Source organism: Schistosoma haematobium, chromosome ZW (assembly GCF_000699445.3).
Source record: "Schistosoma haematobium chromosome ZW, whole genome shotgun sequence".
Classification (NCBI taxonomy): Eukaryota; Metazoa; Platyhelminthes; class Trematoda; order Strigeidida; family Schistosomatidae; genus Schistosoma; species Schistosoma haematobium.
This window is the reverse complement of record NC_067195.1, coordinates 49,726,288-49,850,735: the sequence shown is the minus strand read 5'-3', so window position 1 is coordinate 49,850,735 and position 124,448 is coordinate 49,726,288. Positions and strand designations below refer to the sequence as shown.

Below are 124,448 nucleotides of genomic sequence, written 5' to 3'. Positions count from 1 at the left end.
TCATTAAATTGAATTGAAATTATGAATCAACCTACATTATACAATTATTGAAAATATGAAAGTACTGGACAGTTGTTCCGTTAGTTTCTGAAATTCTAGTGAAAAACTAAGACTAATAAAGTTAAACTGTATCGAGTCTGATGTAACTATCAACTGAAGGTAATGGAAGATGGTTGTGTAATGCCATGGATTGATGCCCTGGTACGGCCGAGAGTAGGGAGATTCAGCTCTCACATGGCCACGTAAATACAACCACTACCAAAGAAGTTCTACTCACTGCCTCTTCGTGGCTGGGGCGTCGTTTACGAAATTGAGAGGATGAAAAGTGTTATAACTTGCGGACCTGTGTGCCCTGTATATCGGATAATGCAACGATACCGCCAATCAGAGAGCAGCGAATTATCAATCGAACCAGTGATGCATAAAACACGTACGAACAGTCTAGAGTCTTTATTGGTCTTCCATCCCATCTAGCCCAGCCAGTTAAGTCCAGAACACCAATCTCAGCCTCTGCAACATGAATCATTTATTTCAAACATACTCGGTTTATATATCAACCAGACAGACCACAACGTACCATAAAATATGAAACAACATTTGTACAATATTTAGCCAAAAGTGGCTGTGAATGAGAGAGATAGTAATTAATAGACAGGCCATAACTCAAGAATGGTAAATCGTATAATAATAGTTCATAGGTCAGAATAAAACTTATAATAAGAGGGACATGAATATGAACAGTTTAGTTACATAACAATTATACGATAAAAATATACTCATAGTATAGGTCCATAAATGGATCCCAAGAATCACTATTCATTATTCTTATCGGGATATAACAAAAAGTGAATGTTCGGCACTTTAACTGGGTTGGTGGACATGGAGAGCCCACCTAGGGGAGTTGGAAAATTCTGATTCCAAACCAATGGTGTACATGGGCTCCAGTATCCTGAAGGAACAAATGGCGTATAAACCAATTGTTGGTCATCGGCTATCATAGGACTGCATCTCCTTACGTTGCTGCACTGCCTCATGGATCAAACCTTTGTATCGAAGGCTCCAAGTGTGACCCCCTAAGTAAACCACCTACTTCGGTCTTGGCACACAGGCAGTATCACAGCACCCACACATATCAAATGAGATCTGTGTGGCGCATATGTATTAGGTGCCTCCTTGTACCAATGTTTATGTGTTTAAATAAATAAATAATAAATATCAACACCATTGGATCCCGACACATTGGTCTAGGTGTTAAACGTCAGTGTGCAAAACGTAAGTTCGCTAGTTCGATTCCCGGATGTGCAGTTGCCAATATACACACCTGAGAAGTACTGCACTAAACCGAAACGGCTGTCTAGGGCTTCCAGATTTTCACTGGTGGTCTAATTTAGATCGGTCCATGATTGCAATGAAATTCAAAGATCTCCACAACCCTAACTGACAACAAATAAATTAGCTTGAAAAGAAGAAAATAAAAAGCATGAAACACTATAATGATACATTTTACTGATTAACTATTTACGTAAATAGAAATTTTGTATAATTATCGTATTAATTTGTTGACAGCATTGTTACCGAGTCAGTAACAATAAGTGGCACATAAGACAGTTATAAATGCTATATAGTTGATATTTTGTATATTTAGTCTACCACTGATGAAAATAATCAACAATTGATAATTCAAATATTTGGCTTATTTCTGATTTATACCTATTAATTACATTTTCAATAATGTACGATTGCTTTATTAGAAATGTGGATGAAATTCACTTTTAAAAATGATGTCAAAAAATCTATGAGAATATAGTTAACATAAATTATAAGATAAAAGAAATCGACTAATTAGGAACTTTGATATTTAAGGATGCCTAGAATTTGTTTAAAAGTTCACATTTGGTTGATGATTTGTTTAATCTAAACCTCTTAACTGGAAATTAATGTTTAAAAGATAATGCGCTAACTAAGAGACTTGAAGGTTCTATGTCCAATCTATGGAGCTAAAATGGTGGTACACAGCTAAGTACTTTCATATTAAAAGGAAAGCTTTGTCTGCTTCTCTACGTTTTTCATTAACAACCTCACTGACGTCATCCAACGACGAAAATTAACTAAGAACCCATCCATATTTCATTATGCTGACATTCGTTAAAGGTTAACTGCAATAACAAGATGAATGATCTATTTAAGAAGTGAATTTTCACTTTCACAACTAAAGAAAACTTATAAAGAAATTGAAAGTTATTATTAGAATGGAGGTTTGTGGAGATTGTAGTAATTTTTTAACGGTTGAATTCACTAGTCAATTTAAGCTAGACTATTATTAGAAATCTCGAAGCACTGAACGTCCATTACATCCTAGTATGAGACTCCTCAGCAGTTTGTACCCACGATTCTTCAGGCGGACGCTTAACCTATAGACCACTGAGCCAACATCTAACGATGTTAACGTCTAACTTCAATCGATTCATGGTCTTGCGCAACCATTCATCGATTGTCCGAGGTAAATACCTGTCTCTAACTGACGCGGATTGGACTCCGTAAGTCACAGCTTCTCACTAGAACTCCGGGAAATCCATATTGATGCCAGTCACTAGTGAGTACATTATTTAAAGTTATTTCTTTTCTTTATTTAAAAATCTTTAATCTCATTCATGATATAATGCAACAGTTTTAGTATTTGTATTTATCCAGTAATTAGGTGCTTATCCACTTTTAATCATTAACAATGAACACGAAAGTGTACACACAATACTTTCTCACAAATTCAAACCATTAGTAACTAATAACCATAAAGTACACACTGATATGATTGTAAAATATTTAGAATTTCAACATGAAATTGATGTCAACATTTCATATGAACACTAACAATATCAAACAATATAAATCACAGAAATAACCACAACAAAATGGTTTGTTGAGCACAGTCACTTCAATAAATTAAATTTCATTCACCATCTAATTTATGTTACTAGAAGCTGTTTTGGAATACATAAATGAACTTCTAGAACAAGCATTATAAGTTTTTCAGATAATCAGTTTAAAGATGATTTTTATTAGCTGTAAGACTAAAATTCTATCTGATCAGATATATAAATTATTTTGATTCTGATTGATCGAAAGACTATAATAACTGTGTTGATGGATAAGTTCTGCAGTTCAATAAAATGATTTTGTTGAAATTGTATGCCTATTGATGGTATTTTTAATAGTGAAGCTTGTATAAACAATACCATCAATACAAAATCCACATATAAATAATAAATTTTTTTAACATTAAACCTGTTCTGTTATTATCTACAAATTATCTTTACCCCTAAACCAAATTCTTGGTCTTTCTTGATTTTTCTAAGTGGTTATTAAATCCTACTTAAAATTTACAAGTAAGTGAAAATGTAAAATGTGAAAAAATATGTGTACTATTTGATTCATAGATCAATTTAATAATATGTGTGTTGACTTGATTGTAAAAGTAGTTTATAAATTTTTGTTTTAATTTTTATGGTTACTGAGAGTAAAAATAGGCAAATAGGCATACAAACATTTACATGTATATGAAAATTTACATGGATAAAAGTTAATAATTAACCAAAATGATTAAAACAAAAGTTAAAAATGATATATTTACTTGTCATGTTTTTCACTGTGAGTTCATTCAGTTGTTTTTTTCTTCAATATTTAATAATTTTTGTAGCAGACGGCATTTTCCGACGTTTTTATTTTAGTTCATTTTGTATTGTTTATTTGAATCTTCTTATTGTTGTTTAGGACTGCAATTGATCAGTCTCTTATCGGCATATGCGCATTCCGTACAGATTTCCTCAATATTGTCTTAAGTCACAAACATTCTAAGCAAAGATCAATTGTAGTCCTAAACATCGATGGGAAGATTCAAATAAACAATACAAAATCAATTGGAACTTCACCCCATTTTACAAGTTAGTGGCTATCAGGACTTGGTAGCTGAGTGGGTAAAACGATGGTGTTTAAAGAGAACGGTACTGAGTTCGAGCCCTGCGGTGAATATCAACTCTGTCATGCCGGTACATCCAGCTGACAGGTCCCAAATAGAAAGAAACATAAGTCCTGAATTCCACTACTAGCCATCGTCTATTTCCCAGTTAATTTGATGGGTGAGTGGGGAGTATAAGATTGTATTTTTATTAAAGATTTTATTACAAACATCTGAATTTATCTACATTTGAGTAGGGCACCCAAACACGCCTGATCAAAAGTACAAGTATAGTAAAAGTCAGAGCTTTATGTCGAATCTATAATGGAAATTAACTTTTATATTTAATGCTCATCTTCTAAATAAACAGAAATTTATTCATAACTGTTTAATACGACACGTATACTGAACATTCAAAGTGGATAAAAAAGCTCGTGAGCTTTCAACCTGTTCAGACAAGAATGGATTAGCGTAAATAAATAATAAGACTCTAAATACATAATAAGAGGCTGAAATAAATGGAGTTTTAACAAAATATTAGGGGAGGTATTTTATGAGTTTATAGCTGTTCGGTTGATGAACTGTTATTATGCGAAGTAGCTTAGCAGTGACTATCGATACTATATCCATAAATGAATGTTAAAATGCAACAAATAGTAATAATGCCCACAGTCCATTGAATATTTAAGTTTTGTACATTCTGAAATTCACAGAATAAATTCAGTTAACAAGTGAATATTGTCCACCTATTTTCCCTAAAATATAATTGTTTATGACACATTATATTGAATTTTTGTCTATTAAGAACAGTAAACTTTTGAAATAATAATCTTGTCAAACAATAGATCCAAATACGCTTCACATTACATAGATAGATTGATATTTACAAAAATTCATTCAATGTTAGCACTCTAAGAGATCGTCAAACAAATGGTGATATTCCCTTGTTGTGAAATTGATTATCAGCAGCTTGTGTACTTAAGTAGATTCGTACTCATTGCCGAAACAGTAATAACAGGCAGTAAAATTATAAAAAGGATGCAAAATATATCCAGGTATGAAATAAATAGCTAACACGGATTAAACAGACTACAGAAATAAGGTATGTCGCGATATATATATAACCACCTACGGTCATCAGAAGGAGACCTACAAGATATGTGTCAATGGTATGGAAGTGTTGGGACTACTAATGCTTATTCTTTCATATCAAAATTTAATTTATGGAGTATGTTCGTTCGCTTTTTGGTTGGGCCTTTTGACTTCCTTCCAGGTAAGGCTTGTTGTGGTTGGAATTGAACAAAAAGAACAGGTGTCAGAAGTACAAATATTGTTTACCACTAACAAGGACTCAGAGATTTTCTGTTATTTATTACCAGGTGAGGAGTTTTGGCCCGTGATTACCGATAATCAAGCCAAAACTTTGTACACTCATTAGTCCTCTTGGTCATATAAGTCGAAGAATAAGTTGCAGAAGCGTATTCTGAAATTAAACATTAGTTGTATGTGAATGTTTGGGAAAATCACCCAATGTATACATTTTATATATCAATAACCCCTCCTCTTTAACTTGATATATCACCTTATTTCAAGTTTGTTATGGACCTTTTTGGCCCAAGATCTGACTCTATTTGGATCGTGTGAACGATTGTTATTGAAATATACATGTTTTAAATCCTCATCATCATTAAATGGATGTCTCCACGACAATCAAAAGAAGTCGACGATAATCAAATGTTCTGCCCTCACAAATATGGGTAGGTTGAAACCACCGGTCTCATCATGTTTGTTGGTCAGTTACTCCACTCCTCCTCCTCCTCCTCCTATTTTGATGTTGACCTCATTTAAGGTGTTGGTTAGATGCTAGTTATGTCTTAACTCAGCTCTAGGTTCTACACCCTGTTAGAAAACACTAATACCACAAGTACTTTGAACAAGAATATAGGACAATTATGGATGGTAAGCCGTTCATAAAGCAACAAAATTTATGCATGATAGCATACGATAAAGTACGGGTTTACGAACAATTGGTCCATAAAGCTTTTTAAAGAATATTTGAGTTGAGTAAGATTTTGACTTGACCGGGTGTCCACTGGTAACCTATTCCAGAGGGTCACGTAGCGTGTACCAAGGAAAGTTGACCTTAATTTGCTTAACGTTCTTGATATCTCTAGTACAGAGCCCTAATGCCAAAGGACATAGTATCACAACGTACTGTAGACTTATTGTGTGTAATTTTGAAAAGGTGAGGTTAAGTCAAATTAATTAAAGTCATAAGTGGTGCACTTCAGGTGTTTCATACCCGTCTCTAGAAGATAGTTCAGTGATAAGAAATATTGTGAAATGGCGTCTTTCTTTTTCTATTTTCTGAAATGCATGTAACTGAATATGATTGGGCAGGGTCCGAACACACACCTTATAGAGAGTTATTTTAAATTCCTTTAGTTGGAAGTTACGAATGATAAGCCCGATCAGTCAACGAGCTTCCTATGCAGCTTGTTCTGTTAATGAAAGACTTTTGGGATATTCCACTCTTTAGTCGCGGATGCCGCATGATTTTTTGAATTCCAACTTGTTCGTCTATAAGCACCTCAGAGGTTTTTAGTGGTATTGATTGCCGACCAAACGATTTTTGAGGCCGAGCATATGGTTACAGGAATTCGTATTCAAAATCTAACACTTGGAGAAGGTAAAATATGGTGAACGCGGGAACAACTGGTCAGTATGGGATGACTCAGTTTTGCAGGCGTGATCGTCCTGTGTAGCGCATACCTCCCCACATTGAATACATTATTATATACCCAGCCGAAATGTGTTCTTCAGAAGTAATAAATATCGTCACGTAGGACGAGTCAGTATAGACATTGACATGACCTACATTCAAGATCTAATAGATTAAGTAGTCACATCACGACAAATCTACAATTTTGGAGTAGTAGTAATGCCAAACTAGACCGCGATTCAACACTGATGAGACTGACTAAAGAAATGCATCATGCTATTTATACTTTTATTTACTTTAACTTCATCGGTTGACTTCTACTTGTGTTAAAGCAATATCTTATTGGTCTGTTGATTAATGCTCACGCGTATTGTAATGCAATGTTGAATAGTATTCATACTCACCTTACTAGCTCGACCGATACAAATTGTGGTGTGTGTTACTCATATTGACATAAGTAGTATATGATGGTAGTTGTGAACAGAAGGTCTGGCAGCAGAGAGACAGGAGGATCGAACAGTAAAGAATGGAAACAGGATGCAATTTGCATGAAAATGCAAGAACAATGAGGTCTGAGTCATTTCGAGACAATTGGTGGACATTTTGCAAATTAAGCATTTACTTTATGATTGTTATATTTTATAAGCAAGTCCTGTAATTTTGCGTTAAGTAGATTCGATTGTCCCCACTGGTGTTCGTGTTCACTACACAAATAACCAATGATTTGTATTTACAATAAGCCATGATGGTTTAGAAGTACTAAACATCACATTGTTAATGGTCACGTACGACGAGTCAGCATAGAAAATGGTGCGACTTCCATGTAAGATCGTATAAACTGGGTAGTCACCTCATGACAAATCTACAATTTCAGGATCACGTCTATCATTATAATAGTACTAATATCGAACAGGACAACAAATCTACAAGTAAACTTTAACGACATACATGCAGCCCGACTTTTCAGTATTGAGAGATAAACCATGCATCATGCAAGCTTTATAGTTTGTCCAGATCTTTCTGTATCGCATGGATAACACGTAAGCTATAACTTAGGTAAATGGTGAGTTTGACTTGTTTGACTTTGTATTGTTAAAAACAACCATATTACGCTAACCACAGATTTACTTAGGTGGTTCAAATGGTTCAAATGGTTGTGGACGGAATAGAAGAAGCTTTCGCTTAACAGGCTTCCGTGTCTAGTAGCAGGGGATCACCAAATCCTCCAGGCAGGAACCTAGGTATGTTAACAATAGAACAGGAAAAGATATTATTAAATCATAGTGCGATACTATCCTTAGTCCTTAAGAAAAAATCAAGTTGCCTCTTAAAGGACTTCTGGGAAGTCACTCGGACTAGCTCGGCCGGCAGCGAATTCCAGCTTCTGACAACTCTTAAGGAGTAGAAGTTGTGTCTACATTCCGTCTTGCTATGTTGTGTTTCCAGTTTCTGGGTGTTACCCCTTAGGTTATTATTCGAACTAAGCTTAAGTGGGTGTTTAAGAGGATGTCCAGAAGTGTTAAGGATACTGTAAGCCATTAGAAGATCACCTCCAAGACACCTATACTCTAATGGGTAAAGGTCTAGTGAATGGAGGCGCTCTCCATAAGGTTTAAATTTGAGTCCTCGAACTGATTTCGTGGCTCGCCGATGGATACGCTCCAGGGTGTCCTTATCCTTTTGGAGTGAGGGGGAAATACTATGTTTCCGTACTCTAAATGGGGCGGATAAAACTATTGAAGATCACATGGAAAGTTCTTCCGTCAAACTGGCCAAAAATGCGCTTCAATGTTACCAGTGCAAGGTTTGCTCAGAAGGCATTTTTGTCACAGTTAGCGTAAGACTTTAAGTCGTAGGGCACCAGGACTCCTAAATTTTTTCGACTTGGGATACTACTAGAGAGGAGTTACCTAAGTTATAACTGTAGTCTGCGACATGTCGCAGATGGACTACTTTACACTTTGAAGTGTTAAAGGTAAGTCTGTTATCGTCTGCCCAACTTCGAAGTCGAGTCAGATCCTCCTGAAGTGCCTGTATATCCTCTTGGTTGCGTACCTCTTCCCAAAGTTTCACGTCGTCGGCAAAAAGTAATAAGTCTGACGATACCTGTTGAGGAGGATCATTTATATAAATCAAGAAGAGAAGAGGTCCTAGTACTGAGCCCTGGGGGACCCCACTAGGACATTCCATAGCCTGAGATAAAGTGAAATTAACCCTGACCTTAAAATGTCGATTTTTCAGGTATGAAGTGAGCCAATCGATTATAGGTGGTCTGATACCCAATCGTATGAGCTTATTGATAAAACATGTATGGTAAACCTCATCAAAAGCTTTTGAAAAATCTAGGTAGATGATATCAACCTTCCCCCTGTGATCAAGGATGTTTGTCCATCTGTCCACCACAGTCACCAGGTTAGTAATACAAAAGTAACCCTTCCTGAAACCATGCTGTTGGGGTGAGAAGAAATTTAAGGACAGTAATTAGTCATTTATACCATCGCATATCAGGGATTACATGATTTTTGAGGGTATTGAGAGAAGAGCCACTGGTCGGTAACTTGAAGGTTCGCTTTGAAAATTGGTGTGATGTGAGCCGGCCTCCAATTTTCCGGTAGTTTTCCTCGACTTAGCGAGTGTGGGAACATCACGCTAAGCGGCGTTGCCGAGATTGACTCTGCTTCCCTCAGTATAGCGGAATGGACCATGTCCGGGCCAGGAGAAATGTCTAATCTTAAGTGCTGCAGTTTCCGGAACACCAAGTCAGCGCTTAGGTTCACTTCGGAAAGTCCTGTGGAATTGCAAACGAAACTGTCATCAGTAAAGTTAATGTCGGTCGGTTGAAATGTCTGGGAGTAATGTTCAGCCAGAAAGTTAGCGGCGTCGCCATCCTTGTTGGTCGGGCCGTTGAGACCTACCAGTTGGGAAATTCCAGTTTTGGCTTGAAGATGAGAGGCTGCATAACGGAATAAGCTTTTAGAACTAGACGCTTTGTCTGGTATAGCCTTCGTGCATATGTTCCTGATGTGTTTATATTGCCTGTACGCTCAGTCGTTGTCAGTTCGTTTGTATTCCATCGAGTATGTCATTTGGAAACAAGTGTGAGGGTTCGACCAAGTCAGAGTCGGATGCAGAATGCTGGTGGGCGGTCATTGCTCTTGCATGAGGGGTAACAGGTGTAGGTATTGTAGGTATGTAAACATGAAAAACTAGTAATGTGCACGGATCCTAATTCTAATTCTCTATAGTCCCAAATGACATGCATGGTCACCCGCAAATGTAACAACATGAAACTCCTGAGCAGTGTTTAATAAAAATAAGTGCGTATTACCACCGTGTTCTTTTGTTAACTAAGTGTTAATTCATAAGAGTTTTGCTGGACTAAATCTTTCCATATAGGCTAACCAGCTTCGATCGTTTTTGTTGATGTATTATACTAAAAACCAAATATTAAAAACTTGCAGTTACAAATTTCCTGCAGTAAAACGTTTGCGTAACGTCTGTCGTTTAATAAATTTCTTGAAGATATCAACATTAACTTACATGACAAATAATATTTAAAGCCTTTTAAGTGCCTAAGTGGAGCAATTTTTTCAAAGTTCTAAAATATGTCATCATGAACTTGTCTAACAATGACATTTAAATTGTAACAAATGTGAATTAGTGGGTAAAAATCTTCAGGATAAAAATGAAGCATTTGATAATTATAAGCGATCTCATATATTATAAACACGAGGGACCTACGGTCATGAGATGAAATGTTATTTCAGTAAATCAACTCTTGTAGTTTTAAAACAAACAAGATCCTATTGAAGCTAGAAAATCTTGGCATCTCTGGACCTCTCCTAAGACGGCTTATGGATTTCCTACTGGGTCGTAGGCGGAAAGTGAGAGTAAATTCGAAGTTTTTCAGTTTGAAACCAGTACTTAGTGGAGTACTTCAAGGCTCTGTAGTAGGCCCTTTAGGATTTATATTGTATGTAAATGATCTCACAAGTATAGTTGAGTCCCAAGTGTTATTGTACGCTGACGATGTAAAAATCTGGCTAGAAATAACGGGAGACGCAGATACATACGCACTGTACGCAGACTTAAATATAGTGATTAACTGATATAGTGAGTGGCTGATGCCTGTGAAGGCGGCAAAGCATGTCCAAATACACGTTGTGGATACAATGGTAAATAAGTACGCACACGGGAAATGTCAGTACTCATTATCTGGTCTCACAAGGATCTTGGGGTGACAGTGAGTCATGATCTTAAGACCATAGCCCACTGTCAGGCGGTTACAGATAAGGGGGTTAGAGTACTGTGGTCTTTAAGATGAACATTCACCAAGTTAGATACTACTATGTTCACTACAGTATACAAAACCTTTGTGACAACTAAGCTTGAAAACTATGTTCAGGCTGATGATGTCACAGGTATTCAGTGTTTGACAACGCTTCTACCAGTAACACCTTCTAATATATTTCGTTCCCACCAAGAGAAATCAAAAGACAGAGTCGAGGAGATCGGAAGAGTATATTTGGCGATGACCAATATATCGGAATTCTCTGATCTAATCTGGCTAGCGATTGCGGTTGATGTTGAGCACGGCGTTACCACACGTGATCTGGTGCGGATGCCTGACCGAGCGCCTTCAGCTAGATGAGTCCACTAAAACATATGGTCAGCATCCAATGTCGAAAACCTACAGAGCTATTTATTTTGGGGATTTATTTACCGCTACAGATCACTCCCCCCCTAGTGGGGCAGTGACGACCCTAAGACGTGGCCAGCCAGAAGTTTAAACCCAACGAGTTTGTCGTTGGTAAACACTCTTCTGATAGCTTACTAAATTTAGCAGCGTCTGGTCGTCTTTCCTTACTATATGGGACGGAGGTACAACATAGTAAAAAAAGAAAATGTACAATGAAAATTTCGGATCCTCATAAACGTCATCGTTCTTTTCCAGCCGTCCTGGAAAAGAAAAAATAAAATGTAAGTGCATGTCGAAATACACTCGTATGTGCGTAAAAACACAATGTCGGCGGAAAAAAAAATGGAAAATAAACTCATGAACACGTAATAGCATTAAAAAAATTGTTTTTTTTGTTTTGTTTTTTTTAAATAGAAATAAAAATATATAAGCATATTAAAATTGTTTTTTTTTAAAAATAATATAAAATGTCGAGAAGTGCCTTACGTGCAATAGTCGTTTAAATGTTCTGGAAATCTCACCCTTCTTCCAGAACGCGTCGTTTTAAGTTTATTTTCGGATACTGTCGAAGTATCATCGTGTGTGTTGGTTGTCGGATGAGGTATTGTAAGTGTCGGAGTCGTGTCGTTCGATTGTACCGAAGGAAAATCGACGTGGATAGGATTTCCTTCTAAATACGCTGCTTTTAAGCGATCGATGCTGATGCTATCGTTTGTTCCGTTCTTGTCGACTATATAGTACTTAGATTCACGTTGAAGAACTTTGAAGGGTCCTTCGTATGCTGATTCGAATGGTCGTCGATGCGAGTCTCGACGAATGAAAACGTGTGTACTATATCGTAAGCCAGGTTGAACGAAAACATCAGTTGATTGAGGTCGAGTGAAAGCAGGTTTAACTGAACGCATTGCGTTTGTAAGCCTGTTCGTGTAGGAGGTTAGATCCATGTTCATTGAAGAGGATGAAGGATCCACGAATTCTCCTGGAAGTCGAAGTGTCGTTCCATAAACGAGTTGAGACGCAGTGTATCCAATGTCAGCTTTCACTGCATTGCGGATACCTAGTAAGACGAGTGGAAGAGCGTCGGTCCACTGTGAAACGTTTGCTGCTGATAGCGAAGCTTTCAGTTGTCGGTGAAAACGTTCTACCAACCCGTTTGCTTGTGGATGGTAGGAGGTCGTTCGGAAGCGAGTGATTCCTAAAAGTGTGGTCAGACGACGGAAAAGATCAGATTCAAACTGACGTCCGCGGTCTGTAGTGATGGTTGAAGGGCAACCGAAGTTTGCTACCCATCGTTCGACGAAGGTGCGGGCCACTGTTTCAGCAGTGATGTTCTTAATAGGTACTGCTTCTGGCCATCGAGTGAAACGGTCAACGCAAGTTAAGAGATAAGAGTATCCATTTGAATCTGGTAAAGGTCCTACCAAATCCAGATGAACATGGTCGAAACGGGCATCGGGAGTTTTAAACGAGCCTAAGGGACATTTATTGTGTCTGATAACCTTAGATTTTTGGCAGCTTACACAGGAGCGTGCCCACTCCCTCACGTCTTTATTCATTCCAGGCCAGCAAAACCTTTCTGCTATAAGCTTGATGGTTGCACGAACACCTGGATGCGAAAGTTTGTGCAATGTGTTGAAGACATTGCGTCGATAATGTTTCGGCACGATTGGGCGATCCCTACCTGTAGATGTGTCACAAAGTAAGGTTTCTTTACCTGTTCCCATCTGTTTGATGCGTAGTTTAAGTGTTGTGGACGATAACTCGTGCTGAAGATCACTGTCTTCTTTTTGAAGCTCGGCGAGTTTAAGAAGGTCGATTCCTTGGAAACTGTTCAAGGAAGTTATACGAGATAAAGCGTCTGCAACTACATTGTTTGCTCCAGAGATGTGTTGAATATCTGAAGTAAACTGCGAAATGTAGTCCAGTTGTCGAGACTCACGAGGAGAGTACTTGTCAGAAGGAGAGCTTAACGAGAAAGTGAGCGGTTTATGGTCCGTGAAAAGAGTGAATTCACGGCCTTCGATATAGTGTTGGAAATGCCGTACAGCACAATACATAGCTAGGAGTTCCCTACCGAATGTGCTGTACCTCGATTCGGTGTCTAGCAACCTTCTAGAGAAAATGCCAAGGGTTGCCAGGAGTTGTTAATCCATTGTTGTAAGACTCCTCCGATTGCTGAGTCGGATGCGTCTACTGCGATGCTAATGGGTGCTCGGGTGTCCTGATGTGCGAGCATTGTTGCTTTAGCAATCAGTTCCTTAACTGTGGAGAATGCTTTTCGTGCGGTGTCGTCCAAATTAATGGATTTCGCATTTCCACGAAGTTGGTCGGTCAGAGGTTTCATAAGTAATGCGCATTTGGGTATGAAACGTCTATAGAAACTTACCAGGCCGTTGAACGTGCGTAATTGCTTGACGGTGGTCGGTTCTGGGTAATCCAGAATGGCCGCCACTTTGGTCCTAAGAGGTCGAATGCCTTGAGCATCGATAGTGTGTCCCAGAAAGTCTAACGAGTCGGTTCCGAATTGGCATTTCTGAACGTTTACAGTAATGCCATGTTTTTGAAGTCGTTCGAAAACAAGATCCAGATGCTTGAGATGTGTTTCTCTGTCCGGACTTGCGATTAGACAGTCATCAACATACGCGTGTACGAAGTTGAGACCTCGAAAAACGTCGTCTATGAATCTTTGGAATGTTTGAGCAGCATTCCTTAGACCGAAAGGCATTCGCAAAAATTCATAGAGTCCGAAAGGAGTTATGATAGCTGTTTTCGGTATGTCGTCAGTAGCCATAGGGATTTGGTTATACGCTTTAACCAAGTCGATTTTCGAAAAGACAGTTGTACCTTTCAAGGTAGCTGTCAAATCGTGAATGTGAGGCAACGGGTAACGATCGGGAATGGTTTTCGCGTTCAATCGCCGATAGTCACCAGTTGGACGCCAATCGTTGCTGTCCTTTTTAGGGACCATGTGCAACGGAGATGCATATGGGCTACTTGACGGTCGTATGATTCCTAAGTCCATCATGTGATCGAATTCGTTTTTCGCTAACCTTAGCTTTTCAGGAGCTAGTCGTCGTGCTTTAGAGAATACAGGTGGTCCTGTAGTCGTGATGTGATGTGTAACGTTGCTGGTTACACACGGTAGTTTCGGTTGAGTTTGTTGTATCCCAGGGTACTTATCGAGTAGTGGTTGATAGAGTGGGTCTATCATATGTTTAACTGTGACTGGGGATACTCTACAACCAGTAAAAGAAGTTACGCAAACGGACAAATTAGTGTTCCCGTCTACTAGCCTCCGTTTGCGCGTATCGATGATCAAATTGTGGTGTTGTAGAAGGTCCATACCAATGATTGGCATAGAAACATCTGCAACAACGAAAATCCAGTGGATGGGTTTGCGTAAACCCACGTTAAGGTAAACGTACCTTTTGCCATATGTAGCGATCGGTTTTCCGTTTGCCGCCTGTAAGTTTAGGGTCGATTCGTGTAGTCGGTCGTTAGGATTTGCTGGGAGAACGCTAACTTCTGCGCCAGTGTCGACGAGGTAGCGAACTCTCGTTGTCACATCTGTGACGAATAACAGACGGCTTTGTTCGCCGGCTACGGTTGCCGTTAACGCGTGCCGGCTTGGAAGTTTCCCGAATTGTTTTTCGAATCAGTCGGTTTCGTGTTGGGAAAATTGCAGGGTTTTCTGCAATTTCTGGAAAGCTTTCCATACTGGTTATGATACCAGCACCAGTCGGGGTTATCTGTCTCTCGTGGTCTAGAGACAGATCGCTTACGAGAAATGCTTCTACGTGGTGTGCGCGATCTCTTACGGTCGGTACGAAGACTAAGATAACGCGTGAGTGTGTGACATAAGTCGGTTATATCATTCTGAGTCGTGTGAGACCTTTCTTTGACTGAAAATACCTCGGTAGTAGAAGGTTTCGTAATTTCTAGAATGCGGTCGGCAGATGCAGCTAGCTCGTCTAAGCCGTTGTTCTGGAACGAGACCAGAACTGCTTGCACCTGTTGGGGAAGTTTTGACAAGAAGAGTTGTTTGAATAGACCTTCGTCGAAAGTTCTTAGGCCTATAACCTCTCTCATCCGTTGCAACATGTCTGTCGCAGAACCGTGTTGCAGGTCGATGTTATTGAAGAGTTGATCTAACCTTTGTCGATCGGTTAGATCTCCTCGTTTAAGAATCGAGCGTTTTAAGATTTCGTAAGGATCGGAAACATCACTAGTAAACATACTAGGTGTTACGTACCTGTTGAATTCGCGCGGTAGTGCCTTGACTACTGCGAGGAATTGTGCACGTGTGTCGATCACGCCGTGCTCGGAGAAGTCGGCTTCTGCGTAGCAAAACCAGGCTTCGATGTTGTCGGGCCAGAAAGGCATCAGTTGAAACGAAGGTGGGGACAAAGTCTTAAGCTTGAGTACTTTAGGTGTCTGTTCAGTCATGATGAAGTATGAAGTACGATAATGAACGAGGGGAAAATATATATCCAAGAAAAAACACGAAAAAAAATCACAATGTTTAAAAAAAGTAAAAAATAAGGCAATGATATATAAAAATCCCAAAAAGGAACAGACTCACAGTTGCAATTAGGTGTACCAGATCACGTCGGGTTCACCAATGATGATGTCACAGGTATTCAGTGTTTGACAACGCTTCTACCAGTAACACCTTCTAATATATTTCGTTCCCACCAAGAGAAATCAAAAGACAGAGTCGAGGAGATCGGAAGAGTATATTTGGCGATGACCAATATATCGGAATTCTCTGATCTAATCTGGCTAGCGATTGCGGTTGATGTTGAGCACGGCGTTACCACACGTGATCTGGTGCGGATGCCTGACCGAGCGCCTTCAGCTAGATGAGTCCACTAAAACATATGGTCAGCATCCAATGTCGAAAACCTACAGAGCTATTTATTTTGGGGATTTATTTACCGCTACAAGGCCTCAAACCCCTGTTTAAAAGGTGACTCAGATATCCTGAAAAAGCACAGAGAGAAACTACTCGTGCAATTCCATAACCAGACCTCTTTACTCTGTCCTATCGCAGATTAAGAGGTGATCTGATTTTGATGTATAGAATACTAAGAAATAATTTTGGACCTAATGTATCTTCTATTTTTCCTCTTGCCAGATCGAGACATCTCAGAGGACATAGCTGGCGAGTAGGAAAGTCAAGAACGGACAAAATACGAGTGGCAAACAGGTTTTCACACCAAGTCATAAATTCTTAGAATCTGCTACATGAAGCAGTAGTGTCCGCGCCTTCAACTGAATCAGTTAAGAAAAGACTAGGCACTCATAGAAGCATACTAGGAAAAAGATAACATGGGCCATACGCCTTCTGTCTTTACTACACAATTTTGTGTGTTGTTTTACTACATCACATTGGTCAACCAACGCGGTCACATATGCCCGGAATATTCGTCTCCTAAATAAAGCTTGAAAGACTAATACTTATCTTCCGTGCCGATGTGTATGTTGATATGGATAACTCATTAATTTCTCAAATCACTTGATTATCTTACTTCTAGCGGTTTAGGATTTTTAAAAGGTTCTTTTGCTTCAGTTAGAAGCATATGTATGTAGGGTGTTTTGCTTAAATTTCATCACTTAGAACCTCGACATCTGTTCATAACTAGTGAATCAAAAGTCAAGAGGATGTCTTGGCAGGGCTTAAAAGGTGTCAAAAGCGTTCTGGTGTTTTGATTCTGAGAAAATGTGTCCGCCATTAATTCTAAAATATTGCCAATTTTGTATGTTAAGTTCTTTTTGCCAAATGATGTTGCTTCTTTCAGTGGTTATAAGAATCAAGCTATGTTTCACATAGAGTGTGTACATTTCCACAGTCACAGATTCAATCAGCACACACAATCTCTTCACAGCTATAATTTGTTGAGAGGTTGGTTCTCAGCTTGTTCGGAGTCCTTGGAAAGAAATCACTTCTATAAATCGTAAACACTGACTCAAGTCCTGGCAATAAACAAACTCATTACTTCTCCCTGTCTGGAGCTGTAATCTCATTTTGCACTTCCAGTATTGGTGGTTCCTTGGTGATTAGCGACGCGACCATCTCATAAAGTCTACATCATATTGATACCCACTGAGCTGCGCCTTATTGTTTAGAAAGTTTGGCTTCTAATCTTCAGGTCTCGTGTCCAATCCACACCTTACCTACTTTGGTTTTCGGACCCAGGTTGTTTATCTGAACACGTTGGCATAAAGGGGCACCGAATACACAAGTCACTTGATTTGTATGTGGGCTGTGATATTGCCCGGGTTCCCAGACCGAAGCAAGTGGTCTTCTTAGGGGGCCACACCCGAAGCCTTCGACCTAAAGGTCTGATCTACAAGGCAGTGGAACAACTTTAGGAGATGCGGCCCTTTGGTAGCTGGTGACTAACAATAGGTTCGTACACCATTTTTCCACTAGTATACTGGAGCCCACGTGCACCATTACTTTGAAGTCAGGGTTATTCAAATCCCCTAGGTAGATCCGCTTTATCCACAAACCCGGTTATAGCGTCAGACATTCGTTTTTCGTCCTCTCAATTTCGGAACCAGGTACTAGCACCAGCCATTACGAGTACTCTCAAAGCATAATACACAAATCTGTTCTTTAGAAATAACATCCAATAGAACGTAGTGTCTGCCTAGACTATTGATAACAAATATGTCATTACTTTCAATCCTCGAGATAAAGTTGTGAACCATTTTATTGGAACTGCGCTCAACCTCAAAATCATTTGCTCGTTTTTTCCGTGTTATTGGTTAGTTTCTTAACTGGATATACACTATACCTAGTTAGGTCCCGCTAGGTTTTTAATTATTATGTGGACGGGTCTATGGTATGATTTAGGTACGTGGTACCTGGTGTTATGACAGACATATCCAGTAAAATGGACCAAAAAACATAACAAAAACTAGCACTACATATACTCATTATTGTTTCTATCATTATAATGTAAGATAGGATGAGTTATTTGCATTGCCACATTTCAGTGATAAGATCTTTAATAATTATGTAATATTTTAGCTGAATGGGACCGTTGGGTTATAACGACTGATGACAGGGTCAAGCATGATGCTCAATTTCAGTTCCTTAAACCTGTTGGTGGTTATATAACCGGTAAGTTGCGTGTTGATTTGTAAACGGACGTAATTTGCAAGGTGACCAAGCAAGAGTTTTCTTTATGAAGTCAGGTTTATCAGTTATGGTCTTGGGGCAGATATGGTATGTTATATTGCTTAGGTTTCATAAATAATATTTCTAGGGCTCTTGCAGATATGGATATGGATGGAAAAATGGACAAGAAAGAGTTTTCAATAGCTATGTTCCTTATAAAAAAAACATTGGAAGGTTTACCTTTGCCTCCTACTTTGCCTCCAGGTCTCAAGAAAGATCCTCAACCCGCATTTATTACATCAGGTGTTACTCTTTCATTGAGCTTAGTGAGCGATTCAGGTAATTATATTTAATGCATCCCTTATGAGTTTGACCATGAGAACAATTTAAATGTAGTTCTCAATGGTCACAAACTAATTTTCAACTTGTCGAAGTTGATAATAATACTAAATGACCCTGATGTTTGGTTCTATTCAAAATCTAAACATTTCTAACAACCTAGTAATCTGCAAGTTCACTTCAAATTAAACAGATGTCCGGCATTTTGCCTCATGAATAAATACAATCGACATTTCACTTTGAATGTAAATCGTTTCCTTCAGGTATGAGAACATATTCATCGTTTCACCTCATTATGTTCATTCTCTTAGCAAACTTTACGTTCTGATGTTCTTATCCAGCATGATAAAGCGATTGTCAAGATTCTTTTTGCCGATTGGCTTTTGTATCGTAAAGTAGTACCATCTAGTACAAACATTGTTGGTCAGTATATCTCTAGAATTGACGATCTCAAACATTTCTTTTGCAACTATATTTAGTTAGTCTATCCGTAGTCGGATTTGCTAACATTCAAAAGCTCGAGCTTTTTTCATCATTTTGCAGACTTGTGACCTTTTTTCTGGGTAACCGTATATGCTACAACAGCTGTAGACAACTATGTGTACAGATTGATCGAATACTCTTATTCTGTGAAAATGTGTACATTTAGTATCGTCATAGTAATCTACCATTCCTCCTGTCTAATAATTACTTGGAATCTTATTTTTACGATTGTTTTCTCTAAATAAGGACATAATGGTCTTTGTTCTGTATCATCAAACGGGCAAGATTCTAATCCAGCATCTACAGCTTACCAGGATTGGATTATAACATCAACCAATCGTCCACGCTATCGACTTCTTTTCAATCAACATGATCGAAATAAACGTGGCTTTCTCACAGGCGTAGAAGCAAGAAGTATCCTCTCACAATATGGCCTTCCAAATCCCATACTTGCTCATATCTGGTAATGTGATTACATTTATTATCTATTTATTGACGTGTTGTTAAATATTTGCTCTCCAGATGGTAAGTGTCCTTGTGGTCTCACTTTTTATCAAGTTTGGCCTTTAACAACTGTAGCTTTCAATGTTAATCCAAGTATCAAAGGAATTTGAAAAGAAATAAAAGTTAGCAAATATTTCATGATCATTTTTAAGAATGCTTTGTATATAACTAAATAACAGTATCAGTGTTATGAACGGGGAATTAAGAAGCCCAGACAATTACGAAAGCTATTTTCTTGGGACGTTATTGCATTTCATTCAAAACCTGTAAAACACTTATATTTATTTTTGTCCCTATCTTATTCTACATAACACGAGCTTTCGTTCTATGTATCATTCACTAGCATACCCTTTTTTGTTCCAAAAATATTGTAATTTAAACATTATATTTTGCACTATAATTTCTACCCTAATTCCCTGTTCGGGCATAACTGTATTTTTCCAAATTATCCTACGTCGTGGTCAAGATATGCACTTATTTATTCATGTACATTTTTGTAGTAATCCGAATTCAGAGAATCCAGAGTTTAGTGTTCCAACTGTCTTGTCTTCTTTCACTCGCGTGCTTGCCAACCAATCAGGATTTAGAATAGTTCTCTCTACCCCAATCGAACTCACGCGTATTAGACTCAAGGTTAAGCCACTCAGCCTAACGCGTCAAGGTCATAATTTAGACTACACAGACCAAGGTCAAGTCATAACAAGTATCACGGGGTAAAAGCGATCCAAGGTCATAACAACTGGCGACGGAGAATTTTTTTTCTTTCCTATATTGATTGATCCAGTACAAAATGCCTGTTTCATTGGATGACCTTAAAACTATTCTTCAAATGCAGCAAGCACAAAATGAGGCAAATCAGACGAAGCTTTTGGATGCATTCGCACGAATGTTCTCATTACAGTCGTCCTCAGCTTGTCAATCAGATAAGCATGAAAGCATCATAAATTCTATTTCTGAATTCCAGTATGATCCTGAAGCTAATGTCATTTTCAGTTCGTGGTTTCACCGCTATGAAGATATTTTCCGCGTTGAATGCTCGCATCTTGATGACGCAGCAAAAGTCCGCTTACTCTTAAGAAGACTGGGAACACAGGAATATAATAAATATGTGAATTTTATCTTGCCGCAAAATCCACGAGATGTATCATTCAAAGATACAGTCCAGATTTTATCTGATATTTTCGATGAACAGTCCTCATTATTTAATACTCGCTATAAATGCTTCCAAATAACGAAATCTCCAGAGGACGATTATCTCACGTATGCCGGGAAGGTAAATCGACAGTGCGAACGCTTCAAAATAAACGAAATCACAGCGGACCAATTTAAATGCTTGATTTTCATATGTGGTCTAAAGAATGAAGAAGATGCAGATGTCCGTACCAGAATGTTGGTACTCATTGAACAAGAACCAAATATGACATTACAAATGGTCACAACCGAATGTCAGCGGTTACTTAATCTCAAGCATGACACTGCGATGGTGCAACAGAAGGGTAAACCTTCCGGTTCTGATTCAATTAATGCGCTCCGATCCATAAAATCATCGAAACAAAACTGTACAAGCATGAAAAAACCTGCCAACCCCCCATCACCATGCTGGTTCTGCGGAGCATGGCATTTTGCAAAATTCTGTCCGTTTAAGAATCATAAATGCCGCAAATGTCATCGCATTGGCCACAAAGAAGGTCATTGTTCGTTAAATAAACGCAAGACTAAACATCGTAGTGAAAATTCAAAGCAACAATCAAATAGTCAGATTAAAACCACGTTTGCAACCTTTAAAGTTGGATTTAAAAATAGGCGGAAATTTGTAAATTTATTAGTAAATGGAAAACTTATACGACTTCAGTTAGACACTGCTTCTGATGTCACGTTGATTTCAAAGAACACATGGCACAAGTTAGGATGCCCATCCATCCGACCGACAGAACATGTCGCCCGAAATGCGTCAGGAGACATAGTAAAGTTGACAGGAGAGGTCCTATGCAATGTTCAACTTATGGGAAGTAAATTTACAGATGTTTGTTATCTAACAAATCGACACGATTTAGATCTATTGGGATTAGATTGGATTGCACATGTTGATACTTTGAATAAATTATTAGATGAGGTATGTTCTCAAAATGTTTCCTATGATTCTATCCAAATCCCTAATGATATTTCTAAATCAAATGTCTCCGACGAATCATCCTCTCTGGATATTAACGAATTAAATGCTTCTGATGAAACATGTTCTTATGATCTTTCTGAATCAAACAATTCAAATGTTATGTGTTCTCACCATGTCAAATCTAATACCGCCGATTTAGTACCTTCTCATAAAATTTCCAAATCGAATACTTCAGACAAAGTATGCGCTAGTGAAACTGCGGAATCTCATATACTTCGTTCTGATGTTATGTCTACATCAAAGTCTTCTGTTTCCTCTCAATTGTCGTCCGTATCTTACATAAATCATCTTCGACAAAAACATGCATGTGTATTTCAAAACAAACTGGGGTGTTATAAATTCACCAAAGTATCCTTATCACTAAAGGAAAATGCAAAGCCCATTTTCAGACCGAAACGACCAGTGCCTTATGCTGCTCTGTCAGTCGTTGACCAAGAATTGGACAGGTTAGAAGCACTAGGTGTTATTGAGCCAGTAAATTATTCATCGTGGGCTGCACCCATAGTGGTCGTGAGAAAAGCAAATGGAACTGTTCGCATATGTGCTGATTTTTCCACTGGCCTAAATAATGCTCTAGAAGATCACACGTATCCACTTCCCATACAGGAAGATTTATTCATCAAACTAAATGGAGGAAAGTGTTTTGCTAAAATTGACCTGGCTGACGCATATCTCCAGATAGAAGTTGATCCAGCCTCCCAACCATTACTGACGATTAACACCCACAGAGGTCTTTACCAATATAAGCGTTTACCTTTTGGTGTGAAACCAGCACCAGCTATCTTTCAACAAATAATGGACACTATGTTGGCTAATTTGCCAGGAGTCGCTGTCTATTTGGATGATGTAATCGTTACAGGTTCCAGTAAGTCCGAGTTATTCAATCGACTCGATACTGTTTTAACCAAAATATCTGAGTGTGGATTCTATCTAAAAGAAGAGAAGTGTACATTCTTCATGAACTCGGTGAAATATCTTGGTTTTGTTTTCGACAAAAATGGACGACGCCCGGATCCGGAAAATGTACGAGCTATCCAAAATATGCCTCCCCCATCGAATGTAGCAACTCTGCGTTCCTTCCTTGGTCTTATCAGTTATTACAGTAATTTCTTGCCACAATTGCATCGCCTCCGGGCACCCATGAACCAATTATTATCCAGTAATGTAAAATGGAATTGGTCCACTAAGTGTCAAAAATGTTTTGACGAAGTGAAGTCATTATTAACGTCGGATCTACTCCTTACATATTTTGATCCCTCGCTGGAAATCGTTGTTGCTGCAGATGCTTCTGACTATGGTATCGGTGCCGTCATATCCCATAAGTTTCCAGATGGAAAAGAAAAGGCTATCGCACATGCTTCCAGAACATTGACTTCAGCAGAACGCAAGTACAGCCAAATTGAGAAAGAAGGATTGGCATTAATTTTCGCAGTAAAAAAGTTTCACAAGATGCTGCATGGCAGAAAATTTACCTTAATCACTGATCATAAACCCCTATTATCAATTTTCGGATCTAAGAAAGGTATACCAGTTTATACCGCAAACCGCCTCCAACGATGGGCTACAATGCTATTGGGTTATGATTTCGTTATCAAATACAAATCTACCTCTGATTTTGGCCATGCTGATGCATTATCGCGCTTAATAAGCAATCATAAGCTTGAAAACGAAGATACTGTTATCGCTTCTATATCAGTGGAAGAAGATGTAAGCAGAATGTTGTTTAATTCAACACAAATTCTTCCAGTGACAGCTGCTCGAATCGCTGAACACACTCGCCGCGATCCTATCTTAAGACGATTATCTACATTTATCCAGCGTGGTTGGCCCCCACGTATAACATCTCATGAACTGAAACAGTATTATCAACGACGCCAATCTTTATCCATCGTCAATGACTGTATAATGGTTGCTGATCGCGTAGTGGTTCCGTATAACTTACGCTCACTCGTCCTGAAACAACTGCATACAGCCCATCCAGGTACTGGAAGAATGAAAGCTATTGCTCGAAGTTATGTATATTGGCCTAATATCGATGAACACATCGAAGATTTCGTGCATGCGTGCAGAAAATGTGCTGAGGTTTCTAAGTGTCCACGAAAAGCTGAACTACATTCCTGGCCATCTCCAGAAGAACCTTGGTCGCGTATACATGTTGATTTTGCTGGCCCATTCCAGGGTACGTACTTCCTCGTTTGTGTTGATGCTTATTCAAAATGGCCGGAGATTTTTCCTATAAATCAAATCACTTCGCAACAGACTATCATGAAGCTACGGCAGTTATTCTCCCGTTTTGGAGTTCCAGATGTTCTCGTGACAGATAACGGCACTCAGTTTATTTCTTCCATCTTCTCAGATTTCTGCAAGAGGTTTGGAGTCAAACATGTCCGTTCACCTCCGTACCATCCACAATCGAATGGTCAGGCCGAAAGGTTTGTAGATACCTTCAAAAGAGCGCTACTGAAGGCAAAAGGGGAGGGAAAGATAGAGGAGATTCTTGATGACTTTCTCTTGGTCTACAGAACAACTCCAAACCCATCAACACCAAATCAAATGTCCCCAGCAGAAATTATGTTTGGTAGAAAAGTAAGAACTGCCCTCGATGCCATGAAACCACAGCAAAGAGACATCGGAAAAAGAAACAGAAAGATGGAAAACCAATTTGATCGCCATCATGGGGCGAAACGCAGAATTTTCCAGAAAAATCAAAAAGTATACGTCCGCGATTTCCGATATTCACCTCCACAATGGACCAGTGGACGCATACTTAAGAGACAAGGGAACGTAATGTATGTGGTGGAAGTTGAAGGACAGAAGTGGACACGCCATGTCAACCACATACTGGAAAATGCTGGCACTTCACAGAAAACCGAGAAATTAGACTCAATGTGGAGAATCATTCTGGACAGTTTTGACATAAAATGCTCAGCGACTCAGAAGACCACGCAACCTGAACAAAGTCCTATTAGGAAAGCATCACGGAAACGCAGAAGACCAGATATTCTACAGGTAGACCCAAAGAGGAGAACATACGTTTCCGAAGGAAGATATCAATGATGATATCTCAGCACTTACCTGTATATAGTAACTAACCATTTTTTTTTATTTTTTTTTTAAAGGGGGAAGGTGTTATGAACGGGGAATTAAGAAGCCCAGACAATTACGAAAGCTATTTTCTTGGGACGTTATTGCATTTCATTCAAAACCTGTAAAACACTTATATTTATTTTTGTCCCTATCTTATTCTACATAACACGAGCTTTCGTTCTATGTATCATTCACTAGCATACCCTTTTTTGTTCCAAAAATATTGTAATTTAAACATTATATTTTGCACTATAATTTCTACCCTAATTCCCTGTTCGGGCATAACTGTATTTTTCCAAATTATCCTACGTCGTGGTCAAGATATGCACTTATTTATTCATGTACATTTTTGTAGTAATCCGAATTCAGAGAATCCAGAGTTTAGTGTTCCAACTGTCTTGTCTTCTTTCACTCGCGTGCTTGCCAACCAATCAGGATTTAGAATAGTTCTCTCTACCCCAATCGAACTCACGCGTATTAGACTCAAGGTTAAGCCACTCAGCCTAACGCGTCAAGGTCATAATTTAGACTACACAGACCAAGGTCAAGTCATAACAAGTATCACGGGGTAAAAGCGATCCAAGGTCATAACAATCAGTATAGGGGTTGCGGAGATTGTTAAGTTTTGATTGAGATCACTAACCGATTGATGTTAGGCCATCATTGAAAACCTGGAAGCACTGGACGGCCGTTTCGTCCTATTATGGGACTCCTCAGCAGTGCGCATCCACTATCCTGCTCTCGGGACTCGAACCCAGAGCCTTCAGTCGCGCGTGCAAACGCTTAACCTACTGGACCACCGAGTCGGCATCCAATGGTGTTAATGTCTAACCTCAACCAATCCGCGAAGTTGCGCAACCATCTTCCGTTGTACTGAAGTAGACACCTGTTTCTACCCGACACGGATTAGCTCCACTGGTCACGGCTTCTCGCCAGAACAATAGTTAGTTGGTTACCACTTTCTTTTCTGTACCATTGGATGGGAACGGGGTTTTACTTTGTGACGAAGTGCCATATTATTGTTAATTTTGCTTTCTTATTCCATTTACTTGAAATAGAAAATGCTTAAGTATCCAAAGGTGGATCCCATCTGACTAGGATACAAATAGTAACGGCGAAAGAAAAAAATGTATAAATTCACTAATTAACGGTTAATGACATCCACACTCATCGAACAACAATGATGCATCAGTCACCTCGTTATCCAATAAAACAGTATATTTTACCATAAATGCTCATGTATGTCCCACTAAAATTGTACATAAAATAGTATCAAATAAGGTTTTGTATATGAAAATTCAAATCCAAAGAGGTATTAAAAAAATGTAAACTAGACATTGTTGACAGCCGTTAGTTTTTTCGAGCAGTCCAAATAATTGGCAATAATATGCAAAATCTTCGATTCGACTGACGTAGAAATCTCAGAATATAAGAATTTATGCAAATACTTTTAACTTGCTAATGTGTGGTTTCAGCTTGTTTTGAGATCATATACTAACCACTTTTTTTGTTTCTATAGGAATCTTGCAGATTTGGATAAAAATGGCAATTTAAACTGCGATGAATTTTGTATTGCAATTTTTTTAATTGAAAAAGCAATTTCTGGGTCTCAACTTCCAAATACGCTCCCTTCTGGTCTTCTTCCTTCAAATCAACCGGTATATATATATATATATATATATATATATATATATATATATATATATAATAATTCGCACCTTTGAATAGGATGGGCTCAAATTTAATTTCTAGCTCACAATTGTAATGGTCTTAAATTACTCCCTGATATCAATCGAAAAAAAGTATCCATTTTTTCATGTTTTGAGACTGACATCCGATTTGCACATACTTCTTTATAGTCTAAGATACGATATTATACAGGGTTTATGTGTTAACTAAATCATATCACATGTATGTGACATCTATATAAATCTCGTCCATCTTAGTGGTACGTTTCCACGTTGTTAAACTTCGGTATCATTAACAGGTTGCTGATGTCAAATCCAAAGAATCCTTTGGAGGCAATGACGTTCTGAAGCAGGAAGCTGTCAAATATTCTCAACCTAAAGACGGCATTTCACAAACTGATGTAGAACTACTGATATTACAAGTTTGCATGTTCATCCTCCTTTAGGTAGACTGATGTCGTGAACTTACAAAGGTAACCAAAATTCCTGTAAAGTACACCATTTGTACTATTTGTACAGCTTGTTTGTCATTGCACAGTAAAATGTTATCGTCATCCTATCTGTCTACTCTACCACTAGACAATTCCGTCAAATGTGTTTTTAGAATATCACCAATGCGAAGTTCGAGAGAAATGAGGAAATTAAAACTGTTCAGTTAGACCTAACATTAATTCTTTGTTTCTTCTGTGTTTCAGTTAGTTAAACTGTAAACAGTAATAACGGAAAGACACTGTTCCTCATATCAATAACCTTTTACTTCAGTTAAGCCTCTGAGTATCAAAAGATAAACAGTTGTTAATAAGGAACCATCTAGTTAATGTTCCTTTGGCTCTAGCGTTCGGTGCAACACTGGCCAGATATTGCTGTTTGGTTCGCATGGGAATCTGGGCATTAAGAGTGAGGAGTTCGAATACCTCACTTGTTATCAAACTAGTTACATCAATTATTTTGGGTGGTAGCTCTCATGAACCAATGATTCTGGCAGCATATGATTGTTTACCTTAGAACAAAGCGGCTGAGTAAAATAGAGATCAAAACTAAAATTAAAATATAATTTATGTAAATTGGAACAATATTAAGACACGAAATGAACCTGTTTATTGTGGTACTGTATTCTTCATCTTTAACTGTGATGATTGTGTGGGTTATTATACAGTAGAAGCGCACCTACAAAACAGTTGAGTGACATCAGAACATACATTTCTGCGGGTGCCAGTGAACACTATGTTTGAACACTTGTTATCGCATGACCTATGAGCCTATGTAAACCGTTTTATGATGGCACAATTATTTTAATGGCATATGAAAGTGACTCACATAATCAAACTGATAGTTTACTGACTAAAACGATCTATGGATTTTAACAGAATGGGTTTCAAAAGACAGAAACACTGACCAACTAACTGAATATATTAGGGAGTTAAATATATCAGTCGCTTACGTGGTCCAACTATGAATTATTTATTAGATAGTAATTTATTATTAGCGAACGAAAAAAACATTCCTCTACTTCTCCTTTCAAATCACGTTGCGGATTGTAAGCTATAATTTTCCAGTCATTATGTGAACTATCCGTATTCATTATACCAGTTTAATTGTCAGACATTTGCCTTCACCACTTTACTTTTGCTAGAACAATCCTACAATTTCACTTGCTTATCTGATAACTAATAATTCCGTTCTTATTGCTATTATTAGTTGCCTAACATTTTCATATGTTATACTAAGTATTTATAATAATCTTTATTCTGTATTGAAAAATTAGCGCGCATTTGGGCACACATCTCCTAGCGTTACCGCCAAACAAGATAATGAATCCAAGGAAAGCAAATCATGTACGATTAATATTTTTGCATCCGCTGTTTATCAGTTGAGCAAGTTTTTCTTTCATCTTGACATAATGTTAATAATGCTGCCAACTGTCTTTTTTTCTTAACCTGTATTTCTAATGAAGCGATAGTCTCACAGTGTCTATGTGTTTAAAAGCAGAATAATAAAGGCATCTGAATTTTTATTAATACGCAGAAGTCTAATTATTTGATGAGAGAATTTAGTAAAAACGTAGGACGAAATTACTATCATTCCCCCTGAGTATCCATTTACGTATAATCTGTTTCCGGTACATTTATCAGATATTAAACTGAAAATAGTGTTTTTACAATGACAATTCTTAAGCTTAATTAACATGCTAATAGGATGATGGAGGATATTTGTTACTCAGAATGAGTTTTAAGGTGTTATATTCTCTGAGTTGGATTATTTAGCCGTGAAACTTTCATTGTCACTCGAGATATTGTTGTGAATATATATTCCCTGAAATGCACTAGTACTACCGAGGGTGGGGAGAGTCAGCTCTCCTTCTCGAAACGCTCTCACATGGTCACGCGTATACAGCCACTGCCAGGGAAGTTCTACTCACTGCCTCCTCGTGGCGGGGGTGTTGTTTACGAAATTGAGAGGACGAAAAGCGAATGTCCGACGCTATAACCGGGTTTGTGGATATGGTGGATCTACCTAGGGGATTTGAAAAACCCTGACTCCAAAATAATGGTGCACGTGGGCTCCAGTATACTGAGGGAAAGATGGTGTGTGAACCTATTGTTAGTCACCAGCTACCATGGGACCGCATCTCCTAATGTTGTTCCATTGCTTTGTGGATTAGTCCTTTAAGTCAAAGGCTCTGGGAGTGGCCGCCTAGGGGAATCACCCGCTGCTGTTTGGGCATCCGAGTAGTATTCCATCCCTCAGAATGTCCTAATGATATTATTTGTCTTTTGATGAAATATTGTATTCGCTCTCTAATGCTAAGTTAAAATTCGAGAGCTTGGTAACATTATGATTTGCTTACTTTGCTAAAGTTATTTTCAGTTAATCATTTAAACTGCTATCAGTGTTTGTACCATTATGATTAATTATGTGACTCGATTATCCTACGGGGGATTATTTTTGTCGCCTACGTTTATATCAATTTATTTCGTAACAGGTGGCTTACGGAGTTCATGTTGCACCGTTTGCCCCATTGGCCACATATGACTACTTAATTGGTGAGTGTTATCTAATAGCATAATAATACATATGATAGTTTCATACAATAGATCATTTCCAGCCCCAACAAGTAACTAATAACATCTCGTTTGCGGCACCAGATGACCTAGATATAGGCCTTAGGTAACTTGGTTATCAGGCAGTGTCGTAGATAAAAAAACAAGTGTAATAAATTATTTTACCACCGTTCGAACTGGATTTCTACCAAATATCATACTTCACATATATTCAAACGTAGTACGTTATATTTTTGTCTGTCACAATTACTTATCGTATTATTTAACTGTTTGTTCAGTGTTTGGTGAATAATTCAGCTATAGATTTATAATGACTACCTTTTTGAAATATGACAACCATCAATTCCATTGTTCCTCCTATGATCATAGTAAATAAAAGAATTCATATCATAATAATAAATTTACCTTTTACTTACAATTTCCCCCAATGTTGAGTATGTATGGATTTGAAATATTTCTTTTTAGCTTTAAGTTTTGAAGATAAACGAAGAGAAAATTTTCGGCAAGGTCAAGCAGAACTCGACAGACGAAAGCAGGAGTTGGCTGAAAAAATGCGTCTAGATGAAGAAATTCGTTTGGAGAATGAGCGATTAGAAAGGGAGAAGCAACAAAAATTACGGTATGTTTTCGTTTGTATGTGCCTAACATTTGCCAACCTGGCGTGTTTAAATAGTACATTATCATGATTTGCCATTAATTGTTGATTCAATCGATTGCGTGCAGTTTTATGCTGGCCTTAGAAGTCATCAGCTTACAAATACTGTTTTTTAATTTCAAGCAATTCAGCAACAAATTATTCTTGAAACCAGTCATAATGTATTGATGCATTTAGTTTTCTCCTCGGAATTGTATACTTTCGTATATGAGTTTATTTATTCATTTAAATCACGATACAAGTATTTAGTTATATTTAACATCCACTAACCTACTCCATCGAAGTTCCAAAGAAATGTCTACTATTTAGTTCTTGAGGTCGTTCACACTGCACCATTATCAGTTTTTGCATTCTATTTGCCCCCCAATGCCCTGGTACGGCCGAGAATGGGGAGAGTCAGCTCTCCTTCTCAAACACTTTCACATGGCCACGCGTATACAGCCACTGCCAGGGAAGTTCTACTCACTGCCTCCTCGTGGCGGGGGTGTTGTTTACGAAATTGAGAGGACGAAAAGCGAATGTCCGACGCTATAACCGGGTTTGTGGATATGGTGGATCTACCTAGGGGAGTTGGAAAACCCTGATTTCAAGCATGGGTGAGTATTCCAGCCCTCTTACAAATCATTCGATTTGTTTGGCGCATATCTATTTGGTGCCTCCTTGTACCAATGTTTGTGTTTAAACAAATTTTTGGAAGACGTAGTTACTTTGTATGGATTGATCCTACTGATTTTTGTTTGGACCTTGGTTACGTTTTTTATGTTCAAAGAACAAAAACGATGACTAGATTATACTGTTCATCAATCAGTCTCTATCAATTGAGATGGTTGGTATATGTCATTCGAGTGCTCACAAACTTTTCAGTGAACCTGTTTTCATAGACATAACTCAAGAATACAACTAAACATATAAGCCACTACTACGTTTTGTGAACAATCGGAATGAATATTTCTATCATTATTAGTAAGGTATGAATTTTCCAGTTGGCATGTATACATCCCGTAAGGATTGCCTCGGTGTAGGCATATTGTCACAAGTTTAGTCTAATAGATGGGTTCTGGTTAACAGTCAAATCTAAGACGCCTGTTTTATCCTATTTGAAACTCGTCAGATGGGGGTGGCTGGAACCTTACTAATAATGTTATAAACATCATATCAATTGGACAAGCTAGTGACTCAGTGGCTCAGTGGATAATATGTTGACCGTCTGGAGCAAATGATATTGGGTTTGAGTTCCAGTGTGAACACCAACATTAAAATACAGGTACATCTAGCTGACAAGTCCCAGTCAGCACAAAACACGCGTCTTGGATTCCATTACTAGCCCACACTCCATCTGTTTTATAAAATTAAAGTGAATATAAACTAGTGGGTAATGTTTTACAGTTAATATGAATGTTTAGTTATAGACAGTCAACATAAATTTTCATAATTTTTTCTTTTTGGTCATTATCTTGGGTTTAACCGGTCACTGTATCGTTTATCTTTTTTAAACACTTTCTTGATAAGTTTCTAAAAAAGGTTTTCTTTACATTAAGAATAACTAAATACTCTATTTCGAATTCTATTAATGTCTGGAATCCTATAAGTTAACTGATACTTTGATTATTTTGTTTTCCACTTTATATTATCTGATTATGTAATTGTTTCAGTTTTATAATTTTTATCGTATACAATACCACTATGGATTAAGAATTGTACAAGCCATCATCATTGTAGTAGCTTACCCTAAATAATATTTTTCGACTTTATTTCACGAATTGATCCAAGTTAGACCACCATTAAAAGCCTGAGAGAATTTTGCAGCTGTTTAGTCCTAGTGTGAGACATCTCAACGATTACTAACCTGGGAATCGAACTCGGGACCTTCGGTCTTGTGCGTGAACTCTTAACCTCTAGGACAACGGTGCTAATGTCTAATTCCAATCACTTTACATCTGTAAGCTAGTTTCTAGTGAACATATGTTTCTTATCAATGTAGGGTTTTGTAAAGACCATATGGATAATTGATCTTGTTCGCACAATATCGTGGATTTATTGAAGTTAGATATTAACACCGTTGAATGCCAACTTAGTCGTCTAAAGGTTAAGCGTTCGCGTGCAAGAGCGAAGATCCTAACTTCGGTCCCCGGATGAGTAGTCGTTGATAATCACTGCTGAGAAGTCCCACACTAGGACGCAACGACTGTCTAGTGCTTTCAGTTTTTCAATTGTAGTGTAAGGACTGAGAAATCTTTAATCTCCACCCGAACCCTACATTGATAAATAATATTTATTAAAATTTGAAATTTAATGTTCAAATGAACACATATCGCAGTATGGAGAAAGAGCGTCAACAAGCTGCAGAAGCTGAAAAACAAGCAGAACTTTCAAGACAACTGGAAGCTCAGCGAGAACAACGTCGTCGTCAAGCCGTTGAACATAGGATGAAGGCAGCACGTGATGCAGAAAAGCAACGTCAAATAGAATCAGAACGGATTCGAACTGATGCTCTTTTAAAGGAGCGTAATCACATACAAACTTTGCTCGAGCAGGTAAGCTTATTTTAAGTTAAGTTCATGCACAAACACCATTCTTTTTCATTTTTGTTCTAGAATTTTTCCTCGAGATTGAGACACTCCAATCGTGTTATAGACTAGCTACTAAAATAAGCCACCAAGTGTTGAGAAAATCCCTCGCTAATAACAACTAGTTTGAAACTGTAAAGTTATGTTGATTCGTACAAGAGACATCATTAAAGTAGAACTAGGGCAATTTATCACAGCTTTCAAAGTCGAAAACATCTTTGCTCGTTTCAAAATTTGTATGCTTCATTTTATCTGCATTTTATTTGATAGAGAATTGCGTTTTTTCGAAGTTGTATTCAGTTGTAAAGAAAAGATGACCATATCAGTAGAAATTTTTGCAGGAAAATCTCCACCCTGTTTCAGTGACCACACTCATATACAGGACAAGAAGGAAGATTTATAATGTGTGTAGCAACTAAGTCAAAACAGATCTACTTCAAGGATGTCAAAGTAAAAGCCTCTACACTTGTTGACTGAAGCGAGTCACTTCAGTGGCCTTATCAACAAACATGTGGATTCAGTGAACAAACGTTCGAGACACTGATTGTTCTTAAGAAACTTCTATTTCTCAGGTTTCAATACGTCGAAGATTCATATATTGGCTTCCTGTTAGAAACACCATCTAGAACTATGAAAACGAAGTTTTCATACTATAGTTAACCAATAATTATTTATCATTAACATCTACATTCGTATTTAACGATTCAGTTGTTCTTGAAATGATAGATCTATTTGGCATACAATAAACCAATTTGACAATTTAGTTAGTATTTTTCTTATTCTACCATATTCTTCTAACAGGTTCTGGACTTGACTTTTACATGAAATAAAACCAATGGAATTCGAGCTAATTACCTTAGTTTTTGTATTTACTATAAGTTTTTTAGTATCGTTTGCCTCATAGTCCATAAGGTTCTTAAATTTTGAAATAAGACTTTGCTTATTTACACACTTCTTTTTGTATTATTTAACTCCTGGCAATCATCTACTTAAATTGTGATCGATTTTCAGTGCCGAAATCGTTCGACCAGTCATGCTGCTTTTATTTTTCTCACCACTCACATTAATCACCATGTTGCCATGCGATTTTTAATTATTACACACTTAGTTACATAGTTTACTTCATCTAATTACGAACAATATTGGTATGAATGGTTTGCGGACATTATTGAATTTCATAGTTTACATCACTGACTGGCCTTAGTAAAGCAACCATTAAAAACCAGAAGTCCTGGGACATCTTTTTCTTCTGAGTATAGGATACGGAAGCGTATATCCGTGCAACCCCATCGGAAGTCGAACCCGAAACCTCCAGATCCCTCGTTAGGTGCTTAACTTTCAGATCTCTGGGTTGACATTCAGTGGTTTACATTCATAATTTTAATCAATATGTGATATTGCGTAACCATCTTACAATACCTACCTCGTATTCAACACAGTTGAACTACAGTTGTCATCTTTCACGAATTGACTGAAATCAGAAATGGAAACATTTGGTTGCTGACTATGGTCTAAAGGTTAAGCACGCACTCTAAAACTTGAAGGTCTTAGGTTTCATCCCTCGTGATGTCGTCAATGCATAGTACTATGTTATTCACAAGGACGGAACAGCTGTCCGTTATTTCCTTGTTTTTAGTGGTCTTCCGCAGTTTAAACCAATCAAAACAACATTGTTTACTTTTGTCTTGTTATCTTAATTGGTCAGCTTTTCATTTAGTGTTTGATGACTTGAACCGGTGACTATTTGTACCGGATTCTATTTTGTTTATGTCTGATTGATTTATTCCACAAAAATATCGAACAAAATATTTCTTGGTTATTAGTGCTATTAGTGAGGTATGTTGTTTGTGTACGTTGCTTTTCCAAGTTTCCTTTTCATATCTCTCTGTATAATTAATTTTACGATTTTACTTTTTAAGGCTGTTGCTCATCGCGCAAGTCTGCTTGAATCAGCATCATCTCAACAACAACGTTTATTGGAATTAGACTCTCGTCTTACTGTCGCACAAACTGAAGTTGATTCCCATAAAACAAGCATTAATGAAATGCGTAGTAAACGTGATGCTTATGAGCGTGATATTCGAGATATGACTGAACAAGTGGAAGCTGCAAAAGCTGAACTTACTCATTGGCAGAGAGAAAAAGAACAATTAGGCTTACGAATGGCTGCTGGGGTAGATATGAATCCTGTTATGGAACAGTATAAGACATTACAGTCAATGCGTGAAGTAAGCCTAGTTGCTAATTTGTTTAATTCTATATTATAAACTTCATAATTGTTGTACTAATTAATGGTTAAATAAGTTCAAATAAATCTGAAGAAGACATTGTGTATGTCTATTCTAATTGATTAAAATGTACCAATCTAAATTGATTATAAGTAAAATAACCAGTTCATGTGTTTGGAAAATGGTATGTGTTGTGTGAAGATAATCTAAACCCTAATCAATAATTTGATTGCTAACTTTTGCTAAAAAATACTATGATGTTTGATATCCGCATATGTTATGGTACAATATCCTTAATTATCCGATACTAACCTTCCACTTCATTCATATTTTTCTACTTGTGTATCTTCTAGTAGAACGAGATGTCAATACACTAGAATCCATGCACGCAACTAAAGGTATAAACGCTCTACAATACCTTATCTAGCAAATATACTTTATAAAGAACAGGTTATTAGAAGTGATCTAGTCAGCAACTTGTATTCTTAAACATGTTTCTAATTAAAACAGTTGTACAGATTTCAATCTTTTTAAAAAAACACTTCATTTAGTCCCAGGTAGTTTACCTGCTTAATTTATGTATATATGTATGTAGTTATCAATTTCTTCTCCTTTTTTCCTTTTTTTGTGGAAGAAATTTGTTGGAATACTTTGTGCCGAGAATTCCATATTGTACCAAAAAATATATTGAATAAAGCCAATAATAATAATAATAGATAATTTCCCAGGTTTCATAAACAAATTAATGATTTATAAATTTTATCTTAAAGAAAAATACCAATTTTGTATGAATTCAGATTCTCTTTTAATTGCTTGCTTTTCAAACTGTTAAAATTAATAGTCACTTTCCATTAAGCGTGCTTCATTTGAACTTTGAACTAAGATTATCTATAAATAGGTTGGTTTAGTAGTACTCTTACTTAATGAATAAACTACTTCCTTTTCACATTAACCTTTCAACTTTAAATGGACTAAGATTTTATGCATATATTTTGTTGTTTATTGTTATTCTCACTAACTATAACCATCTCGATTAGACAAAATTGTAAACCACTATTATAGCTTAATGATGAAACACTTAATTTTTAAACACTGGATTATAGTTTTGAATTCTGTCCTGCCTAATTTGCTTCAAATAACCATTTCATAAATGCTATGGCCTAAAACTCGACACATGATTTTACATTACAATAATCTAATGGTGATGCTTAAATTCGTCAGAGAATCTATTTACTTCGTTTATATTCCAAGGTTTAAGCATGAGATTATCGTCATTACATTACGGTACAAGATAATTAGACCGCTGCTAGACCACCTTACACCTAGATATATGATTCACGACCAACTATGAGGAACCAGATAACAGGCCAGACAGTAGTTCATTTAAATACTGGTATTCCAAACACGAAATAGAAGCTCAAGTAAAATCAGATTAGATATTAATAATGGAAAATAATTTATATTATTAAATAACACTACAACGTATATCAAGATGTCTTTTCTCTTCGTCCACTCAATATATTACTTTCACTGACCATTAATCATCAGCTCAAAGAGAAATTTAAACTCTTTAATTGCTTTGTCATTTTACGTTTCACCTTGCTAGAATCCTATACACCGACGGTTTTCGTGAATTCGGTTCGTCTGTTGGATAGTGGTGCTGACTAGTGTTGAGGACGGCTGGAAGAAATTTAGGGGCGGCCAAACCAAAACGTGGCGTCAGTGCTTGGAGTCACTAACTTGTAATCTGAGCCATGTTGGTAGGTGCGGACCACTTGGTTGGGGTCCGTGTGACTATCGTAATCAATGGTTGGAAACTTTGTGTGACATGGCTCAGAATTGATCACAATGGCGTCGGTGTATACACTCTCTGTCTTCTCTTAAACTAAGAGATTAAAATTGCTTTATATCTTTGTTTCCACGAACTAATTCTTTCTTCCTGTACTATATCCTTATATGAAATATTTCTTTCATATATTACTACCATTGAAGTAACAACTTCTATGAATTCGGTGTTGTGCTAATGAGTTATGGCAGCTTGGAGCGATGTATATATGTGCCTGGTCCTACGTTGTAGCTGACTGACTGACTGTTGGATAGTTAATTAACTGTCAGGAAACACAAAAAACCACCTGAACATCCAGTGTTTTTATCCACGCTAGTGGTCGATGGTAGCTCTGGTTTTGCATTATCCTTGTAGTTTTTACGATCTTCAGTAATCACTTGGATTGATCTATTTTCTGTAATCCTTACAAACAGTTCTCAAAATTTCATAAATTCTTCAAGTTTTTGAAAAAATTAGTCAAAGGGCATAATAAGTCAGTTTGCGTATTCATTGGACGACCGATTTGATTTTGTTTAACAATCCAGTGTTGTTTGACCGATGAGGATATAATCCATAAATTTTGTTCAGGTGACAAAGTACGTACTACGCGACTACTGTTTAGACCAGAAACTAACTATAAAAAAATTACCTTCGAAGTTGTTAGTCTATTGCAAATATCTAGTTTTTTCTTCAGTACAATAAATTACACTTAATATGATAAACACTCATGGTTTTCCTTAATAAGACAGTATAATTACTTTTCTACGCATCCTTTGCTTTTCGACCACTTCTTCGTTTTTCATCTTATCAGTGAAATATACTACAGTATATATGTCATATACAACTTTATTCGTATGCTAGATTTTTAGTAGTTAAAAGAACTACCTAACAGCTTAAATTATAGTACGTGAATCCGCGGTGAATCTACCATCTAATTGTTAACAACTGTCTGCATAGATTGCCGAATTCTATAGTTCCATGCATAATTAGAGGAATTACTACTCGTTTATTAAGTTTATGAAACAAATGATTTTAACCTGGTCTCAGACTTGAAGGTTTCACTTTTAGTCACTAGTTTACTAAGTACTAAAGTTCGCTTTGTTTTCAACCTATAGAAGTGTATAATCTTAATAGACTTATAGTAAATAATACGTCTGCTTTACATTGTTGATCTCGATATTAATTATAATCAAACTGTACATCTATTGGATTAAAATATTTTAAACCAGTAACAGTGTCAGGGATGTTAATCAAGTTTTATAAACGAAACACATCCTAGTGATACGTGTGTGTTTCGCGGTATGTTTGTATACAGCGTATAAATGTTTAATTTCAATTAGAGAGATTAATTTATGGTCGAATCTCTATACCATGTAAGTCACACGTTAATTACTTCAATAACCAATCGGCTAACTTAAATATTGGTGAATTGTTCATGGACTTGGTCCTGGATTCACTGACACAATTGATGCATATGAATATTATTAAAATGAATGATTTCGTAGAACAACATTCAATATGACTATATTAGATCCAACTATGTTTCATATGTATATGTATATGTTCGTCGTTACAAATTGTAAGTAGTCCATTAGTTTCAATCAATAAATTGTATATCTTGGTTTCTAAATTACAATACATTTTCATTTCATAGTATGATTATTTATCATTCTTTAACATTTGTGATCAGGCACGTATTAAAACGATTGAACAATTAAGAAACAAGTTAAATGAATTAGATCAAAATATGACCCAGCAAGGTCATGAACTGGCTACTAGACGTAATAAGATCGACGATTCACAAGATCGCGTCACACGGACAATGCTTGATTTAGTTGATCTACGACATTCTGTTGAACAAAAAATGCAAGCATATAAATTGAAAAGAAAATCTACCGATTTATCCATGTAAGTTTTGATTTTCTTTTTGTTGTTGTTGTTGTTGAAATAATATTCGTTTACATGGGAAGCACCAATGTTTAGTCAGATACGTAAGCCTTTTAACCATATACCGATTTGTTTGAAATAACCGTATGCATTACATTTAATGTTTTTATGAGTATAGTTGGAGAGCTGATATCGTCCAATCACTATTTATAAATAAACGGGTATTTTTATATGATGAACCCTGGGATGAAATTTTATCAACAATAACAAATGTCAATAAACTAATGAGCAACACTAACTGTAAGAGAGGGTTAAAATGAATACCAATCAATGGAAGCTTTTTAATCAATATGAATTATGAATACAGACTAATGTATAGTGTTGCATAACGTTACATTTTGTCTACAGGTTTCTCTTGGTAACACTGAGTTATGGTCCGGAGATACGCAAGTTAACTGAAGTTAAATATGTGACCCAATCGATGGCGACTCATCGGTATGAAGTAAGGTATTGAATTCAATCTCCGGAGAGGGATGTAAATGTACACTGAAGGAGTTCCATACTAATACGAAATAGTTGTCCAATGCTCCAAAATTTTCTGTTGTTGTCTAGCTAAAGTCAGTGTGCAAGATAAAATCGAAAAGGCTTTGCAAACATAATTATCAGTAGTTGTTTTACTTACATACTCTTCACCTTTTTAATGTTTCTTGGCTAAAATTAAAATCGCATTTTTTTACATTAACATAACAAAAATTTCAGGATGGAAATCATCCTTCGTATAACTTTACGATAATTAAGTAAGAAAAAAAGTAACTAGACATTTCTAGCTTCATAATATCTTTGAGATATTTCTGAATTATGTATTCGAGTGACTTAAGATATGCCTTTAGTTGTGAATATTAATTTCCCGGGAAGCATGTTAATTGGTTAGTGGTTTATGTATCTTACCCTTCTTGTAGGTTAAATAGCCAATATTAATGATAAAAGAATATTTAGCTTTCAATTTTCAACTATTTTACAAACATGTCTGGTAAACTTCCTGTTTTTTTTGGTTGCAGAAATTAGTGTTTGCATTCATTATAGCATTCATTATAGAAATATAAAATTGAATCATTCATCCTCCAGAGTTTATATGCCTTTAAAACCATTTGCAGATATTTATTTAAGTCCTTATGTTGTTTTGATTTTTTTTTTGTAAATATATTATTGACTTCAACAGAGATTGTAAAGCCTAACAAACTTTATCCATATTGAATGTGTTTTCTGAAATTTTCATCACTTAACTCCTTAGTTAAAGTTGAGGGGGTGGCGTTAAATTTTCAGCCACACCAAGTTGTAGCTTCAAATCCTACCCTACCTACTTCGGTTTGGGCAACCGGATATTATCATTAGCGCTCACAATTGGGTTCACACGAAAGTACCTAGTAAATTAATTGATTTTTTTTATTCAGCTTCATTTATGACATTAATTGTGAAAGAAAATACTCACTGATATGAATATATACATTCTTTCGTATTCAATAAAATAATTCCATACATCATCTATATTTTTCATTCCTCTTTTTCTTCGGAAGATCCACTTCAACTACCATTGGAAGTACACAAAAAGAGTTATATGAAGCAATGTTTGACTTCACTGCTAGACATCCGGATGAATTATCATTTACAACTGGGACGTTAATTGATGTAAGCATTTTATTACTAAGTTTTATAATAATAACTCATTAATTCATTATCAAAATTTTCAAATGGAGTGTTTTTAAAAGAAATTACACTGTTTAAACTATTGCAGATATAAGTTTATGGAGCTATTGGCAGTAAAATAAGACTACTCGTAGTTGTTTTTAATAAATATTGGGAGGTGATTTATATCGTGTATAAGGCCAATCGATTCCACCTTACCTCTTATCTGTTTCGTTTATTTATTGTAATTATCATTAGTTTTTTCCAAAAAGATTTACATGTCGTGAGATTATAGACAATAAGTAATAATATAATTTTTCCACCACTGCTTGTTTAGAAAGAATTAGTCGGTCAGATAAATTAAGGTATTCAGGATAATATTGATGATTTTCTTAAGAACATTCCATGAACAATATGCCTAAAACTACTGATATAAACTTTGTTCTTAAAATATTGTAAATGTCACTAATTTCTTGTCGAGTATCAATGAGATTTCTTCATTGATGATATTCATTAAAAATATTAGACTCATCAAGTATTATTCTGTTTTATATTTGATTCCAGTAATACTGTTAGTATTATATTTCACAAGTTTGTAACATTATTTATTATTAGTTCAAATACACGAATTTCAACGGTGAGAATCATATTTTCAAAATCGACTTTATCTGCTCCATGTTTTAAGAAACTTATTATTATTATTATTATTATTATTATTATTATTATTATTATTATTATTATTATTATCTTTGTACATGTCATTCAAAGTTGACTACATAGGAATGTACTATTTTGTATTTCTTATAAAAAAACCGTCGAATTATTCACTTAAAGTATGCACATATTTATTTACTTAACGTAATAATAAAATAAACTTAATCAGGAATCATGTGGTGTAATACATTTCAAAAACTCTAATTACAAATTAATGATCGTATGCATCATATCCCAACTTATAAATGTGTGTTAAAAAACATAAGGAGTAATACTGGTAATAAGATATAATTAAAATTTATTAAACATATAGCTGAAATATTCGTGAAAATAAACAAACTTCAATTATCTCCAATAGGAGTAGACTGTTTACTGCGTTCTATTGATTTATATGGATATACTTTTTATTCATTTAACTAGTGTATGTAGTTACGCAAATAGTTAGATTAGATAAAATTCAAATGGTATATAAATAAACTTAACGGTATCTCATATTACATAATAACCTTTGTTCTTTTCTCAATTAGGTTTTCGTAAATGCTCCGACTAATGTTGGCCCAGGTTGGTTATACGGTCAAATTAATGATAAAGTTGGCTTATTTCCTGAAACGTATGTACGAAAAAAAGTCGATGGGAAAATTGATCCATTTGATCCTTTTGGTGTTCATAAAATAACGAATACTTCTGTATCATCGGTAATGGCAACAACAATATCTACTACAATTAATACACCTAATACAATTAGTGTAATAAATACTATTAACAGGTAAAATTGGACTAGATTAGTGCATTTTTTTATTTTTTTAAAAAATCATCTGTTTTCAACGACATGTTTGTAATAGCAAATGCTGTCGTACAGTATTCTTAATTTGTTATGACTAGTTAAAAACTCAAACAAACAAATACGTATAATTATTTGTTAAATATGTTCTTTAGTATATATTGTAGTTACTAATGCTTCAACTTACTTTCTTGGATATTCCCTTTTTGAAAATTTAACTCTCAAGCATTAGAAACTATTAGATTTATGACTAAATAACGGTATGTTGATTATTTATTAAATGCCTACAAGAAACTGGGAATCTGTATTTTATGCTTCCAATAATTCATCGATAGAATCTTTCTCACGATCATAATTCAAATCATTGAGCTTTTTAGTCAACTTACCTCGCTAACCTTTTCCATAAAAAAGCAGACTGTAAAAATGAATTCTTAGTCTCTGATTTCTATACAATAGTATCTATAAAAATAAATGAATAATAATCAGTCATTCAATGTATTTCCATTTTCCGGAATACAGTATTTATTCTCATGTATTTTGTAATCTTTCAGCAAGAAAATACCAAGACATAGAAGCGGTTTATAAAAGTATTATGCATCATCTGCTTATCATCAGACAGTCTTTGCCAAATTTCTAAATAGGAATACCACAGTGTTTACCACGTCAATATGATACTTTACGAAATGAATATTTCAGGAGTTTCAACTAATATTCAATCCTGCTGGGTCAATTCCATTTGATAGTGTATAGATGATCTAATTAGTCTACTCATTATTAGTATGTTGAACTACTTGCTACTGAACTTACACCAAATAGTACATTTTTGTGTGCTGTGTATTATTGATATGTTAACTGAATGGAAAGTTTTTGGGAGAGGACAGGATTTTCAATCAGTCTTTGTTTTTTGCCGAATTAACTCTCACCCTAATGAGTATATAGTTACAAACATGCATATTATTATTATTACCACTATTATTTATGGTAATAATAGATTTTATCATAAGTTCAATGATATTTTTGTTTAAGAATTATTACTAAACGTTATTGATTTTCTTGACAGTAGGGTAGATTAGTTAAATTAGAAGCGCTGGCTCTTTAGAGATTAAGGCGTTCGACATTCACCATCATTAAGTCTCAGGTTTAAACCTTGTCCCACCTAATGCGGCTCAGGCAACTCAGTGGTATCATTCACCCTCACAATCCGACTATCACTCAAAACTAATTAACAATGATTGGTACCTAATAAATAAGTTGTATATATAATACAATGAAATTTGTAATAGACAATATGTTATTTTAGATGATAATGTTCCAAGTAAATAAAAACTTTCACTCGGAAAATTTTTAAGAAAAAATTTTGTTTTTCATTCTGTGTTCATATATTTTGAAAAAAATTCGGAAATTGGTATAATAAGCAAGTTGTTTTTACTGTCCGATGTATAATTAAACAATTTATGCCTAACCAAATGTTCATCACATTGACCACTGACCAAACAATTGATAGTCTAGTATTGTGATTAAATTTAATTAAACCCCATAGAAAATAAGATTTGTGTAATACTACTGATATATATTTAATGAAACAAAACTTAATATTTCGTAAGCATCGTTTTTGCAAACGATGTGGAAATCTATTGTAAATGATTCGAATTGTTATTTTTATTACTATTATTATTATTATTCAACACTTAAAGCACATATGATGATATTACTCATTTTAGTCTTTATCTTTCTAATGCTATTAATTTTAAATCTATGATTTTTAAGTTTGACTGAACCGGCAGTTGATAATCTAGTGGGAATTGAAACAACACCAACAACAAAACTCAATGATACTACATTTTCCAACAATGATTTTTATGGTGAAGTACAACAAAATTGGAATGTATCAATGTCTACAATAACTTTACCTGAAAATATACCAACAGATCAATTTTTAACATTGACGGTTGACGATCGTGTGAAAATTATCGAAGAAAATGACAATAATAAAGAATGGTATTTTGGTGAAATTACTGATAAATCTGATATTGTGCAAAAAGGATGGTTTCCAGCTTGTTGTTTAAAACCATTCACTAAGTCCAATACGTCTAATATAAAAAATGGGTCAGTAATTGTTGATATATAAAAGTATTGAATGAATACATGAATTTACGCATAAATGTTTATGAACATCATTAAGTTGCATAAACCTTTATCAACGGAGATAATTTACACCGCAAACTGGTTGTCACTAGACAACTATTCGAAACTGAGAAGCATCAAACTGCTTGTTGATTTTAGCACGAGACTTTACCATAGTTCGTTCATAACCCTGTCAGGAATTGGATCTACATTCTTCAGGTTTAGCAACTCAGATTTTTAAACCACCTAATTGCCGTAAAAGAGTCCACGTTTCCAACTCTCGTTTGTGTTTTAAACAATCAAAATTTATATTCATCCGTTATTCGGTTTTGTTGGAGGGTAGTTTTAAAAGTATTGGTTTCTTAGCATTAGATTGACATGTATCGACAAAGCATAGTAGAGGTCTTAACGCGAGTTTTAATTGTTTTCTTAATTCTTTGAGATTTTGTTATTGAAAAGGATGATCGTGCCGATTAGATCTTCATCTGTTTTACCTATGAATCTAACAATATACTTTTGATAGTGTGTTTCACTTATCTTTTGAAGGGCTGTTGATCTTTAGTACATTTTGATGTAAATTACACATCTGACGTGTTGAATAACTTGCAGTTCATACTGTTCTGTTAAACGGTTTACTTGAACTTTCATGTAACGTCTGTAGATACTCATTTTGCGCAGAAAAACAAATAGTTCTTAATGTCATTTGTCGATGCATTGGATGTTTAAAAGTTGCTCAAATACTTGGCGTTTTATTCATAGAGGTCGTCTGAATTAAATGGTTAAAGAAAATCGAGTTGTCCAGTCCGTTATGGATTTTAATAGCTTCATAATAGATGTTGCTTTCTAGTGATTCAGTCATCAGCAACATAGCGAACCTGGCACAAATTTACATTGGTCCAAGTAACCACATCTCATTAACACATCTAAATGAAATGAACAAAATAAATATCAAGGTTGGGAGAGTATTATTAATAGTATCCTGTGATAGTAAAAGATCAAAAATAGCAAATATACGGTTCGAGTCTACTGAAAGTATGTTTAGAATAAAATAATGCTTAGTGAAAAAATGTCAACAAATTATTCAATATTTCTGTTTTCATACTTATTTAAAACATTCAACTTATTAGATAACTCCATATAATAATTTTTTCCCTGATCGATTAATGTAGACTAAATATCTCTTCATCATCAAATAGCTTATCAAAACAACCAGACATTCTATTTTCATGTATTGCATTATACCCGTATGAGTCGAACGTATCTGGCGATTTGAATCTTTCTGTTGGTGATTTGATTAGAGTTTGTGTTATAAAGGATGATTGGTGGGAAGGTATTTGTGAACGAACTAAACTCAAAGGTTTATTCCCAGCTAATTATGTTCGTAAACTAAGCAGTGAGGCAAGTGATGCGTACACCTATTTGTTTTTTTAGTATAACTTTTTTGTTTATTTATATCGTTTATTCTCTTTTTTTCTTCAAAATTGGGACTGTTCTTCTTCCTGTGTTTACTTGTATCTTAATTCACCTTATTGTTTAATAACAATTGCTACAAATATATCTAACTAACAAAGTCAGTTATACATTGCTGATGCAAAGTTTGACAACGATATAAGTTGAGATATATTACATCAAAGCACAAGATGATCAACATGATGAAGAAGTATAGGCTAATTGGTTAAGTATACAATTTTAAATTAAGCCATGGCATAATAATAGAAATTCATTTTATTTTGTGATTTCCCCTTAGCTCCTTATAACGGTATTCGTAGATTTCGTAACAATAATAAAAGTGATTTTAATCAAAACTGTGAATTCACCCCAAGGCAATGATATTTTGATAGCTGTCTCTATCTGAACACATAATTCTGGTTTTATTTTTTAAATTATTACTTGTTCAGAGAGACGTGAAGAAACTGCATTACTTTGTCTCTTGAGAATATTGAAGGATTGGCAAAAGTCAATAATATGACTGGTATCAGCTAAGTACTGAGATATCATATCTTTTTAGTCTAAAATTCTTTAGAATGGGCCTAGAAATGTGAATGTTTGCTCTTCTTTCTGTCCTTTTTAAGTATTCACTTTGGCACTTACATAATCATTGATAACTGCAATTGAAGGAGGTATTGAGAAAAGACAATCCTGTCTATTTTTATCGTAAGAATCAATCATTTTCACAATTTTTAAATTATACCCACAGGGTGTGAATGAATAGTAGTTCAGTTAACTTCCGAAACACAGTGCTAAACTTACTAAATTGTTTTAAGTAATATACACTTATTTTTTATCCAAATTACAATTCAAGATTTATTAATCTTACAAACTAAGATTTGTGATTTATCTAGATTTAATATCTTAAACAATAATTTAAGTGGTCAGATTCTCAAGCAATATATCCATTAGTAGTTACTCTCCAGTTCAAAAACACAAACAAAAATTAATATTTAGAACAGAATGCATTCCGTGGTGTGTGCTACTTACGTCGACAAATATGAGTAGTATGTAACACCAATGTGAAGTGGAATGCCTGGCACCAAATAAAAGAGAACGGGAACAGATAGTGATTTCTATGGAAATGAAGAAACAACAAAGTCTGAAACAATCAATTGACATTTTGCAAATGAAGTGTTGAATGTATGGTATTTATATTTTACCACATACCTCCATAATTTTGTACTCACGTATACTTGATTGCCCCCAATTGTATTCTTGTTCACTACAATCCTATCCTCTTTTTTCTCTACACAACTATTTATGTTCTATCTCTATTAATTTGTAAATAATTTTCGTAATGTATTTTTCTTTTTCATTAAATAGGAAACACGGTTGATGGAAGAAAAGTTAGATATAAGCGGATCGACTATTAATCAAATGGAACATAATAACACAATTGTAAGTTAACGATGCATTATATAAAATTTCTTTTCATTCCATTTGTAAGCGTAAAACACAACTACTGTTAGGAAGCGAATTTTTTCTGGATTCAGGAATGATGGATACTATTATATCTGGAGCTTATATTCTTGCTATACCACTTACTACTTGAGCACTCGAATGTTAGAATCCTCCAAGTCGCAAGTTAGAAAAGAGAAGACAAATGAGAAGGGATTTTATTCCAATCAGTGTCAAATATCGTACAAAACCCTCAGGTATTTATAGTTTTCAGTTAAAACGAAATCATCATTACAGTCGTCCAGTCTGCATACAGTGGTATTTAGCATTTACCCGATAGGGAAGTTACACGTTGAGATTCTGAAATGTCCTTCCAAAAGATGATTGGATGGAATGTCTTCGGTTCTTTTTGAGCTTCTTAGAGCCTCCTTGAGTTCACCTGGGAGCTGTCTTCAGGGATACATTATTGTATGCATAAATTCGAAGATAAAGATATCCATTTTCTTTCTTGTCTTATGAAAGTGTTCACAGGTTATTGTGACCTTTTTAATTATGTTGAGATTATGGGTCATCTTAATCAACTGGGTTATTGACAACGTTACCTTTTAGATAAGATCACTAAGAATAACTAACTTCGTATGCTGCTACAAAACTTCCCTATCTATAGTGAACTACTTGTTTGTTAAAGAGTGCATCGACAATGTATCTTGACGAGTTGCATTTCAAGTCAGATTTTTATATAAGGTTTTTAGACTGTTTCTTTTGGAAAACAGAGAAACAGATTGTTTACTTCTTAGTAAATTTTATTGACAAATATAAATTAATTACATTCGGTCTTTGTGAATCGCTACACAGTTTAGTTATTTTGTGTTATACTTTTCAATGTACTTTACTGTTATATCTTATAATAGAATCCTCCATCTCTATCAAAGATAATTCCTATATCATCGCCGAAATTGATGGAAGCGAATTCTAATAATTGTATGGCTAATTTACTTTCTTCATCAAATACATCTTCGACTTCATCATCTGGTGTTATTGTATGCACTCAACCGGAGTTCGCTCGAGTAATTGCACCATACAAAGCTACTTCAGCTGGTCAACTAACTCTTCAACCTGGTCAAGTTGTGCAACTTCGTAAAAGATCACCTCAAGGCTGGTGGGAAGGAGAGTTACAGGTAATAAGCAAACTGTCGAATAGATTTGTTAAGTAGACGTTTCTTGTATTCTGCCATATATATTGCTATTTTTAATTGCTAAGAATTTATAATTTAGGATGTCGAGTTTTATTTCAAGCCATTTGACTGATATAATAATAATATTCCTCATGCGTCACATTTAGCACAAATTTTTGAAGATCGAGCGAAAATATAGTATCATTTTTGCCATTTCACTGATTTATAATTCATCAAACGTTTAAGAACAGTGATTGACATACTCTTATTGTTACATCAGGAATTAGTGCAGTAACATTCCATATTCGTAAATGACTCTCTAGGTAAATAGTCAATCTCTAAAATTGTCAGACAAAAGTTATCATCTGTAGAAGCATATTTATGTCAACCTGCTATAAATAAAAATTAGATTATAAATCCAACATTTAGTTAATGCATAACGTTGTACCATGGATTATTAGTTTCCCTTAAAAGTGTAACACATCTGAAGTAGTGAAAATACAAGTGATTGGTTTATTAAAAGTTGTTAATTTTCACCTTTTGAGTAATAAATACACCAATTGTAAACAGATAACGTTTTATGTGTTTCTTTCGATCATTAGGTTCTCTAATAATAATTTAAACTGTAGTATTATACATATTGAACCGTAGAAAATTCATGTTTCTCTACATTACACTGATCGTATTCATAAACCTAGTTCCACAACTTAATGTTCGTCGTTTACCATAACTCTCTTCCATGATCAAAGTAAGCAAGCTGCATGTGGTTGAACTACATCAACAAATGTCTGACATTGTCATTAAGCTTGTCTGCTACCAAACGTAGTAACTTAACTAGCCATCGTTTAATTAGTATGATGAATTTGGTTTTCACTTCAAATAACTTGAATTTTTGTTTTGTTTATTGCTGAATTATTTTATATTCCCTTTGGATGTACTTCTACACATAATCTTGTCTTCAACAGTCTCTTTTTTTACCATCTATCTCCAATTAATATTCATTGATAAAGCTATTTTATTTTAATTTGGTCGCATAAATGTTTTTAAAAGTTGCGAATATTGACTTCACACTGTTCAGTGGTTGAAAGTAGTCCACATGAAACCCTGAACCTAGATTTCGTGCTAAACCAGTAAAATACATTTATCAATAACTTAACGGTAACTATTAGTTAAGTCGCTTTGGTATATCTCTAAATTCGATAATATGATTGTTTTTTACTATTTTATAAAATATACAATAACCGCTTCGTAAATTGGACTAAGCTCATCAAGGTTAGTAATTCCTCCATAAATAATCGTCTAGAAAACATAGTTCACTGATTTGCTTGTAGCACGGTTACCTTCAAATACAATTAATCTGTCATTACACTTACTTGTCTGTGAATAAATGAAAAAAGATTTTTCAAATAAATGTAATTTAAAATTCGCCTATTTACTGTAAATTTATAACCTTTATTTCCTCTATCGACACATAAGTATAGTTGATGGTTAATTGGCTCTTGTAAGCTGACTAATCACCGTACGTTATAGGAATAATATGAAAGAGTTTTGTTAATACAATCTGAAAATTGATAATTTAAAATATATATGTTACTGTGCGAATTAATAAATTTAAATTCGAGTGATATTTTATGTATTTTGAATTCTATTCGTCATAATGATTGTAAATAATTATGAACAGAATGGTTCCGGAATCTTATTGCTAAGTGCTGAGTGTTATCGCAGCTCCAATTGATGTCATGAAAATTACCAAGAAAGATAATATCATCAAAGCAATAATTTACATAAAAAAGCCAGTGCTCAAGTTAAAATCGAATAAATTTTAATAGATAAAACAACTAACCAAGTCGATTGACAAAATCAATGCATTTTAAGACACCAAAGCTTTTAGTCATAACTGTTGATATTGAATGATTTTCACTGGTGTAAAGGTAATAAACTTTTCCTGGGTTCTATCTATCTGTCTAGTTTGCGGGTGTAGAAGTTTTATACTGGGATAAAGCACTTATCCAATGCTATATAAGATTCAATAATTCTGTAACAACGATGTTATTCCGTGACTCTATTTATAAAATTCCCAGTCAAATGTGTATCACTACGAGTTACATGCAGTTAAGAAATGCGTTGTCAAAGGTGAAATTAAAGACCACAGTGTAACCAGTGGGATCCACCCTCTGTCTTTCTGTAACACTAAGGAATGACCTGAAATCTATCCATTGTTTCATGATTTTGTTTAGAATTGTTCACATTAACTATTTTTATGTATTCAACTTTTCTTAGATAAAATAGTGTTTAAATACTGTTCGATTCGTTTTTCAAAAAACGGGTAACGTCATCGTAATATATAAATAATAATCGTATTTTACTGTTATCTACATTTTTCCAAACGAAATTACTTTTGGTAAATCACAAATAAGTAATGGTTTGTACAAGTAATGCTTTAATTCACCTTCGATTATTTTAAAATCTTCTGATCAGAAAGATATTCTGAACATTTCGTACAAATTCATATTATTAGTTTACAAGTTGTTATTATTTCTGTCCATGTTTTACATTATATCTTCATAGCAGTAATCTACTTGTAAGTGACATGAAAGAAAAATTATAAACCAACTTGTATGTGGTTATCGTATTGCTTCATTGAATTAGTTTGAACACATCATTAAGCTCTGTTTTATTTAATAGACAACACTTTTCCATGCTTTTCCCTTATCAAATAAATTGGCTTAAAATCAGATTTGATATAATTCCATTATTGTGATGCTTTTAGTTTCAATTCATTCAGTGGTATAATTTGTAAGTTACTTCGACTGTATATTGTTGTAGAGTTCATGTCGACTGATAAATTGTACTAAAAAATCCTCTGTTATTTGGAATTCAGTCCTGGTTTGTAATTGTATATTCCATATATTTCATATCCCTTAATATTTCCGTTAATTTAAATATGCCAATTTAGACAAATAGGCTGATACTAAATGTGAAAGACCAAATAGTAATTTCGATGCAATTTGCTCAGGATGGCCATGTTTTAATAGAGACTGATCGTTTGCAGTCCGTAACTTGAACGGTGAAAAAATGCAAGCGATTATAAATAATGAGCTGATAGTTTCCACCTTAGTGTTTAAGTTTTCTCATTCGCACTCATTAAGTCTCATGTACGAGCCCTTCTCTACCTTCTCCGGCAACCGGACAGTATGCATTATCCTCACACTTAGAGTATGCTTCACACTCAAATACCTGATCGATGAGTCTAATTATTTTGTTATTTCTACAAAGGATTGCGCTTCTCTGTAGACAACAAAAACGTTTTCACTAGTCCATGTGATTAGTAATTAATCATCCCTTTTATTAATAACAGTATGCTTTTAACACAATATGAACAATTCAGCTAACTTTTTCATTTATTTACTGTTCTTTTTTCTGTTTTTCTCTCCTTTCTATATGTTAAATATCTAAATTACCTTGTTTCGCATGTATAATTATTTGTTTTGTTGGCTTATTTCATAACTTATATTTCCATACTATGTTGCCTATTCTTTTTTTCAATCAACATGATTATTCTTGTTACGGATAATTGGCGTCAAGGTGCTCTCTGGATCAAATTTAAACTTGATTGATAACGAAGATTAATTGCTTATTGATTAATTGGCTGTTATCAAATTTATCATGAATTGTTATCTGCAATCTATTAGCTGCTTCTCTTGATAAATTCTATGTCTTTTTTCATCCTTGTCATTTCCCTGTTTTGATTTCAGTTATTTCAATTATTTAGTCTAGTAACTATTTCCTTACCGGTATTTATGAACTGAAACAAGTTGAAGATATGAGAAAATTGAGCATGTCGAGATAAATTTGTCTTATATGATTTCGTTTTATTGCGTATGTGTGCGTGTTACTTTCTCAACACTTGGTCTGAACCATTTTTTCTTAGATTGCATTTTTATGCTAATCTTTCGGTTTTTCTTAAAATCACATTCTTATTTTGCATCATTCACAGAAAGCATAGAAACTGCTTGTACGGTGGTAACATGTTTTTTGATTAAAATTAATTGAATTGTTTAATCTTCGTTAGCTACACATATATGTCCGAATTAGTCTACATTTTTATCGTTGTTCCATCATCATCATTGTATAATCACTATATGTGACTTATTGATTTAGGTATTCTACTATTGTTCATAAGTGCTCACATGTTATTACTTGCTTTGATCATTTCATTTTGTTTTACGTGACTCATCACAGTACACAAACGTGTACGTTATTCCTGCGTTGGATTCGTTGATTGATTACTTTTGGATTTTCTTCCATGTCAAACACCGTTTACTGTTAAAAGCGCTAATAAATATTCCGTTCATGGCGTTGTAGTTTAATAGTTCAAACATCAGTCTTTCAACTGATTAGTTTGAAGTTTGAACTTCATTCAGTAAATCTGAGCTATGCTGTCGAGCCGATGTTGAACGTTCGAATATATTCCAAGTCGATCATTTTATTGTTTAACTGGCATTGAAAAGATGTGAATTTAATAGTCGTTCACATCAAGATAAATTTAAGTAAGGCGAACGCGATCATGTACTTAAAAATGTTTGAATGTTAGGGAATACGCTCATATATCAATGTCGGAACGAGATGGAGCTAAATGTATGCCTAGAAACGTTAGATACATTAGTTGTTAACGTTAAGATGTTAGGGTTAGAGAGCCACAGATAAATTTACGAAGTGAGTTATATAAAATTAATATATACTCCTGAAATCTTTTCATTCTTAACAAGATATCATTCATGTATTTTTGCTGTTGTTTCACCGGCAAAAGCTATTTAACCTCTGAAGCTCGGCCCGGAGGTATAACTGAATTTCATTCTTCATTGCATTTACTTTGATAGCTGTAAACGTCTCGCATCTAACTGTCTTCTGGCTATTGACCTTCAATTTCTTTTGCCAGCTTCTGCAGATCATACTCGTAAAACATACAGTTCCTCCTCTCAGTGTGTGGTGGTTTAAAAAAAAATCTCACTAGCCTCACATGAGTATGTTTTAAATTGACTGGTTAAAGAAATGGTTATACAAACTAATACCTACTACGTATGTTCACAGTATACCCCTTTCTGATACAATTGTTCCCTGTTACAAATAATGATACATTTCTTTTTTCTACAGTTGTAAATCTGTTATCTTTATTTCACTTTTTTCTAATCACTACTTTAGTTTATCGCTCTTATTCTAACCAGTCCCCTTCCTAAATATATATTAAGAATGATTTTAAGAACGAAGTATCTTGCTTGCCAAATCTTCAACAGTTCTCCATAATGATGTATTAAGATCGGTTATACAGTAACTTTTGATGTTACGGTTTTGATTAAATCCAATACAATAACCACATACAAGTTAGTTTACTTTTAATATACATAGTTTAAAGTAGATCTGTCTTTATGAATTTCCATCTCATCATAAAATATTATACTTTAAACTGTTTGTAAATTAAAAATCATTCATTTAGAAACTAGTCGTAAGTTCTATAAAAGTCCAAATGGCAGTTTGTCTAGGAATTAGCTGATCATTTATGATAATTATTTAAATGTATAACGTTTCAACTTATTTCCAAACATCATGTTTAAATCTTTTCAATTTTTCATTGATACATATTTGAAATAAAAACTTTCTTTAAATGTCTTAAAGGTAAATGTTATTTATAATATGCGGTTTCCGAGAGAAAAAACAGCAATTTACCAGTACTTAAACTTTTATAAAACAAATCATAATCTTACATTCATCAGTTTCATAAAGATTTATGCATAAATAATTCATCTCATCTGAATCTTTTCAACAAAAAATGTTTCCAGATTGTTAAATAAGCACACATTTTTTGTACATTCCATATTCTATTTTATCTTTACAGTTACAACAATTTAACTGGGTTGTACCAAATATTGGGTATATCCTTTGAAATCTAGTTATTCTCATGAAAATAAATGAAACATTACAAAATTAATAAATAACCGTTTCTATTAGATGATTTAGATATGTGTAGGGTAATCTTGTGTTTGGAGTATTAAATAAACATCACTTACTGTTCTAAATCATTACATGTGTCAAATAGACAGTCTTTTCCCCTTTTATATCTTAAGTAATTATCATAGGATTTCATCTAACAACTTAAAGTGATGTGTATTAATATTTGGCTTTTGATTGGACTGAAACATTTATTCAATTGGTCAACTTTCCTCTTTCTACTGCTACTCTTTACCTATGAATAGTGATTTTATACCATAAAGCTGGACTTTTTTTTATCATCTTAGCTTAATTTAAGCAAATAATTTGCATTCGTTTCAAAATGTCATTGATATTTTTAATGTACTTATGAGTTCACTTTATATGCATATACAGTAATCATTTTATGTATTATTTTCTAATTGATAAATTGCCTATTTCTTTTTTAACTATGGTTACGTGTATATATAATTTCAGTGCTAGCTTTCTTATACGGAGAGTCCTATGTTCGTTTCTATTACAATCTGTCATTTTGTTTATCTCTACTTTTTATATAGCAAAGAGGTCATATTCGTCAAATTGGTTGGTTTCCGGCAGATTTCGTTCGACTTATTACACCACTGACAGTGAATGGATCGTCTAATTCATCTGGTAAGCGTTATTTTGTTATTATTTTTTTTGCTTTCTCCTTAGAACTGCCTACCGTTTAATCTTATTTCCGTGAATCTTCATTGTCAAGATGTAATAGTATCTCTGTTATAATTACAGTAGCTGAATGAAGCATTAAGTGATCATTTTATATCATAACAACTTTGAACATTACAGTCTAGCGTAGATTCGTGAATTCATTTCAACTTACTGGGTGTCATTTTGAAGATGTTATGACCAAGAGATGTGGGATGTTCTCAGATATTAATCAGAATCGTGTTTCCCTCTATATGTTCATAATATTATGTCTTCAGATGATGCCTATTTAAGTAACCTTTATGTGACGTCTGTTTTTCGATCTAGTTATATCATTCTAAAGATACTTTTCATCACTATTTTAGTAACTTTCCTAATAATCAATATTTATGTTATACAACTCGATAACTGAGTTTACATTCTCTTTTCAATAGTTTTTTTATGTGAGGAGATAGATAACAACCCTTTAAATTTAATTGAACCGGCTTGAATTTCTAAAATTTATGAATACAATTTCAATTGATTCACTCATTTTATGGAAACAATCTAAGTATAAATCAACTTAAAATAGAATGATGATTTATCAAGAATTCATTGTTTAATATGAAATGGATAAGTGTATTTGTGTATACTAATAGACATATGCATTCAATAAATCCAACAATTATCTCATTAACAAAACTGCTTATTAAATTCAATTACACGTATTTTCGAAAGATAATCAGCACATGCAATATAGAATGATGTAAGCCTAAAGACTTTTGATTATAAATGTTTTCGAAGTATTGGTCGCGTATTGTGTATCGACGGAGTTAATTTAAATAAAGCTCGGAGCAGTCAAATGGAAGGGATGACATTAGTTGATGAAGTCCTTGACTGTTGAACTGAACGGCGTAGGTGAATGGAGATTACCTGTCTAGGTTCCGCTCTATAACTGCGATGAGTGGTTCGACAGGTTCGGTGAATACTCAAAAACGTCCACAGTCGGGGAGATTTGTCGTGATTCCCATTATTGCTTTATACATATCTTTCCACCCGTTCTTTTAGGACCATTTTCTTAAATCTCCATTCTTCCTTAACATCATTGCTGGTACAATTCTTTTTTATTTAGATTCGTTTTGTCGTTGTAATGTAGTTTTGCCAATTGCCGCTTGTGATTCTCTCTTTAATGATCTATCACCTGTAATTATTATTTTGTTTTCAATTTATGTCCTCAAAGATCAAAAACCTTTATCCAAACTAATAAGTACCACTAATAATCAAATTGAAAATACTCCAACTAGTTTAAAGGCATTAGCATCAAAAGCGATTACTACATCAAATTCTGTTAATGATAATTCTGTACAAAGTCAGCAAGCACAATCAAATCGTGTGGAAATGATGCAAACTATTTTTAGTTATAAAGCTGTTCATGCAGATGAGTTAACATTTGAAGAAGGTGCTATTATTACAGTACTCGGTCGAGATGAACCGGAATGGTGGCGTGGTCGACTTCAAAATTCCGGAGCAGAAGGACTTTTCCCTGTTAATTATGTACGTCCATACAATCCTCCCTCACAGACTGAAAAATCTTCAAATTCCGTGAATCAACGTCCTGTTGTTCCTGCACAAAGTGAGCTAATATTTTTTATGAGATGTGTTTCAGATGGATATTCTTCACAATACAATTGCTTTACATTTCGCTTGTTCTTTTTTTCGTGGTCCTGTTAAGCAACTATGCTGCTTAAACTTAGTGTGAAAATTATCATTCTAGCATACGTTTATATTCCTAACTACTGATATCCTTAATATAAGCACTGTAGTCTTTATTCTTTCGTAACACCTGTTATTCAACATTTAGGTCACAATTTAGAATTCTCTCCATCTGACATATTCGATCAACTTATCAGCTATCATATATGCTGATTGCAGCCAATGGATTTCATTTTTATTGATCGACATTTAATAATCTGTGATTTCCAATGACGTAAATGTTAATTTAGCAAATCTTACGTATTCTTATGTTATTGTTTCGCGTCTTAATGTGGAAGACTTTACTTCGAACATTTATTATTTATATGTCTAATGTTTTCCGTTTTCGCTGTTGTAAATTTAAGTTTCTTTAACTATTTTCCAGCTGATTTAAATAATTTTTTTCTCGTCGATGTCTAGTTACACATACTAATCATTGACGACCGCTATCCTTTCAAATTATTTAGTATAAATCGATAGAATTATCAAATAGGTAACCAAAAAAGCATTGTTGTTACTTGTTGCTAAGATGTAAATTTTCCAAGGGGTTGATTTTAAAGTTAAAATTAACCATTCTTTGTTAGTGTTAAAACTCACTCCGATGAATGCTTACGTATCTTGAGGAAATTTCACTATAACATTCTTCACATGAATAGTATTCTTTCACGATAATATATCTGTATCAGAGACTACTCACCTAGTTAAAATACTTCATTTTGAAATCCTTTTTGGTGAATTTTCAGATCCAAATATACTGATACATTTGTTTTATGTTTAATATCTATAGACAACTGTCTAAAACCACCCACCTAAACTTCGCTTTGTTATCAAGACACTAATGATTCCCAACGAACTAAAATCTGTTTTCATTAAACTTGTAGTTATTCACATTTCTGCAGCATCAACTGACACTTCATCATTTACAGTAATCAATCACGTTTTTCTTTGTGAATTTGTACATGTGCAATATGCTGAAATCCATATAATCATACTCAAACCATGTATTATAATTATTAGGTATAAGAGACGAAGTAGGTCAATCAATATTGAAAACCAATTATCATCACAAATTTGAAACAGTCATAAAGGGTGATGTAATTGAAGCACCCCTAATCAATTATCACTATCAAGTCTACCGAAAAAAAATTGCTAACTTACCAAATATTGCCCCTATTCACTAAATACACTAAAAAATGCGTAATCCTGACTCATTACTAATTTTATTCTAGTTTAAAGATCACAAACTGCTTCAGTAAACTTTTAATTTATAAATAATAGTGATTTAATCATGCACCATTCATCACCGTACGATAAATAGATAAAGTCATTTTATCACTCCATGACTGCAGATATGTTTGTTCTAGAGAGTATTGGCTGTAAGATCTTGAGTTTTGACTGATCTTTGTTATATTCATCTTTTTTCTGAAAAAAAAACGGTTTCAAGCTTCTATGTGTTTCTCAATATGGATTAAATCATAAATAGGCTCTAGTTTATTGGCTAATTTTATTTGTTTAAGGCTAACAATATAATTTGTATGTGACCATATTATTGATTGCATATTCGTTTCGTCAATTTACCTCCATCTTTATGTGAAATTTAATTGTTTCTCATCTATATTCTTGTTTTTGTAATACATTGTATGTGTTTTTCAAATCGATACATTTGATTGTTTGAGGTGAACTTAATTCAATGATTCAGTTTTTCTTATTATTTGACTGTATCATACTGACAGTGTATATCGCTTGTCCTTTCATCAATTAAATGTTTATGTTACACAGATAGATTTAATGGAAAACAAAACCGATTTTTGGTAGGCATTATAATACAGTAGCGTCATGTCCGAACTATAAGTATTGAATCTTAACCTCCCACTCGGTCCCTCTTAGTCAACGTTGCTGCTAGCTTAACATGGTGGTTAGGTTTACCTATCGTGAAGGACCGATTGGGCTATATTTCCTCAGACAACCAGCATAACAGCGATACTGCCTCCCCACAAAGAAGGGTGGGGTTAGAAAAAGTTGACCCTAAAAATACACACCTCACCTTATCCCGCGGATTTCCGTCTCCGGCGGTAAGGTCCAAACAAGTACGGAGCTAGAACGAAAATTCACAAAAAGGTCGTGTGTGACCAACCTCAAGCAGTTGTCCCTTGGGCACTGCGGTCACTGATACGTCTTGTCGATGAATTGCTATATACGATTCCTAAGCTATTTCGGTAACCCGCAGTCTAGAACTACACAGCGAATCGAACTCCAGAGAGAAGACACAAGTATGAAAGAAAATATTTATCCCAAGGTTCATTCTTGTACAGAAAATCAAGGGTATTTATAGATGTTGGCGTCTGTTAAATCAACATCATATTTTCAGCCTATTCGTTAACGTCATATTATGCTACCGACCAATAATAGCACGCCACGCTTGAATTCTCGAACGTTCCATCGTACTCTGATTGGCTAGGATCCTTCGGCTCCTTTTGGGCCTCTGGAGGCTCCGTTGAAGTTCTCCGGAAGCCGACTCAACACCTTCCCCCGAATAAGATTTCTTTCTGGGATCTACTTGTAGTTTGACGACTGGGTAGCGACGGCGTCCCATTATTCTTGTCGTTTTCCTTGTCCAAGGCATCTTTTCAGTGTTCCTGGGCATTTGTGGTATTGGTGCATCTAAGATTAAATCCAACGGGAAGTCCGGCCGGTTACTTCGAGTCTGCACCGTCCTTTTGTCCTTAAGGATTTGATTTACGTGTCGTATACATGTCCCAAAAGCTCCTCGAACTCTGTACAGAACTCTTCCCAGTTTTTGCACAACTTCTCCCGGTTCCCATCGGTTCTTCCCGATGTGGGATTTAATGTAAACTTTGTCGCCAAGATTGAAGTTCCGGATACTTGGATCGTGACTGCGCTCATCCACTAATTTGGATGGCAACATGGCATCGAAGACGGTTCGAATACGCCTTCCGAACATGGCTTCCGCGGGAGACTTGCCGTCTAGAACATTCGGGTTCGGGGTGGATCTGTAGGATGTCAAAAATTTTGTGATCACCTGCCCTGTCGTCCCTTCGCCTCCCCCTTTCAATAGGGCTCTTTTCAATGTATCCACGAAGCGCTCTGCCTGGCCATTTAATTGAGGGTGATACGGTGGAGATCGTATGCGTGCAGTCCCATTAACGTTGCAGAAGTGCTTGAATGATTCTGCAGTGAATTGTGAGTCGTTATCGGTCACTAAAGTCTGCGGGACTCCAAAGCAGCTAAACAGGTCGGATAACTTGCTGATTGTTTTACTGGCTGTGCAGTTCATCATGGCGTAGATTTGTGGCCATTTTGTGAGCGCGTCTACCATGACTAGATACATTCTTCTTCGTATTGGACCGGCGAAGTCTGCATACAGCCTCTCCCAAGGACTATTCGGCTTTTCCCATTGTTGCGGTTCACACTTGTTTGGACTTTTGGCTGCTTGTAGGCACGATGAACAATTGCGGCATCTTGTTTCAATATCTTGATCCATCGTAGGCCAGTATGTGTAGCTTCGAGCCAATGCTTTCATGTTATTGATACCAGGATGACCGCTGTGGAATTGTCTCAGAACCTTGTACCGTAATACTTTTGGAACAATAATTCTGTTACCAAACATAATACATGAGTCGACCATCATAAGTGAGTCCCGTCGGCGAAAATATTGTAGCATTTCTCCTTGAAAACGACGGTTCGGCCACTTGGTGAGAAGATAACCACTAACCTCTCTTAAAGTCTTCTCATTTTCCGTGGCTTCTTTGATGGCCTTGAAAGTAACTGGTAAACCATCAGCTGCGTCTTCCAAAACTCGATGTACCTCTGTTTCCGTCTCGATTGCTGCCACCAAAGTGTCTTCTTTCTGTTTTACTTGTGAACTAATCAGTCTAGATAAAGCGTCAGCTTGTCCAAAGTCAGTAGTGGGCTGGTACTTGATCTTGAAGTCATAACCCAAAAGTGTAGTTCCCCAACGTTGCAGTCTGTTTGCAGTGTATACAGGTATACCTTTCTTCGACCCAAAGATGGCTAGTAATGGTTTATGGTCAGTTAATAGGGTGAACTGACGTCCAAATATCATCTTGTGAAATTTCTTGACAGCGAAGATAATCGACAATGCTTCCTTCTCGATCTGACTATAGTTACGTTCTGCTGACGTTAACGATCTAGCCGCATGTGATATCGCTTTCTCGGATCCATCTGGCATGATGTGAGAAATAACTGCTCCAATGCCGTAGTTTGAAGCGTCTGATGCCACTACAATGGGTAAAGATGGATCGTAATGGGTGAGCAGCAGATCCGAGACTAGCACTTTCTTGATTTCATCGAAAGCGGCTTGGCAAGTTGCAGACCAACTCCATTTTACATTCTTTACCAGAAGGTTATTCAGGGGGGCACGTAATTGATGAAGGTTCGGAATAAAAGCTCCATAATGGCTAACTAGTCCCAAGAAGGATCGTAGTGTGGGGACATCCGTCGGTCTGTGCATAGTTTTCACTGCCTGGGTATTCTCCGGATCTGGTCTTCTTCCATCTTTGTCGATTATAAACCCAAGATAGCGTACTTTTTGCATACAGAAGTCACATTTCTCTGGACGAAGTCGAATTCCATATTCGGCTATTCGCGTCAGCACCTGGTCAAGCTTCTTTTCTAAGTCTACTCTATCTACTCCCATAATTATTATATCATCTAGGTAAGCTGCAGCACCTGAAACATTTTGTAACATAGCATCCATTATTTGCTAAAATATGGATGGGGCCGTCTTGACTCCGAAGGGTAATCGATTATACCGGAATAGACCCTTGTGCGTGTTTATGGTAAGCAGGTTTTTAGACACGTTAGCAACAGGGATTTGTAAATAAGCTTCTGATAAATCCAACTTTGCAAAAAGCTTACCTCCGTTCAGTTTAGCAAAAAGATCTTCAGGTAAGGGTAATGGATACTGATGAGTTTCTAAGGCTTCATTCAACCCGGTTGAGTAATCGGCACATAAACGAACGCTACCATTGGTCTTCTTTACTAATACTATCGGTGCGGCCCATTCTGAGAAATTCACTGGTTCAATGACACCTAGTTTCTGAAGTCGTTCTAGTTCTTGTTCAACCACTGGTAGAGCAGCATATGGTACGGGTCTCCTAGGTCGAAAAACGGGAGTAGCTGCAGGTTTTAGGGTTAACACTGCTTTGGCCTTGGTACATTCCCCCAATCCTTCTTAAAACACGTTTTGGTGTCTTTGTAGCATGGCATTTTTCTGGCTCCATTCTGAGGTGTTGTCAGTACTGACTCGTCTGCAGATACTGTTAATAGAATAGTCTGCTAGTTTAAGTGTTTCTATAAGATCCAACCCCATCAAGTCGAGTGCTGGCTTCTTTGTAAGATATACTGTTGCATTTGTTGTTACAGTACCTTTAGAAACAGTGCATGGCACTTCTCCAATAATATTTAACTTCCCCCCCCCCAGATGCACTGCGTGCTATAGCGTTCATGTTCCATAGTCCCAAGTTTTCTAAGAAGTATTCTGACTTTTGAAGCATCATCCAGTTTGCAAAGATCTATATAAAACAAATCTTCATACTTCTTAAACCATGACTCAAAGGTTACACCTGCTACACCATCAAAATTAAATTCATGGATGGCGTTAATGACTGAATCAGTATGTGATACTTGAGATTCACTAGAAGCAGGGTTTCTCTCGGACAGGCAGAATTTCTGCATCAGGGTTTCCATGATTCTAATTTGGGACTCTTCAAACCTCTTTTCTTGACGCACCATATAGGCTTCTAATTGCTCCAAGTAAATATTCATTGTAGTTTCCATCCCATCCCTGTCGCCACTGATACGTGTTGTCGATGAATTGCTATATACGATTCCTAAGCTATTTCGGTAACCCGCAGTCTAGAACTACACAGCGAATCGAACTCCAGAGAGAAGACACAAGTATGAAAGAAAATATTTATCCCAAGGTTCATTCTTGTACAGAAAATCAAGGGTATTTATAGATGTTGGCGTCTGTTAAATCAACATCATATTTTCAGCCTATTCGTTAACGTCATATTATGCTACCGACCAATAATAGCACGCCACGCTTGAATTCTCGAACGTTCCATCGTACTCTGATTGGCTAGGATCCTTCGGCTCCTTTTGGGCCTCTGGAGGCTCCGTTGAAGTTCTCCGGAAGCCGACTCAACAGTCACACTCTCAGGTCACTAAGATCACCTTTAATTCAGTTTCTTTTTCAGATACCTCCGGAAGAGCCCTTCCACGGCGTGAGCAACGTGAAGAGATAAACCCTCTCATATCCGAACAGCACTTTAGATCACTATATTCATAATCCATCTCCCTCTTCAATTCTTATTATTTCTCCTACATCGACTGTCAACACTAAACTTCCTCTTTAGACATCCTCCTCAAGTGCTACCATAGCCAACGATTCTAGTGCGCAAAACACTACCGGGTCTACTGAAACCTCACTCCAAACTATACATTGGAGACTTTAACGTACACACCCTGTGTCAAATGGGCCAACAGGCCTCCTTGGTTAAAACCCTAGAATCTTGTACCATTGATGTATGCTGTGTCTCGGAAACATACAGGATTCTAGTGTGATCATCCACATGACCTAACTTCGCCAAAACTGAGAACCGATGAGATGCACCCTCCGTGTACCTGGCGACCCGATGTCTAGTTCTCGTGTACTGGTAGGTGTTGGCATGGCACTAAGTACGAGGGCAACACAAGCACTATTAGAGTGGATCCCCTTCAGCAGTCACCTATGTACTGTTCGACCAAACGGCTCTATAAGAATTCGGAAGGATAGGGACACATCGTTGCCTTTCTGTCGTTTCTGTCTACGCTCCCATTGTCTGCAGCTCGGATGAAGTGAAAGATGACTTTTAAAGAAAGCTATCTGAACTTCTTCACAAAGCTAAACACTCACACATAGTACTCATAGCAGGTTACTTTAATGCCCACGTAGGTAGCTTAAATCAAGCACAAAGACATTTGGGTGGGTATTTTGGTATTCCGGCTCAGCGAACATATAATTGTAGCCGTCTGCTGCAACAATCGTTTTTTAGCAAACAATAATTTTAAGCGTAAGGAGAGAAATCGTCTAACATGCCGCCCGCCTGCACCAATCCAACGATACACTCAGATAGACCGTTTTGTCATCAGTCATCGTTGGAGAGAGTCGATAGATTGTCGCTCATTGTGTAATACCTGCTTGGACTGCGATCATGCTCTAATACAGGCACGCATTCGCTTGCACCTCACTGGGCCTCGAAAAGCCACACTAAGAATTGAATTGAGTGACGAGAAAGCCAAAAGTAGATTCCGGGAACAACTGAGGTCACACTTAAGTAGTTCTGAAAACGAGGCTGACTCAGATGTTGCTTGGAAAGATATACAAACAGCAGTGACATGTATTAGTGATTTAAACCAAAAAGTTACAAAAAACCAGTGGATTTCTTCTAAGTCTACTGCACTGATGGATTCTCGTAAACTCATCCCATCAGACTCTGAAAACGATGATGAACGAAAGCAAATCAGATCTAGGTTAAGCAAAAGTCTAAGGAGCGACCGTGAGCAGTGGTGGGCATCGAAAGCAAAAGAGATGGAAAAGGAGGCGGCTGTAGGTAACACCAGACAGCTCTTCAGACTCATAAAAGAAACTGGAACTAAAAAGTCAAGTGTAAGTGAGACTATCTCGGAAAAAGACGACGCTCTTATCTGCTCCCAGCCCAGACGTTTAGAAGGATGGGCAGAACACTTTAAGGAACAGTTCAGCTAGCCTTCAGCTACTCTACAACTACCCTTCATTCCCAGGCAGTGTGAATGGAACATTAAAGTAGGTCCCCCAACTCTAGCAGAAATTCATAAGGCTACAGTTAATCGGAAACGAGGAAGGGCAGCTGGTCCAGATGGATTGGCTCCAGAGGTCTTTAAGGATGATGGTTTAATTTTAGCGATTAGGTTGACTAATATTTTAGCTAAAATCTGGGAGTTGGACGTTATCCCATCTGACTGGTCGCAACCGCTTATTGTCCTGATATGTAGGAAGGAATAAAAATCGTCTTGTGTCAACCATGGAGGGATTAGTTCAACTAATATAGTATCTAAAATACTAGCCTCGATAATTATTAGACGCTTAACTAAGACTCGTGAACTGCAAACACGAGAAACTCTAGCTGGCTTCAGACCTGGTCGTGGCTGCATTGACCACATATTTACCATTCGTCAGGTTCTAGAACACGGGGATGCTTATCGGCGTCCGACAATGGTGGTCTTTCTTGACTTAAAAGCAACATTTAACTCTGTAGATCGCTAGATTCTGTGGCAGTGTCTGTCATTGAAAGGTGTACCTCAGAAGTACATAAACCTTGTGAAGGCTCCTTAGTCGAACACTACTAGTCGAGTCAGAGCTTATAGTGAACTGTCATCTGCTTTTGCAACCTCTAGTGGTGTCCGTTAAGGCTATCCACTATCTCCATTTTCGCTCAATTTCATCATAGACCTACTGATGGAAACAACGCTCTCGTCGACTAAATTTTCTGGCATTGGTCTCCTAACAGGAGGCCTACTTATCGACTTAGAATACGCAGGTCACATAGTCCTGTTTGGTGAAAACGCCGATAAGATGCAGAGTCTTTTGGTAGCATTGTGCAACAATGCCAGGATGTTCGGAATGCGTTTCTCTCCCTCTTAATGCAAGTTGTTGCTTCAGAACTGGCCTGCGTCAACACCTGAACTAAGGATAGGGAGTGAAACAGTCGAGCGCTTCGACAAATTCACTTATTTCGGAGTCTGATCAGCCCTAATGGGTTGGTGTCTGACGGAATCTTAGCACGGATTCGAAAAGTTCGTTTGGCTTTTGACAACTTACGTGACCTATGGCGAAGGTGAGTTATCTGTCTATCAATTAAGGGGCGAGTATACTGTGCAGCATTTCGATCTGTTCTACTTTACGGCTGCAAAACGTGACCATTAAGAGTGGAAGATACTTGTAAGTTACTAGTGTTTGATCACAGATGTCTTAGAAATATTGCTCGCATCTGCTGAGATCACCGGGTAGGTAATAGTGAAGTTAGGCGTATGGTATTAGGGGATGGTCGTAAATCAGTTGATGAGGTTGTAAATGTTCATCGACTCAGATGGTTAGGCCACGTGGTACGTATGCACAACCACCGGTTACCACGACGCACAATGCTGACTAGTGTTAGAGACGGTTGAAGAAAGTTAGGGGCATCAGTTCATAAAATCACTAGTCTGAGCTATGTTGGCAGATACATACTTTTCGTTTGGGGTCCGCGCGACTATCGTGGTTGGAGACTGTGTGATATGGCTCAGAATCGATCACAATGAAGTACGTGTATACACTCTTTGTCTTCCCTTAAACGGTGAGACTAAAATTACTTTATAGCATTCTTCCTAATTCTTTTTTTCCTGTTCTATATCCTCGAATGTAAGCCTAAATTTAACGGCTGGGAATAAACCCCACGTTGTTAAGTCATCTAAGTGTATCATAGTCAGTAATAAGGACTATGTTTCCGTTTGTTTAGTCACTCAATTGTACATATTTTGGGATAATTTACTGGAAGTACGTCTTTCTGTGTGTTGTAATTTTTTTCCATCTTGACTTAATGCGTTTTACTTGAAGGGTCATTAGGATGATGAAGTAATATCTCCGTCGCAGAACACTACTTGTAGGAAGCAATTTCCCTCAGATTCAACTCTAAGCTAATCTCTAGACTGTCGAGTACAAAGTCTTGGTTTAGCCAAAGTCAGAACAAGCAAGCTATTTGGCTAGATAAACTTTATCTGTTTCTAAAACATAAATTAACATCGTTAGTGTACAAACAAACAGTACGGTCTATTAATACAGGGAAAAACAGAGACAAATAACATACCGAACAGTAGCCAGAGAATAGGAAAAATGAGTCAACAAGACAATATTGTTTTACAATGAACATTAAACTGTGATTGGTTAATAAAGTGATACAGTCGTACAAGGTCAAAAGGAGTTGATGTGGTGGTGGGCGTTTCCCTTGTTATTGGTGGGTTCGTATATCAATCACATTTTACACTACTTTTTTCATGTTAGCCAGCAAAATTGAAAATAAAACTGTATTCTGACTCAATTATACTCCAAGTGCGTTATTTAAATGAATTCAACCGTTATTCTAGTGAATCTGACAATATTACAGTGTCTCATCTTTAGATATTCAAGTTTTGAATGCTTTTTGGAGATGTGTTCTTTAGACTAGGCGGTTTGATCTCAAAACTTTTATTGTCTTTTGAGACATCATCGCCAGCACATGTCTTTGAAAGAAACGTAGCGAACACAACATCTCCGAAATCCCCATTCTTTGATATGAATATTCTCCATTTTAAATTACATTTTTATCTTATGAATCAGTTACATCCATCTATTGGTCGTGTATCGTTGAGTTTATTTAAAGTCGGGTGGTTGGCTTATTCTACTGATTCCGTCAAACCAGCTCTTCTCATTTGAACTCTGTAGTGTATTTGACGTATTATTTAATAGATTTTTTTTGCGTGTATAATGTTTTATTATGTCAGTATCAGTTACTGCAAGTACAATCAGTACAACAGTATTATTATACACATAAATCACTTTATTAGTAGATAACGCGTGATGAAAGACGCACATCAATCGGAACATAAGAAATTCAGTGATTTCATTCATTTTTGTTGATTATCACAAATTTATCACTCAGTCCTGCCCTTTCCCACAGTATCTAACATTTTCTCAATGAGTTTTATTTCAGTTCTCTCAATGTTTTTTTTGTTTTGTTTTTTATTGATTCTGTATTATCTATATCTTGCTAAATTCGAATTCAATCCTGTGATCTCCGTAATTTCTCACTATCTGTCTATGTATTTGTGTAAATCCGCCTTACATCAATCAACATTGACTCCTGGTTAATACTTCTATATGAATCACACGTCAATATGCGCTGATATTGTAATGGTAATTCATATATATATATATTTTTCTGTTATTTAATGCAATGATTGTAATTTTGTTTTTTTTCCTCCGAAATAACAAACTATAAATCCTTCTAATTGAACATACAACTTATCTGCTTGTACCCTTATACTTTCTGTTTGCTTTGCTCATGTTTTCTTTTTTTATCAACTTGTTTCGGTGTCAATGTTTGTTAACCTAATTATATGTATATGTTTGTGCACGCTAACCACTCTATGATATATACTTGCATTATGCGTTACTAACCATCTAATCTATATTTTGTTAAGTAATTAATACAGATCATTGATAACTGGATGTATTCATTGATATATATATATATATATATATATATATATATAGTTATTGGTACTTATTGTCACTTATTATTGTTCTTATTGTCGTCGTTATTTTGGTCAGTTGCACACTTCCATTATTGTGGTCACCGTTGTAACAACCCGTTTCATCAATAACATTGCTTTTTGCACTACTACTACTACTACTTAGATATGCGCTGTTCATTCTTCTTGGTCTGTTGTTTTTATTATTCTTAATGTATTTTGAAAGTATCAAAAATAATGAAATTACCAAAGAATATTTTTATTTTTCATTCTCTCTTATTTCAGCTGTTTTGTTCGATTTATAAATAGGATGATTTCGTTCATAAAATGCACAGCCACATAGATTAGTTGTTCAGTTATTGTTTGCAAAACAATTAAAGTTTCATGGTGTATACACAATGTGTAACTTATCTATGCTTATATATGAAATAGTTGTATATATGAGATGTATGCATATATATATATATATATATATATATATATATATATATATTCTAAAGATTTATGTTTGTTTTGATGAATTCTGCATGATTGTTTATTAAAAAATGTTGTAATTTTATCATGTCGATCTTTTAAAGTTGTTAGATCTCATCTTTGTTGTTATTTTTTTCTCGTACAACAGTACAAAATATACTACTTCTAATCAATGCATTGTATACTACGGTTAATGACATTATTATTATTATCATTATTATTAATATTACTGTTATGCTAATCCAAATGACATATTTCTTTATTTCAGCTTCAATGTGTAAAAATTTTTATATTTAAAGTAGTATGAGAAAAAAATAATAATAGTAATTATTATTCAAAATGAATACTCTTCTTTACTATCCTCTGTTTAGCAGCAAGGAACTATAAAGTGTAAGATTGCTTGTTCATGACACTGACAACTCTGACACTTCTACTATATCCGTGAATTGTGAATTAAGTACCTACATCTTTGATCACAGACCCCCATCACCGGATACAATAAACCACTTTTAGAAAAGAACATTTAGTGAACATATTATATGTGAGGATTTAAATGATATCATTGATATATAATATAAACATCATACTCGGTGAATATTTTAGTGGCTATCCGGATTCAATGACTCAATGGATACTCCCTTGGTGTTCAAAGTAAAAGACATTGGATTCCAGTCTCTATGTGAAAATCAATATAAGAATGGAAATCCATCCTGCTGATAAGTCCCAGTTACGACTAAACTTTCGTTCTGGATTCTAGTGCTGACCATAGTTCATCTATTCTATAAAACGTTTGCTGAACTTTTAATTCATAATAAGTTATAAATTGTTGCGACAAAGCTAGCTCTTCACGTTGTCTGTTTTAACGGTTATTGGGTTTCATTGGATTTTGTGCCATTTTACAGTAAAACGTATTAATATTTTATTGTCGTTTATCTTTATTCCCCCTCTCATTGTATTAATCCTTAAATTTACCTATTTAATTCCTCATACACTTTAATGTATAGAGAAAATGTAATCCATATCTCAGCCAATAAACATTATGCTAGACACAGGAATAACTGTCAAAGTTCTCATATTTTATTTGAAGTTTGCATTTTTAAATTTGAATCGGTCTGCACTAAGAAGGATTTAACACACAAGACATTGATCACCACCCAGTGATCAATCAATTGTAAAAAATTAATGTATTTGTGTAATTAACTAGTGATAAAATAATGACACATCTGTAATATCCCAATAAATGGAAGGTAGATCGCTACTTCAGAAAATAAATAACCAAATTAGTCGGTTAGTCAGTCGCAACATAGGAGCAGGCACTGAATTAAATTACTACACTATTTAAACTTGTGTTAGTTTAATTCACTCATTAATTTTCTCACTGAAAGAGCAATCTTAGCCATGTTCTGTTATCTATATCATTAGGCTATGACAAATATATAATTATTTAGCATTTATCTAATACCAAGTTTGTCTTCCCCAGTTAGTTGTTAAAAGGCAAGCTCAAAATAGATCGTAATGATTGAAACAAAACATTTAGTACAATGAATAATTTTCTCTGTAGAAATTAGATAATTATTTATTTATACCTACGCTCAAAAGAATTATCAGCAATTATAAGCTTCTACTACAAAGAAAATCTGGCTTTTCTGTACTGTATTTTACGGATACATTCCAGTGACAGGTTGATTGCGGAAATTAAACAAAAAGTCATAAAAATATATTTTTTATGAACCATAGTTTTTTTTCAGCAATCATCTCATCGGTTATCGAGACAACTAACAAAGTTCCACCAATCGATACTCCTACTAAATAATGTTTTTTTCATTAATTGACCATTACTTGTGTAATTTTAGTACTGTCTTGTCACATTAGCAAATATCAATACCGTCAAGTATTTATATGACCAAGCGAAATGATATCTTTACACTAAAATAGTTTCCATGTATTAGCAGTTCTCATTTCCAGTTGTTGTTTTTTTTTCAAAATAAATAATCGAATCTCTTTTACCTATTTGTTGATCGGTTTCCTGAAGTTTTGGTGAATTTAAATTTATTCACAATTTTATACTTACGTAGTTATCCCAATATGTGATTGTTTGTTCTGTTTTTGCATTTTTTTTTCCATTAGTTTGATGTCATAAACTAATTTATCTCATTTATATACACAGGTTTGTGTTTTTATTTGACCTGATCTTCAGAATAGATGTTTGTGCTAATCGCAGCTACTAATATTCAGTCGTTTGTTGCCGAGGTTACTAACATTATTGACCATATTATATCAATTTTATTCATTTCTTTCCGCGTTCTTTTTGTGGAGTATTATCTTTTTAGGCTTTTTTTCTCACTCTAAAAGTGATATATTTGTTGTGGTGATTGTTTGTTTTTTAATTGCTGAATGAATCAGTGATTTCGCCAATCACGTAGTTTTTGTAGAGGATTATTCAAATGATAAACTGTATGTAGTTTTCCATTTATACACTAGTATTAATTATAAACTGTTATATGGTTGACCTTTATAGCTCCTAATTCATTACTCATAAGAATTAGTTGTGCTGATTACTAAGTAATCTCGAATTTAAATGTAGACTTTGTCAACTCTTTCCTAGTTTTCGTTTTAATACTTGAGGATTATTACTTGTTTTCTGTGCATCATTCATCTTATGTCATCCATTATATCTTACTTAACTTTCTTCTATTGACCGATGAACTTCATGAATAAGTGTAACATAAAATGACAGAGACATCGAATGCAGATAATCAACAATAACTATGTAAGATAAGTTATCGTTTTATTTGTTTTGTAAACGAAATTAACAATTAGATAATTTTTTCAATATTTTAGATTTTAATTATCTTTAGATATACTTTCCAATTTCGTCTTAGGTATTTCGTACAATTTTTCTACTATTTTCAGTATTATTTTTATGTATTTTTCATCTTAAGTGAATACTGATATTTCTAGAAAACTACGTGAACGTGATTTTGCTATTGAAGAACTTATCAACACTGAATTAGCCTACAATAATAGTCTTATTGAAGTGAGAGATGTAAGTTTGTTCGAATTGCTTTTTTTGTCTCCATATTTTATTTAAATGGTCGAAACTGTTCATATTTATATTTAATTTGTGTAATATGTGAAACATCTAAGTTTACAAGTTTAATCGATTTCACTTCAAAATTGACCATATCCTTTGTTGTAATTATGTGATCTTACTAATATGTCATAAATAGTTAAATGTTAACTGAATGGTCATTGTCATGCGTCAATGATACTTTTCTGAATTTCAATACTGGTTTTTTGAAATTTTGCTGCAGCAAACTATTATGTGGTATATTTTTTTACATGTTAATATACACAATTGATATTAATTGATGTTAAAGCTAAATGAACTGGTATTCATGATAAAATGTACATATGAATTAGTTTCAAAGCATCACTTTACAATTAAAAATTAATAAACACAGACTATATTTTGTTACACTGTTATTCATTTCTGTTTGTTCTTTAGTGAAAATCACGAGTAGCTTGTTAATTAATCAATGAATCAGTCGCATATTTCATAGTTATTTCACTGCATTAGTTAAATACGTTAAATGTCTATTAAGTCATATGTGCAATCCGCTTATAACACTTGATTTATTTTATCTTGGAATAAGACGATGTTATCGAACACAACACAAAGAACTATGTTCCATATTAGATTTTAAAAATAATGACAGATTTCAACAAAGCTGTACTTTTTTATTTACTTAATCATCAAAATAGTTGTGACAGTCTTGACCATGCAATTACAAGTAAACAATTGTTCATTGACTTAGATTTTTAATAACTTCACTGTTAATTATGAAATTTTCTCTATATTTATGGTTTACATTAGGTTTTCTATAAACCTATGAAAGCATCAAAAATGTTAACTTTGCAACAATTGGATGATATTTTCCCTCATTGGAATGAGTTGATCGATACTTCAACTGAATTTTGTCGGTAAGCTAAATAATTCAGTTTATTTATCAATGATCCCTAGGGATAATTTACAGTATATTTCTTATATATATGTCTAGTCTTATTTCTTGTATTCACTGTCTTAATCTCATATGACTGTGCTAACGGGATACAATACCTCGATGCTATATCCCCAGAAATCACTTAGTAAATTTTTCTTTTTTGTAATTTTACTTTGGAAATTTGGTGCGGAAATATACTTACGTTCTATTCACGTATTCTTGATTTGAATTGTGTTGAAGTCCTGTAGAATAGACACTGGGAGGGTATCCGAGCGTTATAACAGTTTTCCATGGACATTTTTGTACTGTATATATGCTCATGAGTTCTCTGTTTGTTTGTTCGTGCTTCCAATTGCTTGTGGAATATTCATTTCCCTCGACTGAATCTGATATTTTCCCTCTAGATAACAGAGCTGCGGGTCAGTGGGATGGCTTAGCTTGTCCTGTTGTTGTGTTGCTGTCTTTCACTCCGTTCGCCGGTTTTAGGAGATATCGTAACCCCTTCAAACATAGCAGAAACTTAACCACATCTTTCACTACTAACTCTGTGTTGACTACAATTGATCCGCTCCAGTAGTCATCACTTTTTAATTCCCAATGGATTAGAATAAATAAACTAATCTCAATACTTTTTATCAATCGTAAATGTTAATTATTAATTGCTTCGAAATACTTTAATTATCTATATCACTGTCCTGATATACATATATATGGATGGACAGAGAGAGAAATAGAGATAGATAGATAGGTAACTTTCTTAATTTAAATTAGTATCATATTAATATTGGAAGTAACAAAGAGAGATGTAAGTTTTATTTTTCTTCATATAATTAGTTCACTTTATAAATTTGAATCAAGTAGCACCAACGACAGTTGATTTTAATAATTCGAATTATCACTTATTCAGTCATTGTACAAGAGAATGTAATCTGACTTTTCTCGGTTGTTATTCAACAAATCGTTAATAGATCGATTGGTCAGAGACATTCGATCAATTCATAGTTGGTTTTTTTTCTGTTTTTTAACTGAACTTTGCTTTTTATACTTTTTGTTTAATTAGTTGTCATCGTAAAGGATCGTTTTCTTTTATCAATGAGATCATTTTTGTTATTGTTTTGTTTGTTTCTTGTTTCTTAGTGATTTGAATGATTATGTTAAAAGCGATTCATCTGATCAGTCGATTAGTCAAATCCTTTTAAAACATGTATGTAAGTGTTTTTTTTATTCCTTATTGTCAGTATATCCCAGATTATCTTACCATTTTGATGTTGTCGATTCAGGAATACTGAAGCTTACTGAAATTAACCAATTGCCATCGAAATATATACGATCAAGAAATATTTTATCTAAGCTACCCTCATACAATTGGTACATTATCACAAACATGTAGCGTACAACTGTACAACAGTAATAAAGAACGTCAGAAGTTGGCAGATAGCTAAAGCTTTTAATCATATCCCTTCAAACTCTAATGCATTATTGTCCTTGTCAACTATCATGAAATGATAGCTACTCAATGAAAGAAATTAATCACCACTAAAAAATTAATTTTATGAGTACGTACGTAAAATAAAACAATTAATAAAAACGATCTTCAATCCTTCCATCTAACAACAGTTCCTACTGATTTCTGTACGTTGATGGTCATTAGGATTCCCTGTAGTCTTTTATTCTGAAAATTATGCTTTATAACTGTTATTTTGCACTACAGGCATTATCTATGTTCTGTGTTTCTTGTTTTAACTGTATATCATGTCTCTAGATTATTTGAATTCCTGCAACGTTTTTATCTTAATCATTGTCTTTGATTTATTTCATTTACATTGTAGATGATTAAATTTAAAGTCTATCGTCTATATTGTACGCAACAACGTGTTGCATGTGAAACGTTACAACATTATCTATCATCTAATTATCGTTTAAATCAATTGGTAAAAATATTTGAAAAAAATACTAAAACCAAAGGTTTACCCCTGTCTTCATATCTGTTGAAACCAATGCAACGTATAACAAAATATAAATTAATCGTTGAAAAGGTATGTTTTATAATCATACATTATTAAAGAGTCATATACTTAGATGCCACATCAAAATCTCTTAAATAATAAGCTAAAATGCTCATCAGAAATTATTAATTGCATGATTTATGTTTTCCTATTGTTGATGTTTACGAAATACGTAATCATTCTCTGTTGCCGCATAAACATTTTGAATGAATGTCTTGATGTTGTTTACTTACTTTTACAAGTTGATATTTTACGATAGTCGTTGACAGTGGAACTCGTTATTTGAAATGGCATGCATTTCAATATTGGTTTTATCACTGCGACTCGAATTCAGCACCCATCTCTTAAGACTTCAGAGTTCTATTCTTATAGCTATCATTTAACCACCCTATATTCCAATAAAGATTCATCAACCCAATCCTGATTATAATGCCTTTTGGAATAGATATTGCCTATTCTCTAGTGTTTGAAGCAGGTAGTAATGCATTATTGTGATGCAAGTAAGCTCAGTGACGGGATTCCCAAAGAAGATCGAGATTTTTCTTGAAATTCATCTTATGATTACTGTATGAAGGAATTATTGTGTTCATCGTCTCAATATGTGATAAGGTTACTGAGTTTTTAATCTTTTACTTGAATCATAGTATAGGTGTTGGTCGTATGATGGTTTTTGTCATGAATAAAATTATGCATATTAAAAAGAGAATAATGTGGTAATTCTTCTGCCAAATATGACACTTTTACAACATACTTGTTTATAAATCATTATGCATACCTTGTTGATTCCATCAGCGCTTGTTAGATTAGGTCATTTCACTTTCAGAATATTTTACTTCAAATAGATCGATCATACTGATTTCAAATGATGAAATTATACATTATGGACCACTTGCTTACAAAGCTTTGCAAAATATGCACTTTTTATAAATATATACGTACTAAATATTGTTTTGTAGTCATGAAGGATGTCATTTTATACAACTTTACTCAAAATGAAAGTTTCAGTTGTTTAGCGTACGTCTGTGGATTTCATCCGTATGAATAGAAGTCTGGAGGATGTTTATTCATTAACCTCAAGACTTTACCATCGAAACCTTTATGGTTGATACTTTGACTTATGGTATGTTGTAAGTATGACAAGAAAGGCTAATACGAAAAAGGAGATAACTACGAATGCAATTTAAACTCAGTTTTATAGTTACTTCCGTTTTTCGTTCTCTTCGTTTAACCCGTCGTTATAGTAAATTTTAATTATTTAACACTGTAATATGATTGTTTAAATTATGAATAATATGCTACAGAGTAACAAAAACGTAATATGTACAATAAGAAATGTCAGTCAAATTAATCCAATTTCTACATTAACGTTTTTCTCGTCTTGCATTTGTGTATTTTTTGCTATAGGTTTAATCTACTTTTGTAATATAACGTCGATATATGATGTGATTTAACTTCTATATCTAGTATTCATTTCTTTCTCAATTAGATTGCAACAAATACGCCTATTTCATGTCCAGACTACGATGAAGTTGTTAAGGTGAATAATTTGATGTCTGCTCTTTTAAAGTCAATCGATCATGCAATTGGATCTAAAGATAACCCTAATCGTATCGACTGGTTCCGTTCACGGTTGATTGGTGCTGATAAATGGCTTTTAGATTGGCTATCCGATAATACAGCTCAACATCCTCATGACAGGCCATGTTTAGTTCATTGTGGTACACTTTATAAAGTAAGTTGTAATCTTTTTATTTTATTGTATGATTATAACTTGAAGAATTGTTATGTCCCTCTACGGCGTTAGTATTCTGTTTCAACTTATAAAATGTTTCTCATCATTACTTTGAAATAATTTCATATTTCGGAACATACTGTAGTGTACAAATTCATTTGATCTAAAGATCACTGCTTTTTAGCTTTATTCATTAAAAAACACCATACTAGGACGAAACGGCCGTCCGCTGCTTCCAGGTTTTCAATGGTGGTCTCGCTTAGATCGACTCATGAATTCAACTGTGAATAAAAACATCTGCTTTTGATATTATATTTAAATATGCCACAGATAAACCAGTGTTCTATTATTGTCTTTAATATTGTTTCTTAATATCCTTATCATAGTTACTTTCATTTATATATTCTTTGTGTTATTCATCATGTGTATGCTAGTGATTGATTTCAATTGCGCTGAAATTGTCTCCTGAGTCACCTTTTAGAGTAATTAAAGTGAAATCGTCCCCTTCACATGCCGGATTATGTTATGATGTTTTTGCATGTTAATTTTCCGTTGTAAAACAAAATGTATATACTAAGTTAAATGACTCAACCTTCATTCTTATAAAAATCACTATTTTTAAGCAAAAATGTATTTTTTTAACATAAATTTTCTATCATTTATTTTTCTCAGGCTAAAAGCAATCGAGAATTTATTTGTTTCTTATTCAACAAGTATTTGATTTTAACTACACCAAATTATAATACTAATGGACGGTTATTTGAATTCCCGTCTACAAATCAATTGAATGAAACAAAATGGTCGTTTATATTATACAAAGAACCATTAGCATTGAATCAAGTGAGTAGTATCTGATTGGTTATAATAAGTATACTTTTTTACTTTCTACGAAAATAACTATGTGAATAAATTATTTATTAATCATAGTAAATCTCTTAGTGACAAGTATCAATAAGTAGTTTGCTTTGAATATAGGTGTATGTGAGTGTGTGTGTGTGTGTATTCACTAACCAATGGTTTGTTTGTTATGAATATGCACAGCGAAATTTACGTAATGTATTTTAGTTTATAATACGGTCGATAAACAAATTAGTGAACGTGTGAAATATAACTCTTTTTTGATGCACACTTGACATTCTGTTCAAATATTTGGTTCGTTTGTACTCTACTAAATATTACAAATAAATTACGTGTTTTAAATTCGAATAATTATGAATGTTAACTGTGTGTACCCACGAGTAATTATAAAAAGCCTAAAACCTATCTTGATCTTTATTGCTATAGTGCTCATTTGTAACTATTGATTTATCTTCTTTATTCTCGATCCTTTGAAGAAGAAAAAGAACTATATATGAATACATTAAAATTCATGTAGAATAAAAAGTATAGTAGACGAACTTGTAGAATACTTTCATCATTAAAAATGAATGGCAGAAGTTGACTGTGGAAACCATCCTGAAAATAAATTGTTTATTTAACTGATTACCGGTTGAAAACATACTAACTAGAAATTCGTTGTTATATTGAACGATTAGTGCTGAGATTTTTTTGTTTTAAGATTTATAGTAAGGAACTAAGAAAGCCATTAATTATCGTCATTATAATTATTAAGATGGTTTTGTGCCGAACTTCGGATAGGTTTCAGATTTCTTCTTTCGTCAAAAATTGACATCGTTACAAAAAACATATCAAAAGAACGAAGGGTGGACAACTATTTTCTAATTCCTACATCCTTATGTATCAGATCGAATCCAAGTCTGGCAACAATTTGAAACCCAACACTTCACTTTTCTCAATTTTCTGTGATCTCTGTTATTTATATATAAAATTTTAATATTTTTTCAGTTTTTTATCGGATGATCGGTGAGTAACTAAGCAGGGGGAATGAGGATTTCGAAACGGATTACCAAAGTTGGGGATTATTGATTGTTTTGTGCCATTCACTTGTTGTTATCTGATAAGTTATATTATCTGGGTTAAATGTTTATGCTCAAATGCATGCTTTAACTCTTTAGATCATGTATTAAATCATTTAGTCCTTAAAATCTGTCGGTTGTGAATTGAGGGTTAGTTCAGTGAGTAAATGTTCTGTGCAGTTATCCCAGTCATTGCTTTATTTTATAGTCATTTGTGTAGTTGTAACAACTAACGACCTTTCACTTCTGTCTTTTGAAACAACAGTGAATTATTTGCTACATTGTGTTAAATATTTTGACGATACTGACTCAAGTATATGTAAATAGAAGTGTTTACCATAGGGTCGATTAGGGATTTCGAGTTATTTTAAAAAGTAGAAGTTTGAGTTGTCATGATAAAATATTATTTACTTGATACTTTACGTATTGCGATTTTTAGTTTTTAGAAAATAAGTTACATAAATGTATACTATACTTCATCAACACTTCCCGTTTGAGGTTAAATTAAACAAACATGATATAAGAATGTATTTTCGGGCTTGTGACACCATAAGATCAGCGTTAGTGAAAATTAAGGATAGCCATTCAGAGGACGAAGAACAACAGAATGTCTATGAAATCAACTGTCATGATTGTAATATAGCTTATGTGGGAGAAATTCCAATACGATTGGATGTGAGGTTGAAAGAACACAAACAATGTTTGAAAAATGTTCCTAAATCCTCGGTTGATCTGAACAAACTTGGGAATAGGTCGGTGATAAGGTTACATGAGTTAGAAATAGAAAGATTGATAACAGAAGCCATGTATATATATGCTAATAAGAACAGTCTGAATAGAAAAGATATTATTCAACTGGCAACTACTTGGCAAATGTCATCAACGTGTATTTGGGCCTTTTATCTATCCTACCTGTTTATTTTATATGCATCGTTATTCTGACAGACATTAATGTAGGTTATTTTAGCAGTACAATTATGTATTTGATGATTCTCATTTTACATGCACATCAACAATTCAGAAACAATTTCAACCTTCAAAATGAACTCTTATTGTCACTCCATGTAAAAACAAATTAACACCTAATATCAACTATTAAATAACTCAAGCTTACACATACACACATGATTCTTTCATTCATCTTCACAATGTGGACTTTTCACATTATCATCATATAACTGACTCAACATCTAAATATAATTGGATTATCACAGTAAATATTTGATTTGATTGTTAAGTATTACATATTTCTTTGATAACTTTGATTTTGATTATTACTCTGAAGAAGTCCAGACAAGTTTGTAGAATGAATCGAAATTGTTTAAATCTCAATCACTGAGATTATTTCAAATATAATTTTCACATTTAATAGCTTCTCTATACTCTGCGCCCAATTTTTGTCAAACTATTCGTTCTAATATTGACGAATATTCGTATCTTGTTATTTTAGAAACAGTCTATCATTTATTTTCGATGCATTCGTCTCTAATTAAACGTTTCTTTTTGTAATTCGTTTAGATATATGTATTTAAAGGTTCATTCAGACAAAGCACTGAATCAACATCTTCAGTTTTTAGTAGTTATTCAATAACACCTCAATCAGCACCATACAACAAATCTACAAATGATGAACTTGTACGATCAGTATCCACTTCTACATTAGCTGAATCAATTGAAAATCCCAATATTAATATTAGACGTCAATCTGAAATTGTAAAATATTCAATGACAAATGTATTCTCATTATTTAAACGAAGAAATTCTTGGCAACCTATAGTAACTTTAAAGGCTCCATCGAATGAAATTTGGTAATTTTATAACTTTTATTTAGTTTATACACTGTGCTGTTATTTGTTTTGATGGTAGCCAGTCGAAAACATCGGACTCGGATCATATTTTCATTAAGAGTTTTTTTGTCAAGTGTATGTGTAACTTATGAGGTCATTTTATATTAACCCTGGTCATCAAGTCTTAATTCTTACCAGATCAGTAATCTAATATAAATCGATGATCCTCTTAACATCTGGAATCGTTGTAATCTCAGTAAGATAAATTTTATGGTCTAAAACGTTTTACTCCTGAAGTTTCAACACTGGTGTCATTTCGTAGTTTTACATCACGGACTTTTAACAACTATTGTAAACCAGGAATCTTTAGACGACTGTTTTGTCGTAATGTGGGACTCCTCTGGAGTTGCATATTCATGATCCTGAAAGGTATTGGACCCAGGACCTTCAGGCTTCACACATCATAACTGCTTAACTGAATTGACATCCGATGCTTTGCGTTTTTAACTTGAATCTGCTAGGGATATTTTGTGTCCATTATTCATTAATTGGTGAAATTTGTCCAGACCTGATACTATTGAACACCAATTGTCATAGTTTCTCACCTCCTGAAATTGTTCCCTAGTAAGTGTATAAGGATATTTCAGTATAGACGGTTGTGCAGATGTTTAGACTTTGTAGCTTTACATTATGAACTGATTTTACTTAGATTATTTCGAAAGTTTACGGAAGTTAAAGATGTCAACTGGAAATGATAGCATTTCCAACAGATCAGTAATGATATTAACCTAAATACAGAATTAGTAAATTATCTTTACGCGTGTGTACAAACATCCTCTTATTATTTCTTTTTTTGCATATAAATCACATAGTGATCTTTGGGTATTAATTTTGAGGGATCAAATTAAAGCTGAAAGCAATTTGTCTAATTCACATTCTTATTCACCATGTAAGTTAAATCTTCTATATGGCTTTTTTAATATTACGTAACATAATTACTAGCCTTAACACATCTAACGTAGTCATTTAAACGCATACTCTTTTTCTCACTTTCGCGAGTCTCAGTTTGTCCAATAAGTGTTAGAATTTTTCGTTGACATATTCCGTCATGTATTGGATTGTTTTGCTGAACTTAAAATTTGTTTCGTTTCCATCATTATTTTACATAACTCGTTCTAAACTATCAAGTACAAATTCGTCTACTTGGCCTCCGTCACACTCTAATTATGTGATCTAGGGATAATGCTTTGTTCCCCAACCTAAAGTAGTTATACTAACTTTGACCGCCTCCATCACATAAAACCCTCATCATTTTTAATCACTAAAACCTAATTAGTATCATTAACACAAGCTGTCCCTGTGTTATTCAGTGGAGTTAAATATGTTCGACTATATCAAGATCGAATACTAATGAAGTTCACGAACCTCAGGACTCGAATCCCAATAAGTTAACATTTATTTCCGTTGGAACCTTACACATCAAACAGATATTCATTTCAAAGTCTGTTGAAAATTTGGCACTGAATTTTCCGTTCCTAATTAAGGAAAATAGTACACATATTAAATCATATTGTGGTGAAAATTAATAGCTTATGAAATTTAAAACCATCATTCGTTATAGATATTCATATTTGTTCAATGTTGATATTCAAGGTTATTTTTCTACCCCCCATTTACTTGTATTTCCTTTCTGACATTCAAAATTATCGTCATATTCTTTAGTTTGGTCAAATAAATGATTAGTTATTTTCTGATCAACTTCGTCAATTAATCTGTTTCTTTTCACGATTCAGATCTAGTTTTAGAAACAATGTAAAATACCTACTTCGCGTCCATTTGTTGCGTAGGTGTTAGTCAATAATATATTGAATAAAGAAATTGATAGACATGTCAACTTAATATACATAAATAAACCAAATAATTTTCATTGGCTGTCGCCTATGTGACAGCTTGTAGCTGACGTTATCTGTCGCATTCTCATCGTTATAATAATGTTTTATGTCCAGCACTTTCGTCCGTTTTTTCCCCTACCAAGTGAGTGACTAATGCATATCAGAGTATAGTTTTCATTAGTGATTTCATTTCAAGCTCTAGTTTTCAATCTGTTTGTATGTGTTGATTCTGGATTTTCGGCTACGTTATACTGACATCCATAGCAGACAACTGTGCATGACTCCAGACGCTTAAAATGAAATCTTTGATGTAATTATATTTTAGTATCTAGTACTCATCCCTTAAACGAATGGGAAAATCACTGAAAACGCCTCGTATAACATATTACCTCATCATTGAAAGCGTGACGGATAACGTCATACTAATCTGTTTGACTGTTCATTGAGATCTGGATCAATCCTATGCTGTGTTCAAATTGTTCTATTCGAAAATCAGGCAGATATTTCGAACGTACTATCTATATCTAACCCTAACATTACTAATATTAATAATAGTAGTGATACTAATCCAGTAAATTGAATAGTATACCTCATATTGATTAACTTTCCCGCCACCATTAGACAATCCGAACCCACCTATAAGTTTTTGTTTCCTTCCAATGATTCCTTGCTAACATTTATTCTCTAAATACTGAGTTATCCTCATTTTCGATGTTTTCTTTTTCTTTTACACTTTTATTTAAAGCATTGAAAAATGAATACCCACAACATTTACTGTTTACGGTTTCAAAAGTTTCCACTAACTCACAAGGTATCTCATAATGTTTATGAAGAGTAATCCGATATTTTTCAAATAAGCCCTTTCCAATAATCACTGTTCCACTACATAGTCTTCTCACAATTACCCAGCTGGTATAACCCATAACTGTTTTTTGCTTGTAATTTGCGCGGTATTTGCGATATTTCTAAAAAATGTAATGTAACTTAACAATCTATGCTGTGTCTGACTGGTGAGAGGAGACAGATAGCACATCTGATGCATCATGTATATTTGACTAAATTTATATTTTACATTACTTCATCCAGGTTTGTATTTGTACTAATCTTGGTTAAACAGTCGAACAAGTGTCCGCGGCCATGTGATTTAGCTTTCCCAAGTTATGACAGGATGGTTTATCAACTAAGGTTATTTCAGCATTCGACGTTCATGGCAAATCAGGATATCTATCTAATCTTATTTCGAATACATTACAATTTATTATTCGCTCGACTATTTTCCAAATTTGAAGTTGTATAGTACCATTTTCTTGATGTAGACTTGAAGATGTGTAAAGTTTACTGATCTTATTGACACTCATTTGTATTCTTGGTAATTATCACTTATAAACTATTAAACCTCATGCTCTAAATTATAAAATACACTAACTCAGTCTTTGAAGCTTTAGATCTAAACACTCAAATTTATTTGTTCTTACCAAAACAAAAAGTATGTGAAGCACATTTACAAAATACCAGCCCCTTGGGATGTCTCTTGGTAGATTATCACAGTTGCTGAATTCTCAGAATCTAGTTAGCAAAAGAAATGTCCAATATGTATCAAATCTTGTTTTATAAAAAACCAAAGCACATATTTTGGCAACTTAATACCATTGTAGATATCCACTTATCTATTTGTTAATTATAACTATTGAACTTCTTTATTTTCATCTGAATTAATTGTCTCTGAGTTAAATGCACTCTATGAGCTACTGTACATATTTTTGTTTTAAAAAATAAATAACCCTAAATATTATTCATATTTTGGTTAGTTTCACCCTTTTTTCATTTTATTTCAGTGTGTTTTTCGTACAGTTTAAAAATGTTGCCACATAGAAGACTATTCATCATTTTATCACTTCAATAATTCATTAAACAAAACACTTCTTTTGTCTTATTAGTAATTTAGATACATATATTATGTTAATCTGTTGTTTTTTTTCTACATTTATTTCATTTCAGATCAATTTGAAGTTCACTTCAAGATCAGTATTACTGATCAAATGTGGAAATTTTGTCAAATATTTGCTAATCAATCATTAATAGAATTCAAAACTTCTGAAACGTTAAATTTTCTGATACCAGAATCTTTAGAAAAGTGTTTACATATCACTGCTTTCAAATCGTTACCATTTATTAATTCAAGTAGGTGGTTTTGTTTTGCTGTTCTGTATGCTAATCAATATGTGTATTCACACATCACATATTATTATATAATCAAAACTTTTATTGTGTGGTAAAATAAGGCTCTTTTCATGTCCTTTCAATGGAATTTTTAGTTACTACTTTTTACTGCTTTTATAAGTTGGTAGTTGCTTAAGTGAGTAGTTTATCAGTTAAGGCGTTTGACTCTTAATAATAATAATAATAATAATAATAATAATAATAATAATAATAATAATAATTTATATTCTGAAAATAATAATTACAGAATTCACGCCAGTTTACAGGCATGATCAATTTGATATAAACAGTAACGTTAGACGTACAGAACAAACATGTGATAAAAGAAAGTTTTAAGTATACTAGTTCAATAGTTGTTTAAGTGGTACATATATTACAGCAATCCAATGCATCAGCCGGGAATTTTTAATATTTTTTAAATGGACAGCCTGTTGATTTATTAACGGAGTAATTAAGGTCAATTCGTGTGCCAGATCGAATTAATGATAATTATCTACAACTAGAGCAATCAAAACGAGAACACAGAGCACGGAAAAACAAAGCAGTAATTACCAAAATATATGAATCAGGTCTACCTAAATGCGTGTGTCATGTGACACAGTGATATACTGTATATGTTATTCAAATTAGTTAAACTTGCTAGGGACGGTGTTAACATATTGACAGCAAGTGGGTGGTTTCACTTAGGGGATTCACTAATAAAGATGGCTAAACATTTAAAGTTCCTAAAATATCACTTGTGGAATGAGATACACTTGCAGGTGCTAGACCATTCAATGCATTTTCAGAGGAGCAGTATGCATCTATGCAGCGAACAAATAATGGAAGTGATTTTATCGTGCGGATAGATTGTGGTAGGTTATACCATGGTCTAGAAAATTTACAGGTGAAGTAATTCATATAAAGAGATGATTTAGAATGAGTTTGTTTCACTAGTGCCAAGGAATTACGGATGTCATAATGAGAAGTTTCTGCATATTGAATCGCGTGATAAGACGTAAATGATAGTTTATGAAGTAGTTTGAAGAAAAAGAAAAGATTTCGTTTGAGTCTCCTCCTCCATAAAGGATCTAGCCCAAGTTTATTACATCTAGAATTATAAGTTAAGGTACAATCAGCTCCAAGAATACGAAGTGTAAATCGTCTCTGTACTGATTCCAGCCTTAATTTATCCTTTATGAGCGCACTGCTAAGAATAAACGTGCAATATTCTAGAAGAGGTTGAGCACAAACTTTGTACATTAGAATACGTGACTCATTGTTGTAAAGATTTCGAGTTATGTAACCTATTAGACGTTGAGACTTAAAGGTCTGTTTTAATATATGTTCTGTAAACGACAAGTCTTGGGAATATCTAAGTCCTAAGTCTACTACTGTATGTAACCTAGATAACACTTCTCCATTTATGGTAATGTCTAGGTTCAGTGATGTATCGCCGAAGCATATCCATCCACATTTAGCCGTATTAAGCTCCAGTCGCCATTTTAAGCACCACTGTGCTACCTTTGTAAGCTCCATGCTGATGCAATTTTGCATATTTTTCAGCTCATGTGGAGAAAATGAATCTACTACTTTAAGATCATCTGCATATAGAAGGGGCTTACTGACACAAACACTTTCACAAATATCATTGATAAACACTAAAAAGAGCAAAGGACCTAAGACACTACCTTGTATTACACCACTTCTAACAGGGACAGCGTTAGACAATGAAGAGTTAATTTTAACTATTTGATGTCGATTGCTGAGAAAGGAATCAAACCAAGCAAGCAAAGGATTTTGAACCCCACAAGATGTGAGTTTACCTGTAAGAAGTTGGTGGCTAACCATGTCAAAGGCTTTAGAAATGTCCAGATATAGCACTAAGACTAGATATCCTTGGCTACGTAGAGAATAGACTAAATTAAAGAAATCAAAATGACATGTCATGCAAGAACGATTTTTAAGAAGTCCATGTTGAGTATCATTGATAAATTTTCCAGCAAGTAAATAGTTGGAAAGTTCATCACTTATAATTTTTTCCATAATCCTAGAAATAACTGGAGTAATATTTATTGGCCGGTAATTGTTCATGTCAGTCTTATCTCCAGATTTGTAACGTGGTATGATGTATGTGGTTTCCCAACAGTAAGGGTAAGAACCGGTTTCCATAGAGAGAGTAAACAGCTTTAGAAGAAGAAGTGGAGTATCTGGACCACCATATTTGTAGAGAAAGGATGAAATCCCGTCTACTCCATGACCTCTCGAAATCTTAAGGGTATTTATAGCCTTATTAATTTTCATGCATGTGAAGGAGATAGATTTTATTGAGTTGCTAGCCACACACATAACTCTTGAAGCAGAGCCACTTATGATTTCTACACCATTCGCAAAAATACTACTGAAAAGGTCGGCTATGGTTTTAGAGTCGTATATAAAAGTGTTATTATGCTGGATGCACGGTATATCAACATTTCGAGTTGCTTTAGCGCGTTTATTGAAAAGGAGAGTTAATTTTTGTGCTTTCGAATTAGTATTAAGTGCTAGCAGCTCCTCATTAATGGCTTTAAGTCTATGTTTCTCTTTAATTTGATTAAAAATTATTTTTATTTGTGCAACTACTGTGAAGTCGTTTGACTTAAAATAACGATTTTGTAGGCGTCTTAGTTTGTTACGATATCTAGCTGGTATATATAATTCGTAAGGTTTACTAAACCTGTATGTTTTAAGAGGTACACAGGAATCTGAACAAGAGTTAACAATCAGATAGAATTCGTCGATAGCATCCATGAGACTATTACATGAAAAAAAGTTATCCCAGTCTGAAAGTTTAATCAATGAATGCAGGAGGTCCCAGTCAGCATGCTTATAGTCTCTATATTGACAGGTTTTTTGAATGGGTCGGTTATAAGAGGGATAGATAGGGAGAGCGCAAACTACTATCTTATGGTCACTGCTTCCAAATTCATCGTATACTTTCACAGATAGTGGGATAACATCTCTACTAAATATTAGATCGAGTATACTATCGCCTCTAGTTGGGGTACGAACCCACTGTGACCAGCAGTACATGTTAATGGTTGCCGAGATCTCATCATTACATGACTGACAACTACCGGTACTCCAGTTGATCCCAGGATAATTGAAATCCCGAGTGATAACCTTAGCATTAAAGTTTAGAGAAGATGCATGTATGAATGCATTGATAATAAGATCATTCTCATTATTCGAACTATCAGGAGCTCTGTATATACATCCAAGGTGTAGACTATGATTCAGGGTGTTGACTGATATCCAGACTGATTCTGGTAAACTATTCAGGACACTATCTTCAACTTTATTAGTTGTTAGGGTATCCAAAGCATATATAATCCAACCACCTCCTCGCTTAGTTTCTCTGTCGCAGCGATAGAGTAGATAGTTCTGGATATTTAATTCTGAATCAGATACTGCTTGAGAGCACCATGTTTCAGTGATAAGTATGAAAGAAGGCTTGGCTAGAAAAGCTAATGTTCTCAAGGCTGAAATTTTGTTCAGAAGTGAACGTGCATTTATAAGTAATAAGTTTAAAAAGGGAGTGTGGAGTGTAAAAAAACCGAGAGCTTCCCTATTGATGTTATGTATTTTGGATTTGCATAGACTGTGGTTTTTTATGTTTGACTTATCGTATGGGCTATCGCTTGAACAAACTGTATTGCTAGTGGGACCAGGGATTTCTAAAGGCCAAAAAAATCATTATTTTGATAAAGTGGATTAATTTTTTTTCGAACTTGACTAGGCGGACAGTTAAGACAAGCACCTGCCAGTTGGGGTTGGGTTGATGTTGAGTAGCCTAGTAATCCATCTTGCCCAGTGGGGAAGTGCTGAGATTAGATACGTCTTACAAGTATGTTATTTAAAACGTTTGAGGATAACCGTAGGGTGCGTTGGTTCATTGTGGTCTGTCCAATATTAGGCCTGCTTACATAATGATTGCAGTGGCCATCTTATGAGACATTTGAATCAAGTCTGCCCTTATGACCTCCTCTACGATGCGTAAGGTAAAGCATGGTGTCGGGAAGTACAGTCTTATTTTTATTTGGTAGGGTCATCGTAATATTTTTGATATTGGGTCTAGAACCAGAAGGTTCTGTACTTACATTCTTCTTACGTGGCATAGGTTTTTTAGTCTTGACAGTGTTTTTAAGAGTTTTAGCATTAGAACTAAGTACTTGCTTATGGGCTTCTAACGGTAAACTGGGTAATATCGGATTAGTGGTGTCATTAGATGTACATTGGCTATCAGATGTCACTACAGACATAACAGGCAAATTAGCACTCTTCGTTGGTATATCAGAGTACTGGAGAACATGAGATAGGGTAGCTGCATCAGTGGATCCAGCAGCTGATGCATCGTGGTTTGTTGTGATCTCAACACCTTTATTTTCGTTCAAGGTACATTTTTGCGTAAGCCTTTGATTGGTGGTCTTATCTGAGACTATACGAGCGTTTCTAAATTTCGTAAGCGCGCAGATTAGCCGCTCGGATTCTTTTAACTGTTCAGCCAATATATGAGAGTCGAATCTGAACAAGACCGGGCACGAGTATTTCTGGTGCTTTTTATTAGGTCGAATGCATTGGCATGGACTGTCTTGAAGGTTAGATGCTTTTAATATCGAATTCCTTATAGTTTTAATGGGGATTCTGTCAGGTATATTATAGACAATCACGTTATTACGAGAGACTATTCGCTTGGTAACTTCATTAGCGATAAAGTCGATAACAGATTCTGCTTTTATGATGTCATCAAGTTCCGCAGGAATGATATCTTTTGACAGAGGTAGCTTAAGGGGTGATAATGTCTTTATTTCTTGTTTCAGATCATCATGCTTTGATAAAGAGCTAGCAAGTGACTCAACTTTAGAACGTATGTCGTGTTTAATTCACTCTTAATATTATCGATACTTTTTGATCTTGAGGTGGAACTCATTATTAAATTAGAGACAGAGTCATCCAGCAGCAGTTGTGGTGTAAGACCACTCCCAACATTATCAGCTTCAAAAGGAGTAGCAGAGCATGGGGAATAGGTAATAACAGAATTGTTATTATCTGAAGTAATAGGGCTTTTCCGGACCCATACTGCTTTAAGTATAGATTTTAAAGCTATTTATGAGTTATAAACTAGGATTCAACGATATTCAAACAATAGAAAATAGAAAACGTGTTATTGTAGCGCAAACTTCAAACGTACCGCTGGAGATACTCAGTTACGGGCTCAAACCCCACCACATGTACTTTGGTTCCGCGAACTGAATAGTATCACTGGTTCTCACACTCAAAACTAGTCTATACCTGGCTGGTAAATAATTTAAAGTTTATTGAGATTTTTTTGATAGGTAGATTGATAGAACAAATAACTTCCATCAGTTAATAAATCCAGGACTTCCTGTTTTTTTTATTCGTTTGCTAAATATGAGGTTATCCAATTATACATTAACACTTATTTACATATGCATTTGTGTTATGTGTTGTTTTGACAAATTTCTTTCCTTATGTAACTGGTACTGACCGCATTTTTATTGTTCCACATCTTATATCAATATCTTCAACCTTCTTTGGTTTAAAATTAATAACTTTGATTTTCAATGTAATTGACGTTGATCAACATCACTGAATTAAGCATTTTAGTGCAACTGTTTGGAAATACATATTTTAAGAATTCGTAACAAAAACCGAATGTAGAATTTTATCTGGCTGGTTTACACATTTTATATTTGCACCTAGTGCGTATAATATCATTAGCTCACAAACTTATACTTAGTTGTTGAGTTATTTCTCCAAATCATATAGAGACAGGATTAATCTACAAACTCATTAACTCATGGACTAAGTCATATAAACTTCTTGATTAAAATCTGTACAATAATCTTGATCAGTCGGTAAAGACATTTCTCAAAGTCAGTCCCAGAAGGCCGTATACATTCATCCTTTGTGTTCTTTTAGATATTCAATCTCAACATAGTATCGTAATTTGTATCCCACAAATTCATTCCCTCTGTACAAATCATATTCTCATATATTTAATCTTTTTTTCTTGATTACTGGTACAATGCACAATTATGCCGACCTCTTTTTTCTATGCGCCTTATTGATGTCATCTCGCTGTGTTGAGCCAATGCACAAATTTACCCTGAGTCCTATGCTGTTTTAACTAATTACACTTTCAATATAATTTATGTATGCAATAGTACTATTATAAATATCTATATTTTTTTAATATATGTTCATTTATTCTATGGACAATTTATAAAGCATCACTGTATTAATTTAATCTTACTCTCTCTATATCACTATTTAGATATAATTGGATCGTGTATTGTACCATTTTCAAATATATTCATTAATTTTCCACCAACTTCAATTGAATCATTTACTAAACAAATTGAATTGAATCAATCTATCGGTATGAAAATGGAATTCATCATAGAACTTACTGTTTAACATTGTCAGTGATGATCATGATAATAATAATGATGGGATAATTAGTAAGAATAATAATATATTAATCAAATCCAATTCCAAATAGAATGCTATTTACTTTCTTACTCTCATAATTATATGACATATTATCGTTAAGTTTTATTTTATTCCGAAGAGGCTAAACATAAATTATCAATTTGATTTTTATCGGTCTCTTCTACATATGGTTCTTGATAATTTTATAGATGTACTCTTTTTCTCATCATTGACTCATTTACATAAACCTTCATAGATTGATATACCTACATGTACATTGTGCTTAGTGTTCATACTGTTTCCCATTTTTTACAAATTTACTCCATATTTTAATAATTCAATGTACAAAATTAAGATCTCCTTTTAACTTTATCTGTTTGTTCGCTTTCTTTTGTAATTTATGATCTTAAATTTTTGTCAATAAAATTTTCCCAGTGATTCTTTTATCTTTTCTCTCCGTAATTTTAATGAAAGCTGTTTGTTATTGACTGTTCAAATTACCAAGTCAAGGTGGTCGAGACAATGGTCACTACTAAGTCGTCGATCAATTGTAAACGATATACACTAACCAAGTATTTCTAGTTTTTGAATACCGCACATACTAGTGTCCTCTTTATCGTTGCAAAGTGTTATTATAGCATGATTCCATTGCATTCTGATATTGTCTCCTCGAAGTTGTTCTTTGAAAAAGCGACTATTATGTCCTGAATTACTACTCATTTGAAGATGCTTTCTTTTTTGTTGCCTTAGAGCAATGGGCTAATAGTTTAGTAACTTATCTTTCAACCACTTTTTTTTACCGTATATTTGACTTACCTTTGCATGTCAGGTTTTAGCAATCACTTTGCGCTATTAACAAACAAATAGTATTATTTAAAGCCGATTATATTATAGCTTTACCTCATTACTATCATACCTTATTATTATTTACTGATATTTCTGTTTGAAAAATAGGCGAATAAATTACGCAGCCTCACTAACTGAGCATACATATGTGAAGCTACTTAGAAGACTTGTTTATTTTTTTCAGTATTTTATTAAAATTCTATATGAAATATCAAGTATATGAGGAAAATTCAACTGTGTTATTTGTCTTTCAATATGTAAATAGCATTTAGTACTCCAAGTCCATGTCTTTTTTTATTTGCTTGTTTTTCAGGATCCCGCAATCGTAAAGAAGCTCAATTTAGCTCCAGATATCAGAGATGATTATGCTGAATTATTTCAAATTACACTATGGACTAGCATAGCATTGATTCTAGTTGTATGGGGCGTTTCTTGGGGTATCTGGAATATGGATCCTGGACGAGATGGGATTATCTATCGAGGTACAATGACAAGACCTAAACAAGATTAAACATTTCCTTTCTGTATCACAGATAAAATACATAATCTTTCTAACACACAACTCAGCATAATTTAACTATTTATCAAGTGTTTCCAAGGGTTTTGTTTGATTTTTTTTAAACATTATTGAAATTTTTCGTTGTGTTTTATAATGTTAGAAAAACATATTTATAAATCCGCAATGTCTTATTTGTCTGTATCATTTTAATATTCGCTGAAATTTCTTTTATTTAATTTAAGTAAAGGTATGATTGATAAAAGTATCTAGTGTTTTCCTTCCAAATTGTTCCTGAGTTGTTTACTTAACTTTGTTGATTGTTGTGATGTATAATCAATTTAATATCAATATATGATATAAATATTGCATAAAAACTAACTGTTCTTTCGTTCGTTATCAATATGACCAAATATGTTTATCCTGATTGGAACATTAAATTTGTCGAAGTTTACAGCTCAGTTCCCAGTACTAAAATCAAAACTATATCACATTTGTCTGATTAACATTAAAAATCTCTAATTATTTTATGTTAAGATTAAAAGAATATTCTTCATATATCGGATTTAGGATCCTCTTGCTAAATTTAAAAACACATACATAGTAATCACGGGAAATTAGTTACATTGATATGCAATACTGAGTATTTAGTAATACAAAAGAACTCAGACATTCTTTTTTGCTTTGTCTGTTTCACTCCAACATGTTTTTTCCTTGTTCTGTTATTCTCAAGAGTTTATATTGTCTAGCGGCCTGATATGACTTTCGAATCTGCATTCCTTCGGAATATAACTGGAAATCAGATTAAACAATTTTTATCTATCCTGGCCCTATTTTTAAGTATTATAAGAATAAAAGAAATAAAACATGTTTCTTTTTGTGAGATGCCCCCGAATTCCCTGGTACGGCTGAGAGTGGGGAGAGTCCGCTCTCCCTCTCGAAATGCTCTCACATGGCTACGCGTATATGGTCTTTGCCAGGGAAGTCCTACTCACTGCCTTCTCGTGGCAGGGGTGTTGTTTGAGAAATCGAGATGGCGAAAAGCGAATTTCCGGCGCTTTAACGGGGTTAGTGGACTCCATCTAGGGGAGTTGAAAAACCCTGATTCCAAACCAGTGGGTCACATGGGCCCCAGTACCCTGAGGGAACAAATGGCGTATGAACCAATCGTTGGTCACTGCCTACCATGGGACTGCATCTCCTTACGATGCTCCACTGCCTTGTGGGTCAGACCTTTAGGTCGAAGGTTCCAGGTGTGCCCCCCCCCAAGAAAACTACCTGCTTCGGTCTGGGTACCCGGGCAGTATCACAGCCCTAACACAAATCAAATGAGATTTGTGTGGCGCATATGTATCTGGTGCCTCCTTTTACCAGAATTTATGTGTTCAAATCAATTTGGTAAGATGAGTATTTCGATCACCGTCAATATGAGAGGATTGTTTTCTAGTAGGTAATAAACATGCTTTTAAGTGCCTACTTTACAAGTTGTATTTCATTCACTGTAAAAAATTTAACCAGGAACTATTAGGTTATTAATTAACAAAGACTGAGTGTATATTCAACTCAGTCTAATTTATCGCTTTAACAATATTTGCATTTACAAAATTTGTGACGGTGCTATACCAATTTCTCTCTGTATTAAAATGGTAAGCAACAATTTATCGAATGTATGAATCAGCTACGTGAAAGTCCTTCATGTTAAACTCACTAAATGAGGTCAAACGTTTTTCACTAAACTACCACCTAGAGTGCTTATTTTCATATGACATTTATTCCTAGGATGTCAACTATAAACTGGAAATTAAACTATCAAGTAGAATAGACAATTTTAAACCCCAAGTTACTTAACAACAAAGTATTTCTTATTGTAATATCGAAAATACTCAGTATGAATCTCGGCCAACTAATGATTATCTATATTCTTACATTAAAGGTCGACCCTCTAATTTTCACGTCTTAAATCAACTCAATCATAAGTCAGCGAAAATCGAAGCAATCTCCTAACACGTATTATGCATAATTATTACTCTTCGTTCATTGATCATATTGAATTGTGGGTCTCCAGTTTATTGTCAACTATCAGGTTCGCCTAATTTTTATCAACAATGTTTCTAAATCAATATACAACTTGACAAGTGAGGTTACAATAGTGATAATCATTATCCGATTTGGGGTTTTGTGGCGATTGTAGTAAGTTAATAATTGAACTCATGAGTCGAATAAAGCCAGACCGCCTCTACGACAGACACGGTTGGACTAACACCGTTGAATGACGGCTCAGTGGTTTAAAGGTTAAGCGTTCCCGTTTGGAGGTCGTGGACGCGAGCTGCTGAGTCCCATACTAGGTTTTCCATGGTGGTCTAGCCTTAATTGACTCATGAATTCAACTACTAAATGATAATTATACCAGACATCAAAGCCTTTCATCATATGATATTTGATTATTGATAGCCACATTATCGATGAACGATTGGTGATTTTCTACCTGCAACATAGCTTCTTGATTGGTTAACTAAAATAACCTTGTGACACATTTAATGTAAAACAAGTCTTTGTTCTGTAACTAAAACGTACATTTTAAACGTCTCGCGTTCATAAACTAGTGTGTGGTTAGTATTTTGCAATGTGTGACGATAATGGTGAAACAGTCTTAACAGTTTCTGAAATAAATATCCGAAATTGTAAACATTGATTTTGGCTGGATAACTTAAATATGAATACATGTTTTTTGTTTTACTATTTGTTGTTTTTTACTATTCCAACCATACGATCTAGGTTATAAACGATTGGTTTGTAAAATAAAGAATTAAACATATACAATCAAAACTCACAATAAAACACTAACATCCTAATTCAATTTGCATGTCACAAAAATGTTGAGAATTATAATATCAAAGTAACAAACATATCACACTGTATGAAAATGGTATTAGTTTCATAAAAAATTTCGTACTTCAACTATGCTTCTTATCATCAGACATAAAATTTCAGAAAAGTAAAATATAACTGCCTCGAATTGTCAGCTTTACTAAATTAATTTTATGAATGATTTCCAAGATTAAAAAATCCTTCACGGAACGTCTCGAATGCAGAACTATCCTAATTGATTTAATAGTTTTATAGAAAATTTGTCATTTTTTAGAATGTTATACTAAGTGGTGAAGTGAATCACTGATCGTTTTATACTGTATTCTGTAAATGCAAATTTGATGGGTTTATTGAAACAAAAAATTTGAATGCATAATAATAAGTACTGAGCTCTTGCGTAAAATATATACATTAGTGAACACAAACATGTTACATATCTGATTGTTTGAAATAGTAGTTATATAAGAACAATTCTATAATGGAAGGTGACAATTGAACATGATATTCAGATTTCGAATTCATGGCTTAATGAGTGACCAACAAAACTCGTATCTTACAATTACCTATGTTGTAACTTATAACCATCTTTATTTTAGTGATTAGAATTTGACATACATTTATGTCATTAAAAATAAACGAGTGATTGCTATACATCTTGATGCCCATTCATGTGGGTTTATCGCATCAATAAGTCTGTTTTCATGAGCAATCACAATCAACTCAGCCGATCGATCGCATATTTAGAACGGAAAATGTCCCTTCATTATCGAAAAGTCCAGTTTGTTACTAAGGCTCTAATTTTCCTTGTTTATATATATGCTAATACTACCGAAATGCTCATCATTGCAAGCAGAAAAATATGGAAAGTGATTAAAACTACAATCTAAAGCCAAAGTTCCCAAAGATTAGTTATTTAGTTTGATCCTATGCTGAGTTTTGAAATTGATAGTGCCTATATTCATTAATATCATAAAGGCTATAGACGGTCCTCATTATCCCGAAATGTCAAAATCATCGTTTGACTCTATGAGTAGCTGGATACCAATTTAACAGATATTTAGCACTTAAGAGCTTATCGACATTAGTGTAGGCAAGCTTTACAACCGAAGATCATCTACGGTGGAATATAATAAAAGTGATGTCATCTTTAAAAATACAACATGAAAAAATGTACTACTTGTAGGTAGTATATCAAATAGTATACCAATTTCTAAGAATATCTATTGCAATAAAAGGATACCTGTCGTCAGGGCTATTTCCCTTCATGATGAAAACTGTTTGATCTATCTTAAACTACATTCTACTCTTGTTATTTGCATAATAAGACAATTAAAATCACTGTGGAGCCTGGTACAAAATTAATTTCGCCCAAGTTGCCATACAACAATAGTACAACGAGATGAATTTAAGAAGACGTGGATCTGAATCCACCATCAGTCCTCTCAAGATTAAAGGCATACTTTTCTGAAGAGCCCCAAGTCAGAAAATTATTGCATCTGCACCACGATTACTGATTTTGAGCTATTACATAAAGCATCTCCAGCATATATCAGACCAACAGTCAGTGTGTTTTATAAGTAAGATAATTGAAATGTTTTTGTTACAATAATTAAAGGTAACAGAAGGGTTAAAACTAAGTGATATCAGAAACAGTTATGGATAAAACCATGAGGATATGAGACATTATTGACGAGAGGGATATTTTCAAATACGAAATAAAGTAATATTAAAGTCAAGGTAACGATAAGACGTACTTATTTTTGTACGCACAAGAGTAAGAGGAAAGTAGTTAGAAGTTTCATTCTTGAACATTTAATTGACCCTTATTACTCTACTGATCCACAGGTTGATTTGAATGTTGTTTGTAAAATTCATCCGAACCTACCTAGATCTCTTTGTATCAAACTCCTCAAAACAGAAGTAACTCTTGCCATTCATAAGTTGAAGCCAGAACTGAACGTACAAAATAAATATGTCTTTATTATCATTACCTTGGCCTTAAACTATTACTATTATTATTTTATTTTGCACTTGAAAATATTCCCCTCTCTCGTTAATTATGTTTCATATCCTCATAATTTTGTTCACAATGGTTTCTGATATCACTTCAGTTCATTTTTAACCCGCTACTACCTCTAATGTGGTTTATAAAAAAACAGAAAAATATAGTCAAGCAAAAAAACTAAGTTGAGCATTATCATATATACATTAAGTTGGTTTACGGAAAAAATCTCAAACAAAACGATATATACGAATATATTACTTACATACTAACAATATATTGTATTATCATATTGTTTTTAGGAGCATATACAGTGAAATTACATTTTTGAAAAAGAAGATGATTGCTACATAAACATGTAGAAATTTACAATTTTCGGAAACAAAAATAATAATAATTAAGGATTATGAATCGATTGTCATTTCCCTCACATATATTATATATGACATACAAATGAAGTTATCATAAACAAATTACTTTTTATGTATAAAATTTAGGTTTATAAACTCTACACATAATTTATCACATACTGACTAGTTGTCTATACGAATATTCGTCAATATTAGAACGAATAGTTTGACAAAAATTAAGCACCGAGTTGTGTGTTCGTTAAAAAAATAACATCTATACTAATTAAATTAATGGACAATTCAGTCTAGCTCAGAATCTTCAGTTTCCTCGATTACAGATTGCTTTGGGGGGAACAAAGAAAAGACATAAACAAAGAAAGAGTGAATTTTGTTTAGATGAAATACAACAGAATATTATACTTTCTGTCTATTAAATGGTTTTCTTTAAACAAAACTGAATTCACATTCAACAATATGGATTGTCTTAAAACTAACTTACATCGAAGATCCAAACAACAAGTACAACCAATTTTCTTAAAAAATACAAATGCTGAAAACTTATTTCAATAATTTATAATGATGTTATTTGTATCATCAGGTGAATGGAATAGTAGACAATGGCAGGTTAACATCTTTTTGACTAGTGTAATAAGATTGTGGTTATCAGGATTAGGTGTTGTATATTAGATGAATTAAACTTTACTCCATTGCACAAGTTGGTGGCTATCTGGACTCAGCAGCTAAGTGAATAACGCAAGGGCGTTCGAAGTGAACGGTACTAGGTTCGAGATCCGGAGTAAATATCCAGCTGACGAGTCCCAGACAGGCAAAATGCGCGTCCTGAATCCCACTTCTAGTCATCATCCACCTTTGCTTATCAAGGGACTGTATTAAATTTTTAACATTTTTTTACTAAAACAACTTTAAATAAAACGGTGGTAACTGCTCTTTGTTTCTACCCTAACTTTGTAGTTATACAAGATTGATTTCAAGAAGTTCCAATTGGACGTAGTGATATGTAGAGTCACATATGTTGAGAATGAGTGTTACATATCGATAACAGAATGAATATTGCATTATATCTTTCTACTATCCAATTAGTCCTGTTTTAGTCTTTAACAACTTTCAGTTGTTTTTATTGTCATTTGTTAAACAAACGAAATATCTACTTTTTTTGTAAAGGTAGTACATAATATTTGTTTACATTCTTTCGAAATTAATAAAAACTCACCCAACCACCACGCTTATATACCCAATCTGCATACCAACGTGTAAAAAAAGTAATTGTATAATCTTTGATTCGGCCTATATTTGCTCGACATTGGCCAGTATCACGAATTATTGTTTCATATGTTGAATTTGATGGATAAAAATTACTTGGAGGTGATTTACTTGATGCATGATAAGTATGAATAAAGATTCCAGAAAAAAAAACAAAGAAAGGAATAACTATGAAATGGATAACAACTTAATATGGTAAGCCAACAAGAAGTAGCCTAATGAGAAGGTCAGTTGATGGCAATCAGAAGTGACCTAAAAATAAAGTGCATGTTATTAGCTAAGAAATGGATCAGCTTCCAAAGTTTTAAAGTGGTATAAATATAAATGAGTATTTACGCACTTTATTCGGTAGCGCAATATACTTTCTTACTCTTGTGTTCTCGTTCAAGTAGTCAGTTGGGGGGTTAGCGCATAGCACACTGTGTATCAGTATCAGATTTTGAACACCGCTCATCACAACACAAATATTCTTCAGTTTATTATTATAAAAGTTGGTGTTTCCATAATTACAAATAAAAGCTGAGAATCTATTACTCTTGATGTATTGGTGTTCACGATTTCACTTTTCTTGATAAGAACAATGTACATAGATGATATTCAATTACTCTTGTTTTCCTTCTGTGAAACATGAGTAATAGTTTAAATACAAGTTATAGTGACTCATCATGTATTAAAACCACCAAGCAGTACATTAAATCAACCGATATTACTCTACATTGAAAATACAAAAGACATCTACATAACGGAGTCACTTCCTCATAAACATCTAGCGCATCAAAAGCTGTGTAGCGTGGCGTCGAGTTGGGATTAACTATGAACACCGCTACCAAGAAGCTCGTTCCAAATGACTCCATAAAATACCCGAAAAGCCAAAGATCAGAAGGCAATTAATGGACCAAGTCGATGTTTATTTGCTGGCGATCTCGTGGCATCGAAAGGATACCGAGATCGTGCCAGGATACAACCTTGGATACAGAAGGTAACCGAATTCGCGCGAAGTTACAATCGAAGTGTAAGAACAAGAATGGAAGCACGATATAGCTGTCATTAGCACAGTCAAACAAAAGCACATTAAAACAAACACTGTTACATTTGGTTATAATAATAATTGTTTTTATTAAACCAGTCGTGTTCTCGTGATAAATGTAAGTCACTACAGATGCATCACTTAGTAACCAAGTTGCATGGTGTATTCAACCTCAATACATCAACTCAAATATCCTCGTTGAAAGATCACTGTTTATTGAAAATTACGGAGCGATACAAATTATTTGTACGGTAGTACCTTAAAGCAGCGAATTCCATTTTTTGATAGATAAGAAATGTATATATATATATATATATATATATATATATATATATATATATATATATATATATATATATAAAGTCTTACGATTGAACGCTATATTCGTTTCTTAAGCTATTCTGTAACCCTCAAGCTAGAACTATACAGTGACCTCAACAATGGGAGAGCGGACTCAAAATATTCGAGAAGTACTTTACTCCAAGGTTCATTTCAATACAGAAAATACAGGGTTTTATATTTCAAATGTCCTTGGGTTGCTAGAAGATTCTGGAATGCTACTAAACATAGTAGAAGTGTAGCAATCAACCAATCAGAACCTCTACATGTGACGTTTCACTTCTTTGATATTTTTGGCTAAAACTTCAAGTGAACACTGATTGGATGAAACGCATCTTAGTGTTTCCTGTGCTTGCCTGTCTTTTGCAAAACATTTGCCGGACCGCCCAACATATATACATATATAGTCTCTGATTGGCTAATAACTTTCAACCAATGGCATCATAGTGCATGCAAAGGGCGTATCTATCACTAATCATTTTCAGGAAGATGGTTTTGCGAAGATTGTGATAATTTAGTAGTTGAATTCATTGGGCGGCTAGAGCTAGACCACCATGGAAAACCTGGAAGCACTGGATAGCCGTTTCGTTCTAATATGGGACTCCTCAGTAGTGTGCACCCACGATCCCGCTTTAATTGATTCATAAATTCAATCATTAAATTACTAAAATTTCCACAAGACCCCTGAATCTTATAGTAGTCATCATGTGCTCACTAGTTACTGGCTTCAAGAGATATTTCCTGGAGTCCTAGTGAGAAGCAGTGACCAGTGGAGTTCAACTGTATCTGTTGTGAGGCAGTGACTCAGTGAAAACAATGGTGGACGGTGGCGCGATTTCGTGATTTGATTGAAGTTAGATATTAACACTGTTGCATACCGGCTCGATGCTCTAGAGGTTAAACGTTCGCATGCGAGACCGAAGGTCCTGGGTTAGAGTCCCGCGAGCGGGATGAAAGCCAGACAATGTGATTGAACTCTAATGGTCACTGCTTTTAACGAGAGAACTAGGAATCGCATCTCAGAATTTATCACTTATGAGTACACAATAATTACCAGTATAGCGGCTTGTAGAAATTGTTGAACTTAAAATTTTATATCACGATTGGATGCTAATATAGTGCTCCGAATATTAAGCTATCGCCACTGGACATGAACGTCCAGAGTTTGATCCTCGATGAGGTCATCGAAGTGCATTGTTTGCTGCCTAATACTAGGAAGAAACAGCTGTCCAGCGTTTCCTGGTCTTCAGGGTCATTCAATCATAGGAACGTTGATATCACTTCAATCAAGCACTTATTTCGTTGGTAACATTTTGTGTATTTGATACCTAAATAATGAATCCTATTGGTAAACATGATAGCAACTACCCTTTTATATTCAGTTAAAGCGCAATGAAAACTAAAATCAAACCTAGAATAAAGCACTTCTCAGTAATCAAACTATGAACTGCTGTTAACATACCAGTCATAGAATGATCGCTTGCGATCACCTCTCTAAATCAAATGGATAAAAACTATACACCAAACGCTTTTAATAATCAAATTTACTTAATTTCTATGAAACGACCTACCTTCCTGATGATTGTAAATAACTTCCATCAATTTCCTCACTATCTGAATTAATATTTATCGATTGACGTAACATTGATGAACTTGAAGTTGACTCTTGTATTGTTTCCAACTTTTCTATATGTAGATTTAATATATGTCTAACTGAACATCTAGTAAGATAATAAAGAATAGCGATTCTATGCCAATTCGGTTGTCGACCTAATAAATCTAGGATATCAGCCTCGAAATTCGGATAATTTGTATGATTCACAAGACGATTTAATAAATCCTCTGTTATAATTAACTAAATTAAATTTCAAGATAATAATAATAAAATCAATAACCATGAGTAGATTATATGTGCTATGAACAATCGGATTAGAAAATGTGCAATTCGTACAACTAACAATGAACAAGTTTGAATATTATCATTAAAAAATAAATTGTCAAACTCAATTTGATTATACGTAACTAATCGGTTTTAGAAAGGGATAAACATCAATTCAGCATATCTAAATAACTAAATGAAACCGTTGATAATACAAAAAATAAACGCTTATTCATGTATGAGATTGTTCACGATTGAATGAGCTAACACACTAATCTATTGAAGAGAATGACATGAGGTTGCCTACTGGTTACCATTACAATTCACCAAAAATTCCAGGTATCTATAATAACATCATATATTCTATTAGATTACAAGAAGTGCTTTGTTTTCTAATGACTTTAAAAAACAGCAGGATTTATTTAAGTTTGATTTATTTAATGTATTAGCTAGCATCAATTAGTGATAAAAATCACTCTCAAATTGTAAAACAATTCCTACGAAATTACTTAAGTAATCAACGTATACCCACTGGTGATTAGTTCTGAGATGATCTGTGAAATCATCCAGCGATGAAACTGAATGAGTATTGTGCTGTATCGAAAATCTGATTGAAACTGAAGGTGAGAAACACTAAACTCAAAAATATTGGTTCCAAGGTGTCGTCTTCGATGAAAAAACTAAGGTTTCATCGTACATCATTTGTAGTTATGTTGTGCACCGTTGAAGTGTATCAAACTACGATAAAATGGCTGAGCAAGACTCATGAGTTTGAAATGATTCTCTAGTTGTGACAAGTTCGAAGTAAAAATTCCATCAAACTTCTAATATAGCAGTTATATAATGGGAGTATCAAAGAATAACATGTTTCGAAGTACAGAGTTTGTTTCCAAACGTAATTATCACCTAAGGATAACAACAACGCCCACTAGCATAAATTATTCTTTCTGTACATCAATCAGATATTGTACATAACACATAGATCATAATTTAAATCCATCTTTTACAACCTGGGGTCCAATGGTAGACTTTCAGTAAGCGAAGTAAAATACACAATGGGCTTGACAGACTAGCAGTTATAAAATATGTTAATTATGCCACGCTTTTGTTTGGCTGAATGTGAAATTTTGCCTAGAATGAGAATGGGTTACAAGTTCGAATGCAGACAAAACGAAATACAACTTAAATGAACAAAGTTCTAATTGTTAATTTAAATTACACGGGCTCGTTCATCCGGAAGACTGGACGACTCGGAATCGAGAACATTGACTGAATCAAACTGAATCATTATTCTACTAAATATTTTAAAAACCTGATCATTCTAACTTGAGTTGTTCTCTCTATTACATTAGACCTTTAGTTATTACTGTATCATTAGTTTGGGCGGAAACCTGGAGAACTACGAAAGCCATCATCCAGAAAATACAGGTGTTTATTAACAGTTGTCTACGCAAAATACTTCGGATCCGTTGGCCGGACACTATTAGCAACAACCAACTGTGGGAAAGAACAAACCAGATCCCAGTGGAGGAAGAAATTAGGAAGAAACGCTGGAAGTGGATAGGACACACATTGAGGAAAGCACCCAACTGCGTCACAAGACAAGCCCTCACATGGAATCCTCAAGGCCAAAGGAAAAGAGGAAGACCAAAGAACACATTACACCGGGAAATGGAGATAGACATGAGAAAAATGAACAAAAATTGGAGGGAATTAGAAAGGAAGGCCCAGGACAGAGTGGGTTGGAGAATGGTGGTCGGCGGCCTATGCTCCATTAGGAGTAACAGGCGTAAGTAAGTAAGTAAGTATCATTAGTTTACACTTGTTTTTCATTTTCACCATAGTTTGACTGGTAAAATTAATGTATCATTGTTTTATTTTCCACAAACTAGTTGGATCGTCAATCAGAAATAAAGTTCGCATCTAATTGGGACGTTCCAAGTAGAATAACAACTAAAATAGTCTGTACAAACAGTTCAAAGTATGCACACTTCTATATTTAAGACCTGCTATATGACTAACACATTTAATGTCAAAATACCACATAGTTAGTAAATAGCAATGATAGCAAATCTGAAATGGTTAAACAATGGAAGATTAAATCGACTTATATATTGACTATTAAAACAAATTGATATTTTTTACGTTTAACAATAATACTTAAAGAATAATATTGTGAAAACCGACTGTTTGTACACCTACTTACCACTTATGAAATGACAGCAACTTTATAACCTGTTCACTAGTAAAGATTCTTGAAACAAGTAAATATTTTAAATACTCCATTTTGTATTATTTTTTTTCGCTGTTCTTTAATTGTATTAATTCGATAACCGTAATGAACAGAGATATAGTTATTATTTTATTTATTCATAGACAATATAAGACTGCGGATAGTTGTCAGTTCAAAAAACCCAATTGTCAGATGAAAAAAATGACTAACATGATGAGAGGTGGAGTACAAAACAAGATCTGTCGTAATCGCGAATTCAGCATCAGAATAGTAGTTTAAGAACGAATGAAATGTATGAAAGATGACAAAATTCATTTAAACACAAAAATTGGTACAAGGAAGCACCAAATACATATGCGCTAGTATAACCGATATAGGACTATATCAACTGATATGTGAAAGTTGGGGATTCAAAACAAGGAATATGCTTTTAGAGGTACTGTTTGTTTAACAGTTTATGACTTCGTGGACTGTTGATCCATCTTCGTTTTCCTAGCCCAAACTTTCTCGCAACGTACTCCAGCTAGGATTGGACCTCGAAGTAAGCGTTAGAAGTGTTTTTGCCACTTAATAGAGGAATTTATACGACCACATTGATCAACTGAAAAATTTCTTCATTGAAATATCTCAAATTTACAAATTATATTTTTAAGTAATCGAACACTAGAAATAATCCATAGCGGATACGTTGTCCTGGTGGTCGGGCTTGCACGATACGAAAACTAAATTAGGTTAGATTGGCTGGAACACTCGTCCCTCTATGCTTCAACATGCCAAGCAGGTTGGTAGGAGAGCAGTAAGACAAAAAGTACTAAACTCGTAATCTGATAGTAAAGTTGTGCTGCCGGCTGCATAAAGAGGCATGATAGCGATTAGGTGTCTCTCTAGGACAACTAGCGTCTGTGACAATCCTGCCTTCTCACGACGGAAGAAGTTGAAGAAGGTCGATCCTACACATGTCAAACCTCACTCTGATCCACGGATTCTCGTCTCCAGTGGTAAGGTTTACCAGTAAGACTCTAACTCATTCGAAACTATATATATATCTTTCCACTATTTTCTCATACCCTATCCTCAAAGCCAAGTCTTTTTGATTGTTATTTCAACTACATTATTCCGATCTTTTTTACAATTCATCGTGTTAAATTTATCTCATCGTGATAATGAAGTGTGCAAACTTTGGGCTAGCATCTACGTGGATGATAATTGACTGACTAGAAAGAATATGAATACTAGGCCCTCAGTCATATGAACACAAGAGTATAGTAAATTGTTGTAATTGTACCTAAAGTACAACACTACAAATTACAACCTCTTAGCTCAAAAGACTCAGATTTATGAATGGGCAGTATATAAACGCATAGAAGTTAACATGTATAAAATTTTGATAAAGAATAATGGTTTGTAATAACACTTTACTTTGTTTCGAAGTTGTAATCGTTTCACCTGTTCTAAACAAGAATATTTCAAATTACGTTGGCTTGATTCTAATGATGATGCATTATGTAAGTCTGATGATTTTGTCGTAGCAAAAAAATTAGTTACAGAATGGCATCGTCTATTCTTTAGTTCATTTCTTTCTGTTCTGTTATTGAATATATTTTCATCTGATGATGAATTACCCCGTGTTGTATTTTCTAAGGAATTCTGACAACGTAAATTCTCAGCTCCATTACTAACCGAGTAGAATCGTTCACGTTTAACAAACTGAGCATTTTTGTGTTTGGCCGCTTTAGATGCTTCTGCTTCTAAAGTCTGAAAACGTAATTCTAAATCATCTTCTGATATTTTACCCATAAGACGTTCAGACAAAGCATCAACCATAGCTGCAACGTATTTAGCGTATGGATAGTGTGTATTGTCATTTGTTGATGAATGATTGAAGTTTTCTACTTTTAATTCATTTTGAAGTTCAGAACTGTTTGAAGAATTCCTCACCGCACAGTTTTCGAGATTTTGTGTTACTTTATTGAACTGAAATTTCAAAAACATGTCGACAACATGTGTCAAAAATAGAATGAGTATACCACACTATCAATTATGTCAAGAGTTTGTCTTAGTTTTTTTACAGATAGGACCAGATAAACAAACCTAGTTTGAAAATTTATAATAAGAGGAAGATTGTTAATACGTAAATAAGATTTATCAAGATCTATCCAGATGGACTTTGATATACTAAAAGAAAAAGACAAAGACGAGAGGAAAGTGAAAGGTAAAGACAAGTGATACTTAGACTTCATTGATGAATTTTTAGATTTCAGGTGCAAAGTAAAAATAATGTCAATTCTTCTAGTAATAGATGCAAGAAGTATGCTCAGATTCGATAACCAGTCTACATCGGCAGTCATTAACCTGATTCAGAGACATTTTTCCTTCAAGCAATACTACACATTCTGGTCTGCTTCAACCAGTACATCTAGCATTGGTCATATACTGGGTTTTTTGTTATCAAAAACGAGATCCGTGGTGTAAATGGATCAGCTATCGCATATATATTTCTCTATCAGATCTTATGTGTTCAGCGGTTACGCCTTGTAATCCGAAGGTAGAATAAACTGACTGATGAATCGCATACTCGATGCTAAATCATATAATAAATAAAATTTCGGCATTTGTTACTTCTTTCACCTCGATAATGAAAGTAAAACTTCTGAATGCTGAATAATGATTATCTTAATATTAATTGATACGATAGGAGCGTGCACAATCCTATCCCGAACGATTTAGGAACGACAGAAAAATTAACCCGTACATTAAGTTGGTTTTATCTTTACTTCAGACAGTTGTATTAAACAATTCTCAATCAAATTGGGGTATCTACGCGTACTGATTAAGTGGAACATATTTTTCAGCTAATTTGACCACAATTTGAATTACATCAAGTCGATTGAGTACCCAGATAAGACAAAAAAATAAAATCTACGATCAAATAGAACCCACAACACAAGTAGTTAAAACCAGAGAATGCGCACTATTAACCCGATGTGACCCTCAACCCTGATTCATGACATTCGTTCCCTTTAATAAAATATTTTGTAGAAATATAAAGGTTCCCTTGGCAACATTCTTAAATTACCGGTTACAAAATCCAAGTAACATAAACCAAGAATACATAAATAAATTTCCTTTACGATAAATGTATTGAACATCTCAATATTTGTCGTTATTAATTTATTTGTTTACTTGTCACTATTTATCTGTCCATTGACGTGCTAAATAATGAACATCACAACTAAATGACTGATATCAATTAAATTGTTTTTATTCACTACAGAATATTAGTTATTACATACATATATAAACAATATTGGTTATAAATTGTTATAAGACTAGTTCAGTATGGTTAATTGACCTATTAAACATACGTCAAAAAGGGAGAATATTTACAATACATAAGGAGAGTCAGATATCAGACACGATCGACAAATATTTGAGTGTTCACAATTTACTACTAAATAGTCGACCATTCGTTAAATGAATATATATACATGAATGACACACTTGGTTGGGACGGTAGAACCTTAAGAAGCCAGTGCCATAGCCAATTTCGCCCGTTGTTAAGACAAATTAAAATCATCAATTCAATGAATTACTTACAGTTGGGACAGTAGAACTGAAGAAACATTTATAAAGAAAATACTTGGAAAAAAAGCATTACTTACAAATAGTTCATTTTTTGTTGAAGATTTATTTGCTTGATTCGGTTTAGAACTGATGGTAGTATTTTTTAGTGCTACATCAGTCGCTTCCCTACCTGACACTATTTCATCCGTAACTTTTGTATGATCAATAGTACAATGCTGCATTGTAGATAAATCATTGATTGTAAAGTCAAATGTAGATTTATTCGATTTATCGCATTGAACCATAACTGAATTCAAATTGAAAGACTATCCAATAAAGATAAAAACAAAAACTTACTTCACACTGTTCATAAAAAATTCGAAAATTACATTAAAATCCCTGTGTACGAATTCAAAGATTCAGTAAACGCCAAACTTCGAGATGAACAGGTTGGATTACGCAACGACCAGTTGTGCACAGATCAAATGGCGACACTACAGATCGTTATTGAGAAGTCGGTTGGATGAAATTCGTCACTACACATAAACTTCTTCGACTATGCGAAATTGTGTGACAGTGTGGATAGTATAATCTTATGGAGCCTTCTTCTACACTATGATATGCCTGGGAAAATCATCAACATCAAACGGAATTTACACGACGGACTACACTGAAAAGCCGTGCATGTAAGACAGCTGACAGACGCATTCCAAGTGAGGACTGGAATCAGACAAGGCTGCTTAATCTCCCTCTTTCTCTTATGGTGGTCGACTGGATTATGCAGACCTCTACATCTGAGGGGAAGAACGGAATAAAATGGACAACTCGTATGCGACCAGACGATTTGGACTTTGCAGATGACCTAGCTCTTCTATCTCATACACACGAAAAAATGCAGATGAAGACAACCAGTGTAGCAGAAGCCTCAACATACACAAGGGAAAAAGCAAGATCCTTAAATAGAACACAGAGAACACCAACCAAATCACATTTGCTGGAGAAGCTGTAGAAGAGGTGGAAACTTACACATACCTGGACAGCATCATTGATAAACAAGAAAGACCTGATACAAATGTAAAGACAAGGATTGACAATGCAAGGGTGGCATTCCTACAACTGAAGAACACATGGAACTCAAAACAACTGTCAGCCAACACCAAAGTCAGAATCCTTGATACGAACGTCAAGACAGTTCTACTGTACGGAGCCGAAACTTCGAGAACTACCACAACCACCAACAAAAATGTACAAGTAAATATAAACAATTGTCTACGCAAGGTAATCAATGTCTGTTGACCGAATACCACCAGCAACAGTCTACTGTAGGAGCAAACAAACCAGCTTCGGGGTAAAGAGAAGATTAAGAAAAGACGTTTCTGGTGAACAGGACATACATTACGAAAATCACCAAATGCATCTCGAAGCGAGTGCTAACTTGGAATCCTGAAGGGAAGAGGAAGACTAAGAAACACACTGCTCCGAGAATCGGAAGCAGACATCGAAAGAATCAATATCAATTGGAAACAACTGGAAAGGATTTTCCATGATATATTTTGATGGAGAACGCTGGTGGGCGGCCTATGCTACACGAAAGATTACAGCCCTAAATGGGATAAGTTATTATATTTCATTTAAGTGCAAGACGGATATTCAAAGCATTTTGTAATTTTTATTCTACATCCTAATAGCCATTAAAATTCAAAAGCAAGTGCATCGCTCTTCGCTGGAAGTTCCGGGAAACGTCCAAACAGACTTCACGTGATGATTTTCTAAATATCAACGTTCTTTCAAAAAATATTTCTACACAAATCACTAATGTTGACGAGTTATAGTTCGTCCAAAGTATGACAATTTCTTTAGTAAGTGGGTTTATTGTGTGCCTGTATGTTTATCACATCAAATCGATTTTGAAAGCCATAGTTAAGATGGCTGGCTGGAAAGGAAAACTTCACATTTAGACTGCATTGATATAATATAAAAATGCTATGACTCATAACCCATGCACACGACTGTAGTGTATTGATGAAAATAATAAATTCATAAACAAAACAGGTTAGATAAATTTAAGAAGGATATGTCTATCTTTAGACGCACAGTCTGACCATTATTAGCTAAATCGTACAATCAAGCAGCATATACAATAATAATAACAGCATAAACACAACTGCAAGACAAATGACTTGTAACGGGAAGTGTGACTGACGTTAAATAGTAAATTCAAAATAAATTTGCTTAAAAAAATGATGAAAATAGAGTGGGTGAGATGATAGATGCAGTTCTACTTTAACATTCACATTGCCATATGACTGTACAAAACACTTGAATAGAATGTTTCTGTAGTGGCTGTGCTTCGTTAACTAATCACCCTCGTAACCGTTATCATATAATCCTCAACGGTGTTTGAAATCAGAAGGCAAAGAGAAGCAGCGACTAAAGCCTTATTAGTAGATAATTCAGACAACAAAGCCGAGAGGCAAACGAATGATTCAGCGAACCGAGAGTGTAGAGTGTTAAATGTATGGATCATCGAATCAATTAAGCAGCTAATAATAAAGTTAGCAGAATGAATATATGCGTAGGCAGTAAGCAATGTTCAAGCATACATATATCATACAAGCACAACAATGATAAAGGTACAATAAGTTGTTATAGTACGGATGACTTTGTCCGCTAAATAAGTTAACAAAAGGGCTTAACTGAGTTAAATGAGAACATACTCAATTGCACGTGGGTTGTTATATTTCCTTCTTCTGTTCAATAAGCGAATATGTTAATACAGTAAGCAAAGAGAAACATTAACACCAAAACCTCAATCTAACATCATTCTGTCTGACGACGCTAAACGTTCTCCTGAAAAGCTGGTTATTTCCTAAAACCATATTCTTGGCAAGAAAAAATCCGTACACTGAATTATACAAACATACATTTCTCGAAATGGCTATCATCACAAAAGCAATGAACTGATGAAATATTGAAAAACCAAGAGCATAATTGATTTAGGTGGAGTTTTGTCCTCTGACCTAAATGATTTGGTCATGGAGCTTTCGTTGTTCCTCAGACCAATATCATCAGCACAAAGTTCAGGTAGAATTAGTGTGTTCTTTTTTCTCCACATATGATACAGCTTTCCTGTAACCCTTGATCTTGATCAGTTTTTGTTGTCCTTTAATCTATCACCATCTATTTTGATTGTATCTCCAAATGATTCTTGGTCCTGTATTTGTCCATAATTTCTCTGATTGGTTGATAAATTGGATCGATTTCAATGTGTTTGTTAATTAATCGATTGACCTGAGGTCCAAGCCTGTATCCAAGATCTCAACATTTTTTCCAGTTGAATGTTTGTCCACAGTTGTCCACATTCATTGATGGAAGAGGAGATATGTCATGGATCTTGACAGCTAATTGATATTCATGCAGGCGAAGATGAAGGGGGCGTCCAGTTCGTTCGATGTAGTGTTTTTCACTACTGGAACAGTTTATTTTGCAGATATTCGGTTTTTCTCCTTTTGTCATTTCGTCTTTTGGTTTGCATAGGATTGATTGAAATGATGTTTTGGTTTTTGTGCTACACCTATTCCAAACGGCTTCAACAATCTCGATGTAATTTCTGATATGTATTTGATATATATTAGGATGATCCGTTTGTTGGTTTCTCTACTTAATTTTGTTTCTAATGCGTTTGGTTGATATTTTTTGGTGAAGTTCATTAGGTAGCTGTTCTTTCGGAATAAAGTAATTGTATACTTTTCCTCATTTTTCTGCGCTGCAAGTGCTGCAATGTGTTTTCGATCTCTTTAATAAAGTTCGTACGCAAGTGATTTTGAGCTCTTGGGTTGGTACTACCATAATTGGGAATTTGATCTGTGTGAACCGGCTAACGATATACTTGAGTCTCTAATTTTTCTCTGTCGGTTTTAGTGATTAATACATCTAAGAATGATAGGTATCTGTTCGGATCATTTTCCATTGTGAATCATCTTATGTCATCGATGACGTTGTAGGTGCTTTCCAGCTCATCCTTTCCATCGATGACGAATACAACATCTACATTTTGGCTTAATCACCAGTGATATCGAAGCTTTCAGTCTCTGCATCACTGCTTCTGTAATAAATCCTGACATTAGTGATCCCATTGGTGTTCCTCTCGTTTGTTTGTAAATTATATTGTTGAGTTGAGAATATGTTGTTAAGCATTAATCGATGAGTTCTAGTAAACTCTGGCGTTGAAGCTTCGAGTACTTTTGGAGATTCATATCATCGGTGAGGAGCAGAGTTAGAGTTTCCTTTGCTAAGCTTGGTTCGATTGAAGTGCATAGAGGTTGTCACATCGAAGAATATCATCAGTTCGTCGTTGTTGGTCTGAACCTCCTTAACCTGTGGATATAGAATCTCCACGACACCTATCTTTTATTTTTATCACGGCCAAAGATATAATCTTCCAAATGATTTATTGTCCCTTTAGAACGCTTGTTTCATTTTTATATTTTCAAGTTCATTATAGTCAGTTATATATATATGTCCCTTATCTGAATACACTTTCAATAAATCACCCCTGAAAGATTTGTCGATAGGATTAAACGGCTCTAGGACGAGAAAAGGTGAACGAGATACATGTTGTAGACAAACCGATGCTAGTTGTCACCGGATATAGACAAGCCACATCAGTACTTTAAAATGAATCAGTTAAAAATAAAGGATGGATTACTTATTGAAAGACAGATTAGGATACGAGTGACGCTATTAGAATGAAAGACAATAATATAAAAATGCTGCACATGGTTTATAACTTCTAACTATTTGAAGATTTTTTCCATCCAAAAAATAAACAAATCAATAACAAGTGCATTTTGACATTTCATTTCTTATCGGATGAGTAATTCCTGATTAGCCAACTGGTAACAGCAACAATAGTATTAATGGTAGATTCAGCTATATTCAAACTAAAGATAAACAATAAATGCAGAACCAGATGGGATAAAAATGTGGGAGGAAAGGTTCAGTAACATTCGATACCACATAATGAAATAATTACGGAAAAACTTACAGGTACATTAGTTTTATCTGAAGACTGAGGTTTTCTGTGAGTAAAATGACTCCATGTTTGTGAAGTAGATTCAATCAATTTATCGCTTCCTATTGTTTCGATCAATCCACGATAAAGACAAGCAATTTCGCCAGATACCTTTGAGCTAGGTGAACCGATTGGCCATGTTTTGGAATTCATTATTGGGGTATTAAACGAGTCATTTTCTAAAAATTCTTTATCCGATGAGTGATTTGATCTGTTCAATAAGTTATACTCTACTTCTTTAACTAATAAGTTCCCTTTATTTTTAATTAACCCAACATTCCCATGATGAGAGAATTTTGATGAACGCCGTTTGGTATATAATGGTAATAAGCGAAACTAGACAAGTGAATGGATTAAATAGATATTTAGTCATAACAGTTAATAAAAGAAAGCTAAAACAATTCACTCTACATTGAGAAAAAGAAATATATCGGATACAATCAGTTTAGGGATGCATGAATACCTAAAACTGACTAATTAACTTAAATACGATATGCTCTGACTCAAATATAATTTACTTAATCCTTTGTTCATTCGTGAGAGAACATTTTCACACGAATTATCTGAAAATATAAACGGGGCTGTATCACCTATAAAACTTGTGGAAAGTTGAAAGGTATCCAATGAGAAGATTACGTAAACAACAAAGTATGTCGGTAAAATTTACAAAACTTTGATTTAGGAAAAAGAAACCTTATTGGTGCTGATCCATTTATGTTGTATCATCAAATAGTACCGATGATTTATCTTTGAAAGTAAGTAACATTGGTTAAGTTGTTCTGTTTTTCTCTTGGCTCTTTTTCGTTTATTTTCTAGGTAAATTACCAAATGACCAAACGTTTTAAGTTTTTGCCAGTGAATTATCATATTCATGTCAAAAAAGGTATCTGTGTGAATAAAGATTTATTCAAAATGTATTGACCATTACGCAACCTGCTTTTGTTGTTTTAAATCTCGGACCACTTTATGATGAGACCTCTTTTATCCAATCTATAGACTCACATTTATTAAACAACTACAAATACGAATGTACAGCTTAGGTATATGACTTCATAGAAAAGATTTTCTTCGCTGAATCCTTTTTATTTTTATTGAATGATACAATGGGTCACTTTAATTGCCAAAATGTATCGATTACTTAGTACCAACAGATCTCTTAAAACGTTTTATTAGACAGTTCAGGAGAGATATATTAGGATAATTAACTAATATACTGAATCTGACTTCTTAGAAGATTAGCCACTTTAGATTACTTCCTCTATTCTTTATGCTTATGATAGCTAATTTATGGGTTGATAAGCCTTAAGTTTAACGGTATTTGATAGAATTACAAATTATCTAATGGTAGGATATTGTCTTTTTACGAGCGGGATAACATTTTCCAGGCTGTGTTTACGCACCTTACTGGTGGATGCTAGTTTTTAATCTCTACGATTTATTGTAAAAAAACCAACTATATGATAGTAACAACTAGGTAGATATCTAAGATATTTTATATCCAATTTACATTTTCTATGATCAAGCTATATATTTATAACACTAGTTTATCAGATGATACAATAAACTAGTTGTAATCAAGTGCTCATATTATTCAGTAAAGTAACCCGAACATTATCAGTCATCAACAATATAGAACCTTACACACATGTATATCGGCTCAAGTGGAAAATGACTTATATCAATCAAAGTGGAAGGTCAAGAATCTGAAATAACGATATGAATGATAATGGGGGGTTGAATAAAACGATTTAAGTTCATATGGAACTAATGACGTTAATGAATGAATTATGTTACATTTAAGGTCCCAAAAATGAAAAAAAAATCAAATACATCATTAATGTTGTTGCTAGTTTTGAACCTCAGGTTTTAATCTAAGAATTACAATTATCTCAAACGACTATAAGCAAGAGCCTTCACTTCCATTTACACATCAATCTGCTTAACAAACTATAATTTTATGGTCTGATGATATATTTTGATCTAGCTGTCAGTAAATTTTATCCAACATATTCCTATGCTATTTAACATTGTTCCTTGATGTAGCTGGTGGAATGCTATGATATAAACTATGTTCCATCGACTAACATTACTTTGAGATTATTTACCAAATAGACAATAAGCAGTAGCATTTGAAGATGATGTACAGAATATCTCAGAACTTAAACAATGAAACCTAACGTTACAAAAGATGAGAAACCCTACCTCTTCTTCTTGTTCTTCTACAGAAGCTTGAGTAGAAATTTTATCCAATTTCCTAACAGTGCGTTTTTTTCGCTTTACTCGACGAATAGTGTTTGTGGATAGCCTTTGTATTCTAGGGAAAAAACCACTTGATAAATAATTAGACGAAGATTCATTCTGACGAAATAATCGGGGGAATAACTGAGCACATACATTGGTAAGTGTTGGATGATGAAGCCTTTCATTTGGTTTGTTTATGATGTTTGTACTCAATTTTCTGTTGGGTATTGGAGGAAAGAGGGTACCACTGACTTCAGCACAGCCATTATATTCTTTTTCTAGAGTTGATGCTTTTTCGTGAGAACTAGTTCCCATAAATACACTGTTTAATTCGAATATTTCCTCTTTAGCTGTAGATAATTTATTTCCAATGTGAGACTTTAAGTTAAAACCGCTTTTGGGAAGCCGGAATTTAAACCATTTTTTGGTAGCACTTCGTTTAGGTATTATGCGCAAACAGTGTTGTACGTCTTCAGGGGCTGACTTAACACTGGAACGTCGAGTATATTCATTATGATGAGAGTTAACTTCGATTACTGACCATTCCTCTATTTCAGGTATGGTGTGAGTTTTTTCTGCACTTCCACTGCATACACTATGATAGCGCATGATCGATGAAGATACAGAATCGTCTTTCATTACAAACCTCTTGGACAATGAACTGCCAGTTTTTATATCAGGTATTTGAATTGGTATTTCAAACACTGGTGGACTGACTGGTTCTATGCTAACTGAATTATATAGTGAATCAGACTGTCGAGATTTAGCACTAAGACCATCAACATTGTCAAAACGAGGAAAAAATCCATTTATTTTTGTTTTCTGTGCAAATGATCCATTCATTGACTGAAGAGGAATTTTATTAGGAATAATTTCACAGTTAAATGAACAAGCTAAAAATAATGAGAATGTACAAAATTAGACCTGAAACTCCGTGTTTTTATCATTTTAATAAATGAGAACATGAATTTTACTAAACCGAATGACTAACATTTTAATCTAAAATTATGTAAGTTAACAGTCAATTCTTTTCAGAATATTTCAATCATGTTTGATGGAAATCAGCCTTCAAAATCAATGTTTCGGACGTACGATTATAGATTTTTATTACAGTAAATTCATATGGTAAATTAACATTTGTCTCATGCAGAATACAACTTATTTGATTTGAAATATAAATAAACTTTATGCCTATCATAATAAATAAAATGAATTACTTTACTGATCAGGAACATTCTTTACAACTACATATTAATTTTGAAGAGTTTGGAGATATTTGTGGCATTAAGTCCAATTACTATCCCTTGCGTTAGGATTCATCTTTAAACAATGTGGAGCTTTAAAGTAAACATACGTTTACTTATTACTATACGAGTTGTCACCAAAAACAAACTTAGCAATCTATTTCTCATAAAAATTGTAAGGCATATAAATTAGTTATTTTAAATCTGAACCTCCTTTTATCTAATGACATTTGACTTTTATGAAGATGATACTTGGAGTCAATTATAACCTCAATGAAACTGAGTAGTTTTTAAACAATTTTCCAATACTTCTGGAGCGACGGGTAGCGTATTACCTTGTTTGTTTGTCTTATCACACTGCATTTAAGCAGCTTTTAACTAAAGTTATAAAAAAGGAGAAAACATACAAACTTTATCGGGTAAATACTTTTTTAGATTTAATTTTTACTAAAGTGGGAAGAATCAACCTGGTAGTACTTTCTTGAAGTTCAACACGCTAATTAGTGGCATAGTGATGCAATAATAGTTTTTTATTTTTTGATTACAAATTATAAATGTTGCATAATGAGTGAATTTTGACTTTATTCTGTGTAAAATCGCCTTGAACAAAGACTTAACTAATAGCTGTAGATATTAAAGAAAGGCTACAGTATACGTAATATCAAATCAAACTCTGACAGTTACAATTAATTGGTAATGTCTTTGATTAGCACAAATCTATTGTGTATTTTTAACTGCTTAGTGGCCGCTCACCAATTATGCAGTTCAGTTGTTGCTAAGCTGATTCTTTCTAATTTCGCCCGAAGTCTGATAGTATATGTGAATTTGTAACAAAATATTCTGCAGCACAGAATCCACTCACTGGGGAAAGCCACTCATGTCATGAAATCCAACTCTCAGTGATTGCCGAGTAAAATCAATGAAGTTTACCAAACAGTTATCAAGCTTGAAAACTTGCTAATGTTTTGCTGTGCAACTGATACTTTAAGGCAGAAAAGAAGTCTCATGCATTGGTTTCACTTACGTCAGCATTAACCAACAAACGTTGCTGCAGCTTCAGCTTCCAATGAGCATCAAACACGTGTCTAAGGCTTTTTATAATGTGATTTAAAAAATACTTATTGTTGGCTGTAGCTACCACTTTGATGTGACTGGATTTGCCTATCTTGAAGAGCAAGTTAAACCAAATTGGCTTTAACACCTAAATCTAAGGATGGTCGGTTGCAGCCGGTATAACGTATACTGGGCAATCTTTACTGCCCATCGTACTGGCTTGAAATATCAGTAATGTGTTACGCATGAATGACCAGCATCTCTAAAGACGCTGCCATTCCACAATGGAAGGAAGGGTCAGAAAAGGTTGACAGTAAAAACAGTACATTTTAACTTACCTGTATGCAACCAGACTCAAACAGTTACCTCAGACACAGTGCTTATGATCATAGATCATCAAGGCCACTATTAACTAAATTTCTTTTATAGGTACTCCAAAAAGTTTCTTTACACGGTGTGAACAACAGATAAGTGAAAACTGCCTACAGACATCACACAATACATGAGCCCATCTTGTTCACAACAGACACTGAGTTCTTGAATGAACATAAAAAAGTGATAACTTGCTTACTGATAGCTTCATATAACCAAGTGTATTTTCATTAAATATGAACCTACTATCTTTAAGATGTGTTGTCGTATTACCGAAATGTGGAGAGATCTTTTCTAACTTCTTTAAACGTTCTCTGTTATCAAGAGACATATTCAGTATTTGGCTAACATAGTTAGCACATGCGCAAATCTGGCAAGGTGATAAAAATAATAATGTTTTTCCTTACTGGTGATTGATCAGCCCCTAACAGTTCATTATGTTTTATGTGATCTTTATGGGGCAGTACGCTTATGTCATCATGGTAAACATTTGATCCTCCTGTCATTAAATCATTAGGTTTGTAAGGATTAAACACAAACGCACTGTCAGATTCAGTATTTTTTTGCCTTCTAAGAGAGCTTATGTTCAGGTAAGCCTCTAACATCCTAACAGCTTCTTGTGTGACATGCAACGGAGTCTCTGGAGGATGCATTCTCAATTCGGACCTGAAGTAACAAAATTTTGACGGCAGGTTTTTAGAATCCATAATGATCCTTCCTATTTCTCGTACAAATCTATAAGAAAATGACGAAAATAGTTAAAATTAGTACAAATATTCTTACCCTTCACTAAATTGTTTGACCAAAAAATATCACACCACAATCATTTACCACGACAAATAAGGTGGGATAAACTTATATGATATACAATTTAGTAATAATTTAGTTCTAGTTAAACTTGTCTTGTAGAATAAATTGAACAATATGTAGCCTAATCCTCAGTCATTTCAGGCAACTTGGTTAGAAGACAACAAGTAAAAACCAATAGATTCAGTTCAAGAGAAATCAAGCTGTTAACTGTTTTGTGGCTGAGGCCAGTAAAAACTTATTCCACAGTTATTGTTAGAAATAAGAGACTGTTGCCAATTTATGAATTTTTGGTCGTCGCAGTCAGGTTTACAAGGATCAGATCAAACATTATGAGGTCAAAATACACTTATAAAAACAATTTATGTGCCACATACTGTAAGCTTCTATCTACTCCACTTTAAAGTTATTCCAAAGTCTATACAACCAACGGTGATGCGGTTTTTTTAAGTTCGATTAGAGAAAGTATTTATACAGAAAAGCGTGATTTAGGGTAACCCGTAGCAGTAATCAATATTAATGTGTGAAAATCATTCCCTCTTACAGTCACCTAGACTTCCCCCTATAATTTTACCAACCCTTGCACAAACTTCGTTTTCAAACATGAAGAGAATCTTAACTATTAGGGATAACAAAAATGGGTTTATGGTTACACGAATGGCAACCTTAGCTATACCTTACATTTTTAAAAAGTAATTTGAATTGAATACCGAATTTAGTAACATGGATGGGTACTTGTAAGGAAAGATGTGCACGCGGTTGACAACTGTGGTCTTTGGTCATCATTTTATGAGGGCAGTTCGAACGAAATAACTGATAATGGGAACACAATTAAAAAACTTCCATGTATTCATGGTGATTCTTACTTCTTGATTAGGCAGGGGGAATAATCCAAGTTAGAAAACACTAAAGACAGTCTTTTGAATTACGGTAGGGAGAATGTTAGTTCTGACTATCTGATCCAGCTCTGCCCCATGAACGCACTTAGTACGACTGGCAAAATGCAATTCAGTAGCAACGATCTATTTTTTAAGATATAAAATTTTTGAAATTCAAAAAACACCGGGATGCCCTTTGTCTCATAAAATCAAAAATCGAAAGGAGGAACAAAAGATGACTTGTTCGTACGTTCATTACTTTTGAGCACAGACTATTTGTTCCTAATTTTTTTGGAAAAGTAAATGACAAATATTGACTAACATAATGTACGAAAAGATCTTAAGTCAAAAACTGTCGTCCCAATAACTCTTTGTCTGAATTTATCGGATAGAAATCATAAATGTTAGGGGGGAATAGAAACCTCCGATAATTTTCTGATATTTCAGAAACCCTTCAGTAAACGTAACTTTTAGAACTAAGGAATGCAATGAGGGAGCGATAACTGCTACCATCCTTAAAAATAGCGGCTGAGACAGCAGTATATGTCTGAACACAAAATCAGCTAATAATAAACAAATAAATATAAGAAAGCTCTTAGTAATTAGTAGTGTATAGTTATTGACATTTTATGAAGAAGGATCGACAGAACTAAACCATATTGATGACCTAAGGAATTTTAAGATCACTTACGTGCCGATATTGGGGTAGAGATAAACTTCACGCTGTCAGGTCATCAAAGTGTTTCGTTCCCGGTAATTACAGTCATGTTTTCGCTCATTTAGCCACTGAATCGTACATACTTTGAATTAATTTCTATCATAGAGTAAATTGAAGGGGTAACTTTCTTTAGGTTATAAAGTTTCATTCACTAAAACTGATTGCCCTACACTCAATACATCCGTAGCAAGATGGGGAGATATCTCCATCGTACAAAAATCTTACGCGTAAGCCTGTAGTGGACACTGTGAGTACTGAAAGCTTTAGGGTGTCATTTTTTACGGCTGTGCCTTGAACTACTAAACATAAAAGGGAAAATAAAGTGGACAATTTTTAAGAAACTAAGAAGGAATTGAAGGGGAGACTCTCTGAAATTTTCGTGTTGCCCATCCTGGAAATGGCCCTCTAGCTTCTTTTTATCACCAAAACAACAACCATGCATGACATACCAATAACATACTTCAAGCTTCTCTTTATTAAACTTGCTTTTGCCCACGTAACCTAGTAACATATATTTGCACAGAGTGACAACACTTTTATTCCTGCTAGAAAAAAAACTTATCCTGGTTACTCATTTGGGAACATAATAATAAAAACATGTAAGCGCGACATGAAGTATGCGCTAATACAGTAAAGGATTCTAATCGGCGGCAACATTTCTTGTGAACATAAAAGACTGCATAAATGGCGATCGTTGGAGACACAGAAACTCTGAATACTTCTGAGATACTGACGATCCAGCGGAAAACCTCGTAGACCGAAACGTTCTGCTCATCATTGATTGTAACAGCGCAAATAATAATTCCAGCTTCATCCTAACTGGTTTTCAGGTTCAAGGTCAAAATCGTGGAGGTAACTGAACTTCATCCACCAACCCCAGAATAGCATGAGGCATTGTATGGTTCGAAAGAGGATGAAGTCACAAGGGTTTAGGGGGTTTTGAGATAAATAGTGAACCTTTCAGTGGATTGTTTCTCACAGTAAGCGAAGTCGTTAGGTGTCCGGTAAATCAATTAGAGTAAGAGTTCGGAATAAGTTTTCAAGTTAGAAACAAAAAGTAAGACTACGTTTTGGGGTTGAGAAGTAGGCTAAGGGCCATCATCACTAAATGATATCGATTATAATCCATGAGTAACGGTCACAAAACCTGACTACAAAACCTTTCTGCTTTCTGGTCATCTGGCAAATTAGTACGAGACAATGTCACAAACCCATTTTGTTCTCTCATACAGTGTAATACTACTTCAAAATCTCTCAGGTCGCCTTGAAAAACCAGATATTCTAACGTTGCTATCGTCCTGAAACCGATACATTTTTTATTGTTAATCTGAGAGTCGTTTAAGTTGGTTGTCGTCCATAAGCACCCCAATTTCTATAGATTTTCAGTCTGATTGACAAAATATCGGTAAGGTATGTCAAGTTCTTACATTGCTTTCAGTAATATACTAGCAGTTTGTCAATGCATTTATGACTTCGCGATAAAGTTCAATAACCGCTTCAATCATTCTCACCGGTTTATTCAGTGTCGTTGGCACAGATTACATCCGTCGAAACATCATTCGTTTCCACTGTCACATCATCTTCAAGCAGTGTTAAGCTAACAGATTTTTTGTCACTTTAATTTAACGGGACAATAACGTACATAAAAGTATGTGAAAAGCGAATAAGAGCATTCAGAAGTAACGTTTGATGTCTGCGCTAAAGTTGTCTTTTAACCGACTAGACCTACTACCCATCATGGAATTCAACCATCAATCAAGGATTTCTAAACAAATTTGTCACAAGCAGACGTTTCCAGTTTATTTCAAAAGAAATTCATCGGCTAAATATCTAATTACAATGTCCGGCATTATATCTTTTTTGAACCACTTCTTTTCCTTTAACCTTGACTATTCTCAGTTATCCCTTGGCTTGTGATAAAGTTTAAGTTTCCTTAAAGTAGTCGATATCCACTTCTCAACAGAAATCTGATTTCTTTTCACGTTTTTGGGAGTAGTTGTGACCAAGGTCCACCTCATTACATTAGGACCGTTTCGACAGTGGCATTAAAAATCCTGAACTTGGTTTGTTGAATTATGGACCTAATCCTAAAATTGTAGATATGTCGTGATGTGAACACACAATCTATAAGACCTAACGTGGAAGTCACATCAATGTCTATTCTGACTAGTCGTATCACGACAATCCGCAATATAGCGTCCGGCGTTTATAGAGAACACATTTGAGCCAGAGATAGGGTAATACGTTTCATGCAAAGACAAATTATGCAGAACGACTACGTCTGTGAAGCTGAGCTATGTCATCCGATTTACTGAATGAATAATCCCTAGCTCATCATTGCTGGCCTTTCCACCATGTTAAATGTTAAATATTTTCCTAGCCACTTCATTTTCAGCTTTGAGGATTGTGTGGTTAGGACTAATAACACTACATGTCTTTAGTGACAGTTCTTTTAATTAACAGACGCTTTCTAGCTATATGTAGGCTGGCTTCTCTTCGTTAGTTTATGCCCTCACATATGAATGAGATTCTCCATATTTATCAATGTTACCACGTGGAAATGTGGAGGCTTTCATCACCTCTAGAGATATGTCATAAAGCTTGATTTGATTAGTGTTCACTGTTACACTTTTAGACCTTAATTTACTCCTATGTACGCTAACTTACCTACTTCTAAAAAAGTTGCAGCTACACTAGATGTCTTATTTTCGATTGCTTACTATGTATGAGATAAAAGAATTAAGTCACCTGCAAAATCCAGGTCAGTCGACTGTTTCTAAGGAATACACTAATTGCAGTGCTCTTCCTTAGATGCAGAGGTCAACTTGATCCAGCCAATATCTAGCGGAAGGAAGAAAGGTGACGATAAGGAGACTTATTGGGCACCAGTCCTCACCTGCTTTGCTCGTGAGACCAGTTCTATTCGACCGATTGTTCAGCAGTGACTCACATAGTTCCGAGTTCACTGAAACATGATCCATCTTTACGAGTATCAGCCTGTAGATAAAAAAGTGAGCTACCTTATTAGCGAGTTTGTTGCTGATTGTTTCTACTTTAAAGTCTTTCTCAATAGAGCGTGTAGTGCTTTTGCGGTTACCTCCGTGTCTAAATCAAGTGCTCTAGCTAGTATGGTGTCTAGTTCTATTGCTCTCCAAATCTTGATTTATCTGCTGGTCTTCCTGAATTCATCTATCGTTGATGGGGTGACATCTATAAAAACGTTTATTTATGCTGCCTCGATGTTCGTTGGGTTCAGTGGAGCTGATCTACTCAAGAGCTCATCGAAATATTCTACCCATTTTTCCCCTTTCTGAAACGTCAATTGTCGTTTTCGCCCCTGGCTGGTCACTGATTTACCATATTTCGCCATGAGCTTTTGTCATATACTTCTTCGTATTTCCTTCTTTTGCAGATCCTTATTCCAAAGTTTCTAGATCTTTTCCATCAAGGTATGGTGCTTCCTCCAGGTTGTTTTTTTATTTCTGCACACTTCGTATATGCATTCGCATGCTCCACTCTAGTTCGTTGTTTCGGATGTTTCTATACCAATCACTGGTATAGACCTGTTACAACCGCGTAATCTACTCATGGACACGTGCGAAAGAAAGTTATTAGACGAAAATAATAGATTGTCCGTTTGTAGATTTTCATTTTCTGGTTGCAGTTTATTCCCAGTGACTTTTAGGCGCATAATCGATCAGTACTACCAACAAATACTCGACAAGTCCCCAAAATGTACCAAACGTGACCAAACTTACCGTGTAACCAGCAACGTTGAACATCATATCATGACTACAGGACCGCCTGATTTTTCGAAAGTGCGGCGACTAGCCCATGGGCATCACTCTAGCAAATGTCCTCAAAAAAGGGGTGGCAACGACTGGCGTCCAACTGGTGATTATCGGCTATACAGTAAGAAAACCACTCCAGGTCGTTGCCACTTGTTGCACATTTGTGACCCGACAGTTGCCTTGAAACATACAACTGATTTCTCTAAAATCGATCTGGTCAAAGCATGCAACCGAATTCCTGTGGTTGCAGGCGACATTCCCAAAACCACTATCACTAACTCTACGAATTTTAAGAGGTGCTGTAAAACTTTTCGGAGAGTCGTCGATGACTTCTTTCTCCTGACTTCGTACACGCGCATGTAAGTGACTGCTTGTCGCAAGTCTGAATATAGAATCTCACCTCCAGAGTTTGAACCTTGTTTTCGAACGACTGCAAAAGCATATCATCACTGCGAACATTTAGAAACTCCAGAATGAAACCGACTCTCTAGATTTTATCGGACACGTTGATGCTCAAGGCATGCGCTCCTTGAAAAACGAAGTAACAGCCTTTCTTGACTACCCAGAACCGACCACAGTCAAGCAATTACGTACGCTCATTTTCCTGTCAAGTTTTCGCCGACGGTTCATACGAGGTGCGCGTCTCTCATGAAACCTTTAATAGACCAACATCGGGGACATGCGAAACTCACCGATTTAGACGATAATGCAAAAAATGCATTCTCTACAATTAAGTAAATTATCTCAGACGCAACTATGCTAGTACATCATGAAATCAAAGCA

The 124,448-nt window shown here is 34.6% G+C and overlaps 2 protein-coding genes across 3 annotated transcripts; one reads left to right on the top strand and one right to left on the bottom strand.

Moving 5' to 3' along the window:
- Positions 1-16,769: 16,769 nt before the first annotated feature.
- On the top strand, positions 16,770-93,135 carry ITSN1 (Intersectin 1 (SH3 domain protein)). Of its 2 annotated transcripts, XM_051211647.1 has the most exons (17): positions 36,122-38,692; positions 38,804-39,021; positions 40,575-40,686; positions 41,925-42,163; positions 43,946-44,284; positions 45,472-45,700; positions 47,117-47,191; positions 48,103-48,369; positions 51,952-55,002; positions 56,255-71,617; positions 72,449-72,555; positions 73,713-73,779; positions 74,405-74,611; positions 76,068-76,313; positions 76,986-80,037; positions 80,889-80,965; positions 82,654-93,135. In XM_051211647.1, the coding sequence occupies exon 10, from the start codon at positions 56,413-56,415 to the stop codon at positions 56,743-56,745; it is 333 nt and encodes a 110-aa protein (XP_051071731.1). In that variant the 5' UTR covers positions 36,122-38,692; positions 38,804-39,021; positions 40,575-40,686; positions 41,925-42,163; positions 43,946-44,284; positions 45,472-45,700; positions 47,117-47,191; positions 48,103-48,369; positions 51,952-55,002; positions 56,255-56,412; the 3' UTR covers positions 56,746-71,617; positions 72,449-72,555; positions 73,713-73,779; positions 74,405-74,611; positions 76,068-76,313; positions 76,986-80,037; positions 80,889-80,965; positions 82,654-93,135. The 2 variants fall into 2 exon arrangements, with proteins under 2 accessions (XP_051071732.1, XP_051071731.1); XM_051211648.1 differs by lacking the exons at positions 36,122-38,692; positions 38,804-39,021; positions 40,575-40,686; ... (12 more) ...; positions 80,889-80,965; positions 82,654-93,135 and adding exons at positions 16,770-16,852; positions 18,413-18,505; positions 18,547-18,610; ... (1 more) ...; positions 19,571-19,787; positions 19,847-20,366.
- Positions 93,136-96,592: 3,457 nt separating this feature from the next.
- Positions 96,593-119,696, bottom strand: MS3_00003783 (uncharacterized protein). Its single transcript, XM_051211646.1, has 11 exons — positions 118,255-119,696; positions 118,016-118,206; positions 117,879-117,970; positions 117,718-117,841; positions 114,764-115,695; positions 112,535-112,897; positions 107,586-107,813; positions 105,343-105,897; positions 101,383-101,666; positions 98,396-98,555; positions 96,593-97,506 (listed from the first exon to the last, which is right to left on the bottom strand). The coding sequence occupies exons 2-11, from the start codon at positions 118,176-118,178 to the stop codon at positions 97,465-97,467; spliced, it is 2,943 nt and encodes a 980-aa protein (XP_051071730.1). The 5' UTR covers positions 118,179-118,206; positions 118,255-119,696; the 3' UTR covers positions 96,593-97,464.
- Positions 119,697-124,448: the final 4,752 nt, after the last annotated feature.

Coding starts and splice junctions, on each gene's coding strand:
- ITSN1 (XM_051211648.1), top strand. Junction 18,611..18,650: donor ATGGTCTTGGGGCAGATATG/GTATGTTATATT, acceptor TAATATTTCTAG/GGCTCTTGCAGATATGGATA. Junction 18,842..19,570: donor GAGCTTAGTGAGCGATTCAG/GTAATTATATTT, acceptor TCTCTAAATAAG/GACATAATGGTCTTTGTTCT.
- MS3_00003783 (XM_051211646.1), bottom strand. CDS start 118,178: ATGGATTCTAAAAACCTGCCGTCAAAATTTTGTTACTTCAGGTCCGAA. Junction 115,696..117,717: donor GACAACACATCTTAAAGATA/GTAGGTTCATAT, acceptor CATTATTTTTAG/CTTGTTCATTTAACTGTGAA. Junction 112,898..114,763: donor TAGAAGAACAAGAAGAAGAG/GTAGGGTTTCTC, acceptor TCACTTGTCTAG/TTTCGCTTATTACCATTATA.